This window comes from Leucoraja erinacea, chromosome 8, assembly GCF_028641065.1.
Source record: "Leucoraja erinacea ecotype New England chromosome 8, Leri_hhj_1, whole genome shotgun sequence".
Lineage (NCBI taxonomy): Eukaryota > Metazoa > Chordata > Chondrichthyes > Rajiformes > Rajidae > Leucoraja > Leucoraja erinaceus.
Genome location: NC_073384.1, coordinates 2,089,932 through 2,234,110, shown reverse-complemented (window position 1 = coordinate 2,234,110; position 144,179 = coordinate 2,089,932). Strand labels below are relative to the sequence as shown.

The 144,179-nt window shown below is 46.1% G+C and overlaps 3 protein-coding genes and 1 non-coding gene across 4 annotated transcripts in view; 3 read left to right on the top strand and 1 right to left on the bottom strand.

The window, feature by feature from the left end:
• Positions 1–15,108: 15,108 nt before the first annotated feature.
• Positions 15,109–15,182, top strand: trnan-guu (transfer RNA asparagine (anticodon GUU)). The gene has a single exon. It is a non-coding gene; the product is annotated as a tRNA-Asn (tRNA).
• A 15,170-nt stretch (positions 15,183–30,352) lies between these two features.
• Positions 30,353–45,550, top strand: LOC129699246 (galectin-related protein-like). The gene is made up of 5 exons (XM_055638866.1): positions 30,353–30,477; positions 31,081–31,146; positions 31,923–32,011; positions 38,109–38,286; positions 43,827–45,550. Exons 1-5 carry the CDS (start codon positions 30,445–30,447, stop codon positions 43,968–43,970), a joined length of 510 nt encoding a protein of 169 aa, XP_055494841.1. The 5' UTR covers positions 30,353–30,444; the 3' UTR covers positions 43,971–45,550.
• A 13,099-nt stretch (positions 45,551–58,649) lies between these two features.
• On the top strand, positions 58,650–113,855 carry LOC129699245 (aftiphilin-like). Its single transcript, XM_055638865.1, has 9 exons — positions 58,650–58,777; positions 74,548–76,429; positions 85,188–85,333; positions 85,615–85,741; positions 90,267–90,323; positions 97,640–97,771; positions 98,759–98,819; positions 112,233–112,356; positions 112,827–113,855. Exons 2-9 carry the CDS (start codon positions 74,573–74,575, stop codon positions 112,969–112,971), a joined length of 2,649 nt encoding a protein of 882 aa, XP_055494840.1. The 5' UTR covers positions 58,650–58,777; positions 74,548–74,572; the 3' UTR covers positions 112,972–113,855.
• Positions 113,856–139,422: 25,567 nt separating this feature from the next.
• Positions 139,423–144,179, bottom strand: part of LOC129699244 (SERTA domain-containing protein 2-like) — a 45,236-nt gene continuing 40,479 nt past the window's right edge. Inside the window, 2 exon segments of the mRNA XM_055638864.1 lie at positions 139,423–140,230; positions 140,232–140,589. Of these exon segments, the coding sequence (XP_055494839.1) occupies positions 139,694–140,230; positions 140,232–140,585 (891 nt within the window). The 5' untranslated portion in view covers positions 140,586–140,589 and the 3' untranslated portion in view covers positions 139,423–139,693.

The window sequence follows — 144,179 nt, the reverse complement described above, 5'->3', positions numbered from 1 at the left end:
CCTGGCCCTCTTGCAGCCATGTCTCTGTAATTCCCACAACATCATACTTTCCAGTTTCTAACTGAGCCTCAAGCTCGTCCACTTTATTCCTTATACTTCACGCATTCATATACAGCACTTTGACCTCCGTATTCACATCCCCCCTCGCACCACTCGCAATTGGCCCCGACCTTTCTCTTTTATCCCTTCTCGAACTTTCCTTCCCATTAATCCGAGAACCTTTTGTAATTATTCCTGTAGCCACTTCCCCTTCAACTCCATCTTTATACTCCCAATTTGTCAATCCCTCCCCCCCCTACTATTTAGTTTAAATCCACATGTGTAGCCCTAGCAAACCTGCCTGCCAGAATGTCGGTCCCCCTCCAGTTAAGGTGTAACCCGTCCCTTTTGTACAGGTCACCCCTACCCCAGAAGAGATCCCAGTGGTCTATAAATTTAAATCCTTGCTCCCTGCACCCGCCCCTCAGCCACACATTCAGACCCCCTATCTCCCTGTTCCTGTCCTCACCAGCACGAGGTACTGGAAGTAATCCAGAGATAACCGCCCTAGAAGTCCGGCATTTCAGTCTTCTTCCCAACTCTCTGAACTCATGTTGGAGAACCTCCTTCCTCTTCTTCCCAATGTCGTTTGTGCCTACTATTAAAAATACTGGTTTCTGTTCAGTTCTGTGGTTCCGTTGTTTTGCACAATCGGCAGGCATTGCCACTTTCATTTCACTTCACATCTTGTATGTGCATGTCACAAATAAAGTTGACTTGACTTGGGTAAAGCTGAATCAGGCCGTACCCAAGCTTATGGAAGGACCGTTCAGAACCCTGATAACAGAGGTCCACGCACCACCTTTCGTCCCTATTACATTTGACACATGCTTTGTTAGATTTTGGTGACGTGTACATGATGTACTGCTACCCACGTACTGTATCTGAGATGCTTCTCTAACATGTATCTAACTGCTTATGTATAGTGACACTTGTACTGAACTATAGACAACAGACAATAAATAATAGGTGCAGGAGTAGACCATTCGGCCCTTCGAGCCAGCACCGCCATTCACGGTGATCATGGCTGATCATCCACAATCAGTACCCCGTTCCTGCCTTTTCCCCATATCCCTTGACTCCGCTGTCTTTAAGAGCTCTATCTAACTCTCTCTTTAAAGCATCCAGAGAATCGGCCTCCACTGCCTTCTGTGGCAGAGAATTCCACAGATTCACAGCTCTCTGGGTAAAAAATAAATTCCTCATCTCCTTTCTGAACAGCCTACTCCTTATTCTTAAACTGTGGCCCTTGGTTCAGGACTCCCCGCAACACCAGGAACATGTTTCCTGCCTCTAGCATATCCAATCCCTTAATAATCTTATATGCTCCAATAAGATCCCCACTCATCCTTCTAAATTCCAGAGTATACAAGCACAGATGCTCCATTCTTTCAACATATGACTATCCCGCCATCCCGGGAATTAACCTCGTGAACCTATGCTGTACTCCCTCAATAGGAAGAATGTCCTTCCTCAAATTTGGAGACTAAAACTGCACACAATACTCCAGGTGTGGTCTCACTAGGAGTATTGTGTGCAACCTGTACAACTGCAGAAGGACCTTGTTGCTCCTATACTCAACTCCTCTTGTTATGAAGACCAACATGTTATTCGCTTTCTTCACTGCCTGCTGTACCTGCATACTTACTTTCAGTGACAGATGAACAAGGATCCCCAGATCTCGTTGTACTTGCCCTTTTCCTAACTTGACACAAATCAGATATTAATCTGCCTTCATGTTCTTGCCACCAAAGTGGATAACCTCCCATTTATCTGAATTAAACTTCATCTGCCATGCATCTGCCCACTCCCCCAATCTGTCCCAGTCACCCTGCATTCTCATAGCATCCTCCTCACAGTTCACACAGCCACCCAGCTTTGTGAATATCACTGTACCTCGGTACATGGGACAAATAAAGTCCCATACCATAAAGCACCATGGATATCCAGGGTCATTTACACATCAATGCCATCTGATTTGTCACATTTAAAATCTCCAGTTTGTAACTCTCCCAACTTATAGAAACATAGAAAATAGGTGCAGGAGTAGGTCATTCGGCCCTTCGAGCCAGCACTGCCATTCAATGTGATCATGGCTGATTCTCCACAATCAGTACCCCGTTCCTGCCTTCACCTCGTATCCCTTGATTCCGTTAGCCCTAAGAGCTAAGATAATTAATCTTGAAAACATCCAGTGAATCGGCCTCCACTGCCTTCTGTGGCAAAGAATTACACAGATTCACAACTGTCTGGGTGAAAAGGTTTTTCCTCATCTCTTTCCTAAATGACCTACCCCTCATTCTTAAACTGTGACCCTTGGTTCTGGACTCCCCCAACATCGGGAACATTTTTCCTGCATCTACCCTGTCCAATCCTCTAAGAATTGTATATGTTTCTATAAGATGCCCTCTCATCCTTCCAACTTATCCACTTCCCCTGAATCCGCTTTAATCCATCACGCATAATCCCACCTCGGTTTGTATTGTATCATCCGCAGTTCTGGAAATCTGACATCGGATCCTCTCAGCCACATTGTAGATATGGGATGCGAATAGCTGGGGAGAGGCCTGGATCCTGCAAACCGTCCCTGGTTACAGCCAGCAGACTGCGAATGGACAGACACAAAATGCTGGAGTAAATCGGCGGGACAGGCAGCATCTCTGGGAGAGGAGTGGTGGGTGACGTTTCGGGTGGAGATCCTGCTTCAGATCTGAGAATGGTCTGCTTATTCTCACTCTATGCTTTGTGGCCGACCGGCATTTCTCAGTCAATAGACAATGGGTGCAGGAGTAGGCCATTCAGCCCTTCGAGCCAGCAACGCCATTCAATGTGATCATGGCTGATCAGAACTAAGGCCTGTGCTGTAGCCTCCACTTCAACATAGAACAGTACAGCAGGTGAGCTGGTCCTTTCCCCGCGATATCCATGCTGATCATGTTGCCAATTTAATTTGCCCATAATCATGCCCCATATTCCTTCAATTCCCTGCCTGTTTGCGTGCCTGTCCAAGTGGCTCTTAGACGTTGCTATTGTATCTGCCTCCGCCAGTTCCCTTGTGGGGGGTGGGAGATTGCAACCTTCACGTGGTCCGCCCTGTGTCGATGAATGCAATCAACCCGGCGTGCACAATCAAACAAGATCAAAGAGAACAAGTCGTCCGACAACTCTAGGCTGTGCATGCCGTACTCAGAAGAAGAAGAAGAAGAGGTTTAAGAAGGAACTGCAGATGCTGGAGAATCGAAGGTTACACAAAAAAGCTGGAGAAACTCAGCGGGTGCAGCAGCATCATAGATGCTGCTGCACCCGCTGAGTTTCTCCAGCTTTTTTGTGTAACCTAAGAAGAAGAGGTTCCCTTGGCAGCACGTTCCAGGTGCCCACCGCCCTCGGTGTAAAATCCTGCCACATAAGTCTCCCGGACTTCACTTCCAATCCTAGTGTAAAATCTTCATGTCAGGAGAGTTTCATTGTCATATGCACTGGGAACGGGACAAAATCCTGTCACATAGAAACATAGAAACATAGAAATTAGGTGCAGGAGTAGGCCATTCGGCCCTTCGAGCCTGCACCGCCATTCAATATCATCATGGCTGATCATCCAACTCAGTATCCCGTACCTGCCTTCTCTCCATACCCCCTGATCCCCTTAGCCACAAGGGCCACATCTAACTCCCTCTTAAATATAGCCAATGAACTGGCCTCAACTTCCCTCTGTGGCAGAGAGTTCCAGAGATTCACCACTCTCTGTGTGAAAAAAGTTCTTCTCATCTCGGTTTTAAAGGATTTCCCCCTTATCCTTAATTCCCCCTTATCCTTAATTCCCCCCTTATCCACATCATCTCACTTGCCCCTGAAAACTTGCTCAAAACCAAAATCATCTAACCCTTTGTTGTTGCATTACTCAGGACTGCGGGCTGGAGTTTGAGGGAGAGGTGGCACAGGCTAGGGGTTTTTTTCTTTGGAGTTTAGCAGGCTGAGGGGTGACCTTATTGAGGTGAATAACGTGAACCCGCACAGTCTCTTTGGCAGGGTAGAGGATTCGAAAGCTAGAGGGCATCGGTTCAAGGTGAGAGGGGAGAGATTTCAGAGGGACCTGAGGGGAAACGTTTTCACTCAGAGGGTGGTCCGTATCTGGAATGGGCTGCCAGAGGAAGATATAAACGTGGGTACGTTTATGACTTTGAAAAGACATTTGGGCAGATATATGGACAGGAGGGGTATAGAGGGACATGGGCCACATGCAGGTGAATGGGACGAGCCCAATGTGTCAGCTTGGTCAATATGGAAAAGGGTGCGTTGGGACCTGTCAACTCCATGACTCTCCTGATCTCATCCCCTAATAACTGCACCAATTTCCTGTTGACTTGCTTTCCTCAACTTCAAATATCCATGAAGATTTAACGAGCAGCTTTGCTCACCACACAACCACCTCTCCGTAATGGTAATTAGATTATGCCATTTGCTTCCCTTCTCCGTGGATTGTCACCTTGTCGTGGTGGAGAAGTTTGTGTGGACCTGACATCCTGAGAGCGATGTCGTCTGGAGCTGTGCTCCTGATAGGGCCACCCATGGCGGTGAGGTCAAGGGGGGAGGTCCCTGACAAAGAGCAATCCAACCAAGACCTCAACGGTGGAACAGGCGGAGGACGATGGCTGACTTTAGTGGAGCGTCACAACGGCTGGGAAGGCGGATGAAGGTTGCGGCAGAAAAGGGTCTCTTTTTTTCTGTAAATGGAACTATTTGGGTCTTGCCTTGACTTCTCCTGCCCGGTTATTGTGGTCACTACTTTACTCACTTCCACTTCCTGGTTTGTTTCTCTCCTTCCTCAATTCCCTTTTGAGCTTTCCTTCCCCTCAAGGTGAGTTTAAACCCACTCCAATATCTGGGCAATCCTCCCTCTTGCTATTGAGGGAGTGCAGTGTAGGTTTACAAGGTTAATTCCCGGGATGGCGGGACTGTCATATGCTGAGAAAATGGAGCGGCTGGGCTTGTACATCTGGAGTTTAGAAGGATGAGAGGATATCTCATTGAAACATATAAGATTATTAAGGGTTTGGACACGCTAGAGGCAGGAAACATGTTCCTGATGTTGGGGGAGTCCAGAACCAGGGCCACAGTTTAAGAATAAGGGGTAAGCCATTCAGAACGGAGACGAGGAAACACTTTTTCTCACAGAGAGTGGTAAGTCTGTGGAATTCTCTGCCTCAGAGGGCGGTGGAGGCCGGTTCTCTGGATGCTTTCAAGAGGGAGCTAGATAGGGCTCTTAAAAATAGCGGAGTCAGGGGATATGGGGAGAAGGCAGGAACGGGGTACTGATTGGGGATGATCAGCCATTATCACATTGAATGGCGGTGCTGGCTCGAAGGGCCGAATGAGCCTACTCCTGGACCTATTGTCTATTGTCTGGGGAGGTGTGACCCATCCGACCCGTATAAGGAGCGTGCGGGCTATCAAGGTGCCCTGCGGATGGGTGAGGAAGGTGGCAAAGGCTGGGTGTGATGAGGAGAGTTAAGGAGAGGCGAGGAGGAGTGAAATGTGAAGCTGTATGGAGGAATGTGGGTGGAAGAGGATTGGGGGAAGGGGAAAGAGGGGGGATAAAAGTGAATGAGCAACTCGGGAATGGGAAGAGGGTACAGGAGAGGAGTGATTGGGGGGACTGCAGAAGGATAAGGCATGGTTGGGACACTGGCCCAATCATAATGTCATGAGATAGGAGCAGAATTAGTCCATTCGGCCCATCCAGTCTACTCCACCATTCAATCATGGCTGATCTATCTCTCCCTCCCAACCCCATTCTCCTGCCTTCTCCCCATAACCCCTGACACCCGCACTGACCAAGCATGGTGGTGAGCTAGGTCTTACCAAGGGATGTATTAGGATGGGGAGAGAAAGGCGTACACTGGACTTAGAGTCGTCAAGTCACATTTATTTATAAAGCACATTTAAAAAACAACTCTCGTTGACCAAAGTGCTTTACATTTGTATAAGAATAGTATAAACAAACAAAGTACATACATATATACATATAGCCCTCGCTCAGAGGACGTCAAGAAAGGCTTGGGAGTACAGATGGGTTTTTAGTCTCGACTTAAAAGAGTCGATGGAGGGGGCAGTTCTGATGGGAAAGGGGATGCTGTTCCACAGTCTAGGAGCTGCAACCGCAAAGGCACGGTCACCCCTGAGCTTATGCCTAGACCGCGGGATATTCAGCAGCCCCAAGTCGGCCGATCTGAGGGGCCTGGAGGTGGTGTGGTGGGTAAGCAGATTTTTGATGTAGGAGGGGGCAAGCCCATTGTGGGCTTTGTAGATATAAAGGAGGATCTTGAAATTTATTCAGAACCGCACCGGAGCCAGTGGAGGGAGGCCAGGGTCGGGGTGATGTCGTCCCTTTTTCGGGTGCCCGTCAGGAGTCTGGCTGCGGAGTTTTGGACCAGTTGCAGGCGGGACAGGGAAGATTGGCTGATGCCAGTGTAGAGGGAGTTGCAGTAATCGAGGCGGGAGGAGATAAATGTGTGGAAGAGGGCAGGGGAGAGAGAGAGGGGAGGGCTGGGGGCGTTTTTTTGAAATTGGAGTATGTGCCTGGTGAAATTATTTTCTCTATGCCAGGAGAGACGACCTATTTTTCATCAGTTATTTATCAGGTGAAATTAAATGGACAGTAAAACATGACCTGGTTGGTGAGAGGGGGCTGAGCAGGTGGAGAGAACCTGTTTGTAATCACCTCATGGCATAGTGAGTCAGTAAAGACAGCCCTGCCCGCCACTGAATAATGTATTAACCAGGAGACAGTTGTGGACAATAGACAATAGACAATAGGTGCAGGAGTAGGCCATTCAGCCCTTCGAGCCAGCACCGCCATTCAATGTGATCATGGCTGATCATCCCCAATCAGTGCCCCGTCCTGCCTTCTCCCCATATCCCCTGACTCCGCTATCTCTAAGAGCCCTATCTAGCTCTCTCTTGAAAGTTAGGTCTTTATTCTCTGGAGCGCAGAATGTTAAGGGGGGACCTGATAGAGGTCTTTAAAGTTATGAGAGGGATAGACCGAGTTGATGTGGACAAGCTTTTCCCTTTGAGAATAGGAAAGATTCAAACAAGAGGACATGACTTCAGAATTAAGGGACAGAAGTTTAGGGGTAATATGAGGGGGAACTTCTTTACGCAGAGAGTGGTTGCGGTGTGGAATGAGCTCCCAGTGGAAGTGGTGGAGGCAGGTTCATTGGTATCATTTAAAAATAAATTGGATAGGCATATGGATGAGAAGGGAATGGAGGGTTATGGTACGAGTGCAGGCAGGTGGGACTAAGGGGAAAAAAAATTTGTTCGGCATGGACTTGTAGGGCCGAGATGGCCTGTTTCCGTGCTGTAATTGTTATATGGTTATATGGTTATATATGGAAAGCATCCAGAGAACCTCCCTCCACCGCCCTCTGAGGCAGAGAATTCCACAGACTCACAACTCTCTGTGAGAAAAAGTGTTTCCTCGTCTCCGTTCTAAATGGCTTACCCCTTATTCTTAAACTGTGGCCCCTGGTTCTGGACTCCCCCAACATGGGGAACATGATTCCTGCCTCTAGCGTGTCCAAACCCTTAACAATCTTATATGTTTCAATGAGATACCCTCTCATCCTTCTAAACTTCTAAATGCTGACAGTCTAGACCAAAAGGGTCTAGAGTGAGGAGGCGGTTATTTAGGAGACAGTTGTGGACAGAAAGTGTTCACCTGCAGCCCCCACCTTGTGAGACAGATGAGATAACGCTCGCGTGGAAGTGTACAACTTTGTGCACAACGCACGCACACATCCAGCGGAACGCCACAGCAAGTGGCTGTGATACTGCCGTTTTATTCATTTCACAGGACAGTGAGGAGGTTGATTCAATCAATTATTGATTGGTTTTAATAAGGAATTTGAGCCTGCGGGGTTTTGGCAGTGAAATGTGATGAGTCTGGAAAGGGGATATCTCGTCAAGTGTCGGGTTAAGAGGCAAAAGTGTTTCATTGTCATTCGGTCTGGAACAGAAGTATGAAACTTACATGCCGCAAGCAGCATAACAGATACAGTATGTGAACATAGTGCTCTGTAAACAATATATTAAAAAACACACCTATGCAGGGTGTCGGGAGAAGGCAGGAGAATGGGGATGAGAGGGAAATATAGATCAGACATGATAGAATGGCGGAGTAGGTTTGATGGGCCGAATGGCCTAATTCCGCTCCAAGAACTTAAGAGAAGGATAACGCTCTGTCCTGATGGCTGCCTGGGCCTATGCATGGGATGCCCTGTTCAACTCAGTCCCACACTCTCTTTCCCCTATCTTCAACTCTCCACTCAACTTCTCATTCATTGTGGGCTGAAGGGTTGTTCCTGAGCTCAACTCTTCTCTGTTCTATAGTTGGGTTCACAGACACAGCGTGGAAATAGGCAACTTCAGCCCAACGAGCCTGTGCCGATCAGCAATCACCCCACACACTAACACTATCCCACATAGAAATAAAGAAAATAGGTGCAGGAGGAGGCCATTCGGCCCTTTGAGCCAGCACCTACATTTATTGTGATCATGGCTGATCATCCCCTACCAATAACCCGTGCCTGCCTTCTCCCCATATCCCTTGACTCCACTAGCCCCTAGAGCTCTATCTAACTCTCTCTTAAATCCATCCAGTGACTTGGCCTCCACTGCCCTCTGTGGCAGAGAATTCCATAAATTCACAACTCTCTGGATGAAAAAGTTTTTTCTCAACTCAGTCTTAAATGACCTCCCCTTTATTCTAAACACACAGGGGACAATTTACAGAAGCCAAATAACCTACAAACATGCACGTCTTTGGAGTGTGGGAGGAAACCAGAGCCCCCGGGGGAAAAACCATGCAGTCACGGGGAGAACGTACAAACTCCGTACAGACAGCACCCATAGTCAGGATGGAACCCGGGTTACTGACGCCGTGGGGCAGCAACTCTACCGCTGCGCCACCGTGCCGCCATTGTGCCACCATGCCAGCCTTGATAACTACATGGCTAGGACAGGTTTGGTGGGGTATGGGCCAAACGTGAACAGGTGGGACGAGTGTAGCTGGGACATGTTGGCCGTTGCCACACTGTGTGACTCTACGATCCTATGACTCTAATTGAAACGCAAGTGTTTGAAAAACTAGGTGGGATAAACTTATATTTACACTGTTGCACCTTAGCTTCCCATCCCACGGACTGAGCGGATGTATGTTGCCGGGCACAGAGGGCTTGAGGTGGAGGAAGAGGCGGGCTGGGCTGGGAATCCCCTCACTGGAGAGCATGGGGGGAGGGGGGGGGGGGCAAGGTTACAACAGTGTGAGGGGCAGAGATAGAGTAGGTAGGCACAGTGCTTACAAATAGAAGACATAAAAACATAGAAAATAGGTGCAGGAGTATGCCATTCGGCCCTTCGAGCCTGCACCGCCATTCAATACGATCAGAGCTGATCATCCAACTCAGTATCCTGTACCTGCCTTCTCTCCATACCCCCTGATCCCTTTAGCCACAAGGGCCACATCTAACTCCCTCTTAAATATAGTCAAATTAACTGGCCTCAACTACCTTCTGTGGCAGAGAATTCCACAGATTCACCACTCTCTGTGTAAAAAATGCTTTCCTCATCTCGGTCCCAAAAGACTACCCCCTTATCCTTAAACTGTGACCCCTTGTTCTGGACTTCCCCAACATCGGGAACAATCTTCCTGCATCTAGCCTGTCCAACCCCTTAAGAATTTTGTAAGTTTCTATAAGATCCCCCCTCAATCTTCTAAATTCCAGCGAGTACAAGCCGAGTCTATCCAGTCTTTCTTCATATGAAAGTCCTGCCATTCCAGAAATCAGTCTGGTGAACCTTCTCTGTACTCCCTCTATGGCAAGAATGTCTTTCCTAACGACACGTGTTCAGGGTGAGAGGGGAAATATCGAAAGGAGGCCTGAGGGGAAGGTTTTTCCACAGAAAGGGTGGTGGGCAAAGATCTCCGCTATAAGATCTTTGGTGGTGGGTGTACGGAAGAGGCTTTCAGTTTCAGCTTCAGTTTCTTGTCCCTGGTACTGATGTACAGTGCAAAGCTTTTGTTTTGTGCTAACCAGTCATCGGAAAGATAATACATGATGAATTATTCCAGAGGGGGTGGGAGAGGCAGGTTCAATGACAGCTTTTAAAAACCATTTGAAAATGTACAGGGATAGGAAAGGAAAGGAGGGCTATGGGGCAAATGCAGGATAATATGATTAGCTTGAGTCTCAGAAATATAGCATGAAAAAGGCCCCTCGGCCCACCTAGTCCAGACTGACCATCGATCACCCTTTCACACTAGTTCTATATTATCCCGCTGTCTCATCCACTCCCGACACACTATGAACAATTTACAGAGACCAGTTAACCTAAACCCCGCACATCTTTGGATGAGAAACAAAAAAACACTTAAGGGATTGGACAGGCTAGATGCAGGAAAAATGTTCCCGATGTTGGGGGAGTCCAGAACCAGGGGTCACAGTTTAAGAATAAGAGGTAGGACTGAGATGAGGAAACATGCTTTCACCCAGAGAGTTGTGAATCTGTGGAATTCTCTGCCACAGAAGGCAGTGGAGGCCAATTCTCTGGATGTTTTCAAGATAATTAGATATACTGTAGCTCTTAGGACTAAGGGAATCAAGGGATATGGGGAGAAAGCACGAACGGGGTACTGATTTTGAATGATAAGCCATGATCATATTGAATGGCGGTGCTGTTAGCATATCGAAGGGCCGAATGGCCTACTCCTGCACATATTTTTTATGTTTCTTTTTTTTTTTTTTGTTTATTTTATTAGAAGTTAATACAGTACAAAATTTTAGGTGCCAACTATGTCATACCGTAATCCATTCTATGTACAACCTCTAGTTTTATGTTATGAGAAGGAAGTAAGCAGGACAAGAAAAAGAAAACAATAGAAAGAGGAAGAAGTGGAATAATAGATGGTAGAGAGTAGAAAAACGTGAAGTGTGTATATTTAAAATAAATAAATAAATAAAAAGTGGAAAGTAGAAATAGAAGAGAAGGCCCCTTAAAAGAACATTTTTCAAATCTGTATTCGGAGATGTAGATCTATCCGCGTCATGAACTGAAATCAGCAATCTTTACAGTACCGCTGCATCACATGATTCCAAAAAGTCGATGAAAGGAGGCCAACTCCTTAAGAATTGGTCATATTTATCTATTAGTCGGAGTCTCTTTTTTATGTTTCTGTGTGGGAGGAAACCGGAGGAGCTGGTGGAAACCCCCGTGGTCACAGGGTGATAGAAACATAGAAACATAGAAATTAGGTGCAGGAGTAGGCCATTCGGCCCTTCGAGCCTGCACCGCCATTCAATGTGATCATGGCTGATCATCCAACTCAGTATCCCGTACCTGCCTTCTCTCCATACCCCCTGATCCCCTTAGCCACAAGGGCTGTGGTATTATGCAATAATAGTGTAAGGCTGAGCAGAGGGGCACTAGGACCCTGTGTGCCAGAAGCCAGGCTCCAGTAACCGGATGTGTCTGGAACCCAGGGTGTGGGCAGTGGGAGAGAGGCCTGGGCTTACACGAGGCTGTTGCAGTTGCTGCTGTTATTGTACAGATTAAAGGTATACTCTGTTTACGTCGTCGTACGAGCCTTATTACAAGCATAACTCGACATGGTGCCAGAACTGGGAGACTTGTAAGCAAGAAAATAAATAAAGAAGAAGAGGACGGTGTATCGTTTTGGCGGGAAATAGGAGACGAGCTGGCAGATATGGCACAACCCACACCAACTGCTACGTTCACAATACAACCTCCAGAGCCATTCGATTTTACCAAGCCTCAAGAATGGGAGCGTTGGATCAGGAGATTCGACCGCTTCAGGCTTGCAAGCAATTTAAACGCGACGTCGGCAGAAAACCAGGTGAACACGCTAGTGTATTGCATGGGCGATGAAGCAGAAGATGTGCTAAAGGGGCTAACGCTAACTGCAGATGAGAGGAGGGTGTACACGGATGTCAAGGCAGGCTTTGATGCATTTTTTGTGCCTAAAAAGAATGTTATCTATGAAAGAGCCAAGTTCAATCAGCGTGTGCAACTGCCAGGAGAAATGGTGGATTCCTTCATCACTGCTCTATACGGATTAGCCGAACACTGCAACTATGGACAGTTACAGAACGAGCTGATCCGCGACAGGTTAGTGGTTGGGCTGAGAAACGTCTCATTGTCCGAAAAGCTACAGCTAGACAGAGACCTAACCCTTGAAACTGCTATAACAAAGACAAGGCAGTCTGAAGAAGTTAGACGACAGCGGTTTGACTTAAGAGGAGAAAATAGCGGTGCTAGCAAGTGCTCAAATGTTGATGCTGTGCATGCTAAAAGCTACAGAAAACCCAAATTTCCCTCAAAGCCTCAGCCACAAGCACAAACACCAGGCAAAAATAAATTTAATACACAGCCACAGCCAGGTTCAAAGGCCTGCTATTAATGTGGAAAAATGCCCTCGCATGGAAAATTGGAATGCCCTGCTAAAGATGCTGCGTGTCACAACTGTGGCAAAAAGGGACATTATGGCAAAGTGTGCAGAAACGGTGCTAAATCTCTCAATGCTGTCACTACAGAGGAAGAAGAGAGCTTTTTCCTGGGATCCGTGGATGCTGGAAAAGACCCGTGGACGGTGCAGCTACAAGTGAGACAAAAAAAAGTGTGCTTTAAAATAGATATGGTGCTGATGTCACCGCCATGCCAGCGGAGGTGTACCATGACATTACAGGGGGGCATGATGTGAAGTGCCTGGCAGTGTCGACACGCCCATTGTTTGGGCCAGGGGGCAATGCACTCTCTGTCCTGGGCGTAGCCAGAGAAACACTGCGCAGAGGCAACAAGACAGCCATAGAGGACATTTATGTAGTAAAAGACCTCCACACTGCACTGTTGGGAAGACCTGCCATAGGAAGGCTTCAGCTTGTGTGCAGGGTTGACGGCATCACCTTGGAATCTGTGAGACAACAATATCCGAAGCTGTGTAGCGGCTTGGGTCTTGTTCAGAGGCCATACTCAATTAAATAGAAAGCCGAAGAGACTTGATTTGTGATTTATTGATCTGTTTTCTACAATAAAGAAAAAGAGAGAGTGAAATGGGATGTGAAAATGTTCTGTAAACCTGTTACATTTACCTGAAACCTGAAAGAATAGTTCACAGTATGGTAACGTGTAAGTTATTTTATTTCTATTTTGCATGCTTAGATCAGGGACAGGTCTTCCAGCAAAAGGGCAGAATAAACCCCTTAAGACCTGCAGAGACAAAGGTAGTCCACCCTTTGTTCTCAAAGAAAGGGAGATGTGGTATTATGCAATAATAGTGTAAGGCTGAGCAGAGGGGCACTAGGACCCTGTGTGCCAGAAGCCAGGCTCCAGTAACCGGATGTGTCTGGAACCCAGGGTGTGGGCAGTTGGAGAGAGGCCTGGGCTTACACGAGGCTGTTGCAGTTGCTGCTGTTATTGTACAGATTAAAGGTATACTCTGTTTACGTCGTCGTACGAGCCTTATTACAAGCATAACTCCACAAGGGCCACATCTAACTCCCTCTTAAATATAGCCAATGAACTGGCCTCAACTTCCCTCTGTGGCAGAGAGTTCCAGATCGTTGATCGTGCAAACTCCACACAGACATTGCCCTAAGTCATGATGAAATCCTGTTCTCTGGTGCTGTGAGGCTGCGCCACCACGCCGCCCTAATTAGTGTAGTCAGATTGGTGTAGAGCAGGGGGTCCCAAACATCTTCGTCCCGTTTACCCCCGGCAACTTTAATAGCACATAACAATGTTACTTCACTTATTTACAAACAACTAATGTTGAACAGATATACCAGCACAGGTATAGCAGAACTGTAGATTGATGATAGAAACATAGAAAATAAGTGCAGGAGTAGACCATTCAGCCCTTCGAGCCTGCACCGCCATTCAATATGATCATGGCTGATCACCCAACTCAGTATCCTGTACCTGCCTTCTCTCCATTCCCCCTGATCCCTTTAGCCACAAGGGCCACATCTAACTCCCTCTTAAATATAGCCAATGAACTGTCCTCAACTACCTTCTATGGCAGAGAATTCCAGAGATTCACCACTCTCTGTGTGTAAAATGTTTTTCTCATCTCGGTCCTAAAAGATTTCCCCCTTATCCTTAAACTGTGACCCCTTGTTCTGGAGATCCTTAAACTGTGACCCCTTGTTCTGGAGATCCTTAAACTGTGACCCCTTGTTCTGGAGATCCTTAAACTGTGACCCCTTGTTCTGGAGATCCTTAAACTGTGACCCCTTGTTCTGGAGATCCTTAAAATATGACCCCTTGTTCTGGAGATCCTTAAACTGTGACCCCTTGTTCTGGAGATCCTTAAACTGTGACTGGAGATCCTTAAAATGTGACCCCTTGTTCTGGAGATCCTTAAACTGTGACCCCTTGTTCTGGAGATCCTTAAACTGTGACCCCTTGTTCTGGAGATCCTTAAACTGTGACCCCCTTGTTCTGGAATGTGAACCAATCACACATAAGCCAGCATCACTAACTCCACCCCACTATAACACTTATACTAACACTTGTTCCCAACACGGCCAGTCTGAGCAGCAAGGATGCGTTGACAACCTGTTGTCCTCAACGCTGTTAAGTTTTGGTGCTGATTAAAGATGTGTTTAAATTATACACGGTCTCTGGTGCCTGTTTACATGTTTTTATTTAAAGTTTTTTTTTAAACACAGTCCGTCAATGAGAACAAATATGTACAGATCCAGAATCAACACACGTACTTTCTGGGCAGGCGACAATGACCCCCAGGGGACAAACTGACCCCAGGTTGGGAACCCTTGGTGTAGGTAGTGTGAATGGGCATGAGTTGGCCTGGATGAGTTGGGTTTAACGGCCTGCTTCCATGCTGTACACCTCTATGAATGATTTAAAGTGCATCGCTGTTGTTCTATGAGCCAAACACAGCTAACAATGAGTGGACTTCAAATTCCTGTAAACAGCATGTGAGACAGCTGACTGGATTATCAGTTTTCGGTGTTTCAAAGAGCACCCAAAGTCTCTGTGGCGCAATCGGTTAGCGCGTTCGGCTGTTAACCGAAAGGTTGGTGGTTCGAGCCCACCCAGGGACGCAGATTTTATTAGCTTGCAAGTGTTGTTCGCTTGACTTACGTACCTTTTTTTTGAAAGGTTGAACAAGTTAGGTCTTTATTCTTTGGAGCGCAGAAGGTTAAGGGGGGACTTGATAGAGGTCTTTAAAATGATGAGAGGGATAGACAGAGTTGATGTGTATAAGCTTTTCCCACTGAGAGTAGGGAAGATTCAAACAAGGGGACATGACTTGAGAATTAAGGGACAGAGGTTTAGGGGTAACATGAGGGGGAACTTCTTTACTCAGAGAGTGGTGGCTGTGTGGAATGAGCTTCCAGTGGAAGTGGTGGAGGCAGGTTCGTTTTTATCATTTAAAAATAAATTGGATAGTTATATGGACGGGAAAGGAATAGAGGGTTATGGTCTGAGTGCAGGTATATGGGACTAGGGGAGAATACGTGTTCGGCACGGACTAGATTGGTCGAGATGGCCTGTTTCCGTGCTGTAATTGTTATATGGTTATATGGTTATATGGTAAGGATTGTTGTAAGGATAAAACCATGCTAGAGATTAACTAATGAACCAGATAGATTGTAGACAAAAATGCTGGAGAAACGCAGCGGGTGCAGCAGCATCTATCAGCGAAGGAAACATAGAAACATAGAAAATAGGTGCAGGAGTAGGCCATTCGGCCCTTCGAGCCTGCACCGCCATTCGATATGATCATGGCTGATCATCCAACTCAGTGTCCTGTACCTGCCTTCTCTCCATACCCCCTGATCCCTTTAGCCACAAGGGCCACATCTAACCCTCTTAAATATAGCCAATGAACAGGCCTCAACTACCTTCTGTGGCAGAGAATTCCAGAGATTCACCACTCTCTGTGTGAAAAATGTTTTCCTCATCTCGGTCCTAAAAGATTTCCCCCTTATCCTTATAGGCAACATTTCGGGACGAAACCCGGAAGGAAATAGGCAACGTTTCGGGTCGAAACCCAGAAGGGTTTCGGGCCGAAACGTTGCCTATTTCCTTCGCTCTATAGATGCTGCTGCACCCGCTGAGTTTCTCCAGCCTTTTTGTTTATCCTCGATTTTCCAGCATCTGCAGTTCCTGCTTAAAAACAGATAGATTATATCTGTAATTCAGGGCAATAGCAAATTGATAATGCTAGTGAGTTTGTTTTTTGCTCCTTTTCTGAGAATTAGTTTCATCCAGGACTTCATCCAAGAAGTCATGCTTTGTTGCAAGATGTTTTGGTGTTTCAGTGTGCAAGAGACAGGGCAAAACTGTGTTGAACCTAACTAGACCTACAGCAGGGGTCAGTAGAGAGCAGCTGCAAACAACACCACCCTCAGTCTCGAAATAAGGAACCGCAGATGCAGGTTTACAAAAAAAAAGTGCTGGAGTAACTGGGCAGGTCTGCGCAACATATCTGGAGAACATGGATAGGTAACGTTTCACAGTGCTGGAGTAACTCAGTGGGTCGGGTCAGGCAGCATCTGTGGAGAACATGGATAGGTGACGTTTCACAGAGTGCTGGAGTAACTCAACGGGTGGTCAGGCAGCATCTGTGGAGAACATGGATAGGTGACGTTTCACAGAGTGCTGGAGTAACTCAGCGGGTCAGGCAGCATCTGTGGAGAACATGGATAGGTGACGTTTCACAGAGTGCTGGAGTAACTCAGCGGGTCAGGCAGCATCTGTGGAGAACATGGATAGGTGACGTTTTGGGTCAGGTCCCTTCTTCAGGCAACTGAATCCACCCTTTCATCAACTAAAGAGCGGTCCTGACCTTCCATCTACCCTTATTGGAAACCCTCAGACTATCTTTAGTCGGACTTTACAGGACTTTATCTTGCGCTAAGCGTTATTCCCTTTATTTTGTATCTGTACACTGTGGACGGCTCGATTGCAATCATGTATTGTCTTTCCACTGACAGGTTAGCACGCAACAAAAGCTTTTCACCGTACCTCGGTACACGTGACAATAAACTAAACTGCACTCCTTGTCCTGGCTGATGGCAGCCAACTCCAGTATCTGCTCATCATTGGCCATCCCTCAGTGAACACCCAAAGACAGGTTAACCTGCTCCCTGAAGACAGGTCTCGACCCCAAACGTCACCCCAGTCCTTCTCTCCACAGATGCTGCCTGACCCGCTGAGTTACTCCAGCACTCTGTGAAACGTCACCTATGCATGTTCTCTACAGGTGCTGCCTGACCCGCTGAGTTACTCCAGCACTCTGTGAAACGTCACCTATCCATGTTCTCCACAGATGCTGCCTGACCCGCTGAGTTATGGTGCAGCAGCATCTATGGAGCTAAGGAAATAGGCTACGTTTCGGGCCGAAACCCTTCTGGAAATAGGCAACGTTTCGGGCCGAAACCCGCAAGGGTTTCGACCCGAAACGTTACCTATTTCCTTAGCTCCATAGATGCTGCTGCACCCACTGAGTTACTCCACCTCTTTCACTGCTGACATGGAACAGTACTGTATAAACACTGGCCATCGCAGCTTCCCACACGCCACAATCTCTTCCACTCAACAGTTATTTGCTGCCAAGCATTTTGCAAAGTCCTCAGAATATGAAGAGTGCTATATAAATGGTAGTTTGTTCATTTTTATCACCGGGGTGGGATCTGCTGACTCAATCTGCAAAGTCACGGAGTGATGAGACCCAGGCATGTATGTTCTCCACACTTAACCATATAACAATTACAGTACGGAAACAGGCCATCTCGGCCCTACATGCCGAACAATTTTTTTTTTTTCCCCTTAGTCCCACCTTCCTGCACTCATACCATAACCCTCCATTCCCTTCTCATCCATATGCCTATCCAATTTATTTTTAAATGATACCAATGAACCTGCCTCCACCACTTCCACTGGAAGCTCATTCCACACCGCCACCACTCTCTGCATAAAGAAGTTCCCCCTCATGTTACCCCTAAACTTCTGTCCCTTAATTCTGAAGTCATGTCCTCTTGTTTGAATCTTCCCTATTCTCAAAGGGAAAAGCTTGTCCACATCAACTCTGTCTATCCCTCTCATCATTTTAAAGACCTCTATCAGGCCCCCCTTAACCTTCTGCGCTCCAGAGAATAAAGACCTAACTTATTCAACCTATCTCTGTAACTTAGTTGTTGAAACCCAGGCAACATTCTAGTAAATCTCCTCTGTACTCTCTCTATTTTGTTGACATCCTTCCTATAATTGGGCGACCAAAATTGTACACCATACTCCAGATTTGGTCTCACCAATGCCTTGTACAATTTTAACATTACATCCCAGCTTCTATACTCAATGCTCTGATTTATAAAGGTAGGAAAACAAAAGCTTTTAGTTCACTTCAGTTTATTGTCAAGTGTAACGAGGTACAGTGAAAAGCTTTTGTTGCGTGCTATCCAATTCTAGCAATTCTAGCAGACAGACTTTAAATCTCAACCGCCGGCCTGCGGCCTACACAATCTTGAAGCCGCGGTCTCAGGTGAGGAAAGACCGACCCTGGACTGGACTCTGGACTCTGGTCTTGTCCACGGGGGGGGGGGGGGGGGGGGGGGGGGGGGGGGGGGGGGGGGGGGGGGGGGATTGGGGGGGGGGGGGGGGGGGGGGGGAGGAGGACGGCCAAAATTTTTTGTGCCTTCCACCACAGTGATGAATGCTGTGGTGGATGTTTATGTTACATGTTGTGTCCTGTTTATGCATTTTATTATTTTGTTAATCCATCTTTATGCTTTGTATGGAACTGATTTTTAAATTATGTAAAGCACTTTGGAGTCATTGAAAATTGACTATAAATGTGCCATATAAATAAACTTATTATTATTATTATTATTATTATATAATCTCAGGGAAAAGTACAAGATTAAAAACAGTGACATTGCGATTAGTTGAAGTGAAAACTGCAGTATGAATGTACTGCAGACAGACACAAAATGCTGGAGTAACTCAGCGGGACAGGCATCATCTCTGCATAGAAGGAATGGGTGACGTTTCGGGTCGAGACCCTTCTTCAGACTCGACATACCATATACTGCAGCAACGCACTGTTTCTGGTGAACGATCTGCTGAGTTACAGAAATTCCTTCTTCCTCCTACTACACATTGCAGTGTGTGGGACTGCAAGACCACAAGCAAACGGTTTTTGAACAATGATTAGACTTGTAATTTTAAGGTCTAACTATGCATGGACTGCTTGTTAAGTCTGTAGAATATCAAAGTAAAAGATGCACCAAGTGTGTCTGAGAAACGCCAACAGCAGGCAAACACATGATTCTTTCATTTAGATCGCCACCTTTGTCTAGCAATGTTAATATTTTCATTCATATTGAGTCTAGTTCAGTTTAGTTTATTGTCACGTGTACTGAGGTGCAGTGAAAAGCTTTTGCTGCATGCTAACCAGTCAGCGGAAAGACAATATATGATTACAAGCGAGCCATCCATAGTGTACAGATACAGGATAAAGGGAATAATGTGAATATCGTTTAGTGCATAATGCAGTCCAGGGCATTGCGTTTCAGAGTCAGAAGGTCATGTTGTAACTTTGTTAAACTTTGGGTAGATGGCATTTGAAGTATTCTGTGCTGTTCTGGTCGCCTCAAAACCTTTCCCACCCCAGTCATTCCTTCTTCTCTCGTCCGGCAGAAGGTACAGAAGCTTGAAAGCGCGCACCACCAGACTCAGGAACAGCTTCTTCCCCTCTGCGATCAGGCTTGTGAACGGCCCTTCCATAAGCTAGGGTGCTGTCCGATTCACCTCTACCCCATTGTGGACATTGGACTTTGTCTGTGGAACTGATGCGCTACAATGCTGAGAACTATATCCTGCACTCTGTATCTTCCCCTTTGCTCCACCTATTGGACTGGAGTTTGACTTGATTGTACATAAATATAGTATTATCTGATTTGATTGGATAGCATGCAAAACAAAGCTGTTAATGTACCTCTGTGCACGTGGCAGTAATCAGCCACTAGAGAAGGGATGTGGAGGTGACGGAGAGGGTAAGACAAGGCTTGCAAGAAAGCTGCCCGGATTAGAGGGCATTAGTTATAAGGAGAGATTGGACACTTGGATTGTTTTCTCTGGAGGTTGAGGGGAGACCAGACAGAAATCTATATATTTATGAGCATGGATAGGATAGACAGTCACAACCTTTTCCCCCAGGGTTGAAATATCCCAGAGTGGTGAGTGCTTGCAACATGCTGCCAGGGGTGGTGGTGGAGGCAGTTACAATAGTGGCATTAAGGGGGTTTTAGATAGGCACATGGATATGCAAGGAATGGAGGGATGTGGATCACATTCAGGGAGAGGAAATTAGATTAATTTGGCATCAAGTTCAGCAGTGACATGGGCGGAAATCCCGGGGGGGGGGGTGTTTTGAGAGGTGGGGTACAATCCCCCCCCCATGTTATCTCTTCCCTGCTCTTCTCCCACAGTCAGGCAGTCAAACTGCTGCATCGAGGCGATTGAGGTTCTCGATGTTGAAGCCCCCGCCGGGCGATGTTACATCCCGTGGCCGGTTTTAAGCCGCTTGGGCGATGAAAGGTCCCGCGAACAGTCCAATTCAAGCCCCACGTTTGGGGCGGAATAAGCTGCTGTTGTTGCTGGAGCTGCAAAAAGTCGGTCACCAACCAGGGACCCGCGAGCTCCCGATGTTACCGTCTACAGGGCCCGCGGCCGAAGCCTCCGAAGTCGAGTTGCAGCCGCAACGCCACCACAGCCTTCGAAATTGTGAGTATCCGGCACTCTCTGTCTCAGAGGGTGGTGGAGGCCGGTTCTCTGAATACTTTCAAGAGAGAGCTAGATAGGGTTCTTAAAGATAGCGGAGTCAGGGGATATGGGGAGAAGGCAGGAACGGGTTACTGATTGGGGATGATCAGCCATGATCACATTGAATGGCGGTGCTGGCATGAAGGGCCGAATGGCCTACTCCTGCACCTGTTGTCTATTGAAGTCAGTCAGCTCCGTGATGGTAAGTCCACAGGGTCTGTGAAGGGAGTCCTCAAGATCGATTCCAGTTGGAGGCTGCCAGCTCCTCAATGTCAGGCCTCAGCTCAAATATATATCTATTTTAATTGGCCTTCTTTCAATAGACAATAGTTGCAGGAGTAGGCCATTCAGCCCTTCTTGCCAGCACCGCATCTCTCAAGTCTTCGCCAGGCCCCAGGATCGTTATAGTAAGATGTGTGTGTGTGTAAGGGGGGGGAGTGAGAGGAGATAAAATTGTTAGTCAACGAGCTATCAGGAAATTGTGTGTGTGCCCCCCATGTTTTAAATGGGATTTCTGCCCCCCATGGGTGGGGACATTGTGGGCTGAAGGGCCTGTTCCTGTTCTGCAGCCATCAGGTCCCCGCTTGTTCTGCTCATTTTAAACATACCTGAAGTTTACTAGAAAATGAGTAAAATCTAACATCTGTAAATTAAAAGTCATAGACATAGAAAATAGGTGCAGGAGGAGGCCATTCGGCCCTTCGAGCCTGCACCGCCATTCATTGTGATCATGGCTGATCGTCCCCTATCAATAACCCGTGCCTGCCTTCTCCCCATATCCCTTGACTCCACTAGCCCCAGAGCTCTATCTAACTCTCTCTTAAATTCATCCAGTGAATTGGCCTCCACTGCCCTCTGTGGCAGGGAATTCCACAAATTCACAGCTCTCTGGGTGAAAATGTTTTTTCTCAGCTCAGTCTTAAATGACCTCCCCTTTATTCTAAGTCCCGCTGGAGTATTAATAGAATTAACTTTGTACAGTCTAGAAGATCCACCACTCTGGGATGATCTAGTCCCAAACGTAGCAAGTTATTGGAGTTTTATTAGTGATCTGATCTCCTGTGTCGGCCGGCCAGCAGACAAGGCTTGGTTTAGTGTCAAGAGTGTTTTATTGTCATGTGTCCCAGATAGAACAATGGAATTCGCACTTGAGGCAGCACAACAGAATGTGTAAATATAGTACACTGTATACAATGAAAGAAAGGAGTTCAGTGTGTGTTCACAGCTGACAAGCAGCACCTCCATGACAGTGGGTCAGTATAGAAGTTGGGATGTAATGTTAAAATTGTACAAGGCATTGGTGAGGCCAATTCTGGAATTTTGGTCGGCTAACTATAGGAAAGATGTCAACAAAATAGAGAGAGTACAGAGGAGATTTAGTAGAATGTTGCCTGGGTTTCAGCACGTAAGTTTCAGAGAAAGGTAGGTCTTTATTCTCTGGAGCGCAGAAGGTTAAGGGGGGACTTGATAGAGATCTTTAAAATGATGAGAGGGATAGACAGAGTTGACGTGGATAAGCTTTTCCCTTTGCGAGTAGGGAAGATTCAAACAAGGGGACATGATTTGAGAATTAAGGGACAGAGGTTTAGAGGTAACATGAGGGGGAACTTCTTTACTCAGAGAGTGGTAGCTGTGTGGAATGAGCTTCCAGTGGAAGTGGTGGAGGCAGGTTTGTTTTTATCATTTAAAAATAAATTGGATAGGTATATGGACGGGAAAGGAATGGAGGGTTATGGTCTGAGTGCATGTAGATGGGACTAGGTGAGAGTAAGTGTTCGGCACGGACTAGAAGGGCCGAGATGTCCTGTTTCCGTGCTGTAATTGTTATGTGGTTATATGGTCACCCTAGAATCATAGTGTGGAAACAGGCCCCTCGGCCCAACTTGCCCACACCGGTCAACATATCCCAGCTACTCTAGACCAGTGCTTCTTAAACTATTTCACTGTCAGTCACCCTTGAGTCTTTATCACAAAATTTAAGATACAAGATACATTTAATTGTCATTTGGACCCCTTGAGGTCCAAACAAAATGCCGTTTCTGCAGCCATACATTACAAACACATAGACCCAAGACACAACATAATTTACATAAACATCCATCACATCGCTGTGATGGAAGGCCTAATAAACTTATCTCTCCACTGCACTCTTCCCCCCCCCCCCCCGATGTCAGAGTCAAAGTCAAAGCCCCCGGCTGGCGATGGCGATTGTCCCGCGGCCATTAAAGCCACGCCGGGTGGTGCGAGGTCGCACACCGGGTTCTTAATGTTAGAGCCCCCGGCGTGCGCTCGCATAGTCCCGCGGCCATTCCAAGCCGCGCGGGGCAGTGATGTTAGGCCCCGCTCCAGGAGCTCTTCAACCCCGCAACTCGGGCGGGGGAAGTCGCCGTTGCGAGAGCCCTGAAAAGCGGTCTCCCTCCAGGGAGCCGCGGGTTCCCGGTGCCGCCGTCCACAGACCTGTCGTTGGAGCCTCCGACTCACCGGTAGCAGCAGCAGCAGCAGCAGCAGCAGCAGCAGCGCTCCTCCACCGCTCCACCCGCTCCGGACTCGGCCAGCTCCGCGACGGCAACGGTGAGTCGTAGCACCAGAGTCCCCGGCTTCTTCCTGTTGGAGGCCGCTCCTCGTTGCGGCCCCAACGACAACGGAAACCCGACGAGAAAAGGTCGGGTCTCCAGTGCAGGGAGAGATTCACCCTCAACTAAATTTTCTTATGTTTTTTGGTAATTTGAGTCTCATTCTCCCTTGTGTATAATTTTAGATATAGTGTATTTTGTCACATGAACAAAAAACAGAAATGAACTCATTTCTTAAGTGTTTATTTTTAAACATCCTAAACATATGTAAAGAAAACTAGGAGTAAAGATAAAAGTTTAATTTCCACTGGAGTTGGAAAATCATTCTATGAGAATGATAAAAAACCATTCCAACATCTTAACACTGGGTTTCAGCCACATCGTACCCTTTTGGGCTCTGATTACTGCTGTTTTCTTGGAAAACTAGCTCATAGAAACATGGTCTTCCCTAAAAGGTTATATTACAGTAAATTTGAGAAATATCCCGCTACTTTGAAATTAGAAAACCATAGGTAGGGAGAAAAAAACATTAAATTTCCAGCTCCACTGCCATTAAAACCAATAAGAGTTTACTAACCATTTTAATGGCAATGCCTTTTTTAAGTGGGAGGGAATACATCAAAGTCCTTCACCCTGAGCACAGGATCGCCCCAGGGTTGCGTCCTCAGCCCCCTATTGTACTCCCTGTACACACATGACTGTGTGGCTAGGTTCAGCTCCAACTCAATAATCGAGTTTGCTGATGACACTGTGGTGGTGGGCCTGATCTCAGACAACGATGAGAAGGCCTACCGGGAGGGTGTGGCTGATCTGGCACTCTGGAGTCAGGACAACAGCCTCCTTTTGAACATCAAAAAAACTAAGGAGCTGATCGTGGACTTTAGGAGGGCACATCATCCGAGGACGTACACTCCATTGAGGATAAATGGGGATACTGTGGATAGGGTGAGTTGTTTTAAATACCTGGGAGTTCACATCTCTCAAGATATGACATGGACATCACACGCCTCAGCACTGGTGAGTAAGGCAAGGCAGCGCCTTTACCACCTCAGGCAATTGAGGAAATTCAGAGTGTCTCCGAGGATCCTCCAGTGCTTCTACTCAGCGGCTGTGGAAAGCATCTTGTCCGGGAACATTACCATCTGGTTTGGGAATTGCTCTGCCCAGGAAAAGAAGGCTCTGCAGAGAGTAGTGTGTTCGGCCGAACGCACTATGGGAACTTCACTCGCCCCCCTGCAGGAACTATACATCAGGAGGTGCAACTCCAGAGCAAATAAAATCATGGGAGACCCCTTCCACCCCTGCAACGGACTGTTCCAGCTGCTACGGTCAGGCAAACGCCTCCGTTGCCATGCAGTGAGAACGGAGAGGTTGAGAAGGAGTTTCTTCCCAGAGGCCATTCGGACTGTAAATTCCTATCTCACCAGGGACTAACTTTACTGAACCACTCTACTGCTTTTTTTTAAAATGCTGTTTTTTTTCCCCTTTTTCTTTCCGCCCACAATATTTAATATGTAAAATAATATGCGATTCTGTTCCATTCTGTTTGTAGTTTGTTTGTTTGTTTGTCTTTTTGCACAAAGTCCGCGAGCTTTGCCACTTTTCATTTCACTGCACATCTCGTATGTGTATGTGACGAATAGACTTGACTTGATTTGACAGTACAGAAAAAAGTATATAAATATCTGAATAAATTAAGTCATTCACCCCTCTAATTTCATTCACCCCAAAATAATGTAATTCACCCTTGGGTGAACCGATCAAAAGTTTAAGAAGCACTGCACTAGACCCACCTGCCTGTGTTTGGTCCATATTCCAGCAAACCTGTCCTATCCATGTACCCGTCTAAATGTTTCTTAAACATTGCGATAATCCCAGCCTCAACTCTGGCAGCTTGTTCCTTTTGTGCGAAAAAGTTACCCTTCAGATTCCTATTAAATATTTTCTCCTTCACCTTAAAGCTGTGTCCTCGGGTCCTCGACTCACCTACTCTGGGCAAAAGATTGTACATATTCTTGAGGGAAAATGTCGCCTTCCAGAGGGATGTGATTCAAAGAGTTTGTGGCCAGGGTGAGAGGGGTCAGAGATGATCTTACCCGCTCGCAGCCTCCTTACCAAGACGTTGAGTTTAGTTTATTGTCATGTTAAAAGCTTTTGTTGCAAGCTAGACACAAAATGCTGGAGTAACGCAACGGGACAGGCAGCATCTCTGGAGAGAAGGAATGGGTGATGTTTCGGGTCAACCTCTACTCTTATATTGTAGCAATTCCGGTAATCAATCGCACATTGGCTTGGTAAAAGAATATTAAACTTGGTCATTAATTTAGAAAATGTGTGTCCAGGGCAATGATCATATTTACAATCGATGATCCATGTATCAGGAACATAAAGCTTGACATGAATGCATACATTGAGGAGCCTATTTCCTATTTCCTTCTGTTCTTATAAATGTTTTCCAAAAACACACACTCAGTGCCACCAAGGTTGAAGTTAGTACTTGCAGCAATCCAGGTGTGTCTTGGTAAAGGTGTGCACACCTTCTTTGATCCACGGGCCCCTTTGCAATAAAATCTCAACATCCACTTACATACTTCCAACATCTGTAACTAATCGTTCAAGAAGGAACAGCAGATGCTGGAAAATCGAAGGTACACAAAAATGCTGGAGAAACTCAGCGGGTGCAGCAGCATCTATGGAGCCAAGGAAATAGGCAATGTTTCGGGCCAAAACCCTTCTTCAGACTGATAGGGGGTGGGGGGAGGCGGGGGGGGGAAGAAGAAAGGAACAAGGAGGAGGAGGAGCCCGAGGGCTGAGGTAGAAAGGGGAGGAGACAGCAAGGGATACAGAACTGTGAGAAATCAATGTTCATGCCACCATAACTAATTGCTGCATCCACACGTTGACTTGCAGTTTAAATCTGCAACAACAGCCAGACCCAACCGCACTGTAACATTCTAGTCGTCTCTCTTCATTTAAACCATTTCTGGTTTTCTGTTCTTCTTGCCAAAGTGGATGAGCTCACATTTCACATTCTGCACCATCTGCCAATGTTTTGACAACAGGCTTCACCTCTGACATCGTTCACCACAGCCCAATGACAAGCTCATATATTCATTAGGATAAGAACTGCTAATATATCCTATCATAGCTTGACGTTGCTGATAAGATAGGAAGGCATGCGGCCAATGGGACCAAAGCCAACCATTAGTAGACCCACACAGTAGTGAAGCCCGCTGCCATGGTGCTAATACTGGGCCTTGTCCAAGGACTATCTTAGCCATTCTGCTTCCATATAACCATATAACCATATAACAATTACAGCACGGAAACAGGCCATCTCGGCCCTACAAGTCCGTGCCGAACAACTTTTTTTCCCTTAGTCCCACCTGCCTGCACTCATACCATAACCCTCCATTCCCTTCTCATCCATATGCCTATCCAATTTATTTTTAAATGATACCAATGAACCTGCCTTCCACAGCCCTGCAATTGTAGTCCCTGCCCATTACTCAGCCAAATCCCATCTATATACTATTAAAACTCAGTGTGTGTGTGTGTGTGTGTGGGCGTGTATGTCATATTTTTGGCCTTTGATTCGTTAATCCGCCAAAACCACACGTTAAAACGCCGAGATTTTTACCATTTCGCTAGCGATTTAACTTTTACACTCGCTCATCCATTCCTCATTAAATTTGGTCATTTTTCAGTACACATTTTTAATAAAATCCTTCCCCTCCCCCCCTCCCCCCACACTCATTTTTTCACCTCCTGCTGGCCAGCGACCATAACGCTGCTGCCGCCCGGCTCTCCCTCCAAAAACGCCGACATTTTTCCCATTTCGCTAGTTTAGTTTATTTTTAAAATGAAAGCTTTATTTTAAAAATAAACTTTATTTGTAATGTAAAAAATATATAAAACCAAAACTTGGCTCGGGAAATGTGTAAGAAGGAACTGCACGTGCTGGTATAAACCGAAGATAGACACAAAAAGCTGGAGTAACTCAGCGGGACAGGCGGCATCTCTGGAGAAAATAGGCGATGTTTCGAGCCGAGACCCTTCTTCAGACTGAGAGTCAGGGGAAAGGGAAACAAGATATATAGACGGTGATATACAGAGATAGAGAATAACTGAATGAAAGATATGCAAAACAGTAACAATAACAAAGGAAACAGGCCTTTGTTAGCTGTGGGATAGGTGAAAACGAGCTACAGACAATGAGACTCAAAAAGACAACTTTGAAGCTAGTACGACAACTTGGGTGGGGGAGGGATGGAAAGAGGGGGATGCAAGGGCTACGTGGTGAGAGAAATCAATATTCATACCACTGGGCTGTAAGCTGCCCAAGCGAAATTTGAGATGCTGTTCTTCCAATTTGCATTTGGCCTCACTCTGACAATGGGAGGGACCCAGGACAGGAAGGTCTGTGTGGGAATGGGAAGGAGAATTAAAGTGTTTAGCAACCTGGAGATCAGGTTGGTTCAGGCAGGCTGAGATAAGGTGTTCAGCGAAACGATCGTCCAGTCTACATTTGGTCTCGCCGTTGGAAAGACTCCACATCTTGAACAACGAATACAGTAGATGAGGTTGGAGGAGGTGCAAGTGAAGACCTGCCTAACCTGTAAGGACTGTCGGGGTCCCTGGACAGAGTCGAGGGAGGAGATGTCAGGACAGGTGTTGCATCTCCTGCGGTTGCAGGGGAAGGTACCTGGGGACGGGGTGGTTTGGGCTCTTCATACTTTCTTAGTGTGTCTATACAGTGAATATGACCCTACACCTTGTTGTAAAACATGAAGCAGGTCACGCAGCATCTGTGGACGGCACGGACTGTCAAGTCAAGTCAAGTCAAGTCAAGTTTATTCGTCACATACACATATGAGATGTACAGTGAAATGAAAAGTGGCAAAGCTCGCAGACTTTCTGTAAAAAGACAAACAAACAAACAAACAAACTACAAACAGAATGGAACAGAATCACATGATCAGCCATGATCATATTGAATGGCGGTGCAGGCTCGAAGGGCTGAATGACCTACTCCTGCACCTATTTTTTATGTTTCTATGTTCTATGTTTCTATTCTTTTACATATTACATATTGTGGGAGGAAGGAAAAACAGTAGAATGGTTCAGTAAAGTTAGCCCCTGGTGAGGTAAGAGTTTACAGTCCGAATGGCCTCTGGGAAGAAACTCCTTCTCAACCTCTCCGTTCTCACAGCATGGCAACAGAGGTGTTTGCCTGACCGTAGCAGCTGGAACAGTCCGTTACAGGGGTGGAAGGGGTCTCCCATGATCTTGTTGGCTCTGGAGTTACACCTTCTGATGTATAGTTCCTGCAGGGGGTCGGGACCCATCTTCAGACTGGTTCGCAGTAGTGTTAGCACCTCCCTTTACATGCCACCCTTGCCACTCATGTGCCCCCCTGGGGTGATGTCCCTTCCCTTGTTTCAGGGGAGTTCCATTGGACTCTGCCCTCCAATATCCAGCAGCAGCAGGACCAGAAACTGTAATCCTCCCCCACATGAACCCTTTCAGATGGCCAACTCCCCAGTAAAGGACACAAGAGTGCTGGAGTATATGGATAGGTGCAATCCACTATGGGACCTGTCCAACAGGTTCATGTTCTCCACAGATGCTGCCTGACCCGCTGAGTTACTCCAGCACTCTGTGAAACGTCACCTATCCATGTTCTCCACAGATGCTGCCTGACCCGCTGAGTTACTCCAGCACTCTGTGAAACGTCACCTATCCATGTTCTCCACAGATGCTGCCCGACCCGCTGAGTTACTCCAGCACTCTGTGAAACGTCACCTATCCATGTTCTCCACAGATGCTTTTTTAAAAATTTCAAAATATACTTTATTTGAGAATTAAATATATCCAATACATGATCCTTACAAAACTCCATGCGACATTCTCGGAGGCCATACATACATACAATAGTTTCCCCAAATCACAATTTTACCCCACACTCTAGCCACTCATGTGGCCCACTGGGATGGAATCCCTTCCCTTATGCCTGACCCGCTGAGTTACTGCAGTACTCTATGTCCTTTAGTGTAAAGCAGCATGTGCAGTTGCTTGTTTGTGAACTCCCCGTTGTACCTGGGAGAGCAATGCCTCCTCCTCCCCCCCCCCCCCCCCCCCCCCCCCCCTCCCCTGGCCCTTTAGCACCAGTGGGATTCTCGGTTTACCCAACCCTGCACAGGCCAGGTCACTTTGTCACCTATTCCTACTCTCCAGAGATGAGCCGCTGGGTTACTGCAGCACTTTGTGTCTACCTTCACTTTGCACAGTTCCATAGAAACACAGAAACATAGAAAATAGGTGCAGGAGTAGAGGCCATTCAGCCCTTCGAGCCTGCACCGCCATTCAATATGATCATGGCTGATCATCCAACTCAGTATCCTGTACCTGCCTTCTCTCCATACCCCCTGATCCCTTTAGCCACAAGGGCCACATCTAATTCCCTCTTAAATATAGCCAATGAACTGGCCTCAACTAACTTCTGTGGCAGAGAATTCCACAGATTCACCACTCTGTGTGTGAAAAAATGTTTTCCTCATCTCGGTCCTAAAAGACTTCCCCCTTATCCTTAAACTGTGACCCCCTAGTTCTGGACTTCCCCAACATCGGGAACAATCTTCCTGCATCTAGCCTGTCCAACCTCTTAAGAATGTTGTAAGTTTCTATAAGATCCCCCCTCAATCTTCTGTGCTGGATGTAGTGCTGGAGTTGCCGGGGTTGGCCACCGTGTCCCCCGAGTGTGGGCTGTAAGGGGAGGCGGCATTGTAGTGTGGTGTTTGCGGCATTGCCAGCAGCTCCTGTGTCTAGGGCTGGGCTGGGCTGGGCTGGTGCAAGCGTCGGTGGGTGGGTGGCCGGCCGGACAGGCAGGCGGGGCAGACCGGTGCACCGTGGATCGGACCCGCCTTCTCCTGCAATCCCAGCCCACAGTCTCCGCGCAAAGATGGCGGGATCGGCAGCGAAGAGGGACCGCACGGTGAGTGCTTCGGCTCCCCGCACCTTGCAACCTCCAGCGCCGCAGCGTTCCCGGGCTGGAGCGGGCTGGGCCGGGCCGGGCCGGGGGTGTCCCTGGTATCCGAGCACGACAATGCAGGCGCTGATCCCGGGAGAGGTGAACCCCCTGAGCCCCGGGATCCGTCAGCCCAGCCCAGCCCAGCCCAGCCCGGGGAGCCGAGCACAGCCGAGCCGTGTGGAGGTCCCATGGCCAGCGCACTCCAGCTGATCGCATGGGGGCTGTTGCCGGTGCCGGCTTGTGCCGACTGACTCCGGCTCCCGCTTCCCCAGGCCCAGCCACTCCGGAGACACATGCGGCGGCTGATCCCCTCTCCTGATCAGTCTCCGCTTCCACTCCGGCCTCGCTGCATGCTGCAGCCGCTCTCCCAGCTGGGATTTCGCTCTCATTGCCTCAATTTGCGGGATCTCACTCCCTTGTTGCTCTGAGGCGAGGCGATTGCCACCGGTGAGATCCCACACACACTCTCCCTCTCCATGGTGTGTGTGTGTGTAATCTCAGCCAGCGACAACTACCTCCCGTGTCAAGCTATACTGTCCGATAGATAATCTTCCATTTACCTCTTAGATAGTGGACGGAGATCACCTGAACAACTCATTGACTTCTCCCGACTCTGAAGATGCACCACGATTGGTAAAAACAAACACAATTCTTTGACATTGAAATAACTTTGTAATGTTGTTTGTAAGATGAGCTTGGTTGTCAAGGAAGCTTTTGGTGTGCTGGCCTTTATAAATCAGAGCATTGAGTATAGAAGTTGGGATGTAACGTTAAAATTGTACAAGGCATTGGTGAGGCCAATTCTGGAGTATGGTGTACAATTTTGGTCGCCAAATTATAGGAAATATGTCAACAAAATAGAGAGAGTGCAGAGGAGATTTACTAGAATGTTGCCTGGGTTTCAGCAACTAAGTTACAGAGAAAGGTTGAACAAGTTAGGTCTTTATTCTTTGGAGCACAGAAGGTTAAGGGGGGGACTTGATAGAGGTATTTAAAATGATGAGATGGATAGACAGAGTTGACGTGGATAAGCTTTTTCCATTGAGAGTAGGGAAGATTCAAACAAGAGGACTTGAATTGAGAATTAAGGGACAGAAGTTTAGGGGAAACATGAGGGGGAACTTCTTTACTCGGAGAGTGGTAGCTGTGTGGAATGAGCTTCCAGTGGAAGTGGTGGAGGCAGGTTCGATTTTATAATTTAAAAATAAATTGGATAGGTATATGGACGGGAAAGGAATGGAGGGTTATGGTCTGAGTGCAGGTAGATGGGACTAGGTGAGAGTAAATGTCCGGCACGGACTAGAAGGGCTGAGATGTCCTGTTTCCGTGCTGTGTTATATGGTTATATGGTCATTGCTGCTTAGTGTTGGGCTGAGACTGACACGGACCAATTCCATCCTCTCTTTCAGACAGTTCCCTTTTGTGGTTCGGTGAAAGGAGGCATGAGACCGGGAAAGAAGATCATAGTGATGGGTATGGTGGATCCAAACCCAGCCAGGTACTGACCAACAAACACTTCTGTATTAGTCTCATAGAGTGATACAGCGTGGAAACAAGCCCTTCGGCCCAACTTGCCCACACCGCCCAACATGTCCCAGCTACACTAGTCCCACCTGCCTGCGCTTGGTCCATATCCCTCCAAAACTGTCCTTGCCATGTACTGTTTAACTGTTTCTTAAACGTTGGGATAGTCCCAGCCTCAACTACCTCCTCAAGCAGCTTGTTCCATACACCCACCACCCTGTGTGAAAAAGTTACCTCTCAGATTCCGATTAAATCTTTCCCCCTTCACCTTAAAACTGTCCTCTGGTCCTCGATTCGCCTACTCTGGGGATCTACCCGATCTATTCCTCTCATGATTTCATGACGGGTGGTGCAGCGGTAGAGTTGCTGCCTTACAGCGAATGCAGCGCCAGAGTCATGGATTCCATCCCGACTACGGGCGCTGTCTGTATGGAGTTTGTAGGTTCTCCCCGTGACCTGTGTGGGTTTTCTCTGAGATCTTTGGTTTCCTTCCACACTCCAAAGACCTTGCAGGTTTGTAGGTTAATTGGCTTGGTAAATGTAAAAATTGTCCCTCGTAGGTGTAGGATAGTGTTAATGTGCGGGATCGCTGGTCGGCACAGACTCGGTGGGACGAAGGGCCTGTATTTATAAACTAAATCACTAGATCACAACGCCACATCAATAAACACCTCATACAGGGAGAGCTAGTTCACTGGCTATTGATGTATGAATATTGATATCTCTAACTTCAAATAACCCATGTATCCCGTCTCTCCCCATCCCACCCCCACCCAATGTTGTTGTACTATCTTCAAAGTCAACTCATGGAGTTTAATGCAGATAAGTGTGAGGGATTGCATTTTGGGAAGTCAAACCAGGGCAGGATCTTCAGGGAGGTGTTGCAGAGCAGACGGATCTAGGCATGCAGGTAAATAGTTCCTTGACTATAGTGGCATCACCCCTACATAGGGTGGTCAAGAAGGATTTTGGTACATTGGTACATTGGCCTTCATCAGTCAGCATATTGTGTATAGGAGATAGACACAAAATGCTGGAGTAACTCAGCGGGACATTGTATATAGAAGTTGGGATGTTATCTTATAGTTGTACAAGATGTTGGTGAGGCCACATTTGGAGTATCGTGATAAGTTTTGATCACACTGCTAAAGGATGTTGAAACAAGGAACTGCAGGTGCTAATTAATACACAAAAGGACAAAAAGTATTGGGAGTAACTCAGTTGGTCAGGCAGCATCTCTGAGAACATGGACGGGTGACGTTTCGGGTCTGAAGACGGGTCTCGATCCAAAAGGTACTGATCCATGTTCTCCAGAGACACTAATGAGTTACTCCAGCACTTTGTGTCATTTTGTATCGAAAGGAAAGAGTGCAGGGACTTACAGGGATGTTGCCAGAAACTGAGGGCCTGAACTATAGGGAGAGGTTGGGCAGGCTAAGACTATATTCCTTGGAGCGTCGGAGGATGAGGTGATTTTATAGAAATGTATAAGGATATGAGGAGAGGGTGAATGCACAGAGTCTTTTCCCCAGACTAGGGGAATCAAGAACCTGAGGACATAGTTTTAAGTTAAGAGGGGAAAGATTTAATAGGTACCTGAGGGTGTTGGGTATATGGAATGAGGATGTAGTTGAGGTAGGAACTATAATAAAATTTTAAACATATTTGGACAGGTACGTGGATAGGAAAGGTTTAGAGGGATATGGGCCAAATGCGGACAGGTATATGGGGCAGGTGGGACTAGTGTAGACGGGGCATGTTGGTCGACATGGGCAAGTTGGGCCGAAGGGCCTGTTTCCGCGTTCTATGGCTTCTGTATTCACCAGTGCCAAATACAGAGAGATCTTAACAAACCTACTTAAGGTCAGAGTAAGAATGCACTAATTAAAAATATATAATGTATTTTTTCTTTGGAAATTAAACATTTTCAAATAATTCCTCAAAATAAGCAATTTCAAGCTGACATGAGAACGTGCATCATTTTGATCTGAAAAATGTTTCGTGCCTAACACTGGCTGTTACTGGGAAAGTGACAAAGCAGATTTCAGCACAACTCTCAAACAAGTACAAATTGTGCTCCTTCCATTTTCCATTGAATAAGGGCAAATTTGTTTAGGTCTATTGTTTGTTCTGAATGGAAGCCGTGCCAACAGTCTAGATTAAGTTTATGAAGTTGAAATGACTTAGTTCTGATCTTATGTATATAATAACCTCAAAATTATCTTTGGAAATGATTCTGCTTGTGCCGTGTTGTGTAACTGATCAAAAATGTAGAATTATATTGTAGGTGGGAAATGTTTGATCTTTAACGGCCCTGGGTTGGTCATTAGGTGAAATCCATGCACTGAGCTATGATTGAGATGTTGTCATTATGTTACTATTCACATTCATGTTTTGCTTCAGTTTGTTTATTTAGACACACTAAACCCTCATTGTTTGCTTTGATTTTCACGTAGGAAACAATGATCTACATTTTAAGTGTATTTCTTGTTGTGACATCCATCCATTGCCTCTCCTGTTCCTCATCTCTGCTTCTCCCATCAGCATTACAAACTCTCCATCTTTCACTTTCACCACAACCTGGACTTAATTGTTCCACCATTTCAAACCATCCCTGTTTTCTTTTTAAAGGCCCAAGTTCTTGAATTCCCTGTAAATCTTCTGCCTCCCAGTTATATAGATCAATTTAACTTTCAGTTTTATTCAAGCTTTTGTTAATTTGCCCTTAATAAACCCCTTACATGGCTTGATATCAACTTTTGCTTTTCTGCCAATTGTCTTCTGGTATTTAAACTAGTGACAGGCAAACAGTTATTGTTGATACAGCAATAAGAGAATGGCTGTTCACTGGCCATCAGATGGCTGGTTATCTGTAGTGGCGACCAAACTGGTCCTTTCAGGCACTGTCTCCAGCTGGTAGGTCAGCCAGCACATCAGCAAGGCCCAGCTACTCTCTGGTGGCCAGCTGAGGAGACAAGGACACACAACATACTGGAGTAACTCAGCAGGTCAGGCAGCTTCGCTGGAGTAGAAACAAGGAACTGCAGGTGCTGGTTTATACACATAAGGCCAAGTGCTGGAGACTGATCAGTCTGAGGAAGGGCCCGACCCAAAATGTTAACTAGAGTATTGTGTTCAATTTTTGGCGTCATGTTATAGGAAAGATGTTGTCAAGCAGGAAAGGGTGCGGAAAAGGCTATGGAGGATGTGCCAGGACTTGAGGGCCTGGGCTATAGGGAGGTTGAGCAGGCTGGGACTCTATTCCTTGGCTTGCAGGAGGATGAGGGGAAATCTGATAGTTGTACAAAATCATGAGAGGTATAGATCAGGTAGACGCACAGAGTCTCTTGCCCAGAGTAGGGGAATCTAGAACAAGAGGGTATAGGTTTAAGATAAGAGGGGAAAGATTTAATAGGAACCTGAGGGGTAATTTTTTCATACAAAGTCTGGTGGATGTATGCAACGAACTGCCAGAAGAGGTGGTTGAGGCAGGTACTATCACAATGTTTTAAGAAACATTTAGACAGGTACATGGATAGGATAGGCTTATGGACTAAACACAGGCAGATGGGACTAGTGTAAATGGAGCATGTTGGTCGGCGTGGGCAGGTTGGACCAAAGAGCCTGTTTCCACGCTTTATAACTATATGACTATATCCATGTTCTCCTGACCCGCTGAGTTACTCCAGCACTCTGTGAAACGTCACCTATCCACGTTCTCCACAGATGCTGCCTGACCCACTGAGTTACTCCAGCACTCTGTGAAACGTCACCTATCCATGTTCTCCACAGATGCTGCCTGACCCGCTGAGTTACTCCAGCACTCTGTGAAACGTCACCTATCCACGTTCTCCACAGATGCTGCCTGACCCGCTGAGTTACTGCAGCACTGTGCCAAGAATGGCATAGCTGGAATCCCGTCACATCTTGTCCCTCGCCTCCAGGCTATGATCCTAACAGGCCGTTTACATTGAGTACAATTACTCAGGACCTGCTCAGCTGTTTAAAAAGGTTAAAATCATTGCAGTGACAGTCTTTACGGCGTCTCAAGGTATTAGCCCTGGATAGTCACTGATTTGTTGACCATGGTTCAGAAGCTAATCTTACGCATTCCACGAGCTCCCCACGAGATATTCAAAGCCGCCGATTGATGAGTATTCCAGAAACAGTCGCTAGATTAATAGTTTCTTTATTGTCATAGTACAAACAGTAAAATCACTCTGAAAACGTCTTCTTGTATAAGTACATCGTCTTCCAGCATATATACGTTTCAATCATACTCATGATCATGGTCGAAAACTATATCTTCCCCATAGTCTTCACCGAACTAAACTAGAAACTATCTGGGAGTCCTAGCCACCAACACACCCCAGACTACGTATAAATCCCACCCACATAATTACAGGCAGATAAAATGAAAGGTTACTGGATAGAATTATAATATACTGAGTTAAGCAAAATGGCTACTACAAGTTTAAACGTCCAATACACTAAAAAATCCAGTCTCACTTAAAAAACAAATAAAACCTTCAAACGGGCTAAATAAAATCATGTTAAATGTTTTACCTTCTCCAGCTGCCCATTTCTTCCTTTCTAGACACTGCCCGGTTAATGGTGTCCGTTCAGTGGGAGCTGAGGAAATGCAGAGGTTTGATGTCATTAAGTTGTAGAGGATGCAAGAGAGATTCACCACCACCTTACCCGGGTCTGTGGACTTGTTACAGGGAAAGATTGGATAGGCTGGGACTGTTTTCTTGGAGCGTAGGAGACTGGGAGGGGGGGAATGATCTTATTATGATGTACAAGATCATGAGGGGCATGGATAAAGTGAACGCTCAGTCTTTTTCCCAGGGTAGAGGATTCTGAAACTAAAGGGTGGGCATAAGCTGGCAAAGGTGAAGCCCATTCTCGAGCGGCAGCATTTTGAAACAGTAATCCATGCCTTTATTACATCTAGGCTGGATTACTGTAACACACTCTATTTTGGAGTTGCACGATCTTCACTGGCTCGTCTCCAGTTGGTTCAGAATGCTGCTGCTCGTCTTTTAACTGGAACTGGAAAGAGGGAGCACATAACGCCAATTCTGGCCTCCCTCCATTGGCTCCCGGTGCACTTTCGAGTTCATTTTAAAATTCTTTTATTTGTTTTTAAATCTCTAAATGGGCTCGCCCCCGCCTTACCTCTCTGAACTGCTCCACCCATACGCTCCTGCCCGGTGCCTCAGGTCATCTGATCAGCTGCTCCTGGAGGTACCAAGGTCTAAGCGGAAGCTCAGAGGGGATAGAGCCTTCTCTGTTGCTGCTCCGGCACTCTGGAACACCCTGCCGTTGCACATCAGACAGGCCCTCACTGTCCATCTTCAAAACCAGTATTAAAACACATTTATATTCCTTGGCTTTTGACACCGCTTGAGAATTTGCTCCTGTTTTTAGTGCTTTTAATGTTTTTAATTTTATTGTTTTTACTCTTTCGTTTAATGTTTTTATTGTTATGTAAAAATTTCTTGTCCATGATTAGTCATGTACAGCACTTTGTTGCAACTGTGGTTGTTTTTAAAGTACTCTATAAATAAAGTTATTATTATTATTATAAGCTTTAGGTGAGAGGGGAGCGATTGAAGAGATTCAAGGATAACCTTTACACTTGGGGGGTAGTCCATATCTGGAATGATCTGTCAGAGGAAGCTAGAAGCAGATATAATTAAAACTATTACAAGACATTTGGACAGATACATGCTTAGGAAGAGTTTAGAAGGATATGGGTAAATCCAGACAAATTGATCTCGCCCAGTAAGCCAGTTGGCATGGACAAGGTGGGACAAAGGACCTCTTTATATGTTGAACTGATCCATGACTGGGTTTGCATGGCCAAAAGTAGGAGACATTTTGGGAGCAGAAAGCCATGGCACAGGTGCCACTCCTGATGGGTCTGGGTCTGATGGTATGAACATTTTTGCCAGCCACTCCATCACTAATCTGTTCAAATGATTTGCATGGTGACTTGATTTAGAGACTTTGATGGGTGAAGGAGCTTTTAATTTCTGATAGTTTTCTTGTTATCCCTGTTGAAGCTTTGAAATCAGTCTGTGCTGTGGAGACGGCGATGTGTCACCGGCTGACGTGGCCATCGAGCTGCAGGCAAGGTTCACTGACCAGCAGTTTGTCCGAAACGCTTTTGTATCTGGGCAGTGGGGAGAAGAAGAATCATCCACTCCCTACTTTCCTTTCATCCCAGACCAGCCGTTCAGGGTGAGTAGCAATATTATGTACCATCTACCTCTTTGGTCATCCTCGGACTATCCTTGACCGGACTTTGCTGGCTTTAACTTGCACCAAACATCCTTATCTTATTTTTTCCTCTCTCATTTATTATATTGTTCACAGTGTACTATGTTTACATATTCTGTTGTGCTGCAGCAAGTAATAATTTCATTGTTCTATCTGGGACATATGACAGTAAAACACTCTTGACTCTAGACGTATCTACAACCTGTAATGGCTGATTGTAATGTAATGTCTATCTGCTGACTAGATAGCATGCAACCAAAGCTTTTCACTGTGCCTCGGTACACGTGACAATAAACTAAACTGAACTATTAGCTCCAGAAGCAATACTGTGCACGACTCTGGCCTTTGTATCTTAGAATCTTTGTATTATTGGTAGTAGTATTGGTGTGTTATTGTCACGTATACTGAGACATTGAAAAACTTTGTATGGAATCTGGTTGAATCATACAATGAAGCCATACTCCAATACAACATACAAAGAGAACAATATCCCAATATAGCATTACAGCATTGTAGGGTAACAGTTAAAGAACAAAGTCGAAGGTCTGTAGTGAGGTAGGTTGGAAGATCAGGACTACACCCCCAGCTCATGATAGGACCGTTCAGTAGTCTGACAGCAGCGGGGAAGAAGCTGTTTCTGAATCTGGTGGTATGTGCCTTCAAGCTTTTTACCTTCTGCTCAACGGGATGCAAGGATAATGTTGAGCCTTCCGGAGGCTTTGCATTTCACTCCTGATCCTACAACCCTTTTGTCTCCTTTTTTAAAAATCTCTCGCCATTGTCCATCCATCTGCCAATCAAACCCTTCCCTGCTCAATTGTATCTACCTATCACTCGGCAGGATTTATCCTGTCCCACCTCACATCCAGCTTTCTCACTCCCCAGTCTCCACAATCAGTGTGAAGAAAGGTCCTGTGCTGGGGTAACTCAGCGGGTCAGGCAGCATCTGTGGAGAACATGGATAGGTGACGTTTCACAGAGTGCTGGAGTAACTCAGTGGGTCAGACAGCATCTGTGGAGAACATGGATAGGTGATGTTTCAGAGTGCTGGAGTAACTCAGCGGGTCAGGCAGCATCTGTGGAGAACATGGATAGGTGAAGTTTCACAGAGTGCTGGGAGTTATAGATAGATAGATAGCCTTTGGGAAGTAACTCAGCGGGTCAGGCAGCATCTGTGGAGAACATGGATAGGTGACGTTTCACAGAGTGCTGGAGTAACTCAGCGGGTCAGGCAACATCTGTGGAAAACATGGATAGGTGATGTTTCGGATGGGGACCATTAACCTGTCCATGTTCTCCATGGATGTTGCCTGACCCGCTGAGTTACACCAGCACTTTGTGTCCTTTGTAGGCCTGCATCTGCAGTTCCTTGTTTCCACTGGGGTTAACATATCTGATCCCTAATCTTTTGTCAAGCCCAAGAAAAACTAGAAATCAAATACGTTTGAAATTACAGAGAAGGGAGTGTGGTGGAGAGAGTCAGGGAATATCTGTGATCATGTGGAGACGAATAATCTGTTCATACAGGTGGAGTCATGCAGGCAAGGTGAGGGTGCTGAAGGCTGACTAGTCACAGCTGATTTGTCTGAATTTAAATCGTAGGGGATAAATGATAATGAAGGAGAAAGATAAACATATTGGAATAGTGGGATGCAGACTGGAAATGCAGGCACCACAATGCTGCAAATGTGAAATACAAGCTGAGGATGCTGGAAATATTCAGCAGGTAGAACTGAACCAACTGTGCAACAGTCAGGCCCTTTGACCCACAATGTCTGTGCCAAGACCATCTCTTCTCTACCTGCATATCAAGTATATCCCTCCATTCCCTTCATAGACATGTGCCTAACCAAAAGCCTCTTAAATGCCACTTTCATATCTGCCTCACGCACCAACCCTGACAGTGCGTTCCAGGCACCCAACACCCTGTGTAAAAACAAGGTTGGTCTGCACATCTCCTTTAAACTTTGTCTCTCACTTTAAAACTATGCCCTCCAGTATTTGATTTTTTTCATCCTAGATTCTTTTTTCTATGGATATACGGAAACTTAATTATTAATTTTATGTAAAGCATTTTGTTTTCAACGCGTTGATTTAAAATGTGCTATATAAATAAAACTTACTTACTTACTTACTAACTACCCTATTTACATCCATCTAAGCCTTTCACAATTTTATATCTTTCTATCAGGTCTCCTGCAACCTCCGGCATTCCAGAGAAAACAATCTAAGTCTGCCCAATCTCTCCCTGTAGCTAATACCCCTAAACCCATTCATCCTTCCTGTAATGGGGTGACTAGAACTGCATGCAGTAATCCAAATGCAGTTTAACCAAAGATTTAAAAGGCTGTATCGTGACTTCCTGAATCTTATATTCGAGGCCCTGACCTATGAAAGGAAGAATATTGTTGTCTCCTAGGACGCGTACGGTTGTCTTCTTTACCACTCTGCCCACTTGTGTTGCCACTTTCAGGGAGTTATGGACTTGGACCCCAAGATCCCCCTGTACATCAATGCTGTTCAGGATCATGCCTTTAATTGTATATCTTCCCTTTACATTTGACCTCACACTTGATCAGATTAAATATAGAAAATAGGTGCAGGAGTAGGCCATTCGGCACTTCGAGCCAGCACCACTATTCAATATGATCATGAATGGGCTCGCCCCGCCTTACCTCTCTGAGCTGCTCCACCCATACGCTCCTGCCCGGTCCCTCAGGTCAGCTGGTCAGCTGCTCCTGGAGGTACCGAGGTCTAATCGGAAGCTCAGAGGGGATAGAGCCTTCTCTGTTGCTGCTCCAGCACTCTGGAACACCCTGCTGTTGCACATCAGACAGGCCCCTTCACTGTCCATCTTCAAATCCAGTGTTAAAACACATTTGTACTCCCTGGCTTTTGACCATGCCTGAGACTTTGCTTCTGTTTTTATTGTTTTTAATGTTTCTTTATTTTACATATCTTTTCCTACTTTTTCTTTTGATTGTTATTATTGGTGTGTATTAACTTTTTTGTCAATGATTAGTGATGTACAGCACTTTGTTGCAACTATGATTGTTTTTAAAGTGCTCTATAAATAAAATTATTATTTTTATTATTATGGCTGATCATCTAAGATCAGTACCCCGTTCATGCTTTTTCCCCATATCCCTTGATTCCGTTAACCCTAAGAGCCAAATCTAACTCTCTTGAAAACTCCAGCCCATTTCTGTAGCAGGCAGCATTTGTGGAGAGGGAAACAGAGTTAATGTTTCACGTACAAAGATCTTTTTCCTCGGACTGATACAAACCTCTTTACCTGCAATTGTTGAATCCAATAACAAGTCCTGAGAATTGCATGTGCTTGCGAAGATGAGATTCAGTTGCTTGAGATTGCTTTGGGCTTCATTTATTCAGTGTAAGAGGCAAAGGCAGTCCGAGTGCGAATGGAACTGACAATTACATTGATAGACAAGTGGAAACTGGAGGTTACTCTTGTTGAATGATTTCCAGCATGATGACTGCAATGTTTGCCCTGTATGTGATGCCGAGTGCTTACATTGGAAGATTTCTGTCAAATACCACAGAAATCACTTTGGCTCTCTGTGTGAATGTGAGTTCAGGATTTCACATCCACGTTACTGAGTGATTTGTAACTGCCATCAGCTATGAGTCACCAGGCAGTCACTCACCTGAGAACGTGGTGGCTCAGGTCGTGCTGTAGCCGCAGCCACAGAGATCAACGCTGACATTCTGCTGCTGCGTCACTGACTCGTTTTTGGGCAAGACCGTTAAACGTGGCCTTGTCCACACGTCTGTGGAGAGAAAAGGTCTCATGGAGTTATCACATTGCCTTTTGGAAGAGTGTGATAGAAACATAGAAAATAGGTGCAGGAGTAGGCCATTCGGCCCTTCGAGCCTGCACTGCCATTCAATATGATCATGGCTGATCATCCAACTCAGTATCCTGTACCTGCCTTCTTTCCATACCCCCTGATCCCCTTAGCCACGGGCCACATCTAACTCCCTCTTAAATATAGCCAATGAACTGGCCTCAACTACTTTCTGTGGCAGAGAATTCCACAGATTCACCACTCTCTGTGTGAAAAATGTTTTTCTCATCTCGGTCCTTAAAGACTTCCCCCTTATCCTTAAACTGTGACCCCTTGTTCTGGACTTCCCCAACATCGGGAACAATCTTCCTGCAATCTTCCTAGCCTGTCCAACCCCTTAAGAATGTTGTAAGATTCTATAAGATCCCCCCTCAATCTTCTTTGCCAGCTGCTACTGATGACTGTAAACTACTGAACATGGAGCCCGTACAGGATTATGTTGGAACAGGGCAGTCCAGCGATAACAAAGATATGGATCATGTCAGGTAGTTACTGGATCCAGTGTTGATCTAACCCACATGACACAAAAAGCATGTGTCAACTAGCGTTGAAAAATGGAGCGACTTTATAGACTGGTTGTCACCACTGTACGCTGTGATTCACTAGCTTTCTTCCCCCGCACCCCTCTCCACCGCCACAGCCAGGCTGAAGATGGGTCCCAACCCAAAAACATTGCCTATCAATGTTCTCCAGAGGCACTGGCTGACTCGTTGAGTTACTCCAGCATCTTTTTGTTTGTAAACCAGCATCTGCAGTTCCTTGTTTCTATGTTGACAGACAGTTCATTATTGCCTGAAGTCAGTTGGTTGAGGCTACCTAATGCATTGCTTGCGAGTATTGGATCCCAGACAGGTTTCGACAAGGGGTAGGTCTGTGGCTGGTGCTATCTCCAAGCAGCGATCTGTGCTGGGTTATTGTAAAAACATGTCTTTGTTGGATTTTTGGCAACTAAATATATTCTGGCATATTGTACATGCAGTTTGATCATAGATCCGTTGTGATCTCATTGAATAGCAGGCAGAACAAACTAGGGAATTGAACTCCCAGTGTGAATATCTTCTCAGATGGACTGACATCATTCAGAAATTTCTTGTGGGGATTTGGGATGGCCAACATATACTGACAAACTGGTGACACCTGGAACAACAGACGGTCTTGTAGCACCAATGCCTTTGCGTTTTTGCAATAAGATTGAGTTTAATTTATTGATTTTTGTTTATTGTTATCTTTAAGTACTGTTTTGACAGGTCTGTTATACAACTGCAAGTAAGAATTTAATTGCCAAAAAAGTGCAATAGTAACTCAGTAGGTCTGGCAGCATGTCTGGAGAACATGGATCGGTGATATTTCCGGTGGGGACCCTTCTTCAGACTGTAGAAGGATCCTGACACAAAATACCATTTATCCATGTTTTCCAGAGATGCTGCTGGTCTGCTGTGTTACTTTTTGTAAATCAGCATCTGCAGTTCGTTGTATCCAGAATTTCATTATTCGATTTTCGGTACACGTGACAATCCTTAGAGAGAGATTTAAGATTTTATGTGTTTAATATCCTAGGTAAATGTATCATGTTGAATTGATTTGATAATGACGACGTATTAAATGCTTTTTATTCATTTTCACCATCTGCAGCTTGAGATACACTGCGAATACCAGAGGTTCCGAATTTTGGTGGACAAACATCAGCTTTTCGATTTTCATCATCGTGTGCAAAACTTTTCAGCAATTAATGAAATAAAAATTATTGGCGATTTGCAACTGACCAAACTTGGTTAAAGGTTACCGGGATAGTCAGGAGGGAACATGAACTTTCTGCTCTTAGGTCCAAGACTTGTCATCGTGCATGGGAGGCAGAGCCAGTAGGTCGAAGCTGTCTCAGTGTCGGTCGCCGTTGTCTGTTGTTGTGAAAAGGAGAATCAAATTGTTGTTTGCCACTGGCATTTAATTGGTGCAAGGATTTTAGGGAGCAATTGGGGAAACGTCGGCAGCAGGAAATAAAATCCAGTTAATAACAGTTCAGAATTGCACGGAGGATACATTCTAGTTCCGACTTCACATGTCTAGGACATTACTTCAAATACACGGGAGGGGGAGGGAGGGGGGAGCAGGGCAGCGAACACGGTATTTTGGTGTTCTTTACACCTTGCACTTCGTTGTATGTTTCCGCACTGAAATGACAGCACAAATAATTAACAAATATATATTTTAAAAAAGAACAGTCAGGGTATTGTTTAGATTGTAAATTAAATGCTTTGTGAGTTGTAACATGGATGGTGTATTTTGTGCTCGGTAATACCATGTATTTATAACTATTTTGCCTTTTAGTCGTAATAAACTATTAACCATAGGGGATATTAACCAATGAATGTACCAGATGTGTAGAATGTTTCTGCAAATGAGAAGTATATTTCTAGAAACTCCAAGGTTATTAATAATTTTATAGATTACAAGCAATAAATGAAAGTAATGAACAAAAAAAAACTTACAAATACTTATTGCTATTCATAGAATTCTTATCTTTCTAGAAATATATTTTAATTGATGCTTCAATATGCTTTGGATTTATTCTGTTAAATTAAACTAATCAGAATTGTACTGTAACAAAAGTAATATTTCATTTAAGTAAAATTGTCTGTAATTAAGAGAATGTAAGAGAACACTGAAAAGAAGACAAGAGTATTGTGTATTTTACATGTTTTCATTGATACCACCGAGGGGTTGGCTAAACTGAGTTTCTTATCAGCTGCTATTATTTAGTAATAATTTAGGAACTTGTAGATCTAATAGGAGAGATCAGTGGGAATATTTTAAATCAGGATACTGATTACAGTAATTGTGGAACAAGATGGCACATTAATATCATCAAAGTTGCTTTACAGATTTATATGTTCAGTCTTTAGAAAAAGTATTTTGGCATTTTTTTCATATTGTCCTGCTTTTTGAAAAATTACATCTTTCCCAAATTCTACTGTATAATTGTACGTTTGTATATTTGGTTAGTGTGCATCAGCACATGTTGAATTCAGGAAGACACTGATGAAATGTATTGTTAGAAATATCAAATATTATGAAAACTGGCCGAAAATCATCTCATCCCGATCATTTGACCACATTTACATGACAACGGAGTATAAGATCATTGTGGCATTGTCCAGTGCCTCGTTGATTTGTTCTACTTCTCTACACTACAAAGTTAGTTGGGTGCTTTAAAAGTTATTTCAGTTGTAGGAGACATGGCTCACTATAATCTATCAGAGATGTCTATTGAAATGTAATACTGTTATGAATATTTTGTCCTTAATTTTGTTAAGATCCATTGATTGCATAATTACAAATAAATCTTTGTAATTTCCTCATATTTTCTCTTTTATCCTTCCTATTTGCGGCCAGGTGGCGAGGGCTGGGAATGGTGGCATTGTTTACTGTCTGTCTGCAAACTCAGGCTGAGTGATGAGACAATGGGTCTTTGACAAACACTTCACATTCTAACGGCTTTATTCAGAATAGAAGCTGGCAGAAGTGCAAGGTTGTTGCCAGTACTCGAGGGCTTGAGCTCTAGGGAGAGCTTGGGCAGGCTGGGACTTTATTCCATGGGGCGCAGCAGGATGAGGGGGTAATCCCCACATTTAAATATAACATCTCCAAGTTTGTGGATGACACAAACAGTGTGAGCTGTGAGGAGGATGTTATGAGGCTGCAGGGTGATTTGGATAGGTTGAGGGAATGGGCAGATGCATGGTAGATGCAGTATAATATGGATACGTGAAGTTTTCCTCTTTGGTGGCAAGAACAAGAAGGCAGATTATTACCCATTTCTCACAATTTATGCATCTTCTCTCCTCATCTCCCAGCCTTTTACCCCCCCCCCCCCCCCCCCCATATAATCACTCCAGAAGGGTCCCAAACCAAAATATCACCTATCCATATCCTCCAGGGTGGCTGACTGATCTGCTGAGTCACTCCAACACTTGGGTGCTTTTTTGCTCTAGATTCCAGTATCTTCAGTTCTCTGCATCTGGAACTTTTATCAGTTAAGAATATGGGTGACAGCCATGTTTAGCATTAGTTAGTTCAGCATGAAACCGGTAGACATTCGAAAGAATATTCGGTGACATGTCAAATCTCCCCAAACTTCTCAGTAAGCAGAGACATTGGTGTGCTTTCTTTGTGACTGCACCACTGTGCTGGGCGTAGGACAGATCGACAGAGATGAATATGCCCAGGAACGTGAAATTGAACCTTGTCCAAATTTGCACTCAAATATTTACGTATAATCTGCTCAGGGATATGTAGAATTTTACATGATTAGTGCTTAATAACAGGAGGTGCATAATCCAATTTCTGGGCAAAAATCTCTGGGTTGGACCTCAACTCATAATTATCCACATTTGAACAGAGTACTTTACAAACAGATGGTTCTTTCGCCTGGATGAGATTTTTTTTTTTAATTGCTTGTAAAGGTTTCATTACTACCATTACTTACAGCCTTAAAGTCTGTGTGTTTGAGTATTTTGTTATTCTACTTCATTGATGTAAAACCAGTTGAACATTCTAGCGAGACACTCCTAAAATGTTAATAACACCAGCCTAACTGGTTCCTATTTTGTTTGGGGTGTTTTCAGGGTAGTTTCATTGATTACAGTACAACAAAACGCCGAGTTCCTGACTTGCTGGATGAGCTTGTTTCCTGGAATGAGGAGAGATCGTGTGGAATGGAACTTTCACCTGAGAAGTTCAGAAGGCTGAGAGCTGACGTAATTGAAACTATAAAATCCTCATATGATCTGGGAAGGCCAATGCAGAGGGATGGTTTCCCCTGGTTAGCTATTCTTGAAATACAGGGCTGTGTGCTTGAATGTAGGAATTCTAAGATGAAGAGAAATACATATACTCAGAGGCATGTGTATCTTTGGAGGTGTCGAAACTGTAAATTCTCTATCCGTGCACATATTCAAGACAAGCAAATGGAATCAAGGAATATGGGGTTCATGTAAATTGTGAAGCCCAGATGGAGAATCAGTAAAAGAAAAAGACACAAAGTGCTGGAGTAACTCAGTGGGTCTCCATCCCTGGAGAGCATGAACAGGCAACCTTTTGGGTTGGGAGCTTTCTTCAGATTGAATCAGTGTCCTCTGATGGAGAATGAAACGGACCCAGAAAGACCATTCATGTTGGTGTTAGTTTAGTGATACATTGTGGAAATAGGCCCTTCAGCCCACCGAGCCCGGACTGACCATTGACCACTGTACCACCATACACTTGTTCTATGTCATCCCACATCTATGTTTCTTCTGGTCTAATAGTGGTTGAAAAGTACAACATGAAATGGCTATGCATTTCTACGATTATACATGCCATCATTTATTCCTGGTAAACAAAGAGGCACATGAGAGAAACTAACATAAATCATGAGACGAGGGAGAGAGCCAGAGAGTTGGAAAGCAACACCAAAGTTGTGAGGATAAAATAAAGTTTGTTGGAATGAGGAAATGTAGCTAAGAAAGGTGTTTGTTAGATTCAGATTGCAGATTGTATTTGATGGAGAAATCAGTTGCCCAGCTTTGAACTTTCATCATGGTTTGATTTTTATTTTTTAATTGCCAATGACCAGGTGACTTTTACAGAGTTTAAAAAAAAAAGTTCTGTAACTCACCACCCCTCCCCAAGTCCTATATTCGCTTTTGTTCCATTTCCCCTCCCCCCTGTACCCTTCCACCCATATCCCTCCTTCGGGCTTTAAAATTGCACTCCTCTTCTTCCTCCATTTCACATCATTTTTGTGTCCTTTTCACCTCTAGCTTTTGTCACTTACTCCACCCATCGGCCTATCTACCCTCACCTGTATCCACCTGTCACTCGCCAAGCTTTGCCCCACCCTATATCTTTTTTCCAGCTTTCTCTCCTGTCTACTCTATCAATCTGAAGAAGGGTCCTGACTAAAAATGTCACTTATCCATTCCCTCCATAGTTGCTGTCTGAGCTGCTGAGTTCCTCCAGCACTTTGTATATTGCTCAAGATTCCAGCATCTGCAGTTCCTGGTGTCGCCATTTTTAAAGCTCTATAAGTCACAAGATTTATTTTGCTGACCTTCATTTCAATGTCTAGTTTACTGAGGATTAAACATTAACCACCCGGGTGTAAATGAGTTGTAAGCTTTGCTTTGGATAAAGGCAGGTGCAGCCAAATCAATGTTTATTGTCAAAACTCGATTTAAAGATGATCCTCCCATTCCTTCTACGTACGACTTAGAACAGTACAGCACAGGAACAAGGCTACACCCTTGGACTACAATATCCGTGCTGAACACAATGAAAGAGTTGTTTGTTGATATAAGGAAGTGTGAATAGTGAGGGGATGAACACAACCCTGTCCTTATCAATGAAGCTGCTTTAAAGATGGATGATGGCTTTAACGTCCAATGTATCCAGATCACTAGCAATCTAATTTGGTCCCTTCACACTGATGCGGTGATCAAGAATGCGCATCAGACTATTTATTCTCTTCGGCACCTGAGAAGATTCAGTAGGTCCACAAGGAATCTTTCAAACTTTTACAGATGCACTATAGAAAGTATTCTGATGGGATGGTTCTCAGACTGGTGGCAACTTCTGTGCTCTTGACCTCCTGAATCTGCAAAGTGGTTAACACAGCCAAGTCCATCACAGGCGTGTCACTTCCTTCCATCCAGATCAACTTCATGGTGCGTTGCATCAGGAAGGCCGGAAGTATCAGCAAGGATGCCTGCTACCAAATGGGTGAGGCATGGTAGATAGCAAGGTATGGCAAGATTGTGTCTTTACTTTAAACAATAAAGCACTGGTATTTAAAATTGTAAGGAATGCCCTTGTTATGCTGAGACTTCAGCCACTGACAGGAAGGATGGACACAATGGGTTTTGATTCCCACCCACCCAAAACAAGAGGTGCTGAATGGCTGGTACCTGTTGTCATGGGAATTTTGTTAGGAGCCCACCAAGAGGAAATGAACAGGAGTGAAATCAAATTTTAAAGATCTTGACAATTAAAAATTAGGGGATAAATAACTTAGGTACAAAAATCGGTCATGCAGGTCTATCAGTCTATAATGGCCTTTTAGGTTATCTATGACTTGACAATATTAGGCTTTTGAGGCTGCATATCCCTCAACACTGTCAGCTTGCAAACATCTACTGTTGGGAAATATTACTACTGGATCTACAGACCCATGGAATCACCAAACTCTTGACATTCCTGGCCGGCAATGACGTTTATGAAAGGGGAATATTGTAGGATAGTTTGACAGTTGACAAATAGAAGGTTTTTTCTCCTTGTCATCATGGCCAATACTCCCAGTGATGGTGCTGAGGGAATGCTGAGGAACTGAGGGACATCCACACTGTCTGAGGGGCAGTACATGGAGCCCTGCACTGTGAGAGAGAGCAGTACAGAGAAGTGTTGCACTGTAAGAGAGTACAGACGAATGTTGCACTGTTAGACATTATCCTGGTATTCTTTCCTCAGTGTTTGCTCAACCTTTATTTCAACAGTAACGCCACTTCAAATGTGCATCATTGGTTCCAAATTACTAAGAGACATTCTGAGTCACGAAGAGTTGTAAAACAATGCAACTCCCTTATTTATTTACAGGATCTTGGTTCTTGGTTTCTTAGTCCTCCAAAATATTCCAAATGGAATTTAAACTGGAGGTGGATATATATGTATAATAATTAACTATCCATGTAAAAATGTCTACCACTTCTAAAGTTTTTTGATGTCATAGTGTGCCTTTCAAAACAAAATGTGTTTTAGTGCCGTGGCAGAGATTATTGTTTAGTTATCCACTATTTGACGTGTGAATTTACAATGATCACGGACCAGATAAGATATTGAAAGGTGTTTCATTGTCCCATAATATGTCAATTATTTAGTGCAGCAGTGTTTAGTTTCTGCATTGAACTGTGCACAAATAGCATCAGTAATTGCTTGCTCTCCATTCTGTTTAGAATCATTGCTTTGCTTGCCCTCTTGCAAATCAATTGGTTTCACCTGTGGAAGATGTTCTGTAATGTCACCCACCTGCACCAGCTCAACTGTTTCCCACCTCTTAAACTTTTCCCTCTAGATCCCAACCAATCTAGCCAAATCTTTTAGCCAAAGGGCAGCTCGTTGGCGCAGCGGTAGAGTTGCTGCCTTACCACGCTCACAGTGTCAGAGACCCGGGTTCGATCCTGATCGTACGTTCTTCCCGTGACCTGCGTGGGTTTTCTATGAGATAGAAACATAGAAAATAGGTGCAGGAGTAGGACATTCGGCCCTTCGAGCCTGCACCGCCATTCAATATGATCATGGCTGATCATCCAACTCAGTATCCTGTACCTGCCTTCTCTCCATACCCCCTGATCCCTTTAGCCACAAGGGCCACATCTAACTCCCTCTTAAATATAGCCAATGAACTGGCCTCAACTACCTTCTGCGGCAGAGAATTCCAGAGATTCACCACTCTCTGTATGAAAAAAGTTTTCCTCATCTCGGTCCTAAAAGATTTCCCCCTTATCCTTAAACTGTGACCCCTTGTCCTGGACTTCCCCAACATCGGGAACAATCTTCCTGCATCTAGCCTGTTCAACCCCTTAAGAATTTTGTAAGTTTCTATAAGATCCCCCCTCAATCTTCTAAATTCTAGCGAGTACAAACCGAGTCTATCCAGTCTTTCTTCATATGAAAGTCCTGACATCCCAGGAATCAGTCTGGTGAACCTTCTCTGTACTCCCTCTATGGCAAGAATGTCTTTCCTCAGATTAGGAGACCAAAACTGTACGCAATACTCCAGGTGTGGTCTCACCAAGACCCTGTTCGGTTTCCTCCCACACTCCAAAGACGTACAGGTATGTAGGTTAATTGACTTGGTATAAAAGTAAAAATTGTAGCTAGTGTGTGTAGGATAGTGTTAATGTGCGGGGATCGCTGGTCAACGTGGGCCGATGGACCTGTTTCCGTGCTGTATCTCTGAACTAATCCAAACTGTAGTATAGAGCATTTATTCTGGTTCATCAACCACTCAGAGTAACATCAAGTAAATTAGCAATTCCAGGATCAGTCAGGTTCACTAAGTTGGTGGGAGAAACATATGACAAACTGCAACTTCCTGCATCGCGGTGGCACAGTGGTAGAGTTGCTGCCTTACAGCAAAATGCAGCGCCAGAGACCCGGGTTCGATCCCGACTACGGGCGCTGTCTGGAGGGAGTCTGTACATTCTCCCCGTGACCTGCGTGGGTCATCTCCGAGATCTTCGGTTTCCTCCCACATTCCACAGATGTACAGGTTTGTAAGTTAATTGGTTTGTTAAATGTAAAAATTGTCCAGTATAAAATTGTCCAACTTCCAGTATAGTCTCTGGTGGTCTCTTCAGAAGGTACAAGGTACTCCCACTGAACATCAAATAATCACATCTTTAATTATCCACGCACTGGACAAATGTTAGAAACATAGAAAAATAGGTGCAGGAGTAGGCCATTCGAGCCAGCACCGCCATTCAATTTGACCATGGCTGATCATCCACAATCAGTACCCCGTTCCTGCTTTACCCCCCCCCCCCCCCCCCATATCCCTTGATTCCTTTAGCATAAGAGCTAAATCTAACTGTTGAAAACATCCAGTGAATTGGCCTCCACTGCCTTCTGTGGCAGAGAATCCAACAGATTCTCAACTCTCTGGGTGAAACTCTCTCCTCAACTCTATTGGGTAATTAGTTCTCACGGCAAGTGTTACGTTGCTCCAGGTTCAGAAACAGGAACAGCTTCTTTCCCACAGCCATCAGGCTATTAAACACAACAGCAAACAAGCTTTGAACAATAACAGTCTATTTATTTCTATTGCACTTTATCTGTTTATTTATTGTGTGTCATGATCTATAGACCCACTGATCTTTATCTCCCGTTCTGTATTATGTTTACTTATCCTGTTGTGCTGCAGCAAGTAAAAATGTCATTGTCCTATCTGGGACACATGACACTAAAACTCTCTTGACTCTTGTCCAAAGATCATAGAGCTCTGTGATCTTTGCTCTTGACTCATTTCAGAAGTGACTGAGCTAGCAGCTGAAGCTTTTCACTGTACCTCGATACACGTGACAATAAATTAAACTAAAGTAACAGTTGTCAAAATGATTGGAGGAGGATCCTGAATAAAGGGGTCAGCAAGTTAGGACTGAAAGGAGGTTTATTTTCAATAACACACACAGGATCTCAGTCCATGAATATGTTCAAGACTTTTAATGTTTTGGTTTAGGAAGGAACTGCAGATGCTGGAAAATCGAAGATACTGGACTAGTTTCTCCAGTATTTTTGTCTACCTTTGAAGTTTGATAACGTTTTTGATCATTTAGAGTAGGTATGTTGCAAAACCTACCTTGAGCGGGGCTGCAGATCTGTCCCAGCCCGTGTGCGTGATTTTGGCGCCTTTGAGAGGGGGGGCGGGTTTAAAACGCGATTTTCCCTAGGCTATTCAAATCGAGGTTGTTCAGCCGACTTAGTTGCTGACGAAAAATCGCTGCGAGGTTCGTTCGCTGCGACTATTTTTTAATTTAAATGGTTAATTTAATTGATATAGTAGGTTAGATATTATCCTCTAAACCCGCGACCGCCGACAATGGGATGGATCTCATACAGGGGACAACAGAAGGTAGGCTGTTTATTTTTACATTAAAAAGCACTTCTTAAGATTCCTTTATACAAAGTTTTATGTTGCGAGTAGCTAATTTGGGGCCCCATTAAATCCCGCAGTATTTTTCTGGGCATATGGGGGTACAAATCTACCGCAATGGGAACGTTCTAAACCAGCGCGTTCCACAGGATCCCACTTGAAAGCTGATTTAAATGGCCATTAATTTACAGCAATTTAACAATAAATTCCTTCCATTTGGCCTATAAATTAATGTAAGTGAGATTTAAAAATCATGTTTTATTGTGAATTCTTTGTGAATGTTATTTGGACACTTAGGCTATTTAAAAATGTTAATCTCCAACCCGTGGAGCTGGAGACCACCACCCGACCCGTGGAGCTGGAAAACGCCACCCGACCCGTGGAGCTGGAGGACGCCACCCGACCTGTGGAGCTGGAGACCACCACCCGACCCGTGGAGCTGGAAAACGCCACCCGACCCGTGTAGCGGGAGAACGCCACCCGACCCGTGGAGCTGGAGACCACCACCCGACCCGTGGAGCTGGAGAACGCCACCCGCCACCCGACCCGTGGAGCTGGAGACCACCACCCGACCCGTGGAGCTGGAGACCACCACCCGACCCGTGGAGCTGGAGAACGCCACCCGACCCGTGGAGCTGGAGACCACCACCCGACCCGTGGAGCTGGAGAACGCCACCCGACCCGTGGAGCTGGAGACCACCACCCGACCCGTGGAGCTGGAGACCACCACCCGACCCGGGGAGCTGGAGACCACCACCCGACCCATGGAGCTGGAGAACGCCACCCGACCCGTGGAGCTGGAGACCACCACCCGACCCGTGGAGCTGGAGAACGCCAGGTAAGCCCCGGGGCTGGAGGCCATCAGCAGAGCCGCGGGGCTGAAGACCGCCTGCGGAGTAACGCAGACGCGGAGCAACGGTGCGGCAGAACACCAGCGCGCACCAAGCCAGCTCGGCCCACCAGAAGCACCAACAGACGGCGACGGATACGAAAACACCGCCGGGGACGCAGAGGTGGGTTAAAGGCCAGGTTAGAGCTAGCCCCACACAGGGCAGCGATTCCTAGCCTTTTCCTCGCCAACGTGCGCTCACTGGCAAACAAAATGGATGAACTCCGGCTAAGGATCACCTCCCACAACCGGATCAAGGACTGCAACATCTTGATCTTCACTGAAACTTGGCTCAACACTGACGTTCCTGACAGCGCCATCCAGCTATCGGGGCGTCATTTACTCCGAGCGGACAGGACATCAGACTCTGGTAAGACCAGAGGGGGGGGTCTGTGCAATTATGTAAACAAAGCCTGGTGCACGGACTCCACCATCATCGAGAGTCACTGCTCAGCTAACCTTGAATTCCTCTTGGTTAGATGCAGACCGTTCTATCTGCCCAGAGAGTTCACCTCCACTGTTGTGACTGCAGCCTACATCCCTCCTGATGCTAATGCCAAGCTTGCAATGAAAGAGCTGCATACTGCCATTAGCAAACAGACTCACAACCCCGAGGCAGCCTTCATTGTTGCGGGTGACTTCAATCACTCCAACCTGAAGACTGTACTCCCCAAATTCCACCAACATGTATCCTTCCCCACTAGAGTAGACAAGACACTGGACAAAGTCTACACCAACATGGCTGAAGCTTACAAAGCCACCCCCCTCCCCCACCTTGGTCAGTCTGATCACGTCTCATTGTTCCTGCTCCCTAAGTACTCCCCACTCATCAGACGGGTTAAACCAACTGTAAGGACAGTTAAAGTCTGGTCAGAAGAAGCGGACTTCACACTTCAGCAGTGTTTTGGAAACACTGACTGGAAGGCGTTTGCAGCCCAGGCCACCCTTGACTCTCACACGGACATTGATTCCTATACATCCTCTGTTCTGGACTTTATAAACTCCACCATCAATAGTGTCACCTCCCTCAAACAGGTGACCATATACCCGAATCAGAAGCCATGGATGAACAGCGAGGTCAGGCTACTGCTGAAAGCACGGGACACCGCTTTCAGGTCAGGCGATGCTCGAGCCTACAGTTCATCCAGGGCTAACCTGAAGAGGGGCATCAGGAAGGCCAAGCACTGCCATAAGCTCAGGATTGAGGAGCACTTCAACAACAACTCCGACCCCCGACGCATGTGGCAAGGCATCCAGGCCATCACGGACTACAGACCCTCCAACATCACCCCCACATCCAGCGACGCCTCCTTCCTTGAGGAGCTTAACCACTTCTATGGCCACTTCGACAGGGACAATCTAGAGACAGCCATCAAGGCTGTGCTACCTGCCGATCACCAACCCCTCACACTCACCCCCTACGACGTGTACGTGGCACTGAGTAGGACTAATGCACGTAAGGCTGCTGGCCCTGACGGCATCCCCGGGCGCGTGCTCAGTGCCTGTGCTGCGCAGCTGACAGACGTCTGGACTGACATCTTCAACCTGTCACTTGCCCAAGCAGTTGTCTCCACTTGCCTTAAAGCCACCTCCATCGTGCCAGTGCCTAAACACTCCACTGCGGCAAGCCTCAACGACTTCCGCCCAGTTGCACTTACCCCCATCATCACCAAGTGCTTCGAGAGGCTGGTCCTGGCACACCTCAAAAGCTGCCTACCCCCCACACTGGATCCCTATCAGTTTGCCTACCGCAAGAACAGGAGTATGGAGGATGCCATCTCAACGGCACTTCACTCCGCCCTCTCCCACCTTGACAACAGAGACACTTATGTAAGAATGCTGTTCATCGATTACAGCTCAGCATTCAACACCATTATTCCATCAAAACTGATCACCAAACTCGGTAACCTGGGCATCGACCCCTCCCTCTGCAACTGGATACTGGACTTTCTAACCAACAGACCCTAGTCTGTGAGGTTAGACAAGCACACCTCTTCAACCCTCACCCTGAACACCGGCGTTCCTCAGGGCTGTGTGCTGAGCCCCCTCCTCTACTCCCTCTTCACCTATGACTGCACACCTGTACATGGTACTAACGCCATCATCAAGTATGCAGATGATACAACGGTGATTGGCCTCATCAGCAACAACGATGAGCTGGCCTACAGGGAGGAGGTCCAGCACTTAGCAGCATGGTGTGCTGACAACAACCTGGCCCTTAACTCCAAGAAGACCAAGGAGCTCATTGTAGACTTCAGGAAGTCCAGAGGTGGCACGCACACCCCCATCCACATTAACGGGACGGAGGTGGAACGTGTTTCTAGCTTCAGGTTCCTGGGAGTCAACATCTCCGATGACCTCTCTTGGACCCACAATACCTCTACTCTGATCAAGAAGCTGAAGTTGCAATACTTCAGGGGTGGTCGCACCATGCATCTCTCAGCGTCTCTTCTTCTGAGGAGACTGAAGAAGGTCCATCTGTCTCCTCAGATCCTGGTGAACGCTGAAGAAGGACCCTGGTGAACATTCTACCGCTGCACCATCGGGAGCATCCTGACCAACTGCATCACAGTATGTGGTATGGCAACTGCTCTGTCTCCGATCGGAAGGCACTGCAGAGGGTGGTGAAAATTGCCCAACGCACCACCGGTTCCACGCTCCCCTCCATTGAGTCTGTCCAAAGCAAGCGCTGTCTGCGGAGGGCGCTCAGCATCGCCAAGGACTGCTCTCACCCCAACCATGGACTGTTTACCCTCCTACCATCTGGGAGGCGCTACAGGTCTCTCCGTTGCCGAACCAGCAGGTCGAGGAACAGCTTCTTTCCGGCGGCTGTCACTCTACTAAACAACGTACCTCGGTGACTGCCAATCACCCCCCCCCCCCCCCCGGACACTTATTATTTATTTTTTATTCAAATCGTTTGCTATGTCGCTCTTCAAGGGAGATGCTAAATGCATTTCGTTGTCTCTGTACTGTACACTGACAATGACAATTAAAATTGAATCTGAATCTGAATCTTTTCTTAAGAAATGGATAGATGTTTAGATCTAATAATTGAAGTTATGTAATTAGCTACAATTGGGTAACTAACTAATTATATGCTTTAATTTCAGGCCATCCAAGTAAGATTGTTTCATATTTATTTCAGAATGCTTCAATCGATAATAACTGAAAATTTCTTTCAGTTCTCTTAATTTTTAATAAAGTTATGGGCTTTAGACTGTCCTCGATCACAACCTTTGAGTTAAGTTAGGTATAAACCTACCTGACTCGTGGCTGAGCATCTGCCCCACCCCTTGTGTGTGATTTTGGCGCTGTTTAGAGGGGGCGTGTTTAAAACGCGATTTTTACTAGGCTGTTCCAATCGAAAATGTTCAGCCTAGTAAATCATTAACGGAAAATCGCTGAAAGACCCCGTCGCAAAAGGTATTATTAGTTTTTATGGCCTTGTATAATATTTATAGTAGTTTAAAAATCATGCTCTCACTCCGCAACCTCTCGCAGCCCAAGGGTTTTATAAAGCAAACAATTAAAGGTATGTACCTTATTTTTACATTAAATGGGGCATGTATATAACCCTGTATATAAAGTTTTCTATAGCGAGTAGTTCATTTTGGGCTCTTCATATCCCGCAGTATTTTTCTGGGCACTTGAGGGCACAAATCCAGAGCAATGTGAACGTTCTAAACCAGCGCGTTCACAGGAACCCACTAGAAAGCCGATTTACATTGACTTTAATTTGCAGCAAATAAACACTAAATTCCTTCCATTTGGCCTATAAATTGATGTAAATGAGATTTAAAAATCATGTTTTATTGTGAATTCTTTGTGAATGTTATTTGGACACTTAGGCTATTTAAAAATGTTAATCTTTTCTTAAGAAATGGATAGAAGTTTAGATCTAGTAATTGAAGTTTGGAATTAGCCACAATAGGGTAACTAACTAATTATATGCTTTAATTTCCGGCCATCCAAGTAAGATTGTTTCATATTTGTTTCAGAATGCTTCAATCGATAATAACTGAAAATTTATTTCAGCTCTCTTAATTTTTAATAAAGTTATGGGCTTTAGACTGTCCTCGATCACAACTTTTGTGTTAAGTCAATGGAAAATCAATAGGGAACAAGATGCTAATTTCCGAGTATGAAAATGGCAATTACGTTTTTAATACTGAAGATATGAAAGTGAATTAGGTGTCAAATTAAACTTCTTTTTGTGCTTTATCTGATGAGATAATTTAAAGACTTGATTTTAAAAATCTCAAAATGTTGTAACATTGCTACAGTGAGTATTGAACTTACAACTGGGCAGCTGAAAGCTGCTGCTGCTGCTGCTGTTGTTGTTGTTGCTGTTGTTGTTGCTTCTTCTGTTAACGTGTGCTGTCAGCAACCAACCTAATGTCAAGACCATTGACCGAAGACACACACAACACATGTGAGCGGGTCAGGCAGCGTGTGTGGAAAGAGGCACTGGCTGATGTTTGGGTTGGTGACGCCGCTTCGCTCTGCAGTTGCCGCACGTGCGGCATTTTGGCGGGAGCCCGCGGGGTGGCGGTTGGTCGCGCGCCCGTCACGTGACGCTGGGCGGTTGGCGGCGCGAGGCCACTGGCAGGTGGGGGCGGCGGTGGCGCGGTGACGTCGCTCCGTGGGCGGGACCATGCCGTGACGTAGCGCCGTGGGCGGGTGGCGCCGCGCATTGACGAGCCGCGGTGGGCGGGTGGCGCCGTGACGTGAGGCGGTGGGCGGGGCGGGACCCAACTGTGACGTTGATCACTGGGCGGGGCCGCGCATTGGCGTGCCGCCGTGGGCGGGGGGGGTGTTGACGGGCCGTGGCGTTGCCGTGCCGTGACGTCAGACGCGGGGTGGAAGGTGAGCGCGGCGGGCGGGCGGGTGGGCCGGGCCGGAGCGGGGAAGCTGACGGTCCGTCTCCAGCGCGGAAAATGGCAGCTGGGCGGCTGCGATAACCTGCTCCTTGCCGCACGGTGTCCGGCACAGCCATGTGACGATCCCCAGGTGAGGCCGGGGTGGGCAGTGAGGTGACGGCTGGGCTGGGGAGGGAGGGAGGGAGCGAGTGAGGCCTACCCTACCCTACCCTACCCTCCCCTGCGGCCCCGACCTCCAGCCCCGACACCGCTGCTGCGGGAGGGCCCAACTACTGGAGCCCCGGCCCTGACACCTCGCCTACCGGGCCTGAACTCAGCTACTCGAGCCGGGCGCCGCAGCAGCCGCCCTTCCCGCTTCAGCCCCGAGCCGGCAGTCTGAGCCGGGGGCAGTGGGAGCTGTGGCCGCTGCCCTCACCTTCCCACACCGTTGCCTCGCACCGCACGTCGCCGCTTCAGCTCAGGACACCTGGTTGAAGCCAAGTCTGGTTCATGTAGCATCACCACTCCGTCCGAGGGCTTGTCTATTCGGCTGTACCAAGTTACAGCTGCCGGCCTAAGGTGCCGGTACCGCCGTCTGTAATGTTTCAAACATCAGTCTGAAGAAGGGTCTCGACCAGAAACGTCACCCGTCCCTTCTCTCCTGAGTCGCCGCTGAGTTACTCCAGCATTTTTGTGTCTGCCTTTAATATAATCACACGTTCCATTTACCAAGTGGAAAATTACCACCCTATTAAGTTAACAAAGTTCAAGCAACATCATTTCCATAACATTACTCCCGTTTGTAATGAGGGAATAATTTTACGTAATCTTCAAGCTGAGTATTTCAATGTGATGTTATTTAAACGTGGGTTACTTTCAAATCAAATCTGTACTTACAATGACCTACAGGATTTCTGTTCCATCGTTACATCAAAATACATACTTGAGCAGAACATTATACATTTATAAATTGAGCAAAGTTTAATCGAGTGTCTGAGTAGGAAAGGTGTTAACTTCTGCACAATAATGACAGTTCGTGTGGGAACAGTTTCAACTATGATATTAAGGCCACCTTATTTTAAAGATGTGTTTAAAAACTCGGTATGAATCCTTTATTACAATTTTGAACAAAATTGGTTTACGGCAGGGCAACTAATTGTAAGTTTCTTCTTCAGTTAATTTACTTTGACAACTGTGACCAGAGAGACAAGGTCAGAAATAAAAGAAGACTGCAGGCTGGGAATGTGGAATAGAAACAATGTTGGCGATCGCTATTGTCTGTGGAAAGAGAAACAGTTTTAAGATGCACAATTCTTTGTCAGATGAAGCATTTTATACTGGAGGTTTCTTTTTCCACAGATGTTGTATTGCTGTCTTTATAGATACAGGATCGGTGGTACTTAATGTCTTTCTAACATAGTTATTTTGTGTAATATCTGACGAATTATGTGATGTGAATGGTATACCTGGTGGGAAAAATCAAACATTTGTGTTTTTTTCGAAGGAAAAGGAAAATTATATTATTTTACAGATTATTCCCGTCTACTCCCTACTTATTGTAACTCAAACAATGCAACTTATCACTTAATTATTCCATACGTTCTTATAATATGATGTTTTGGTGCAAGCTGTGTAATCGGAGGGCATCATTTAATACACTGCTTAGGGCTGTGGAGGGCAGTCTTATTTTTGAGAACCCTCAATTTGATTTCAATAAAGGATTTGGTTGTTGTGTAGGCCATGGGTGGTTACCACCAGTAAATATTGAAGGTACCTGTGAGTTTAAATATGTGGGGAGGATACTGTGTAGAAGTGCTGTAGATAGGCTTAATATATATATCCATAACATAAAATGTTTATGAGGAGTCTTGTTGCTGATGTAGAGAAAATTCAATTCACAGATCTTTTACTACTACTGATTTTCTGGTGATGTTTATTAGTCGGAAAAATGATTGGAACAAGTGCTACTTGATGGTAAATTGTGAATTTCCTAGAAACATAGGAAATGAGTGCAGGAGGAGGCCATTTGGCCCTTCGAGCCAGCACCGCCAATCATTGTGATCATGGCTGATCATCCGCAATCAGTAACCCGTGCCTGCCTTCTCCCTTTGCCCCTTGATTCTGCTGGCCCCAAGAGCTCTATCTAACCCTCTTAAATTCATCTGGTAAATTGGCCACCACTGCCTTCTGTGGCAAAGAATTCCACAAATTCACAACACTCTGGGTGAAAATGTTTTTTTCTCATCTCAGTTTTAAATGGCCTCCCCTTTATCCTTAGACTGTGGCCCCTGGTTCTGAACTCCCCCAACATTGGGAACATTTTTCCTGCATCTACCTTGTCCAGTCCTTTTATAATTTTATATGTTTATATAAGATTCCCCCTCATCTTTCTAAATTCCAGTGAATACAAGCCCAGTCTTTCCAATCTTTCCTCATAAGACACTCGCGCCATCCTGGCGATTGACTTTGTGAACCTACGCTGCACTGCCTCAATAGCAAGAATGTTCTTCCTCAAATTAGGAGACTGCACACAATACTCCAGATGTGGTCTCACCAGGGCCCTGTACAACTGCAGAAGGACCTCTTTACTGCTATATGCAAATCCTCTTGTAATGAAGGTCTACATACCATTAGGTTTCTTCACTGCCTGCTGTACCTGCATGTTTACTTTCAGTGACTGGTGTACAAGGACACCCAGGTCTCGTTTCACTTCCCTTTTTCCTAATCTGCCACCATTCAGATAACAGTCGGCCTCCTTGTTCTTGCTGCCAAAGGGGATAACCTCACATTTATCTGCATTATACTGCATCTGCCATGCATCTGCCCACTCACTCAACCTGTCCAAGTCACCCTGCTACCTCCTTGCATCCTCTTCGCAGTTCACACTGCCACCCATCTTTGTGTCATCTGCAAATCTGTGTTGGGGGAGTCCAGAATCAGGGGCCACAGTTTAAGAAAAAGGGGTCGGCCATTTAGAACGGAGATGCAGAAAAACATTTTCAGCCAGAGAGTTGTGAATCTGTGGAATTCTCTGCCTCAGAAGGCAGTGGAGGCCAATTCTCTGGATGCTTTCAAGAGAGAGTTAGATAGAACTCACTGAAGATAACGGAGTCAAGGGATATGGGGAGAAGGCAGGAACGGGGTACTGATTGTGGATGATCAACCATGATCACAGTGAATTGCGGTGGTGGCTCGAAGGGCCGAATAATAATTATAATAATAATAATAATAAATTTTATTTATGGGCGCCTTTCAAGAGTCAAGGACACCTTACAAAAATTTAGCAGGTAGAGGAAAAACATATAAGGGGAATGAAATAAATAGTAGAGACATGACTAGTACACAAAGTAAAGACAGAATACAATTCAAAACACAATATGAGGCAATTAGTGCACAGATGAAAAGGGAGGGAGACGTGGGGCTAAGGATAGGCAGAGGTGAAGAGATGGGTCTTGAGGCAGGACTGGAAGATGGTGAGGGATACGGAATTGCGGATCAGTTGGGGGAGGGAGTTCCAGAGCCTGGGAGCTGCCCTGGAGAAGGCTCTGTCCCCAAAACTGCGGAGGTTGGACTTGTGGATGGAGAGGAGACCGGCTGATGTGGATCTGAGGGACCGTGAGGGTTGGTAGGGGGAGAGGAGGTCAGTGAGATATGGGGGGGCCAGATGGTGGAGGGCTTTGTAGGTGAGGATCAGGATTTTGTAGGTGATTCGGTGGGAGATGGGAAGCCAGTGAAGTTGTTTGAGGACTGGAGTGATGTGATGCCAGGATTTGATGTGGGTGATGAGTCGGGCGGCTGCGTTCTGGACCAGTTGAAGTCGGTTGATGTAGGTGGAGCGGATGCCAAGGAGAAGTGAGTTGCAATAGTCCAGTCGGGAGGAGATGAAGGCATGGATGAGTCTTTCAGCAGCGGGAGGTGTGAGAGAGGGTCTGAGTTTGGCGATGTTGCGGAGATGAAAGAAGGAGGTTTTAATGACATGGCAGATGTGAGGCTCAAGGGAGAGGGTGGAATCAAAGATCACGCCAAGGTTGCGGGCCTTGGGAGATGGGGAGACAGTGATGCCGTCGATGGTGAGAGTGGGGTTATTGAATTTGCTGAGTGTGGCTTTGGAGCCTATGAGGGGGAATTCTGTCTTATCGCTGTTGAGTTTGAGGAAGTTATGTTGCATCCAGGTTTTTATAGGTGACAAACAGGAGTTGATATGGGAGAGGGGGGTTTGTGGGGGGATTTGGTGCCGAGGTAGATCTGGGTGTCATCAGCGTAACAATGGAAGTCCAGGTTGAAGTGGCGGAGTATCTGACCAAGGGGGAGGATGTAGATGATGAAGAGGAGGGGGCCGAGTACGGAGCCTTGGGGAACGCCTTGAGTGACTGTGGCTGTAGCAGAGGTGTGGTTGTGGAGAGAGATGAAGTGGGATCTGTTGGAAAGGTAGGAACGGAGCCAGCTGAGTGCAGAGCCTTCAATGCCGAGGTCTTTGAGTCTAGTGAGCAGGATGTTATGGTTCGCTGTATCGAGGAGGCTGTGCTCGGGCAACGATACGCTCCAGGGTTTTTGAAAGAAAGGGGAGGTTTGAGGATGAGAGAGGAGGGATCAAGACCAGGTTTCTTTAAGATTGGGAAAAGCAGCAGTTTTGAAAGCGGAGGGGACATTCCTTGGGCAGAGGGTTGAAGAGATTAGTGAGGTAGGGGCAGAGTTGAGGGACTTTGCAGGGGAGTGGGGAGAGCAGTTTATGTGCTATGGTTTGGGAGCTGATAAGTTTAGAGATTTCAAAGACCAGTCAAATGGGAGGAAGGTGTTAGGAGGGGTAAGGAGGTCAGTGGAGATGTCGCAAGGAGGGGCCTTGGTAGGTGTGGGAGTAGATGCTGGGGAGTCGGGTGGGATAACGATTGATAGAAGGTGCTGATTTTATCGGCGTAAAAGTGGAGGAATTTTGAAATCCGGAGTAAGGTAGGGAGAGTGTTGCTTGAGGAGGTTGCCCACTGTGGAGAAGAGGGTTCTGTCGTTTAGGCAGGGATCGGTGAATATGGAGGAGAGGTAGGCAGATTTTGCAGTAATGAGGGCATCTTTGTAGTCAGTGAGATGGAGTTTGTAAGCTTCAAGGTGGACTGTGAGAGATGATTTATTTGTGAGTTGTTCAACTGTTTCAGTTTACGAAGTGCAGGTGTGTACCAGGGTGAAGATGTGTTGAAAGTTATGGTTCTTGTTTTGAGGGGCGCCATAGTGTTAAGGGAGGTAGACAAGGTGGAGTTGAGATGGTTTGTGAGATCATCAGGTGAGATATGGGTTGAGTCCAGGGAGAGAGTGGTGGAGAGGAGGTCAGAGAGATGGAGGGGATCAATGGATTTTAGATTACGGAAGGTGATTTCTCGGAGGAAGCGGGGGCAAGGTGTCGGAGAAGGGATGGTGAACCGTATAAGCTTATGATCAGAGAGGGGGAAGAGGCATGGATGGAGGTCGAGTACCGGTTGATTTGTGGAGCAGACCAGGTCAAGGATGTGACCTTTGTCATGGGTGGGGAAGGTGACGTGCTGAGTGAGAGAGAAGTTGTCAAGTAAAAAGGCGAATTCAGATGCGAGCTTGCAGGTGGGGGAGTCCATGTGAATATTTAAGTCACCAAGTAGCAGCAGACGTGGGGAGAGGGATGAGGCAAGTGTGAGGAGTTCAGTGAAGTCAGATAGCGAATGACCTACTCCTGCACCTATTGTCTATTAAATTTGCTAGTGTTACTTTTAATTCCATCTAAATCAGTAATTTATTGTAAATAGTTGCGGTTGCAGTACCGAGCCTTGCGGCACTCCATTCGCCACTACCTGTCATTCTGACAGGGACCCGTTTATTCCTACTCTTTGTTTCCTGTCTGCCAACCAATTCTCTGTCCATGTCAATATCATAGCCCCAATACCACATGCTTAATTTTTCCCACTAATCTCCTCATTTATCATCAGCCACCGTCTTTGATTAATAATTTCTGTTGAAATGAAAATCATGATTTCTGATTGAGGAGTTAACTGGGTTCAAGGCGGTGAAAGGATTCTATTAGAATTGATAGGAGACACAGTTGTTTGCTTGTATTGGAATATTCCAGGTAATAGTTTGAATATATTGAATTGTGTCTTCAATCCTGAAGCAGTGTGAGCACCAGAACTGCACATATTGCAGCTGTGGCTTAGTAAGTTTTACAGAGCATTTACAGAAGTTGTGCCCTGCCCTGATACCCCACGTTCAAATCTTGTTCCATCCATCAACCAGGGCAATTACTCTTGAGGCTCTGAAGAAGGGTTTCGGACCGAAACGTTGCCTATTTCCTTCGCTCCATAGATGCTGCTGCACCCGCTGAGTTTCTCCAGCTTTTTTGTGTACCTACTCTTGAGGCCCTTTTTCCTTTCTTGTCCCTGCCCCCGATCAGTCTGAAGAAGGGTTTCGGCCCGAAACGTTGCCTATTTCCTTCGCTCCATAGATGCTGCTGCACCCGCTGAGTTTCTCCAGCTTTTTTTGTGTAACCTACTCTTGAGGCCTATTTGGTTTTGGGCTTCATTAATTGATATCTTGACATCGGATGGGATGTTATTAAAAGGTCCTTTACCAGATTTTCTGGAGCGGTGAATGGAGAAACGCGGACAGCATATCCAGGGAAAATATCAAGGTAAATAGCAGGTAGTGGAAGATGTGGAGAAGGAATGACTCAAACAGGAAAATGAGTACAGAAGTTATTACATAACAAATTTTTATGGAAAGTTTTGAGTTGTTGTTAAGATTGGGGAACTGAAAATCCCAGTGTTGCCAGATGCTGCAATGCCTCGGGTATTAAAACCTAATTCCAGCAATGTCCAGCCTTCCACTTTAGAGATCTCAGCATCACTGGCAAGGTCAGCCTTTATTACCCATTGCTAGCTCGCTTACTGATGTTGTCGTGATACACTGCAGCCTTTCTGATCTACAGTACGGTGCTTGCTGCTTTTGGGAGAGAGTTCTAATGACAGGAATGGTGCCGAGCGCAGGTTCATGGAGTGCACGAGACCCAGTGTTCTAGAACCCACCGAAACACAGCCTTTTACATCTGATACTGTGTTGAAGAATTAACTGGAATAGTCAGGGAACCCTGGTGAGAGTGATTATAATAAGAGAATGTTATGTAAATACAGAAAGTGACTTAGTTCAGTCGTAAATCTGAATAAAGGAAACAATGATTGGGAAACAATTTAAAAGTTTTGAGAATAATCAAACAATGGATAACCTATAAAGAATTAATTCTGTTTTGAGTCGTATTATGGAGTGGTTACTCAACAGGAGACCCATTGTATCCATGCTGGCTCTCCACCTGAATAACTGGGTAGTTCATTCAACACCTTTGATAAATGTTTCTGCACCATAACTATCCTTTGTGAAGGCCTGAGTGGAACCAGCATCCACCATACTTACAGACGTGCATTTCAGTTTCTTACCGATGATGCATAAAAATATGAATTGGAAACAGGCATTGGTCGACCATCGATCACTTGTTTACGCTTGTTCCAGGTTGTGCCACTTTCGCATCTACTGTCACACATCAGGGGCAATTTTTCAGAGGCCGACTAACCTACAGACCCACGTGTCTTTTGAATGTGAGGAAACCAGCATGGTCACAGGGAGAATGTGCAAACACCACATAGCCTAATGCAATTTTTATTCTCTTCCTGGTTATTTAATACCAGTGATCCCACCTTGATCTCTCCACCGAAGGGAACAACCTTCCATGATCCCCGTTTTCCAGACTTATCATTTTATACACATTCAAATTCACGCTCCTCTTTGAAGTGGATTCTTGTAACTATAGTTCTTCCCAGGAACTATTCTTATCAATCTCTGCTGGGTTGTCTCCATCCTAGCTATAATGTGTCAACCAGACTTGAACGCAACGCTCATTTTGTGGCCAGGTGTCAGGTAGCATCTGTGGAGAACATGGTTTATTAAGGTTAAGGTTTATAAAGGTTAAGCATAAACTAGCTACTACCTACTTGCATGCTTCCACCGGCCTCCACCGCATTATGTGGCAAAGAAATCCACATATTCACCACCCTCTGGCTAAACTGACATTTGTGTGCTTTTTAGCTGCTCTCGTAAACCTGCCCTGCCACTTACAATCATGTATGCACCTTTGGATTCTCACAGATCTTTGGCTCCTGAACCCCTTTAGAAGAAGAATCTTTATCCTATATTACACCTCATTCTTCCTGACAAATTAATTGCCTTGCATTTCCCTGCATTAAATGTGATCTGTCATGAAAGGACACAGAATGCTGACTCAGCGGGTCAGGCAGCATCTGTGGAGAACATGGATCGGTGACGTTTCAAAGAGTGCTGGAGTAACCCAAAGTATCTGAAGATCATGAAGATGGTCAAAGTTCCTGGGATTTCCTCCTGTATTTCCCTCCATTTAAAAAAACATTTGGGCAGGACATAAATAGGATAGGATTAGAGGGATATGGGCCAAACGCGGGCATTTGGGACAAGTGTAAATGGAACGTATTGATTGGTGTGGGTAAGTTGGGCCAAAGGGCCTGTTTCCATACAGTATGCCTCTTCTTCGTCATCTCATTCTAGTCCCGGTGACTTGTCCGTTTCATGTTCCTTTCATTGTTCTAATAGTTGTGTTCTATTAATTTCTAATCAATGTCTCAACTTTCTCCTTCCACTATTGTGCATATATTCCTGTTTGTGAATCTTAGACCTGAAGAACCCCTACAGATCTCTGTTTATTTTGACATTTAATCTCTTCTTCTGTCTTTTTTTGTCTCTTATTTTAACTTTCACTTTCTGCCTGAATCTGTTGTGATCAGTCAGAAGGGTCACGACCATAAACGTCACCCATTCTTTTTCTCCAGAGATGCTGCCTGTCCCACTGAGTTATTCCAGCTTTTTATGTCTATCTTTGATTTAAACCAGCATCTGTAGTTCCTTCCTGTTGTGATCAGCATGGTTCTTGCTGGTATGTGGGACCTCGCGTGTAGGCAGCCTTTTATGCTTTTTGTTCCTGTGTGCCTTTCATTATCCATAGTGCGTTGGATTTGTTTGATATAAATAAAACTGGAAATTTGTTTTCTGCTGTAAATGAAAATCACGGGCTGTATGTTTAGAAACCTCTACAATACACACTAACGACAGACGGATTATGCTGGAATCTGCTGCAATGAACGAGATGCTGGGGAACTCGGTGGGTCGGGCAGCATGTGGAGGGAAACGGATAGTCAACTCTGTGTTGAGACCCTTCATGTAGACTGAAAGGAGATAGCCTTTATACAGGTGTATGGGAAGGGTGTGGCAAGACCTGGTAAGTGATAAGATCCACATGAGGACGGAGTGATGGTCAAGTGGAGGTGGGTGGAGAAAAGGGTGGAGATTGCAACAGTGGCTGGGAGATGATGTGGATGCAACAAAGACAGCATCTGTGGAGTGAAATGGGCTGCAGATTATAGAAACATAGGTGCAGGAGGAGGCCCTTCGAGCTAGCACCGCCATTCATTGTGATCATGGCTGATCGTTCCCTATCAATAACCCGTGCCTGCCTTCTCCCCATATCCCTTGACTCCACTAGCCCCAGTGACTTGAATCCACCCAGTGACTTGGCCTCCACTGCCCTCTGTGGCAGGGAATTCCATAAATTCACAACTCTCAGGGTGAAAACGTTTTTTTCTCACCTCAGTCTTAAATGACCTCCCCTTTATTCTAAGACTGTGGCCCCTGGTTCTGGACTCGCCCAACATTGGGAACATTTTTCCTGCATCTGGCTTGTCCAGTCCTTTTATAATTTTATATGTTTCTATAAGATAACCCCCTCTTCCTTCTAAACTCCAGTGAATACAAGCCTAGTCTTTTCAATCTTTCCTCAGTCCCACCATCTCAGGGATCAATCTCGTGAACCTACTCTGCACTGCCTCAATCACAAGGATGTCCTTCCTCAAATTAGGAGACCAAAACTGTACACAAGAAACCTGACAAAAGGTGAAAGGAACCAAACACGTGAGGTAAATGGGCAGATGGGAACAGTGCGGAGGGGGGCGGGGGTGCAGGGGGAGAGAGAGTCTCCAGTGGGTGGAGTGTATGGGTGATGGACGGGGAGAAGTTGGGAGAGGAGAAAAAAACTGGGAGATGGGCTGGCTTGGAAAGAAGGGTGTGCGTGAGAGGTCCTGGGTAGATCGGAAGAGGAGAGAAAGGGGGAAGCAGATTGCTTAATATTGTTATTCAATGTGTATAGATTGTCAGCATTGGCACAATGGGTTGCATGACCTGGTTCTGTTTACGTTTTACAAAGGAAAATGGGGATCACTGGCAAAAGCTTCCCAGTAGGTTTGTGGGATAATCAGGCCTTCCCTTCTAATAGGTGACTTGGAGCCTGGAAGGGGGTTGGATACTTGCATCCTCAACCACATTTAATTGACAAATTGCGAGGAAATGATTCTGTATTTTAAGAAAAGAAATATTAAACTTGTGCTGAGTTTTTTTTATCGAGACATCTAACACCAAAATCAATAATGCACAAGGGAGCCAAAGCAAGACTATGCTGCATGTTACATCAGTAGTTTTTCCATTCCTATTTGCCAGAAACTTGTCGTGGTTTCATTTCTTGACACAGTTGCTCTAATGTCTGAGCTTAGACAATTGTATTGAGTTTGATAACATCCTTGATTTAATTCATCCACTAAGCTTTTTGTGATAATATACATTTCTCAAAGCAGTGTTTCAGTATATGATACAGGTTCTTCATCATAGGTCACAATTCTGTTCCTTCATGTAACCGAATTTGGCAAAAATCTGCTGAAGTGCTTTTGCAGGGGTCAACAGAACAATTTATTCCAGTATACTATGGTTTAAGAAGGAACTGCAGATGCTGGAAAATCGAAGATAGACAAAAATGCTGGAGAAACTCAGTGGGTGCAGCAGCATCTATGGAGCGAAGGAGATGGGCAACGTTTCGGGCCCGAAACGTTGCCTATTTCCTTCGCTCCATAGATGCTGCTGCACCCGCTGTGTTTCTCCAGCATTTTTGTCCACCTTAGTCCAGTATACATTGAACAATATAAATGCTGCCAGATTGAGTGGTCGAGAGTTTTTAACTGCAACATGCAGTAAAACAACTGTGAAATGAAACTGCAAATGCTTTTGTCCATTGTCTTAGAATTTTAAACATCGCCATAAAGAACCAATAGTTTAATCTTCTCTCCGTGTTTGTGACTTGGGTTAAGTCAAGGCAAGTGCTTCTCCAGTTACACTTTAAATACGGTGAAAGATTCGACTGCATCTTTGTGCGCAGCCCATTCCAAAACCCAACTCAATGTCCTAAAATAAATGTAATTCTTTTGTTATCCTACATTTATGTTCCCTATTTATTCTGCCTCGCAAGTATAAATTGGTCCTTGCTGTCTCCCTGTTTTAAGCTTTGGCAAAGTTATATGTTGATTAAATTTGATTACTATTAAATCCTCTCACTTTAGAACTAATGTGCATTGAGCCAGTCTGAGGAGAATGAAGATGCTGCAGAAAGCAAGTACATTGATACAAAAGATGTTAATTTTTTTTACAATGACGCTACTTGCATTATGATCCCTTTTTCTGCAGTTTTGTTGTCCCTTCTCTGGTTTCACTGTTCCACCCTTCATTTGGCCTGGTTTCCTCCTGGCTTGGAACACAGTTTCATTTAAGTACTGTATTTCCCGGCAATGAATACGCACGCCACCACCCCCACCGGTTGCGCCTGTGCCGAAGGACACCGTGGCTGGCTGGTGGGCGGGCCGGCAGAAGCTGCTGAGGTGGCAGACGGTTCCGCTGTCTGGTCCCGGCGGCCGCTAGCAGCTACCCGAGCTACTTCCCTCCCTGGACACAATGCAGTGGCTCCACGCCCAGAGCGCTGCGGCAGCTGTGGTGAGTGAGTGGGTTACTGGCATGAACCCCGACCCTCTCCTTCTCAACTCTCCTGCCCTCCCCGCGACTTTACCGCTGGTGGCCCAGTCAAGTTTACTACTTTGTGCAGCCTAGGCCGTGCTGACCCGGGCTAGACTTCCCACACGCTGTGGAAAGGAATTCCCCCCCCTCCAGCAGCACTGTCCTTTTGCAGCCACTTCACACAGTTCCAAGGTCGAAGGCGTGGCAGGTTCCGCGTAATCAGCATAGCAATTATACAATTTTCGTACAGTTTCAGTTTTAACATTTTATAAACTGATAAATGATCGGGGGGGAAGTAAAAAGGAAAGAATGAAGAGAAAGAAGAAAGATACAAAAAAGAGAGGAAAAAACCCGTGAACTGACAAAAACGTGAGAGAAAAAAAAGAGAAAAGAAAAATGGAGATATGTCCCACTATCCTTCCCTACCCAAGCATCGGTTTTAAATGTGTGTTCAACCATTCTGTTGTTGAAGAAATTCAATGAAAGGAGACCATATTTTGGAAAATTGGTCTGATTTATTGGACAAAACAAGGCTGTTATCTTTTTCCAGAATTTGAGTATGAGTTTTTTCACATTTATTAAACCATAGTCAAGGAAACATCTTTGGAATGTCATTAACTTAGAGCAGCCCTCTGACATTCCTAATATTAGTTTTGAGTCTGACTCCAATTGAATTTTGAGTGTTTTAGAAATGGTATTGAATATTCCCATCTAGAAATGTTGTGTTTTTATACAGGGTACAAAAGAATGGGTTAGGGTAGCTTCTTGGAGGTGACATTTATCACAGAGAGGGGAGACAGTTGGGGACATCTTATTCAATTTGGTTTTTGAGTAGTATAACCTATGCAATATTTTGAATTGTATCAGGCCTTACCTGACATTTAAAGAACAGTAATGTATGTATAGTAGGCTTTCCTCCCATATATCTTTTGAAATAGGTAATCCCAACTCGTCCTCCCATGCTCGCCTATAAATCTCAGAAGGTGGGGTATCAATATTTAAGAAAGGGTTATAAATGTATGATATCAACTTACTTGTATCGGCATGTCTATTCAAACAATTGTCTAATGTATCTGGACCCATAGAGGGACAATCTTGTGTATATGTTTTCACATGATCTCGGATTTGAAGGTATCTAAAAAAATTGTTTGCGTTCAAGTGATATTTCTCCTGTAGTTCTTGAAAAGAAAAAAGAGTCTCCTTCTTATAGAGGCCTCTCACAGTATTAATTCCCATTGAACAAACACCATATCTAAAGTAGACGGTTTAAACGAGGGATTGTTTGCAATAGGAAGAAGGAGAGACAAGTTTCTCAATTTAAGACCTAATAACCAAAAGTTTAACTGAACAAAACAAAAAACAAAAAAACAACACCAAATAGTAAAAACAAACAGACTGAAGGCGAGCTGCAGCCGTTTCACAGCGCCGCCACTTCCGGAATAAAGGAAATGGGCCATTTTGAGCTGTTTGGCATTGTCAGAGTGAGTCTAAATGTACATTGGAGGAGCAGCACCTTGTCTTCCGTGTGGGCAGCTTACAGCCCAGTGGTATGAGTATTGAGATATTCATATTGAGTAACTACAGTTCAGTCTGAAAGAGTCTCGACCCGAAACGTCACCCATTCCTTCTCTCCAGAGATGCTGTCTGTCCCGCTGAGTTACTCCAGCGTTTTGTGTTTATCTTCGGTTTAAACCAGCATCTGCAGTTCCTTCCTATGCATTCTCTTTCTACAGATGTGCCTGAGTGAGCGTTTCCAGCATTCTCATTTTATAAAGTAATAATAAGAATAATAAAACATTTTATTTATGGGTGCCTTTCAAGAGTCTCAAGGACACCTTACAAAAATTTAGCAGGTAGAGGAAAAACATGTAAGGGGAATGAAATAAATAGTAGAGACATGACTAGTACACAAAGTAAAGACAGAATACAATACAAAACACAATATGAGGCAATTAATGCACAGATGAAAAGGGAGGGGGACATGGGGCTAAGGATAGGCAGAGGTGAAGAGATGGGTCTTGAGGCGGGACTGGAAGATGGTGAGGGACACGTAATTGCGGATCAGTTGGGGGAGGGAGTTCCAGAGCCTGGGAGCTGCCCTGGAGAAGGCTCTGTCCCCAAAACTGCGGAGGTTGGACTTGTGGATGGAGAGGAGACCGGCTGATGTGGATCTGAGGGACCCTGAGGGTTGGTAGGGGGAGAGAAGATCAGTGAGATATGGGGGGGGGGGGGGGGGGCTGATGGATGGAGGGCTTTGTAGGTGAGGATAAGGATTTTGTAGTTGATCCGGTGGGAGATGGGTAGCCAGTGAAGTTGTTCGAGGACTGGAGTGATGTGATGCCAGGATTTGGTGTGGGTGATGAGTCGGGCGGCTGCGTTCTGGACCAGTTGGAGTCGGTTGATGTAGGTGGAGCTGATGCCAAGGAGAAGTGAGTTGCAGTAGTCCAGTCGGGAGGAGATGAAGGCATGGATGAGTCTTTCAGCAGCGGGAGGTGTGAGAGAGGGTCTGAGTTTGGCTAAGTAGTGTAGGTGTAATTTAACATGCTGCATGATAAATATTTTTACCTCTTGACCAATGTTGTTCTATCTACGATATTTTAATTGCTGCTAGTTGAATAGAAAAAAGTGGATTCTTAAGTTTTAATGCACTAAATACTTAATGTTTCGTGAAATTAATTTTGAGGCTTTGCAGTTTTGTTGAACCTTCTCTTCAGTCTTGCTAATGGATATCTTCCTGCAACCAAGGGTCGATATGTTGTTAACCTCTGATTGTATTTCAGAATCATTTGTTAGAATTTTGTTCAAATAATTAAAAACTATAGATGATCTGATTGCCATAAACACAAGGAACAAAGGATTTCATTGCACCCTGATGAACGTGACAATCAAACAGTTTCTAATCTGTAACGTTTTTATTCTATTAGCGGATAATCTCTGTTGGAAGTGACTGACCTTGCAGAATGGTTCTGGTGAATGCTGCTACCTGTATCTGTTGTAACTCCTTGTGCAGCAAGATGGATCAGTGTTGGGCTTCACCCATAAGATAATGTTTGTTTCAACAAGGTTCTTCATCTAAACATCTTGGTTTGAAACAGCAACTACAAATCAATGAAGCTGCCATTTAGAACGGAGACAAGGAAACGCATGTTCTCACAGAGAGTGGTGAGTCTGTGGAATTCTCTGCCTCAGAGGGCAGTGGAGGCAGGTTCTCTGGATGCTTTCAAGAGAGAGCTAGATAGGGCTCTTAAAGATAGTGAAGTCAGGGGATATGGGGAGAAGGCAGGAACGGGATACTGATTGGGGATGATCAGCCATGATCACATTGAATGGGGGTGCTTGCTCAAAGGGCCGAATGGCCTACTCCTGCACGTATTGTCTATTGTCTATTGAATTAAATCTATGATTTTAATTTGCCTCATTGGTCTAGTGGCCTGAGTCTTCCAGATTTCTACATTTATAAGAAGAATTTGTTCATAATGACTTTCAATTTAATTTGATTAATTTTGCTGTTAATATACTGTGCGTTGTAAGTTATCAAAATATTACTAGAAATGAACGACTCAAAACGCAGGCCTTGGCCCATGCCTATATCCTTTCACTCCTTGTAACATGTAAGTGTGCTCCTACAGCAACATGGATGGCGCATCTTCATAAGGATTTAAAAAATTATCGACGACTTTAAGGGTTGAAAATACTCACTTTTATAATGGTTATGGATGTTAAATGCAAGTTGAAAATGACTTGGAAGATAGATACAAAAAGCTGGTGTAACACAGTGGGTCAGGCAGCATCCCCAGAGAATGTTTTGGGTCGAGACCCCTGAAATGACTTCATTCCTTCTCGCCTAATGAGGGATATTTATTACATGCAATTGAAGTTCTTCATCACAGTGTGCTCACAAAGTTTGTTGTTGATCTGATTAGCAATGATTATTGGCAAATGTTACCAGCAATGTGAATTTCTGAGTTCTGGGGTTGCTGAGTTAATCTGTATTCTTCTCTCTAGGTTTAACAAGCTAGGAGGAAAAGCCATGGAACCGGATGTTATTAGAATGTATTCTTCTTCACCGCCACCATTAGATGATGGGACTGAGTTTGATGAAGATGAGTTTGGTGAATTTGGTGGCTTCTCGGGAGTTGGTACATCCACCCTTGGGTATAATGACTTTGATTTGGAAGACCCACATGAAAACTTCATGTCCCAGAACCATTTTGTGCCTGGCAACGAGTACTCCAGTGATGCACATGTGTTTGCTGACTTTCATTCAGCTGGTGCCTGTGAGGGCAGAGACATTCACTCAGACTTCTCAAAGCCTATGCCAAATGACATGGCTATAATTGCTGATAAAGATGCAACCCAGTCCAAATCAAAGAATGTTTTTGAATGTACAACAACAGAATCCGTAAAACAAACGGCAGTAACTGCGCAGCCTGCCATTTTGGCCAAGAATGTCCCTGCAGTAAGTTTAAAACCAGAAGAGCAAGAAGAGTGTTACAATGGTGGCAAGACCACCCCAGAGGTTCTCACTAATGGGTACTCGACTATGGACTCTGAGCATTCACGGGGAATAGAAAATATGGTTGCCGCAAATGACCAAAAGGCTATAAATGTTAACATATCTGAGCTCTCTTCCGACATGAAACCTGGTCGAGTTGAAGACTTTACTGCATTTTCTAACTTTGAAATGTCTGCTACTTTAACAGAAGAAAAAAAGGATAGGTCTTTATCAAGCATAGGAACAGTACCACTGACAACGGAGCATAGTTCTGACGATGAGTCAACTTTAGGGAATCTGCCAACAGTTGAGGCCAGTTTGGACCTTGCTGTAAGTCATGATGAACCTGAAGTTGTGGATGAACAAATTGAAGGTGCATTTGCCCCACCGAAGTGTAAAAATGAGAACGGTGCAAATGAAGGAGATGGCACCCAGTGCCTCCCCTCTGAACTTAGTACTACAGACAATATAGACATTTCTAATGGCATTCAGAGCTCCTCGGAGTCAATGGAAGACTTTGAAAGCGGAGATCAAAATACTCGGCAGGCAACTTGTGAATCTTTGGGCACAGGAAAAGAAACCACTACCACGGTGCAATCAGAAGCTTCTCCTGTAGCACAGAAACAACACCAGCCAGATTTGGAAACATGTAACCTTGATGAAGAAACGCTTGAAGTAGTTACACACAGCATTGCATGTAATGAGTTAGTGGTTGGACAAGACAACGTAGTCATTGAAGAGCTTCCGGCAGCTGAAACAGAAAGGACAGAGGAAAATGAGCCTGGTGATTTTAGAATTTCTAGAAGCGGTTCAGTGGATGGTGATGTTTCTGTGTTTAGATCAGTGAATACTGATGCACAGGCTGGAGACTCTGACAGCAGGAGTGGTTCAAATTCGCCAACTGAAGAATTTGCCACGTTTCAGGAAGATGATTTTGGTGACTTTGGTACCACAAGTAATGACAGCGTGTCAACGTTTGGTAATTTACCACAAGATCCTACAGAAAAGAAAGCGCTGTCTGCAGCTGACGTGGGATTAGATGAACACGGAGCCGCTGCGGCCACATTTACAAATGACGAGGGTTTTGGCGAATTTGGGTCCACTCAAGATGAAAATGGCTCTGAATTTACGGGTTTCCATCACGACGAAGACTTTTCAGGCGATGGCCAGGCTGAGTGGAATGCCTTTGGGGAGTCAGCGCCTGAAAGTACGTCATGGGCAGCCTTTGGAGAAGAGCAGTCTTCTGAATGTAAAGAGGAAATGAGTGAATGCAGCAGGACTGAACCTGCCCTAAGTAGCAACTCGGGCACAGTGGACCCTGCCTCCTTTCAGTCTATTGATGAAATGGCAAGAATGAAGAGTACAACTCCATGTGATGTAACCTTGACACAAGTAAGTGTTGCTCACATTATATATTGTTGCATTAGATGCTAATTAATCTGCCCTCTTGTTTCAAAAGCTACAAGCAATGACCCGTAGAAATATTAATAATAATAATAACTTTATTTATAAAGCGCTTTTAGACAACATCAGTTACCACAAAGTGCTGTACATGGGAAGTCAACAAAAAGTTATTACAAACTACTAAAACCATTAAGACGACAGGACTATAAAAACAGTAAAAATTAAAAGACATTAAAAGCACTAAAACAGGAACAAAGTCTCAGCCAGTGTCGAAAGCCAGTGAATAAAAGTGAGTTTTTAGGGAGGATTTAAAGATGGACAGTGAAGGGGCCTGTCTGATCTGCAGCGGCAAGGTGTTCCAGAGTGCCAGGGCAACAACAGAAATCCCCTCTGAGCTTCCGCTTAGACCTTGGTACCTCAAGGAGCAGCTGATCCGCTGACCTGAGGCACCGGGCAGGAGCATATAGGTGGAGCAGCTCAGAGAGGTAAGGCGGAATATTGGAATACAAGATGCCGCAGAAGCTGGAATCTTGAGCAAAAACACAAGGTGCTGGAGGAACTCAGCACTCAGGCAGCACCTGGGTAGGCAGTGGATGGATGGCGGGTCAGAAGAAGGGTCCCAATCTGAAACGTCATACTTCGTTCTCTCCACAGATGCTGCTTGGCCTGCTGAGTTCTAGCATAGCTTGGTGTTTGTCTCACCATAACAATATTAACATCTTAATTAGTTTTCATCTTCTCTTTTACTATTGAATATGAGCGGGGGTAAGTAAGCAACCTGCCCCAAAGATTCAAAGTTTTGTTTTATAACTGACTTGATGTTAAATTGTGAAACTTCTGTATTTTAAGCTGCAAACAGCCAATATGATTCCTGTTTTGAACGTTTTCTGTTTTGTTGTGAATAGATTGTCATTTAAGTAAATGGGAATCTCTAGTTTTCCGTGCATGGTAATTTGGTAATTTTTGACCTTACCGTGGGATTTTGAACATTACAAATGTCGCAAAGAGCCACATAAAGTCGAAACTTGGTTATTGGCCAGGTATATTTTGAAAACATTTCTGTACACTCCTTGAGAATAGAGATCGATTGCCTCGTGAGATTGCTGCCTGACCCACTGAGTTTCTCCAGCAACCACCATCTGCCACTGACCCTCAGTCTCGAGTCAGTGAGCCCTTGGACTCGAGTCAGTGAGCATAGGTGACAAATGATCCTCCACAATAGTTCTCCGTGTGTGTGTGTTTTTGTGTGTGTGTTCAGATGCTTTCTCAGCTCCTTGCTCTGCTCGCTATACAACTCACACTCACAACCGTGTGACCAAATTCTGCTCCACTTCCACGTTTGCAGATGTCACTGGCAACAATAACAAGGCGGAGTATGGGAAGGAGATAGGATGCTTAGTAACGTGGGGGTGTGAAAGACATCGACCTCTCCTCCATATCAGCAAGGTTAAGGAGCTGCTCATTGATGTGGAACTTGATGCTCTCCAACATCTCCACTTCAGCACCATTGATGCTGTTTGGGCGAGTTAGCCATCTCCATTCCTAAAGTCCATACAAGAGTGGGGATGTCATGTTACAATGGGACAAAATGTTAGTAAGATAACACTTGGAGTGTTGTGTGCAGTTCTGGTTGACATGCAATCAGGAAATATGTTGTTAAGCAAGTAAAGATTCATAAGGAGTTTAAGAAGGAACTGCAGATGCTGGAAAATCGAAGGTAGACAAAAATGCTGGAGAAACTCAGCGGGTGCAGCAGCATCTATGGAGCGAGGGAAATAGGCAACGTTTCGGCCCGAAATGTTGCCTATTTCCCTCGCTCCATAGATGCTGCTGCACCCGCTGTGTTTCTCCAGCATATTTGTCTACCCAAGATTCATAAGGATGTCACTGGAACTGGACGACTTGAACCTGAGTGAAAAGGAGAAACTATATGCTACGGCTTTTTCCTTAGAGTGTCGGAGACTGAGAGTTGACCTTAAGGGGTTGTGTAAAATCATGAGGGGCGTGGATAAAGTTAATTTACCCAGGTAGGAGGAGGCGGGTGAGAGGCGAATGCTGTAAAGGTGATTGGAGGGATAACTTTGAAACGGGTCGACATAGGTACAGTTATCAGGGATGTTGGTGTAGGGAACAGGACAAGGGGTCACAGCGGTCGACATCCTTTAGGTGACAGAACTTTTTTAGAACACTCTCTCACAGCACACTTCAAACAGAGCCCTAGATGTGGCCCTTGTGGCTAACCAGGTCCATGTGGAAGGCAAACTGAAGTCCGCCATGATCTGAATGGCGGTGCAGGCTCACATCCCTGCACCTAATTCATATGTTTTTCTCGATCCAAATGCATGTGGAATTAAACAAGTCTGTTTATACATCACTATTCATTGCATCTAAAAGCCTTTTCCACTATTGCACATCTTCCACCACCTTGGCACCCACTGTGGAATTAAAAAAAAAAACTTACCATACACATCTCCTTTAAACTTTGCCCCTCTCACCTTAAAGCTATGCCCTCTGGTATTTGACAATTTCACACGTGGGGGTGGGAGAGAAGGTTCTGACTGTCTACCCTATCTGTGCTAAATGACAGAGCTCAAAACTTGTGGTTGGATGAAAAATCTCTTTCCAGTTAATTTGCATAGTTTGCTAGTATTTTCTCCCTGCTGGTTTGCTTGGGGTAATTAGCTATTTTAAAGGATCCACTGCTTTTTCTGCACCCATGGAGCTACTGTTTTTTTAAAATTGACTCAATTTAATTTACTCAATTCTAGCTTGCGTTAACTGCTTCGGGATTGTTCCTTTAACTTTTCCTTTTAACCCAAGTCTATGGGAGGCAGTGGTTCAGTTAGATTAGTAATGTTGGCAATTTCTTTAATTGGAAAAATGAATTTCTTTAATTGGAAAATGTGATTGTTGTGTTGAGCTTTGAAATGTCATCTTGCTGATTCCAACTTGCGTTGGGTTGCTAGTGCTCCCTACTTTGTACCCTTGATGCTGCTGTTAATGTGTAATAGATGTATTTGTGTAATTATAGTGCACAAGCTGTTATTCTGGTAAATATTTCCTCATGCTATTGACTGCATATGCAAGGATACTGAAATCCTGACGATGGCTGAGTCAGGCTCCTGTCTATGTTCATTGGCATATTTTTAGTTGCCAGTCTGACCCAAGTCTGAAGAAGTGTCTCGACCTGCAACACCATCCTCTCCAGAGATGCTGCCTGTCCCGCTGAGTTAATCCAGCATTTTGTGCCAAGCTTATCGTCTGTATCACCACTCTTTAATACATTGTCTAGTTTAGTTTCCTATCCTGTCAAGCCTCTTTAGTTATGCCCTTGTTATATTCCATGTTTTGCAACCTAGAACAGTGCTGCATAGGAGCAGGCCAATTGGCCCGTGGTGGCTGTGTCCAACATGACTGATGCCTGCACATGATCCATATTCCTCCATTCCCTGGCTATTCATGCATCTGTCTAAAAGCCTCTTGCTCTCCCCCTCCTCCCTTTGCCCCTAACCTCCCCACTTCAACCTCTCATACTCTGTGAACATGACCTTCTTCAACTGCTATTCAAGGCTTGATTTGCTGTTACCCTTGGTATCTTCAACACTGTTCTTCATCTTGCTCATCCCTGCCTCTATATGAGGAGCAACCTTACTGCCCAGCTCTACTTTCATGCTGAACTTTGTACTAGGTGCACGTAATGAATCTAAATGACTGTCATATGAGGAAAGATTGAAAATACTAGGCTTGTATTCACTGAAGTTTAGAAGGATGAGGGGGATCTATAGAAACATATACAATTATAAAAGGACTGGACAAGCTAGATGCAGGAAAAATTTTCCCAATGTTGGGCGAGTCCAGAACCAGCGGCCACACAGTCTTAGAATAAAGAGGAGGTCATTTAAGACTGAGGTGAGAAAAAACTTTTTCACCCAGAGAGTTGTGAATTTATGAAATTCCCCGCCACAGATGGTAGTGGAGGCCAAGTCACTGGATGGATTTAAGAGGGAGTTAGATAGAGCTCTAGGGGCTAGTGGAGTCGAGGGATATGGGGAGAAGGCAGGCACGAGAATGATCGTCTCCTATTGATAGGGGACGATCAGCCATGATCACAATGAATGGCGGTGCTGATTCAAATGGCCTCCTCCTGCACCTATTTTCTATGTTTCTATGTAAATGTATGCCCCAGAAGCTGTGAATGTGATTTAGCAGAAACTGTGTTGCATTTTGCTGTCCAGTGAAGCACAGCTTGGTACTATTTGGTCTGTTAACACGTGGTGTAATCATTGTCCAGGATGTGGGAGCACCTGCTTTAAATAATACGGTGATCTTGTTTGCATTTAAATCGACTGCATTTGAGACTTCATGTCTCAACCAAAACCTGGCTCAGAGTGGCGAGCTTGTTCTGTACACTTTGCCACACTTTGCAGACTGACCTGAAACCCTTGCTTTGTCCTTGCAGCTGGTGAGATTTGTATTTGTTGACCTATTGAATCAGGTCAAACATTTCTTAAATTAACAGATTTAGGTTGTCATTCACGACTGGTTTATAATAAGATTTTTGCGTCTGATTTGAGAAATATTGCAATTTGATACACATTTGGTTATGCACCATGTGAATTTTCATCAGTTAACCATGACATTTGGACACTCCTGACCTAGGAAGTGTTTGTTCCAGATCATCACGAGATGATCAGATATTGTTGCTTTCAGTACTGTCCCTTCAATGCCTTGAAAGATCCTGGTCAAATGGATGTCGTTTTTCTGCAATAAAACATGAGGCTGACTATGCATTGACATTCACGTTAATAACCTAATTCAACTGATCTTAAAAGTGAATGGAATTTGATTCATATAGAAACAGACATAAAAAATAGGTGCAGGAGTAGGCCATTCGGCCCTTCGAGCCTGCACCACCATTCAATATGATCATGGCTGATCATCCAACTCAGTATCCTGTACCTGCCTTCTCTCCATACCCTTTGATCCCTTTAGCCATAAGGGCCACATCTAACTCCCTCTTAAATATAGCCAATGAACAGGCCTCAACTACCTTCTGTGGCAGAGAATTCCAGAGATTCACCACTCTCTGTGTGAAAAATGTTTGTCTCATCTCGGACCTAAAAGACTTCCCCCATATCCTTAAACTGTGACCCCTTGTTCTGGACTTCCCCAACATCGGGAACAATCTTCCTGCATCTAGCCTGTCCAACCCCTTAAGAATTTTGTAAGTTTCTATAAGATCCCACCTCAATCTTCTAAATTTTAGCGAGTACAAGCTGAGACTATCCAGTCTTTCTTCATATGAAAGTCCTGCCATCCCAGGAATCAGTCTGGTGAATCTTCTCTGTACTCCCTCTATGGCAAGAATGTCTTTCCTCAGATTAGGAGACCAAAACTGCACGCAATACTCCAGGTGTGGTCTCACCAAGTCCCTGTACAACTGCAGTAGAACCTTCCTGCTCCTATACTTTTGCTATGAATATGTTGCAGAGCCAGGATTTGTGATCTATGTTGTGTACGTTATTGATTGCAACAGCTTGTAGTATTGAAGACAAATATACCTGGACTTGGAAACAACTTGATGCATAGAGTTACTAGAGCAGCATAGTGTATGTTTGTGTCCTCTTTGTGCACATTGACCTTTATTGTTGAACAGCAAGGTTACTTTTCCATTACTGAATTATTAACAGACAGCAAACTCAAAAAACGATTTAAGCATTGCAGAATTTAAACATTTATCTTGGTGTCAAACTTTAATTTAACTTTAACTCGCTCAAGCAAAAGGAGAGTATTCAATCACTGTACTTGCATTTTAGGTAGTTTGTGAACATATATTGGGATGCCAGGAGCTAATCTGTTTGTTGCAGGATGCCTTAGGCCTGCTCTTGTACCCACATTATGCATCGTTTGTTCAGTTGAATTTCTGGTCAGTGAACCCTGCATGATAATGAATTGTACTTCAATGGTTTAAAAAAAAGACACAAAGTGCTGGAGTAACTCAGCGGGTCAGTCAACATCTCTGGAGGATATGGATAGGTGCCGTTTCAGATTGGGACTGTTCTTCAGACTGAATATGGGGGTTAGAGTCAAGTCAAGTGAGTTTATTGTCATGTGTCCCAGATAGGACAATTAAATTCTTGCTTGTGGCAGCACAACAGAACATTGTAGGCATAAATACAGAACAGATCAGTGTGTCCAGATACAGGGCTCGAAATTAGTGGTTGCCCGGGTGCCAATGGCAACCTACAGTCCTGCCGGAAAACCTAAAAGCCATGCCATTTTTGCCTGGCTTGGCAAGCACCCGGGACACGTATCGTTTAATTCTGAGCGGGCCCCCTCTCTACCTCTCTCTCTGTCATTCTCCGTCTCCGCCCGCCATCCGTGTCTGGCTCTTGACTCTTGACTCTCGGCTCTCCGGTCTCCACTCGGCACGGCAGGGCAGGCCGCCTTGTACATGCGTGCTGCCACGGCCTGCACATCCTCCCCTTGCACATGCGCACAACCACGGCAACTGGTCGGCGTCGGCCACTTTCTCTCTCCCTTTGCATTGTGGGAGATCTGGCCGCCATTGCTGTCCGGTCGCCGCATCATCGTGACCGCTGAAGACCAACGCAGAATCATTCCCTGGAGCTGGAGTAACTCCCTGGAGTAACTCTTGCTTCTTGGTTTCCTGGTCCTCCAAAAATATTCGGAATGGAATTTAAACTGGTGGGCCCACCACCACCAAACTCCAAACTCTGAAAAATAACAGCCTGTTGCATTTTATCTGTTTATTTATTGTGTATATATATGGTCTATGGTATATAGACACACTGAACTTTTATCTCCTGTTCTGTATTATGTTTACATGTTCTGTTGTGCTGCAGAAAGCAAGAATTTCATTGCCCTATCTGGGACACATGACAATAAAACTCTGAAGAAGGGTCTGAAGAAGGGTTTCGGCCCGAAACGTTGCCTATTCCCTTCGCTCCATAGATGCTGCTGCACCCGCTGAGTTTCTCCAGCGTTTTTGGCTACCTGACAATAAAACTCTCTTGACTCTTGACTTGGACAAGCAAAAAAGAGTTCTTGGGGGGGTGGAAAAAAAAGCTACCTGAAATGTAGTTGTGTCTGGTTGGGTACCTATGGTAGGGTGAAGACTATTCTATGCTTTAATTGTGTGGGGGAACTCCATGGAGCAGCCAGCAATTTCCCTCCTGGGATTAATAAAATTCTATTGTATAGTATCGTGTGTGTAGGAAGGAACTGCAGATGCTGGTTTAAACTGAAGATAGACACAAAAAGCTGGAGTAACTTAACAGATCAGACAGAACCTCTGGACAAAAGGAAAATATTACGTTTTGGGTTGGGTCTGAAAAAGGTTGATTTCTGCACACCTTTGGAATGTGGAAAGAAACAAGCGCACCCTGAGAAAACCCATGCGATCAAAGGGAAAAGGAGCAAACTCCATACAGGCAGCACCCATATTCAGGATCAATTCCGGGACTCTGGCACTTTTAGGCAGCAACTTTATGGCCAATGTACTGCCCCATCGTTTTGAACTGAATTAAAACATACAGTAGCTGTAAAGGTGTACGTAGCGTCACTTCGAAATTTAAGACTGAAAATGGATCGTTTTTTTTTTTTTAGTAACCAAAGTTATCAACATTTAATTTTTTGTGTTGGAAAACAAAATATATTGGCACAGCTGGTAAACTTTTTGCGTCACATGCCAGGGATCTGTGTTCGATCCTGTCTTCGGACACTGTCTGTGTTGAATTTACACATTCTCCCTGCAAGCATGTGAGTTTCCTCCCACATCCCCAAGACGCATTGGCTTTGTAGTTTAAATTGTCTCTGTAAAATTGCCCCTAATGTGTAGGGAGTGGGTGAGGAAAGTGGGATAACAGAACTTGTGTGAATGGGTAGACAAAAATGCTGGAGAAACTCCGGGTGAGGCAGCATCTATGGAGCGAAGAAAATAGGCAACGTTTTGGGTCGAGACCCTTCTTCAGACTGATGTCGGGAGGGGTGGGGAGCGGGAAGAAGAAAGGAAGAGGCAGAGACAGAAGTCTGTGGGAGAACTGTTGAGTTGAGACTGTATTATAATTTTGCTGCATATCATGTCTTGATTGGTGAATATGTTTAGTTTGTGACTTTATTTGAAGCAGAAATAATATGTGAATACTTCATTGAGCATAATTCTGACTGGTAACTACGCACTTCAGCCAAGCACATTATCACACGCGTCATGCAAGCCATCTTAAATGACCACCTAAACTGTCATTTGGCAACCTAGAAAGCTGCCAAGGTTGCCCGGCTGGCAACAGGGAAAAAAACGTTAAGTAAGAGCCCTGCAAAGGTATTTTTTGGTAGTGCTGGTGGGCGCAAGGTTCTGCAGATGGTTTCAATGCTTGGTTACTTTTTGGGTTCTTGAAAACATCTCATCAGTGGGTGGTCCCTTCCTTGACCACTTGTGTCTGCCATGCGGTATTGGACGCAGTGTTAACTAGAGATGCAGACACATTGTAGTTCAGCCTCTCCACCTGTTGGAATTGTCCTCGCACTGTTGGTAGAGGGGATACTGAGTGGAGGATAGATTTGATTGGAATGGAACAATGTGTGAGCAAACGCCGCACATTAAAGCTTTGCTTCTGCAAGTCAACTATGGGACTTGTTTTCATTGACTTCACTCATTTTGTTTCAACATAGTTAGAACTGAAAAAAATGATTAAAACTGTTGTTTGCTGTTGCCTGTTTAATAAAGGTGCATCTGCTAAACCGCCTGGGTCGGATATTCCAAACGTGTTTTGCTTCACTGCCAGTACTAGAGGTCAATGAGGAAGTCTCTACTCTGAGACAGGTTCTGCAGACCGGATTGGGGAAGAGCGAGGAGGTCAAGCCAAGCAACGGGTAAGGCTGCATACAGAACGCGAGACAGAGAATTACTGATCTCAATGTCGTGAAAAGGAAATTGTCATCTTAAGTGTGTATTGAAAGTGATTTATTGTATTGTTGAAACTGAGCTGATTGTTTCAGAATTGCACGTGACATCCCAAAATATTCCTGTAATATAGCAAAAAAAAAAAAGCTAAATTGGGTAAAATTATAAATTGTATTTAAGCAAAGCAATAGTTAAAATGCTGAGTGATGTGTTATTGTGAAGAGTGCTCTGCTTGCTTCTGGTTGTCTAGGGAGTTATTGGCCGTGTGGACGGAGCTGCAGGATGTGGAAGATGCTCATGGCCTGAGGTACCAGTGGGGTGGATCCCATAGCAACAAAAAGCTGCTCATCTCCCTGGGAATTGATACCCGAAACATAGTAAGTGCTGATGTGTGTGGGAGGGGGCTGTGTGTTTGTTCACTGTGTTATGCATGGCCTGTGTTATGGATTGCGTGGAACCTATTGTTCTTGTGCAAATACAGTGCCCTCCATAATGTTTGGGTCAATGACACATCATTTATTTATTTGCCTCTGTACTCCAGAATTTTAGATTTGTAACAGAAAAAAAATCACACGTGGATAAAGTGCCCATTGTCAGGTTTTATTAAAGGCCATTTTTTATACATTTTGGTTTCGCCATGTAGAAATTACAGCTGTGTTTATACATAGTCCCCCCATTTCAGGGCACCATAATGTTTGGGACGCATGGCTTCACAGGTGTTTGTAATTGCTCAGGTGTGTTTAATTGCCTCCTTAATGCAGGTATAAGAGAGCTCTCAGCACCTAGTCTTTCCTCTAGTCTCTCCATCACCTTTGGAAACTTTCATTGATGTTTATCAACATGAGGACAAAAGTTGTGCCAATGAAAGTCGAAGAAGCCATTATGAGACCGAGAAACACAAATAAAACTGTTAGAGACATCAGCCAAACGTTAGGCTTTAGAAAATCAACTGTCTGGAAGAAAGCAACCACTGGTGAGCTTATTAATTGCAAAGGGACTGGCAGACCAAGTAAGACCTCCACAGCTGATGGCAAAAGAATTCTCTCTATAATAAAGAAAAATCCCCAAACACGTGTCCGACAGATCAGAAACCCTCTTCAGGAGTCGGGTGTGGATTTGTCAATGACCACTGTCTGCAGAAGTCTTTTTGAACAGAAATACAGAGGCTGTACTGCAAGATGCAAATCACTGGTTAGCTGCAAAAATAGGATGGGCAGGTTACAGTTTGACAAGAAGTACTTAAAAGAGCAAACGCAGTTCTGGAAAAAGGACTTGTGGACAAATGAGACAAAGATTAACTTATATCAGAGTGATGGCAAGAGCAAAGTATGGAGGAGAGAAGGAACTGCCCAAGATCCAAAGCATACCACCTCATCTGCGTAACACAGTGGTGGGGATGTTAAGTGCTGAACATGTATGGCTGCTGAAGGTACTGGCTCACTTATCTTCATTGTTGACACAACTGCTGATGGCAGTAGCGTAATGAATTCTAAAGTGTATAGACACATCCTATCTGCTCAAGTTCAAACAAATGCCTCAAAACTCGTTGGCCGGTGGTTCATTCTACAGCAAGACAATGATCCCAAACATACTGCTAAAGGGCCCGTCGCACTCGGCGACTGTCGACATCATTGACTGATGTATCAGGTCACCGAAATAAACCATGATGTATTGACGCACGGTGTTTCCTCAAGTGTTGCAACATTGTTTTGTCGCCGCTAGATTTTGAAATGTTCAAAATCTTTCGGCGACCCTGATACGCCAGTCAATGATGCCAGCAGTCGCTGTAAAAATCACCAAGTGGGACAGGCCCTTTAAGCAACAAAGGAGTTTTTCAAAGCTAAAAAATGGTCAATTCTTGAGTGGCCGTCAATCACCTGATCTTAATGCATTTCGTTGTCTCTGTACTGTACACTGACAATGACAATTAAAATTGAATCTGAATCTGAATCTGATCTGAATCCAATTGAGCATGCCTTTTATATGCTGAAGCGAAAACTGAAGGGGACAAGCCCCCAAAACAAGCATAAGCTAAAGATGGCTGCAATACAGGCCTGGCAGAGCATCACCAGATAAGACACCCAGCAGCTGGTGATGTCCATGAATCGCAGACTTCAAGCAGTCATTGCACGCAAAGGATATGCAACAAAATACTAAACATGACTACTTTCATTTACATGACATTGCTGTGGCCCAAACATTATGGTGCCCTGAAATGGGGGGGGGACTATGTATAAACACTGCTGTAATTTCTACATGGTGAAAACAAAATGTATAAAAATGGCCTTTATTAAAATCTGACAGTGTGCACTTTAACCACATGTGATTTTTTTTTCTATTACAAATCTCAAATTGTGGAGTAAAGGGGCAAATAAATTATTGATGGGTCTTTGTCCCAAACATTATGGAGGGCACTGTAGCTTATGTTAAGCAAAGACAAATGAGGTGTGTGTGTGTGTGTGTGGAGCTCCTGCTGTTCAAGCAGTTGAATTTCACCTGATCCATTGTTCACTTTCTTCATTCACATGAGTCATTCTGCAGCAGCAATGTTCCATTACCAACAACGAGAGAACAATCGTCTCGTTCTTTGCGAGTACTCTTATACCTGCCTGAACAAAGACCAGCACAGGGACAGGCTCTCGCCCACAATACCTGTGCCCAGCATGATGCCCAGACCAGCCCTTATCTACCTGCGCATCATCGATATCACTCCATTCCTAGCATACTGATTCCTGGGATGTCAGGACTTTCACATGAAGAAACACTGGATAGACTCGCTTTGTACTCGCTTGAATTTAGAAGATTGAGGGGGTATCTTATAGAAACTTACAAAATTCTTAAGGGGTTGGACAGGCTAGATGCAGGAAGATTGTTCCTGATGTTGGGGATGTCCAGAACAAGGGGTCACAGTTTAAGGATAAGGGGGAAGTATTTTACGACCGAGATGAGAAAATAATTTTTCACACAGAGAGTGGTGAATCTCTGGAATTTTCTGCCACAGAAGGTCGTTGAGGCCAGTTCATTGGCTATATTTAAGAGGGAGTTAGATGTGGCTAAAGGGATCAGGGGGTATGGAGAGAAGGCAGGTACAGGATACTGAGTTGGACAATCAGCCATGGTCATATTGAATGGCGGTGCAGGCTCGAAGGGCCGAATGGCCTACTCCTGCACCTATTTTCTATGTTTCTATGTCCATGTGCCGATCCAAAAATCTCTTCAATGCCATTATCATAGAAACATAGGTGCAGGAGTAGGCCATTCGGCCCTTCGAGCCAGCACCACCATTCAATGTGATCATGGCTGATCATTTAAAAATCAGTACCCCGTTCCGGCTTTCTCCCCATATCCCTTGATTCCTTTAGTCCTATCGTATCTGCCTCAACGATCACCCCTAGCAATGCATTATAGACACTCGCCACACTGTTTTAAAAAAAAAAACTTGTCCCGCAAATCTCCTTTAAACCTTGCCCCACTCACCTTAAAGTGATGCCCTCTCGTATGTGACTTTTCTTTAGTGGGGAAAAGATTCTGACTGTCTACCCTATCTGTGCCTCTCATAATTTTATATACTTCTATTGGGTGTTCCTGCAACCTCCGGCGTTCCCAAAAAAACGTCAAAGTCTGAAGAAGGGTCTCGACCCGAAACGTTACCCATTCCTTCTCTCCAGAGATGCTGCCTGTCCTGCTGAGTTACTCCAGCTTTTTGTGTCTATCTTCAATTTAAACCAGCATCTGCAGTTCTTTCCTGTACGAGTGTGTCCAATATCTCCTTGCAGCTAAAATCCCCTAATCCAGGCAGACAAAATTCTAGTAAATCTCTCGTATGTCTTTTCCAAAGCCACCACATACTTCTTGTAATGAGGTGACCAGAACTGCACACAATATTCCAAATATGGCCTAACCAAATTACATTAGAACAGTCTTCTACTAATCAACTGAAATGCCCTTGAGGCTTGTAGGTATGTGTAGCTCAGAATGCCACTGTGAAGTCTCAAGTTTGATAATGACACAAGTTGGAAAAGGTTCACACGAGTTTCACCAGAATGTTACCTGGGTTTGTGGGCTAGGGTTGCAGGGAGATAGGCTGGGACTTTTTTCTTTAGAGCATTGGAGGCTGAGGGGTGTGACCTTGTTGATGTGTACAAGATCATGAGGGTCATGAATAAAGTGAGCACTCGGTCTTATTCCCAGGGTAGAAGGTTCCTAAACTAGAGGGCACAGGCTTGAAGTGAGAACGGAGAGATTTAAGAGGGACCTCAGGTGTAACCTTTCCACTCGGAAGGTAGTCAGTACCTGGATCGAACTGCCAGAAGATCCTATAGAACTGGATGTAATTACGGCTTTTAAAAGACACTAGGCCGAGTGCAGACCCGCTGGGTCTGTTCCCCCAACTCGTGGTTGGGGGAGGGTGCTGCGGCTTCACATGTACACTAACCACCCCCCACACACACGGGGGGGGGGAGGGGGGGGGAGAGAGAGGGAGGGGAGGAGGGGGCAAGGCAAGAGAGTAGAGGGGAGAGAGTAGGTGGGATAGGAAGAGTTTGGAGGGATATGGACCAAACGCAGGCTCATAGCACTAACCCATTATGCCACCTTGTTCAGCATGGACCAGGTGGGCCAAGGAGTGTGTTTCTGTGCTGTACTGTCGATGACTCTCACTTCCATTTTCAGCATGCAGTAGAAGGAAATTACCACCCACCAAGCCCATGTGACAGGACTTTTTAAAGAATGCAAATTGGTATTTTATACAACATGGCTTCTATTTCTGAAATACCTGTGTTTTATAGCACTTTAGAATGAGTAAATGACTTATTCATCAAAATCATCAGATTCAGGATAATTAACGTGCTATTTTAGTGCAATTGTAAATTATGCCAATATCTTTTTTTTCTGTTTCAAAAGTTGTTTACTGGACAGAGGAAGCAGCCAGTTATAGTTCCTGCTTATGCATCTGGTCTGGTAAGTTCAAATTTATATCAACGTTTTACTCGCATTTATTTAGTTTCTTAGTTTTTAGTTTTCGAGATACAGCGCAGAAACAGGCCCTTCAGCCCACCAAGTCCGCGCCGACAAGCGATCCCCGCAGATTAAGCACCGTCCTACACACACACTAGGGACAATTTACATTTCCACCAAACCAATTAACCTACAAACATGTAGGTCTTTGGAGTGTGGATTGGAAACCGGAGATCTCAAGAGAAAACCCACACAAGTCAAGTCAAGTTTATTCGTCACATACACATACCAGATGTGCAGTGAAATGAAAAGGTCACGGGGAGAACGTACAAACTCCGTACAGACAGCACCCGTGGTCAGGATGGAACCCAGGTCTCTGGCACTGTGAGGCAGCAACTCTACCGCCCGTGGTATTTTGTAACTGAGTTTAACTTCTTGAACATCAAATGCACAACTATAAGGTACACAAAAATGCTGGAGAAGCTCAGCGGGTGCAGCAGCAGCATCTATGGAGAGAAGGAAATAGGCAACGTTTCGGCCCGAAACCCGGAAGGAAATAGGTAACGTTTCGGGCCGAAACCCGGAAGGGTTTCGACCCGAAACGTTGCCTATTTCCTTCGCTCCGTAGATGCTGCTGCACCCGCTGAGTTTCTCCAGCATTTTTGTGTACCTTCGGTTTTCCAGCATCTGCAGTTCCTTCTTGAACAAATACACAACTATATTTTTTGCAAACATTGATGTGAATCGTATTTTATTGATGCTGGTGGGGCTGCAGGTACTTAGTTCAGTTTATTGTCACACGTACCGAGGTGCAGTGAAAAGCTTCTGTTGCGTGCTATCCAGTCCGAGGCGAGACTACTATACATGATTACAATCAAGCCGTCCACAGTGTGCAGATTCAGGGTAAAGGTAATAGCTTGAATAATGTTGAGTGTAAAGTCCGATTAAAAAATATTCCAAGGGTCTCCAATGAGGCAGGTAGTAGCTCCGGGACCGTTCCCTAGTTGTAGATAGATATAGAGGTACTTATCATTGTTACTAAACCAGCAGCTTCTTCAGATGTGCAAGTGGGCAGTGAAGTATGGAAATCCATATCTCGGTAGCATTGAAACCATGTTCCTGACACCTGTGCAGTTGTGATGGCAGTCTTTGGATATCTGCTTACGTAGCATTCATAAATAGTCAAGTCAAGTCAAGTTTATTTGTCACATACACATACGAGATGTGCAGTGAAATGAAAGTGGAAATGCTCGCGGACTTTTGTGCAAAAGACAAACAACAAAACAACCAAACAAATTATAAACACAATCGTAACACATAGGTATGAAGACTACAATGGCCATATTATTTTCATTGTGTATTTTAATTACACAAAGTCCAAAGTCTGCAGCAGGAATTGGAAATCAGAAGTTTTTAAACGTGTTGTAGATTATTGCAGCTAAACAATTTCTGATCTTGAAAGACAAATTTTACAAGTGAAGCTGTTGAGGTTACTTTTTCATGATGTGATTTTTCTGGTTGATCCTTGTTTGTGCCCCACCATTTTAATACTTCACAACAGTACAGAGAAGGTTCACCAGACTGATTCCTGGGATGTCAGGACTTTCATATGAAGAAAGACTGGATAGACTCGGCTTGTGCTCGCTAGAATTTAGAAGATTGAGGGGGGATCTTATAGAAACTTATGATAGAAGTGATGGCGGCACGGTGGCGTAGCGGTAGAGCTACTGTCTTACTGTCTGATCCGGGTTCCATCCTGACCACGTGTGCTGTCTGTACGGAGTTTGTACCTTCTCCCCGTGACCTGCGTGGGTTTTCTCCAAAATCTTCGGTTTCCTCCCTCACTCCAAAGTTTTGCAGGTTTGTAGGCTCATTGGCTTGGTGTAAATGTTAATTGTCCCCAGTGTGTGTAGATTAGTGCAAGCATGCGGGGATCGATCGCTGGTTGATGCGGACTTGGTTGGCCGGAGGGCCCGTTTCTGTGCGGTATCTCTAAAACTAACAAAACTAACCTAGTGAATTTAATTGCTGCAGGCACCAATCTGGAAATATTCAACGTAACACTTCTGTACATTTGCTGCAAATTAAGAAAGCCATTTTTAAAAAGTGACAAAACGACAAGATTAATTGCTTCATTTTATGTTTGTTGGTTCCAATAATACAGTGCTCTCCATAATGTTTGGGACAAAGACCCCTAATTTATTTATTTGCCTCAATTACAAATTTGAGATTTGTAATGGAGAAAATCACATGTGGTTAAAGTGCACAATGTCAGATTTTAATAAAGGCCACTTTTATACATTTGGGTTTCACCATGTAGAAATTACAGCAGTGTTTATACATAGTCCCCCCCATTTCAGGGCACCATAATGTTTGGGACACAGCAATGTCATGTAAATGAAAGTAGTCATGTTTAGTATTTTGTTGCATATCCTTTGCATGCAATGACTGCTTGAAGTCTGCGATTCATCGACATCACCAGTTGCTGGGTGTCTTCTCTGGTGATGCTCTGCCAGGCCTGTATTCCAGCCATCGACGACTGCTTTGGTGCCACCTCCTGCACCCGCACACAACTGACTGACTTCATCCACTTCACCACTAATTTCCACCCGGCACTGAAATACACCTGGACCATCTCTGACACTTCCCTACCATTCCTTGACCTCACTATCTCCATTGCAGGTGATAGACTTCTAACCGACATACACTATAAACCCACTGACTCCCATGGCTATCTGGACTACACTTCTTCCCACCCTGCTTCCTGTAAGGACTCCATCCCCTACTCCCAATTCCTCCGTCTACGCCGTATCTGCTCCACGGATGAGGCGTTCCACACCAGGACATCTGAAATGTCCTCACTATTCAGGGAACGGGGGTTCCCCTCCTCCACCATAAATGAGGCTCGCACCAGGGTCTCTTCCATACCCCGCAACACTGCTCTCTCTCCCCATCCCCGCACTCGCAACAAGGGCCGAGTCCCCCTAGTCCTCACCTTTCACCCCACCAGCCATCACATACAAAAAATAATCCTCCGTCAGTTTCGCCACCTCCAACGTGACCCCACTACTGGCCACATCTTCCCATCTCCCCCCATATCTGCCTTCCGCAAAGACCGCTCCCTCCATAACTCCCTTGTCAATTCTTCCCTTCCCTCTCGGTCCACCCCCTCCCCGGGCACTTTCCCTTGCGGCCGCAGCAGATGCAACACTTGTCCCTTTACCTCCCCCCTCAACTCCTTTCAGGGACCCAAGCAATCGTTCCAGGTGCGACAGAGGTTTACCTGCATCTCTTCCAACCTCATCTATTGCGTCCGCTGCTCTAGATGTCAGCAGATCTATATCGGTGAGACCAAGCGGAGGTTGGGCGATCGTTTCGCCGAACACCTCCGCTCGGTCCGCAATAACCTAGCTGCCCCCCCGGTGGCTCAGCACTTCAACTCCCCCTCCCACTCCGTCTCCGACCTCTCTGTCCTGGGTCTCCTCCATGGCCACAGCGAGCAGCACCGGAAATTGGAGGAACAGCACCTCATATTCCGTTTGGGGAGTCTGCACCCCGGGGGCATGAACATCGACTTCTCCCAATTCTGTTAGTCCTTGCTGTCTCCTCCCCTTCCTCAGCTCCCCTGCTGTCTCCTCCCACCCTCCAGCCTTCCGGCTACTCCTCCTTTTCCCTTTCTTGTCCCCACCCACCCCCACCCCTGATCAGTCTGAAGAAGGGTTTCGGCCCGAAACGTTGCCTATTTCCTTCGCTCCATAGATGCTGCTGCACCCGCTGAGTTTCTCCAGCTTTTCTGTGTAACCTTCGATTCTCCAGCATCTGCAGTTCCCTCTTTAACACTGTATTCCAGCCATCTTTAGCTTATGCTTGTTTTGGGGGCTTGTCCCCTTCAGTTTTCTCTTCAGCATATAAAAGGCATGCTCAATTGGGTTCAGATCAGGTGATTGACTTGGCCACTCAAGAATTGACCATTTTTTAGCTTTGAAAAAACACTTTGTTGCTTTAGCAGTATGTTTGGGATCATTGTCTTGCTGTAGCATGAACTGCCGGCCAATGAGTTTTGGCATTTGTTTGAACTTGAGCAGATAGGATGTGTCTATACACTTTAGAATTCATTACGCTACTACCACCAGCAGTTGTATCATCAATGAAGATAAGTGAGCCAGTACCTTCAGCAGCCATACATGCCCAGGCCATAACAACCTCACCACCATGTTTCACAGATGAGGTGATATGCTTTGGATCTTGGGCAGTTCCTTCTCTCCTCCATACTTTACCATACCTTGCCAGCACTCTGATATACTGTATAGCCCGGCAATGAAGACGCACCATATAACAATTACAGCACGGAAACAGGCCATCTCGGCCCTACAAGTCCGTGCCAACACAACTTTTTTCCCTTAGTCCCACCTGCCTGCACTCATACCATAACCCTCCATTCCCTTCTCATCCATATGCCTATCCAATTTATTTTTAAATTATACCAACGAATCTGCCTCCACCACTTCCACTGGAAGCTCATTCCACACCGCTACCACTCTCTGAGTAAAGAAGTTCCCCCTCATGTTACCCCTAAACGTCTGTCCCTTAACCGCACCAGGTGTGAGGGATGGAGACTTCCCGGCTCAGGGAGATCACATAACGAGGAGAGTGAGAGCCCGGGACAGAGCAGCCAGCCTTCCGCCCAGTAGCGACCCGCCAACGACCACCTCCACCAGTTGCACCTGTGCAGAAGGACACTGTGGCTGGCTGGCGGGCAGGCCGGCAGAAGGCGGTGAGGTAGCGGCTGGTTCCGCTGTCCGGTCCCGGCGGGCCGCTCGCAGCCACCCAAGCTACTGAGTGAGTTGCTGGCATGATCCCTGACCCCCCCGACCCCCCCCCCCCCCCTTCTCAACGCCCTTGCCCTCCCCCTCCCCGCAACTTTACCCCTGGCGGCCCAGCCAAGTTTACTACTATGTGCCGCCCAGGTTGTGTTGACCCGGGCTAGACTCCTCACACGCTGTGAAAGGAACTCTTCCCCCTCCCCCCAGCAGCACTGCCCTTTAACAGCCGCTTCCCATCAGCTGCCAGCAATGAGGGATAGCCAAGTACCTTTCTTGGCTAACAACCTAACCGTCGGCCTCCAAGACGCAGGTAAATGTTCGTGTCTTATTTTTGGGTAAACAAAATAGCGTCTTCATTGCCGGGAAATACAATAAGTTAATCTTCATCTCATCTGTCCACAAGACCTTTTGCCAGAACTGTGTTTGCCCTTTTAAGTACTTCTTGTCAAACTGTAATCTGGCCATCCTATTTTTGCGGCTAACCAGTGGTTTGCATCTTGCAGTGTAGCCTGTGTATTTCTGTTCATGAAGTCCTCTGCGGACAGTGGTCATTGACTAATCCACACCTGACTCCTGAAGAGTGTTTCTGATCTATCGAACAGGTGTTTGTGGATTTTTCTTTATTATAGAGAGAATTCTTCTGTCATCAGCTGTGGAGGCCTTCTTTGGCCTGCCAGTCCCTTTGCGATTACTAAGCTCACCAGGGCTCTCTTTCTTCTTAATGATGTTCCAAACTGTTGATTTAATCTAAGGTTTGGCTGATGTCTCTACAGTTTTATTCTTGTTTCTCACATCAGTCTTCTTTGACTTTCATTGGCATAACTTTGGTCCTCGTTGATAAACAGCAATAAAAGTTTCCAAAGACTGGGGGAAAGACTAGGTGCTGAGAACTCTCTTGTCCCTGCATTAAGGTGGCAATTAAACACACCTGAGCACTTACAAACACCCGTGAAGCCATGGGTCCCAAACATTATGGTGCCCTGAAATGGGGGGGGGGGGACTATGTATAAACACAGCTGATCCAAAATGTGTAAAATTGGCTTTTATTAAAATCTGACAATGTGCACTTTAACCACATGTGATTATTTTTCTATTACAAATGTCAAATTGTGGAGTACAGAGGCAAATACATAAATGATTGGTCTATGTCCCAAACATTATGGAGGGCACTGTATACTTGATTCCAGCAACACATTGTTCTAATTAAAACGAGAATGCATTTGTGTGTCGGGTTAATTGTTTTTGGGGTCACTAATTGGGTGGCACAGTTGCGCAGCGGTAGAGTTGCTGCCTTACAGCACTTGCACCGCCAGAGACCAGGGTTCGATACCGACTACGGGTGCTGTCTGTATGGCGTTTGTACTTTCTTCCCTGTGACCGCGTGGGTTGTCTCCGGGATCTCCGCTTTCCTCCTGCACTCAAGACCTACAGGATTGTGGGTTAATTGGCTTGGTTTAAGTGTAAATTGTCCCCAGTCTGTGTAGGATAATGTTAGTGTGTGAGGATCGCTGATCGGTGCGGACTCGAAGGGCCAGTTTCCACGCTGTATCTCCTAATTTGAGGAAGGACATTCTTGCTATTGAGCGAGTGCAGAGTAGGTTCATAAGGATGGCGGGACTGTCATATTATGATAATAATAATAATATATTTGGTATGCAGCTTCCATCCGATGTCATAACTTAAACAACTAACAACATTTAGATTTAGATACCCTGAGAAACATGATTTATAAAAAGAACAGTAAAACAGTCAAAACAGATGAAAGAATGGAGCGACTGGGCTTGTATTCACTGGAATTTAGAAGGATGAGAGGGGATCTTGTAGAAACACATCAATTTATTAAGGGATTGGACACGCTAGCTGCAGGAAACATGTTCCCGATGTTGGCAGAGTCCAGAACCAGGGGCCACAGTTTAAGAATAAGGGGTAGCCCATTTAGAACGGAGATGAGGAAAAACTTTTTCACCCAGAGAGTTGTAAATCTGTGGAATTCTCTGCCTCAGAAGGCAGTGGAGGCCAATTTTCTGGATGCTTTCAAGAGAGAGTTGGATCGAGCTCTTGGGGCTAGCACAATCAAGGGGTATGGGGAGAAAGCAGGAACGGGGTACTGATTGTAGATAATCAGCCATGATCACATTGAATGGCGGTGCTGGCTCGAAGGGCCGAATGGCCTACTAATGCAACTATTGTCTATGTATCTATGTAACTAAACTAATTCAGATTGACCTGCTTGGTATTATCCCTTTTTGTGCTTGTGTAAGTTGCATTAGTCACCAATGAATTTTGCTTATTTTATAAATATGTCAAAGGTAAATTCAGTGACTATATTTAGCTGAAATGGGTTCTCATGTGGGGGTTGCACAGATGTTTCCATCAATTGAAATAGGTTTGAGTTCATGAGCAACTATATTCGTACTGCTACTGCCTTATCCCACTGGCATACAAAGTGAACTGTTTTCGGCATATGCTTTAAGTCGAATTTATTGCTTATTTCAGGGTATGTTAGAACCCACCAAAGAACCAGTCAAGCCAATATCAGCTGCAGAGAAGATAGCTTCAATAGGTCAGACTCCAACTGCAAGTGTTTCAGCGTCTGAGATGAACACTTCTACATGTGATGAAACCCAGGTAATGAACGACTTCCGTTTGCACTCTCAACAAGGGATCTCTCTTTCTCTTCTCCTGCTTGTGTATTGACCAATTGGTTGGGGAAGAGAGGAAAACATCATTGTAGAATCATACACGTTTGCACTATTGGTTTTGGCCAAAGGGCCAGCTAGCATTGTTCCACTTCCCAGTTGAATTCATTCACTGGGATCAGGGTGACTCTAGCAAGGTAAGCATTTGTCATCCATTCTTAGTCATCTTTGGGGTGGCGATGGTGATCTTCTAGTTTCAACTGCTGCACTGCTTTGGTGAAGGAGGTCCAATAGTACTGTTGGATAAGGATTACCGGATTTACACACCTAGCAACAATGAAGGTGTTTCAAGTTCGGATGATGGTGTGTGACTTGACTGGGAACCTGCAGATAGTGGTGGTGCATAGCTTGTAACTATCCTTTTGCTCAATGACTACCAAGCTTTGCTGTCTTTGTGGGCAAGTCCTTGGTTCATTTTACAGCTTCTTAAAGTAAGGAGGATGGATGCAGAGAAGGTACGTTGTGTGGCATCTGTGAGATGCACCATTTGATGGAAGCTTTTCATGACTCAGCAGTTTGAGATCAGATGGATTAGTGGGGAGTAAGGAGACTGTGATGGGTGTGTGGTTACTTCCAGCAAAAGCTTGCTGCCTGATGAGGAACCGGAATCTGGATGTTAGCCCTTAACACGGGTCCTATTCCCCGATGGAAATTGGTTAACTCTCCTTGCACCTGACCTGTATTTGGGCTCATTGATTTATCTGGATTGAGTTGAGTTATCAGTGATCTTTCTTTCACTGCTTTCTTGAGCAGCTTTGGTCGAGTTAAAGGTAAACTTTAGTAATGGTTTGATTGCTGCCGCGTTAAGAGATGCTCGACACAAGTGCTTTGGGTTGATTTCGCAGCTGAAGAGATTTTTCTCCCGGTATTGGACTCGAGAGTTGCAGTGTAATGTAATGTTTTCCTCTCTCCCTAGGATCACGTCCCGCCTGTCCAGTTTGACTGGAGTAGCAGTGGCCTTACTAATCCTCTTGATGGTACGTCCCTGCGTAGAGCCTCTAGCACCAGAGCTAGAGTTAAGAAAGCTACCACGTTCAGACAGACTTCTTTCTGCTGATTTGTTTTCCTTCTTTCCATATCTTTCACATTGTGGAAATCCAGGCTTTCTTTTAGCCTTGCTGATTAATGCTGGTCTTAATTACATAAGCAATCGACACAAAAGTATATAAGACTAGGTGAGCATTAGAAGGCTGTTGGTGCACTTTTGAGTCTATTGGCTGCTTTTGGCAATATGTTTTATCATTATATTAAAGTTACAAGATGACATTAATGTGCTCAATTGCAATATTTAAAACAGCTAGTTTAACAAATGATTCCATTTATGATTGAGGATTTGCATTTTGATGTAATTCTAGTTAATGTCCACTTGAAAATTTTATGTTTAAGAAGGAACTGCAGATGCTGGAAAATCAAAGGTAGACAAAAATGCTGGAGAAACTCAGCAGATGCAGCAGCATCTATGGAGCAAAGGAAATGGGCAACGTTTCGGGCCGAAACCCTTCCGGGTTTCGGCCCGAAACGTTGCCTATTTCCCATTGGGTTTCGGCCCGACTTAAGGGGTTGGACAGGCTAGATGCAGGAAGATTGTTCCCGATGTTGGGGAAGTCCAGAACAAGGGGTCACAGTTTAAGGATAAGGGGGAAATCTGTTAGGACCGAGATGAGGAAAACCTTTTTCACACAGAGAGTGGTGAATCTCTGGAATTCTCTGCCGTAGAAGGTAGTTGAGGCCACAGTTCATTGGCTATATTTAAGAGGGAGTTAGATGTGGCCCTTGTGGCTAAAGGGATCAGGGGGTATGGAGAGAAGGCAGGAACGGGATACTGAGTTGGATGATCAGCCATGATCATATTGAATGGCGGTGCAGGCTCGAAGGGCCGAATGGCCTACTCCTGCACCTATTTTCTATGTTTCGATGTTTCTATGAAACGTTGCCTATTTCCTTCGCTCCATAGATGCTGCTGCACCCGCTGAGTTTCTCCAGCATTTTTGTCTACCTTTGAAGATGTTATGTGCTTTTTAACCAGTGTCTGCGCACCAAAGTCAGGATCATCTTGAGATGATTCATGTAGAAAAACCCATTGGAGCACGGACAAGTGCAGAAACATTATTATGCTTGCACGCGTTGAAAGTAAAAAGTAGAAAACACAGTATTACCCTCTTGAAATTGGCACGTCACGATTTGTATCTCTACCCTATTTTCTGACCTATTTTCACAAAGAATAGTGTCCTGCAAATGATGGAATGAGGTCTCTAACTATAGATTGCTGAAATATTGCTGTGTGAATGTCAACTGGTGCTCAACATATCTTGCGCATTTACACTAGCATATTGGTACAGTCCTGTATGTAAAACTACGCGTTTGGCTTGTTTAGATATGAAGTGGATGCGAAATTGGCAGTGCCTCTATCAATAGATCTTTACTCCCTTCAATACGGAGTGTCATGTTGTACGCAGCCAGGTGTGAGAACACACACATTTCCCAAGTCCACGTAAATAAAATCTAAAACGAGTGTATAGTTAGCAGGGGTAAAATAGAATGATAATTTCCATCTTACTGAACCCAAGGGTTAACGTGTTCCAGGCCAAAGGCCAACCAGCAGATTCCTTGTCTAAACCTAGAAAGAAAGTCTGGATGCGCCTGCCATTGTGTTAAACCATGAACTACAGTCAAGTCTACCTGCTTATCTTACTATTGGGTCTTTCTGCTTGAAAATTATTCATCAGCCATTTTAAGTGTAAAGCTGAAAATGTTATTCCATACAATGGGATTTATTTTGGTGGTGGGGGGTAGCTGTTTCATTGGAGCAATTGGTTCATCTTTATTAACAACATTAAAAGTCTGCTTTATTAGTCTTGGAGTGTAAGTAATTGTAAAGCAAGTTGCTTTATTAATTAGAAGTTGCTTTATTCATGTTAAAACCGTTGAATGGCTGTAAAGGGCCTGTCCCACCAGCATGCAACTCCATGCGGCAAGCGCGACCTAAAGGGCCGGTTCCACCAGCATGCGCCTGCATGCAGCAAGCGCGACCTAACGTGGTCGCTTGAGCCGTACGGCCTCGCGGGGCCGGTCCCACTTCGATCGCCGGAGCCGTATGGAGTTGTGCAGAGCTGGTCCCGACATCGCGCGGGGCTCCGAAAAACTGACCGTGTTCAAAAATTCCGCACGGCATCGTGCCTGCCGGCCCGCAGCCGCATTGAGGCCGTGCGCACCGCCTCGACGGACTTCGCTCGAACTTCACGTCACTCACTCAACGGAGTCGAGACGGCTGCGGGATTTAGGTCGCGCTTGCCGCATGGAGTCGCATGCTCCTGGGACAGGCCCTGTAATAACCTATATTAACCTGCATGTTGAAGTATGTCTTGCCCCCGTTTTGCTCATCATCCCCACACTGGCTTGCCCTATCTACATGGGTACCGAATCTCAAGCTAATGGAGGTTCCACTGTCCTGAGCCTTTGATTTCTTTGGGCCAGTGGATGGCACGAGCTCTGGCAGTAGTGCAGCAATCCCAGGTCGGCAGAATGCTTTAACTGCAGCCTGCCGTGCTTGTAAGTGTGCCCACATGACTTTCCCCTATGACACAAACCGTATCAGTTGGCACTGAACCACCGCAAGTCGTTTATCTCCCAGTTTAAGTAGAGCACCTTAAACTGCTCACTTTTAAATACTTTCCAAGTTTCATGAATCATTTTTTCCAGAAGTTGCTTCACTCTTGTCTGTGGTTGTGTTTAATATATTCACACGACAAAGGTCCAATAACTGTGAACATTTGTCATGTTCAGCTTTACTCTCTAGTTGGTGGCAAGCAACTGAACCATCCTCTCTCCAACTAGCCAGCAGTCCTGACCTCCCATCGACTATCTTTAATCAGACTTAACTGGACTTTTTCAGCAGGTTCTGCCATGACATCGATGTTGGCCAAGTCGAGGGTTATGGGGAGAAGGCAGGAGAATGGGGTTAGGAGAGAGAGATAGATCAGCCATGATTGAATGGCAGAGTATGGACTTGATGGGCTGAATGGCCTAATTCTATTCCTTATGACATCAATTACTCAATTTGAGTTGGGTATGTTGAAGACTTTGAATGCTTTCTCTTTGAAGTGTTACAGTACTTGTGATGCTCTTTAATATTGTAAGGCAGAGAATTCCAGGATATTGGCCAATAGTCTGAAGTACTGAGAAGTGTGTACATCAGGATAGAGTGTGGCCTGGAAATCCTCAGCGACGGTGCCAGTGATGTGCCTGCCGTTAGTGTTGGACGTTGCTGAGCTAACCTAAAGCCACGGTGTATCCTCCATACAGCACTCTCTAGTTGGTGGCAGGCAACTGAACTGTCCTCTCACCAACTGGAGAGTAGCCCTGACCTCCCATCTACCTCATCGGACTATTTTTACTAGGACTTTACCTTGCACTAAACGTTATTCCTTTTATCCTGTATCTGTACACTGTGGACGGCTCGATTGTAATCATGTATCGTCGTCTTGCCGACTGGCTAGCATGCAACAAAAAAGCTCTTCACCGCACCTCGGTACGTGTGACAAATAACAAACTAAACTAAACGCTCGGCCCCACAGTGCGCCACTGATGTAAAAGATGAATACCCAGTCCAAGAGAACGAGTGCAGATCAGTCAAGCAGTTTTGCACTGAATAGTGAAGTTGTTGAGTGTTAACCTTGGAGTTGATAGCTTGTCTGAGTCTCTCAGCAAAGGGATGTCTGTGGACCGTTGGGTTGTTCAAGATTGACTCACTGTTTCTGTTGTTGTTATGGTGCCGGGCTGATAGACACAAGAGTATAGGGCCTGTCCCACGAGCATGCGGCAAGCGCGACCAAACCGGAAGCGGGGGCCGCGCGGAGGTCGAGTGATCCCGTACGAGTTGACGTGAAGTTCGAGTGAAGTCCGCGGGAAGTTCGCGCGTGACATACGGATTCAAGACGCTGCGTACGGCGTTGAGACGCTGCGCATGCCCGTCGAGATGTGCGTACGGCCTCAATGCGGCTGCGGGCCGGCAGGCCGTTGCCGCGCGGAATTTTTGAACACGGTCAGTTTTTCGAAGCCCCGCGCGATGTCGGGACCAGCTCCGCACAACTCCATACGGCTCCGGCGATCGAAGTGGGACCGGCCCCGCGAGGGTGTACAGCTCAAGCGACCACGTTAGGTCACGCTTGCGCATGCCTCCAATTCAACCACTCCCACAATTTTAGTTACTCAAGTTCCTCATGGTCTAGAATTGAAAAGTTAGTTCCTCTCCTGTGAATCCCTGGAATAATTGGATTTAGGTTTATTATTGTAACAGGTACCGATTTCCAGTGAACGGCTTTGATCTGCGAGTTATCCAAAGAGATCAGATAATATTGCATAGAAATGCAATCAGTTCAAACTCCAGTCCAATAGGTGGAGCAAAGGGGAAGATACAGAGTGCAGAATATAGTTCTCAGAATTGTGGCGCATCAGTTCATAATAATAATAATATATTTTATTGTCATTGCACATAAGTGCAACGAGATTTGGTATGCAGCTTCCATCCGACATCATAACTACTAAAATTTAGGTTTAGATACCCCGAGAACATGGTTTGTAAAAAGAACATTACAACAGTAAAATAGTCGAAATAGACTAAAGTGCAGATGTGTCTGTGCGACGTGACCATCCGAGGGAGACAGTTCATGGGGTGGGGGGCACTCAGCAGGGCCGGTTCAGAGCAGCTATAGCTCTGGGAAAGAAGCTGTTCCTGAGTCTGGAGGTTCGGGCGTAGAAGGCCTTGTAACGTCTGCCGGAGGGAAGTAGTTCGAAGAGTTCATTACAAGGGTGTGAGGAGCCTTTGTGAATGCTGACGGCCTTCCTGAGGCACCGTGTGTGGTAGATGCCCTCCAAGGCTGGTAGCGGTGATCTTCTGTGGACGACGCGCTGAAGAGCTCTCCTCTCCGCCTCCGTGCAGCTGAGATACCACACAGAGATGCCATACGTTAGAATGCTCTCTGTCGTGCAGCGGTAGAACGTTGTCAGCAGCTATTGGGGCAGACCAGTCCTTTTCAATGTTCTCAGAAAGGCACATGACGGTAACTAATTCATGCGGCCGTGTAAATGAAATGTTTCCGAGCTGGCGGCTCAACCTGGCTCTTGCAGATGTTTTAAATGTCTTGGCTTTGTCGCAGCTCCAGTTGGTGACTAAAACATTCTGTAAACATCTGTATGCGTGTAAATAAGTGTTGAAATGAAGAGCACTATGGCATTGGGCAACTATATCACTGGCATTTAGATGGATGAGAGGGGACCTTATGGAAGCATATAACATTCTTAAGGGATTGGACAGGCTAGATGCAGGAAAAATGGGCCCCATGTTGGGGGAGTCCAGAACCAGGGGTCACAGTTTAAGAATAAGCGGTAGGCCATTTAGGACTGAGATGAGGAAAAACGTTTTCACCCAGAGAGTTGTGAATCTGTGGAATTCTCTGCCACAGAAGGCAGTGGAGGCCAATTCACTAAATGTATTCAAGAGAGAGTCAGATTTAACTCTTTGGGCTAAAGGAATCATGTGATATGGGGAGAAGGCAGGAACGGGGTACTGATTGTGGATGATCAGCCATGATCATATTGAATGGCGGTGCTGGCTCGACGGGGCCAAATGGCCTACTCCTGCACCGATTTTCTATGTTTCTATCAGTGTTTGTGCATTTTTAAATATTTTTTTTTAAATAAAAACCTTCACAAATAAGCCATCACTGTTTGATAGTTATGGGGGAAAAGCAGAACCATAATTTGATCACTGGATAAATAGTTTTTGGGAATATAAAAAGTAAAGTTGAATTTTTCTTTTTTATTTAGGGGTTAGGTTGTAAGGCATTGTTTAATTAAAACAGTTTATTTGTATTTGATAACGGTACTGTTGCTGTGCCCACACCATTTGTAAACATAACACTAGAATATTGTGCGTGTTTTGGGCGTTTTGTTTGTTCAACTGGCAACAATCTGGTGGATAGACTTTTCCCCAGCAGGGGGATGTCAAATACAAAAGGGCACAGTTCACAAGTTATAGGAGTAGTATTAGGCCATTCGGCCCATCAAGTCCACTCCGCCATTCAATCATAGCTGATCTCTGCCTCTTAATCCCATTTTCCTGCCTTCTCCCCATAACCCTTGATACCCATTCTAATCAAGAACTTGTCCATGCCTGCCGTAAAAATATCCACTGACTTGGCCTCCACAGCCCCCTGTGGCAATGAGTTCCACAGATGAACAGCTGTAAGGTGAATGGAGATTTGAGAAGCTTTTTTTTGATTGAGAGGGTGATGGGTGCCTGGGACGCACTCCCCATGAAGTGATTTAAGCAGATACGGTGGGAATACTGATGCATTTAGATGGGACCAGGCAGGGATTGGAGGGGGGTGAACCATGTGCTGGCCAGGTTAGATTGGCACCAGCAAGCTGAAGGGCCTGTTGCTGTGTTGTACCATGCTGTTCTCAGGACAACATTTTTCCCACAATAGCCCCTCTGTGGCTAGTTGCCAGCAGCTTACATAGAAAAATAGGTGCAGGAGTAGGCCATTCGGCCCTTCGAGCCTGCACCGCCATTCAATATGATCATGGCTGATCATCCAACTCGGTATCCTGAACCTGTCTTCTCTCCATACCCCCTGATCCCTTTAGCCACAAGGGCCACATCTAACTCCCTCTTAAATACAGCCAATGAACTGGCCTCAACTACCTTCTGTGGCAGAGAATTCCAGAGATTCACCACTCTCTGTGTGAAAAATGTTTTTCTCATCTCGGTCCTAAAAGATTTCTCCTTATCCTTAAACTGTGACCCCTTGTTCCCAACATCGGGAACAATCTTCCTGCATCTAGCCTGTCCAACCCCTTAAGAATTTTGTAAGTTTCTATAAAATCCCCCCCCCCTCAATCTTCTAAATTCTAGCGAGTACAAGCCGAGTCTATCCAGTCTTTCTTCATATGAAAGTCCTGCCATCCAGGAATCAGTCTGGTGAACCTTCTCTGTACTCCCTCTATGGCAAGAATGTCCTTCCTCAGATTAGGAGACCAAAACTGTACGCAATTAATTGATTTAGCTTAAACCTAAATCAATTAATTCAGTGGTGACCTGTAAGCATTAATGCTTTAAGATGATCTTTGCGGCAGGGAATCTGTTTCATTAGCACTTATTCACCAGCCCCATTTCTTTTATTTTTAAAAGCTTAATTGAAAATGGTGTAACACTTGGAAACCTTAAAACATCTGTGAATCAGAAAGATTTAAACATTTCTAACTCGGCTTGTTAATCTGTATGCGTGTAAATAAGTAAATAATGGCTTGTTAATTAGAAAGGCCACAAAATGCTGGAATATCACTGGCGAGGCAGCATCTGTGAAGAACATGGATAGGTGACATTTTGGGTGGGGAGACCATTCTTCAGCCTAATACTAGCTTTTCTATCTATAGTGCCTCATGAATGAAAAGCCTTCTTTGGTGCGGAACTTTTATACTCTGATAAAATGAAATTAGGGTAGACAAAAATGCTGGAGAAACTCAGCGGGTGCAGCAGCATCTATGGAGCGAAGGAAATAGGCAACGTTTCGGCCCGAAACCCGGAAGGAAATAGGTAACGTTTCGGGCCGAAACCCGGAAGGGTTTCGGCCCGAAACGTTGCCTATTTCCTTCGCTCCATAGATGCTGCTGCACCCGCTGAGTTTCTCCAGCATTTTTGTCTACCTTTGATTTTCCAGCATCTGCAGTTCCTTCTTAAACAAATAAAATGAAGGAATGTCCTAATGTTAGTAGCAATAGATTTTCTCCCTGGCTTGTCAAGGGTGCCTAAAACTAACATTCACACTTCAGTGTGAAGTGCTGCAAGGGGGTTCTTCGATGTTAAAACAGATTCTATTTTCTGTTTAAGATTCCCAACATACAATGTTCTATCAACCCTCGATGTCTTAAACTTCATTAGCCAAGTCCATTTTGAAGCAGGATCCTACTGTTTATTACTGTTTATACTAGTTGTAAATCTGTTTATACTAGTTGTAAATCCAGACCAATTGCAAGTCGGGGTTATTATTACCCTCATGATGCTAATTCCTACGCTGAAAAACCTGCAACATTCTCGGTCTGAATTAGCAATTACACACAGAGAAGCTGCAAGCTGTAACAGAGATTGCTGGAAAAGTCTAGTCAGTTACATCCCTGATGGGAAGAGTCATGAGGATTGCTGCCTTGTGATGGTGGATGAAGCCTTGGTGCTTTCTTGAAGGCTTTCTCTGGTCTTTTTCTGGGGAAGAAATCTATTAGCGGTGGTAGAGAATAAAGTGTTGCAAGATTTTTTATTTACCGCATGCATTATTGCCCTCAATTGAAAGCCTGTCTAGGGTGTGTGATGAAGGCCGCTGTTAACTATGCATTTAAGGAGTTAGAAAATGTAATTTGTTTTCAAACAAATGGGAGAATTCAAACTAGCCTCTGCAGAAGGGTCTCGACCCTTCCCGAGATTATTCCCGATGTTGGGAAAGTCCAGAACAAGGGGTCACAGTTTAAGGATAGGGGGAAAGTCTTTTAGGACCGAGATGAGAAAATCTTTTTTTAAACAGAGAGTGGTGAATCTGTGGAATTCTCTGCCACAGCAGGTAGTTGAGGCCAGTTCATTGGCTATATTTAAGAGGGAGTTAGATGTGGTCCTTGTGGCTAAAGGGATCAGGGGGTATGGAGAGAAGGCAGGTACAGGATACTGAGTTGGATGATCAGCCATGATCATATTGAATGGTGGTGCAGGCTCGAAGGGCCGAATGATCTCTACTCCTGCACCTATTGTCTATGTTTCTATGACCCCAAACGTCACCTATCCATGTTCTCCACAGATGCTGCCTGAACCACTGAGTTACTCCAGCACTCTGTGAAACGTCACCTATCCAGGTTCTCCACAGATGCTGCCTGACCTGCTGAGTTACTCCAGCACTCTGTGAAACGTCACCTATCCATGTTCTCCCCAGATGCTGCCTGACCCTCTGAGTTACTCCAGCACTCTGTGAAACGTCACCTATCCATGTTCTCCACAGATGCTGCCTGACTCGCTGAGTTACTCCAGCGTTTTGTGTGTATCTTGGGTCCCATAATTGGGTGCAGTGTCGGTCACCACGAGTCATTGGTTTTTGTTTATTGTTTGGTTGAATGCTGGAGAGTCTGAACACAATTGTTAGCCACACTCGAGCTAAATCTCACAGCACTAACAACTTTGGGGAGCGTCATTCTTGAGGGAGTGCAGCGTAGGTTCACCAGGTTAATTCCTGGGATGGTGGGACTGACATATGATAAAAGAATGGGTCGACTGGGCTTGTATTCAACTGGAATTTAGAAGGATGAGAGGCGATCTTATAGAAACACACAATTCTAAAGGCATTGGACAGGCTAGATGCAGGAAAAATGTTCCCCATGTTGGGGGAGTCCAGAACCAGGGGTCACAGTTTAAGAATAAGGGGTCTGCCATTTAGGACTGAGATGAGGAAAAACTTTTTCACCCATAGAGTTGTAAATCTGTGGAATTCTCTGCCACAGAAGGCAGCGGAGGCCAATTCACTGGATGTTTTCAAGAGAGAATTAGATTTAGCTCTTGGAGCTAACGGAATCAAGGGATATGGGGCGAAAGCAGGAACAGGGTGCTGATTGTGGATGATCAGCCATGATCATATTGAATGGTGGTGCTGGTTCGAAGGGCTGAATGGCCTCGTCCTGCACCTATTTTCTATGTTTCTAATATCACCATGTCTAATTGGCTTCCCTTTGGGATTTCTATATTTTTTTGCTAACACATCACTGATGATAACCCCCAAACAGGTGCATAAGAAGGAACTGCAGATGCTGGAAAATCGAAGGTAGACAAAAATGCTGGAGAAACTCAGCAGGTGAGGCAGCATCTGTGGAGTGAAGGAATAGGCGACGTTTCGGGTCGAGACCCTTAAGGGTCGAGACCCGAAACGTCGCCTGTTCCTTCTCCCGTAAGGGTCTCGACCCGAAACGTCGCCTATTCCTTCGTGAGTTTGGCAAAAACAGGAAAGCAGACTATTATCTAAATGGTGGCCGATTGGGAAAGGGGGAGATGCAGCGAGACCTGGGTGTCATGGTACACCAGTCATTGAAGGTAGGCATGCAGGTGCAGCAGGCAGTAAAGAAAGCGAATGATATGTTAGCTTTCATTGCAAAAGGATTTGAGTATAGGAGCAGAGAGGTTCTACTGCAGTTGTACAGGGTCTTGGTGAGACCACACCTGGAGTATTGCGTACAGTTTTGGTCTCCAAATCTGAGGAAGGACATTATTGCCATAGAGGGAGTGCAGAGACGGTTCACCAGACTGATTCCTGGGATGTCAGGACTGTCTTATGAAGAAAGACTGGATAGACTTGGTTTATACTCTCTAGAATTTAGAAGATTGAGAGGGGATCTTATAGAAACTTACAAAATTCTTAAGGGGTTGGACAGGCTAGATGCTGGAAGATTGTTCCCGATGTTAGGGAAGTCCAGGACAAGGGGTCACAGCTTAAGGATAAAGGGGAAATCCTTTAAAACCGAGATGAGAAGAACTTTTTTCACGCAGAGAGTGGTGAATCTCTGGAACTCTCTGCCACAGAGGGTAGTCGAGGCCAGTTCATTGGCTATATTTAAGAGGGAGTTAGATGTGGCCCTTGTGGCTAAGGGGATCAGGGGGTATGGAGAGAAGGCAGGTACGGGATACTGAGTTGGATGATCAGCCATGATCATATTGAATGGCGGTGCAGGCTCGAAGGGCCGAATGGCCTACTCCTGCACCTAATTTCTATGTTTCTATGTCTATGTTTCTATGAGTTTCTCCAGCATTTTTGTCTGTCCCCAAAACACGTGGCGGTTTGCCTGCCTTGATGTGAGGTTTGAAACTGCATACACTTGCTCTGAAACGAAATGATAAATTCTGGGCTGCTTCCAGTTATTGCCAACTGACATGCGACATGTTTGGTTGTGGGTTGGAGCCGTAGATAGTTTTCCAAGAAAACCTTTTGACTTTCATTAGTAAAACTGGAGACAAAAACGATTCCTTATTTAGCGGCTTAACTGTTTGTTCAGTGTGTAAATATCACTTTAAAAAAAGGGATTGTACAAATACAACGTTGACCGTATCATTGTGAAGGATGGTCCTGAATTTTTCATGTAACCCATCCCGTCGCCAGTAATTCCAGTCTGTGTAATTCTCTGCCTCAGAGGGTGGTGGAGGCAGGTTCTCTGGATGCTCTCAAGAGAGAGCTTGATAGGGCTCTTAAAACTAGCGGAGTCAGGGGATATGGGGAGAAGGCGGGAACGGGGTACTGATTGGGGATGATCAGCCATGATCACATTGAATGGCGGTGGTGGCTCGAAGGGCCGAATGGCCTGCTCCTGCACCTATTGTCTATTGTCGCAAGGTGCTGAGGGATTTCTGCTCTTGCCTTTACTTTTGTGAGCCTACTCCATACCAGGGTCAAACCTGGAACCCAATATATACACATGAATAAAACATTAAGCAGTACTTGCATGCACTGAAGAATTGGAGTCTGCTGAGTTTGTGCATTTGTAAAAAAAAATTACTTGTTCAAAGCATTCCCAGATTGGCACAAAATGCTGGAGTAACTCAGCGGGACAGGCAGCATCTCTGGAGAGAAGGATAGGGATCTTCGGACTGAGAGTTAGGAGAGAGGGGAACCTGGAGATATGGAAGGGTACAAATGGAATGTGGGGTGTGAAAAGGACAGATTAAAGCAGATGGTGCCCAAGGAAATGCGGAATGGTTCATTGTTGGCTGAGCGGAAGGTGACAACAAGGCACAACCATTCGGAGAACTGGGATGGGGGAGGGGATGGAGAGAGAGGGAAAGCATGGGTTACTTGAAGTTAGAGAAGTCAATGTTCATACCGCTGAGGTGTAAGTTGCCCCAGCAAAATCTGAGGCGCTGTTCCTCCAATTTGCGTTTGCATTGCATTCCTAGATTAGTCTTTTAAATAATGGTGTCTGATCTCTGATTTCTTTCTGCAATGTGACCCGTTTCGAAAGCATTTCTGTCTTGCGAGTGAAGATGTTAAGATCCTAATTCCCACTGTATTGTCCAATTCACATATTTGTCCAGTCAATCTCATGTTCAGCTACTTGAATCTGGCACCCAAACAGTGTTGATTATTACAAAAGCTTTTGTGAACATGATAGCAGGTCTCGGATAGTCAAGAAAGTGATCATTTTGCCAAACTGTCCTTGCAAACATCCAGACAAAAATAATTCTACATTGTTCTGACAGGATTGAAATATCTGGACTCTTCAGCAGTTTTATGGATTTCAATAAATCTCTTTCTTATTTTGATAGGCACAACATTCACCCACACACAGTCTCCTTTGACCTAACATTTGTCAGTATCAGATTATTTTTCCATTCACTTATTGAATTCTGGCTTTTCAGCAGTCATCAGTTTGATTTTGGTTTTAGATTTGTATTGTTTCATCTTTTACCAGTTAGGTCGGATAAGATTTGGAGTATTTCATTTTAAAATTAGTGCGGGTGTCAGAAGTTATGGGGGGAGAAGGCAGGAGAATGTGGTTAAGAGGGAGAGATAGATCAGCCATGATTGAATGGAGGAGTAGACTTGATGGGCCGAATGGCCTAATTCTGCTCCTATCAACTTATGTCCTTATAATGTGTGATAATGTCTCTATCACGTTATCTAAATGGTATAATCCTATTTCCCCCATCAACATTTTTGTTGGGCAAATGTATTTGTTAACCATTACATTCCTTGTCATTCATTATGTTCAGAGTTCAGCTGAGCTATTTGCTGAAGAGATCTAACAAAATGTCCAGGTAAAAATGACCAACGTTGTTGCAACAGCGTTGAGGATAATTCATCAAGCTGAAATATTCAATACTTGGTGACTTGCTCTTTCTGAATATGTCTGGATGTGGATATAGTAGACTGAAACCCTCTTGGTAGGGCATCATAAGATGGCGGTGGGCGTGCTAGTCGAGGTCCAGATGCCTTTGGAGTGCATCTTTGTATGTGTTAATGTTTTTGAGATCTCTGACATGTGAAAGCTAAGTGTACCTTTCATTAAAATTGGGAGGAAGCAAAAATGCCTTTACCCTTAAGGGTAAATACTTCACCTCAACTTCTAGTTCACTTTATTTGTACGAAATATGTCCCTTTAGTAGAACATCTAATAGTGTACATAGTACAGTGTCACTTGACAATGTAGGCTTGCTTGATGGAATCGCAAATGTGCAAATTGAAATTTGCCCTCCATTTTGTGCTTTTGTACAAATCAGATGTTTACAGAAATCAGATGTAGGGTGTGGAATGTTGTTTGCAGTCGTGGGCTAAACCGCGTGAAACGGTCTGAATGTGGTACTTGTATCTGTCCAGGTGTTGATCCAGAATTGTACGAGTTGACCACATCCAAACTGGAGGGCACTAACACTGTCAACCGAATGACCGATGCATTTGCTCGCCTCATGTCCACCGCAGAGAAAACGAGCACGTCTAGCAGGTAAGAATGGCCCTTGGTCTTGGTGAGTGGAAGGTCTCAACACCGACTCTGTCAAGGACATATGGGATAGTAGCAGAATTGGACCATTTGGCCCATCAGGTCTACTCCGCCATTCAAACATGGCTGATCTTGGATAGAGTGAAAGTGGACAGGATGTTTCCACTGGTGGGAGAGTCCACAGAATTAAAGGGCGCTCTTTTAGAAAGGAGGTGAGGAGGAACTTCTTTAGTCAGAGGGTAGTTAATCTGTGGTACTCATTGCCACAGAGGGCTGTGGAGGCCAAGTCTGTGGATATTTGAAAGACAATTCTAGACAATATTCTTGATTGGAACGGGTGTCAGACATTATGGGGAGATGATGAGCCATGATTGAATGGCGGAGTAGACTTGATGGGCCGAATGGTCTAATTCTGCTCCTATCACATGACCTTATGAAAATGGTAATAATGATTTTTTTTTTCTGCTTCACAGGAAACCAAAGAAGGCGGAGGTAGTGAGTGGTGAAGCTGCCCAGGTGATTGCCACCCTCCCAGACCTGTCCTTCATGCATGCCAAGGTACTGATGTTCCCAGCCACACTCAGGCCCTTGGTAAGCACGTGTGACAAGGCAGACTGAGCCGCCCGCGGACACCAGACTTGATGGACATTTTAAAATAAGACATTTTACCTTCCTCAACTTTAAAAACTAATCGGTCAATCGGATGATTTATTGATCAGCAGATCTGGAGGATTCAACACCAATAATACGATAATGTTGTATATTTATTTATATTGAAGTCATTTCCGGATGTTTATATTAGGAAACCTGTAAATACCAGGTGAAGGGTTTGCAGACTATTTTTTCCTTTTGCTCTGCTGGGTTGTACACGTTAGTTTGGTTAGCTGATCTGGCAATGACCTTAATAAAACATTGATCGTTTGGATGTTCAGATTCTGTTTCACACTGACATCCTGGTGAATCTTTCAATGTTATGTTCTGTTTATTACTGATTTGAATCCAACCTCTCGGGCCGTTTCAAAGCCCCTCTGTTGAAACATTGACCTCTGCTACTGTTTGTGTGTGCCCTGTTTTGACCGAGCCCTCTCTCACTGGCTCAGGCCAAACACAGGAAGATATCACTGAAGCCATTTGCAAGATCAGAGTTTCTCAAGTGGGCCGCCCGCACCTTTCGAATCAACCGCTGACATTCTCAGCCTGGGCTCATTTGGGGGACCAGGGACCAAGATCTTGCCTTGGCTATTTGTTTTATTTTGCCACTAATACATATTTTATTGAGCATTTGCACAGTGTAAAGATTTGGTGGACATAATCATAGTTTGCAGTGATTCAGGCTGTATGTACATTAATAACTATGGAATGTAAATGGTGAAATTCCTATGGAAACAAATGATTCAGTGAAGAACCTGAATAGGTTGACGTGCATGTCCAGGTTCTTTTATAACTGTAGTATGTATATTTACTTTTAGAATACAGAGAAATAAAAGAGATGATTTCAAACAGTTCTGTTCTCTGCTTTTCATTGCAGCAACGGTCTTACAGTTTTCTGAGCCCCACGCAGAGTAGCGGCTGAGAATCAGATGAGAATTATCCAAGTGCCTTTACAAACACATCTGCCTTTCTAGACGTGGAGGTCTCGGAATAAAGTATTCATCAAGATTTGCAAATCAATTATTTAGATGTAAACGCACCAATTTAACCTGGGCCATATCATTGAATATGATTATGTAACTGAACTGATCTTTGAGAAAACCAGTGAACAAAACAGGTCACGGGGAGAACGTACAAACTCCGTACAGACAGCACCCGTAGACAGGATGGAACCCGGGTCTCGTTTGGCTGAGGAAGGACATTATTGCCATAGAGGGAGTGCAAAGACGGTTCACCAGACTGATTCCTGGGATGTCAGGACTGTCTTATGAAGAAAGACTGGATAGACTTGGTTTATACTCTCTAGAATTTAGGAGATTGAGAGGGGATCTTATAGAAACTTACAAAATTCTTGAGGGGTTGGACAGGCTAGATGCAGGAAGATTGCTCCCGATGTTGGGGAAGTCCAGGACAAGGGGTCACAGCTTAAGGATAAGGGGGAAATCCTTTAAAACCGAGATGAGAAGAACTTTTTTCACACAGAGAGTGGTGAATCTCTGGAACTCTCTGCCACAGAGGGTAGTTGAGGCCAGTTCATTGGCTATATTTAAGTGGGAGTTAGATGTGGCCCTTGTGGCTAAAGGGATCAGGGGATATGGAGAGAAGGCAGGTACGGGATACTGAGTTGGATGATCAGCCATGATCATATTGAATGGCGGTGCAGGCTCGAAGGGCCGAATGGCCTACTCCTGCACCTAATTTCTATGTTTCTATGTCTCTGACGCTGTGAGGCAGCGACTCTACCGCTGCTCCACCGTGCCGTCCCATGGTGCAGGTAATGATCGTATTCCTGTGACATGAATTTCTCACATTGATCAGCCTTGCCGTTTTGCCTCGGGTGAAGACTGGAACCTGTTTCTATTTCCCCCCTGCTCTCCCACGGCCAACCTGCTGGCTTGCAATCTTCAGTAGATTTAGCTCATTCACATCTCCTAAAACAGTAGCTCAGTGGGTCAGGCAGCATCTGTGGAGAATACGGATAGTTTCACAGAGTGCTGGAGTAACTCAGCGGGTGCAGCAGCATCTAAGGAGCTAAGGAAATAGGCAACGTTTTGGGCCGAAACCCGTAAGGGTTTCGGCCCGAAACGTTGCCTATTTCCAGAAGGATTTCGGCCCGAAACGTTGCCTATTTCCTTAGCTACATAGATGCTGCTGCACCATAACTGAGTGGGTCAGGCAGCATCTGTGGAGAACATGGATAAGTGACGTTTTGACAGAGTGCTGGAGTAACTCAGCGGGTCAGGCAGCATCTGTGGAGAACATGGATAGGTGACGTTTCACAGAGTGCTGGAGTAACTCAGCAGGTCAGGCAGCATCTGTGGAGAACATGGATAGGTGAATTCTCAGAGCTGCACCATCGTGCTCCCAAAGTCTTTCTCAAACACAACGTTTTTTGAAAAGTATTTGTTTTGCTCGATGCCTGTGGTTTAAGAACCTCTCGTGTTGAACCCTCAATGCACACAATATTCATGCATCAAGGAAGATCAGGAATTTCTGCCCATGAAGTGATAGAAACAAAGAAAATAGGTGCAGGAGTAGGCCATTCAGCCCTTCGAGCCTGCACCGCCATTCAATATGATCATGGCTGATCATCCAACTCAGTATCCCGTACCTGCCTTCTCTCCATACCCCCTGATCCCTTTAGCCACAAGGGCCACATCCAACTCCCTCATAAATATAGCCAATGAACTGGCCTCAACTACCTTCTGTGGTAGAGAATTCCACAGATTCACCACTCTCTGTGTGAAAAATGTTTTTCTCATCTCGGTCCTAAAAGATTTCCCCCTTATCCTTAAACTGTGACCCCTTGTCCTGGACTTCCCCAACATCGGGAACAATCTTCCTGCATCTAGCCTGTCCAACCCCTTAAGAATTTTGTAAGTTAATCTATATTAAAAATTGTTGGAATTGTCCAAGATGTGCAGCCTTGTTGTGCAAGCCCTCTGCAGTTTGTAGCCAGTTTACACATTAGTCTATGACAGAGCCTACCAGTGTTCTCAGTCAGATTTGAACTCTGATCACTTGTCACATAAAACCCAGCAACAATGAGATGAACATCTTTAGGGGGCACCGTCGAGTATGGCTGCCCTGCCGGCAGCTATTAGTCCTTTCACCCTTTTAAAACATTTTTAGTGAGTTAAAAGTGTTTGTTTTGGAGGTCTAGTCTTTTATGTGGTGGGTGGGGGGGGGGAGGGGAAGGGGGGAAACTTTATTTCCTAGTCCCTACCTGGTCGGAGAGGCGACTTTCCTCCGAGCCGCTACTTCGGCCCTTCCTCACGGCCTACCATCGGACTGGAGCGGCATTTCCTGTCGGGACCGGCCGGGACTACAGCTTTGGCGGCAGCACAGCGCTGGGACACCATCACAGAGCGGGCGATGCCTTAAAGGGTCACCGTGCGGTAAGCTCTGGAGTGCTGTGACTGCAGACTCCCAACATCGAGGGGCTGTGGCTGCGGGCGGCGCTGGATTTAAAACACCGCGGAGCCTGGGATCCGGGATCACCAGAGTCGGATCTCCAACCAGCGCGGCCTGAGGACTTCGGGAGCCGTGGTCTCCGGGGAGGGAGCGGCCGCTCCAGACATTCCAAGCCACTGAGGAGTGTTCACCCGACACCAGAGTTCCATCTTCCCGGCAAGAGGGCCTGAAAACATCGGTCTGACTGCGGAGGCCACAATAGGCCCGACTATGGGTGAACAGGGGATAGGACTGGACTTTGCTGCCTTCCCCCAAAGTGGGAACCATTGTGGGGGGATGTTTTTATGTTGATTGTTAAAGTCTTTAATGTTGTGTCTTATCTTTATCCGTGTGCTGCAATGGCAAGTCAAATTTCACTACACCAGTTGGTGTATGTGATAATAAATGTCCTTTGTATCATTTGTTTTAAGAACTGGTTAGTTTTTTGTGAAACACTTAACATTGGGTGTCTGAGGTTTCTTCGATTGGGGATTGAGAACTTCACAGTGCTCGTGTTAGGCTGCTTGGTCCTACAAGCCCGTATCTGTAGTGGTATATCCTGTGGTTTTCCTGATCACACTGATTAACTCGTTAGGCTGTTTGGTCTTCCAATGCCCCAGATCTCATCTGTCGTGGTGCATAGTCTGGTTTGCACATTCAAAGTTTTTCATTGTATCTTGGTATATGTGACAATAAAATAATAATGCCATCTCCACAGCCACTCCTCTTGCCACAGGTGTCTGCTGTACTTGCCTGCCCCATTAGAGTTTTTAGTTTGACTACAGGATATAGTTATTGCTCACAAGGCCAGCAGTGTGTGATCAGCCTCTTCAGAAGGGGCATCATTGTGACCTTGTAGCAGCTGAGGTACACATAGTCAAACCCTGACAACCTGGTACCAGCCAGTCACACGTCCTGATAGTTTGGCATCTGGTCTCGAGGAACTGCAGATGCTGCTTTACAAAAATACGCAAAGTGCTGGAGTACCTCTGGGTTAGGCTGCATCTCTGGACAACATGTTCTGGTTCGGGACCTGTAGGAGATTGCAACCTTCATGTGGTTCGCCGAATGCAATCAACCCGGCATGCACAATCAAATAGCAAATGGAACAAGTTGTCCTACAACTTTAGGCTGTGCACGCCACACGCAAGGAGAAGAAGAAGGTTCGGGACTAGTTTAGTTTATTGTCACGTGTACAGAGATATACAGGGAAATGCTTTGTTCTCCATGCTATCCAATCCCACCGTACACGAGTACAAGAGATGCCCTTCTGGAGCAGCATGCAGGGAGCCCCATCTTGCAACTACCGACTCTCTGACAAGTCCCATCTTGGCCCAGGGGCAGATGCAGCATCTGACACCACAAGTCTCGTTTCCTGCACTCCACCCCAATGCCCTGTGGATCCACCAATGCCCTGCTTCTTATTTAAACTGGCTTCTGTACTTTCTGAACTCACCAGGCCCCAACTCCCATCTGCCCTTTCAACTAATTCATGGCCACTGGGAAATTTGTTACAATGCCATTTAAAAAAAAAGTGTTTTGTAGTAGAAATATCATCCACAAGGTCATGCAGTTTGACCTTTCTGCCTCGGTGCCCATTCCCCCCTCCCCCCGCCTCCCTCAAAAAGACTGGCAGTATCATCAAAGACCCACACCATCCTGGCCACACTCATCTCCCCGCTACCTTCAGGTAGAAGGTACAGGAGCCTGAAGACTGCAACGACCAGGTTCAGGAATAGCTACTTCCCCACAGCCATCAGGCTATTAAACCTGGCTCGGACAAAACTATGAACATTAGTAGCCCATTATCTGTTATTTGCACTATCAGTTTATTTATCCATGTGTATATATATATATTTATATTATGGTATATGGACACACTGATCTGTTTTGTAGTCAATGCCTACCATGTTCTGTGTGCTGAAGCAAAGCAAGAATTTCAATGTCCTATCAGGGACACATGACAATAAACTCACTTGAACTTGTTCAGGAATGTCAGATTTAGGAGCCAACCACATTGCCGCCCATCTCAAGTCAGAGTTAGGATTCACTCTCCAAATGGAGGGATGTGGATCAGGTGCAGGCAGAGATTCATTTAGCTTGGTGCCATGTTTAGCATGGACATAATGGGCTGAAGGGCCTGTTCCTAGGTTCTATGTTCTGAAAGATCTGATCTTAGTTAAGGCTACTCTCAAGTGCTGCCACTTTTCCATTTGTCTGACCCGCTGAGTTACTCCAGCTTTTTGTGTATCGTCTGAGAATCGCACGAGCCTGGAAGCCAAGGCCGACCGATCGATGTACATTCCATGCAGCCACGGGTGACTAGTCACATAATATCGTGCCACGCAACCAATCTCGGACATGCATTCAGGGAAGGCTTTGCATCGAACACTGACCTCTGCTGGGCATTCTCTGTCCTACAGGGAGACTGCCTTGGAAACCCTTCAAAACTTCACACATGCACACGCACACGCACACGCACACGCTGCAAGCTTGAGGAAAACACAAAGTGCTGGAGGAACTCAGCTGGTCTGGCAACGTCTGTGGAGGGAATGGAGAGGCAATGGTTCAGGTCAAGGACCTCTTTCCCCCCCCCCCCTCTCGTATAGCCTGATGCAACCAGTCAGCGTGCTTAAAGGGCCTGTCCCACGAGCGTGCGACTGCATGCGGCAAGCGCGACCGAACCGGAAGCGGGGGCCTCGCGGAGGTCAAGTGATCCTGTACGAGATGACATGAAGTTCGAGCGAAGTCCACGGGAAGTTCGCGCTAGGTGTACGCCCGTCGAGGCGGTGCGTACGGCCTCAATGCGGCTGCGGGCCGGCAGGCCATTGCCGCGCGGAATATTTGGACAGTGTCAGTTTTTCGGAGCCCCGCGCGATGTCGGGACCAGCTCCGCACAACTCCATACGGCTCCGGCGATCGAAGTGGGACCGGCCCCGCGAGGCCGTACGGCTCAAGCGACCACGTTAGGTCGCGCTTGCCGCATGCAGGCGCATGCTGGTGGGACCGGCCCTTCACTGTGCTGGAGTATTGTGTGCAGATTTGGTCTAATTTGAATAAGGACATTCGTGCTATTGAGGGAGTGCAGCGTAGGTTCACCAGGTTAATTCCCGGGATGGTGGGACTGACATCTGACGATAGAATGGAGCAGCTGGGCTTTAGAAGGATGAGAGGATATCTTATCGTAACATAAAATTCTTAAAGGGTTGGACTGGCTAGGTGCAGGAAAAATGTTCCCAATGTTGGGGAAGTCCAGAACCAGGGGTCACAGGCTGAGATGAGGAAAAACGTCTTCACCCAGAGAGTTGTGAATCTGTGGAATTCTCTGGCACAGAAGGCAGTGGAGGCCAATTCACTGGATGTTTTCAAGAGAGAGTTAGATTTAGCTCTTAGGGCTAACGGAATCAAGGGATATGGGGGGAAAAGTAGGAACAGGGTACTGATTGTGGATGATCAGCCATGATCATATTGAATGGCGGTGCTGGCTCGAAGGGCCGAATGGCCTACTCCTGCATCTATTTACATGTGGAAAAGCCAGCCAAGAGGGCAGCTCGTGACACGTTGCTCAAGAACCCGGTGACACGGAGCTAGTCAAGCATCAGCTCACGGGGAGACAGAGAGACAGGCGGCAGGCAGGTCAGTCTTGCAGTTGCCGAGCAGGTTTCTCGACAGAATCGTGGCCAGAACACTCTCCAATCCACAAGAAGTAGTTGGAAACAAGAATTACAGTTGTGACGTCTAAAAGCCACATTTGCCCCAAGATCATAAGTGATAGTGGCAGAATTAGGCCATTCGGCCCATCAAGTCTACTCTGCCATTCAATAATGGCTGATCTCTAACCCCATTCTCCTGCCTTCTCACCGTAATCCCTGGCACCTGTCCTCTGAAAGATGTCCTTTACCGTTAGTAGATGTGGTTTTCCCCACCGCTGTCAGAGGTGGACCTCTCACCCACGTCTCCTGTGTGTCCATTAGTTGTACTGTTACTTCCCCTCCCCCCAAAAGGAACAAGGATAGATTTCCCTGGTCCTCACCTTTCACCCACCAGCTTCCATATCCCACACATCATCCTCTGACATTCCCATCACCTCCAACGAGATCCCACCACCAGTCACATTTTCCCATCTCCACCCCTTTCCGCAGAGACAGTTCCCTCCGCAACTCCCTGGTCAATTCGTCCCTTCCTTTCATATGAAGAAAGACTGGATAGACTCGGCTTGTACTCGCTAGAATTTAGAAGATAGAGGGGGGATCTTATAGAAACTTACAAAATTCTTAAGTGGTTGGACGGGCTAGATGCAGGAAGATTGCTCCCGATGTTGGGGAAGTCCTGAACAAGGGGTCACAGTTTAAGGATAAGGGGGAAGTCCTTTAAGACTGAGATGAGAAAAACATTTTTCACACAGAGAATGGTGAATCTGTGGAATTATCTGCCACAGAAGGTAGTTGAGGCCACAGTTCATTGGCTATATTTAAGAGGGAGTTAGATGTGGCCCTTGTGGCTAAAGGGATCAGGGGGTATGGAGAGAAGGCAGGTACGGGATACTGAGTTGGATGATCAGCCATGATCATATTGAATGGCGGTGCAGGCTCGAAGGGCCGAACTCCTGCACCTATTTTCTATGTTTCTATGTTTCCCACCCGAACCACCCCCCCTCCCCGGGTACCTTTCCCAGCAAGGCTTGCAGGAGATGCAACACCTCCTCCTTCGACTCTATCCAGGGACCCTGGCCATCTTGCCAGGTGAGGCAGAGGTTCACCTGCAGTTCCTCCAACCTCACCTGCACTTCCTAACGTGGCCTCCTGTACATCAGCGAGACCAAACGTAGACTCAGTGACCCGTTGCGTTGGTTCACTAATACCTGCTGGATTTCCCAATGGTTTAACCATTTTTTTTTTTTTTTTTTTTTTTTTTGTTAATTTTATTTTTATTAGAAGTACGGTAAATTACAATCCTACACAACACATATATCTTAATACATATTTTGTACCGCTTCATTTTTTTTGAGCTTTAAGAAAAAGGTAGAAGTAAGGAAAGTAAAGAAAGTGCAAGAGAGTCGTGCAGTGCAAGAGTGTAGGGAAAAGAAAGCCCCTTAGGAAAGAAGTTAGAGAAGGAAGTAAAGTGAGAAAATAGACCCTAGAAAAGAAAGAGAGAGAAAATAGAAACAATCGCTCTATTATAACATTAAACTCCGCAGAAAGGGGACTACCAACCAAGTCTGTTTTGTTATTTTACCTCCCGTTACCAGGTCCTGATACCACTTATTTATATATTTGTTTGTTTTTTTTTAATTACTATTGCACCTCATACTTGTAATAGGTCCAGAAACATAGACCACGTCTTTTGGAATTGGTCTGCTTCACCTGCTAGGAGGAATCTCATCTCTTCCAAATGTAATGTTTCAAACATATTTGATATCCACATTTTTATTGTTGGTGTCGGCGCATTTTTCCAGAATTTAAGTATAAGCTTTTTTCCCATTATTAGCCCGTAATTAAATAAATTCCTCTGAAACACGTTTAATTCAGGGTTATCTTCCGATATTCCGAAGATAATCCATTCTGGTTTAACCATTTTAACGCCTATTCACACTCGATTGTGTTCCTGGGCCTCCTCCATTGTTAAAGGCCACGCGCAGACTGGATGAGCAGCTCCGGCAGCTTACAACCCAGCGGTATTGTGGTGCGCGGGTCTCAAAAGGAGGCACGAAGTCCAGTGTTTGAGAAGCACCTTTATTTTATTCCTCCCGGTTGAAGGGAAGACGAAACCAGAGGAAGATGGCACCCAAACCCTGCCTTTTAAACCCTCCGGCTGAGGGCCGCCTCCGGACTGCACCACTCCTGTGCCAAGGGGTTCGGCAGTATAATGGCACGACCCTTAGGAGCCGCCACAGTATGAACATTCCATTCTCCAATTTTATCTTTTGAAATTTTTTTTTTCATTTTTTAAAAATGTCTTTTTATTAGAAACATAGAAACATAGAAATTAGGTGCAGGAGTAGGCCATTCGGCCCTTCGAGCCTGCACCGCCATTCAATATGATCATGGCTGATCATCCAACTCAGTATCCCGTACCTGCCTTCTCTCCATACCCTCTGATCCCCTTAGCAACAAGGGCCACATCTAACTCCCTCTTAAATATAGCCAATGAACTGGCCTCAACTACCCTCTGTGGCAGAGAGTTCCAGAGATTCACCACTCTCTGTGTGAAAAAAGTTCTTCTCATCTCGGTTTTAAAGGATTTCCCCTTTATCCTTAAGCTGTGACCCCTTGTCCTGGACTTCCCTAACATCGGGAACAATCTTCCTGCATCTAGCCTGTCCAACCCCTTAAGAATTTTGTAAGTTTCTATAAGATCCCCTCTCAATCTCCTAAATTCTAGAGAGTATAAACCATTAGAAGCAATTTCTGTGATCCACACTCCAATTTTAGATGAACTAACCCCCCCCTCCGTTTGCTTCCCCCTCTCCCCTGTGCTCCACCATGACTCTCACTTACTAATCCACTCCCCCTTCCAACTCCTTCCTTCACAACTAATTCACAACTCTTCAATCCTTTTCACTCACACCTATTGTCTTTTCATCCCAGGCCTTTGTCCAGCTATGTGCCTAGCCCCCCCCCCCCCTCACCTGTATCCACCTATCACTCCACAGGCAAATAGGCAACGTTTCGTTCCGAAACCCTTCTGGAAATAGGCAACGTTTCTAGGCATGCAGGTGCAGCAGGCAGTAAAGAAAGCGAATGGCATGTTGGCTTTCATAGCAAGAGGGTTTGAGTATAGGAGCAGGGAGGTTCTACTGCAGTTGTATAGGGTCTTGGTGAGACCACACCTGGAGTATTGCGTACAGTTTTGGTCTCCAAATCTGAGTAAGGACATTATTGCCATAGAGGGAGTGCAGAGACGGTTCACCAGACTGATTCCTGGGATGTCAGGACTGTCTTATGAAGAAAGACTGGATAGACTTGGTTTATACTCTCTAGAATTTAGGAGATTGAGAGGGGATCTTATAGAAACTTACAAAATTCTTAAGGGGTTGGACAGGCTAGATGCAGGAAGATTGTTCCCGATGTTGGGGAAGTCCAGGACAAGGGGTCACAGCTTAAGGATAAGGGGGAAATCCTTTAAAACCGAGATGAGGAGAACTTTTTTCACACAGAGAGTGGTGAATCTCTGGAACTCTCTGCCACAGAGGGTAGTTGAGGCCAGTTCATTGGCTATATTTAAGAGGGAGTTAGATGTGGCCCTTGTGGCCAAGGGGATCAGAGGGTATGGAGAGAAGGCAGGTACTGGATACTGAGTTGGATGATCAGCCATGATCATATTAAATGGCGGTGCAGGCTCGAAGGGCTGAATGGCCTACTCCTGCACCTAATTTCTATGTTTCTATGTTTCTATGTTTCGAGCCGAAACCCTTCTGGAAATAGGCAATGTTTCGGGCCGAAACCCGGAAGGGTTTTGGCCCGAAACGTTGCCTATTTCCTTAGCTCCATAGATGCTGCCTGACCCGCTGAGTTACTCCAGCACTCTGTGCCTTTTTTTAACAAATATCTGCAGTTTCTTGTTCTAAATTTTATTTGCTGAGTTGATATTGTAGTAATGAGCAATGATCATGCCACATTTGACTGAACCAGATAAAACAAATATTGCCAGAGTGAGCAACACCGGAAATTGGAGGAACAGCACCTCATATTCCGCTTGGGTTGCTTGCGTCCGGGTGGCATGAACGTTGAATTCTCCCAGTTTTGCTAGCCCTTGCTGTCTCCTCCCCTTCCTTAACCCTCGAGCTGTCTCCTCCCATCCCCCCGCCCTCGTGCTCCTCCTCCTCCCTCCTTTTTTTTTCCTTCCTTCTCCCCCCCCCCCCCCCCCCCCCATCAGTCTGAAGAAGGGTTTCGGCCCGAAACGTCGCCTATTTCCTTCGCTCCATAGATGCTGCTGCACCCACTGAGTTTCTCCCAGCATTTTTGTGTACCTTAAAGCAAATATTAGGCTGGTTAAAAAAACATTTTGTATGGAGCATTAGAGGAGGGAAGAGAGGGCAAGGGAAAGTAATTCTAAGCAGAATGGGGTGATGCATCCATGACAGGTTGACTGAGCTGAGGAGTGCGGAGAGAGAGAGAGGGAGGGAGGGAGGGAAGAGGCCAAGGAAGGCTTTGAACATGATCCTGTACAGAGGAAATCTTGTTTAGTTCAGAGATACAGCGTGGAAACAGGCCTTTTGGCCCACCGATTCCCTGCTGTCCAATCCCATACACTACCTACATTAGGGACAAAACAAAAATGTCCCCAATGTTGGGCGAGTCCAGAACCAGGGGCCACACAGTCTCAGAATAAAGGGGAGGTCATTTAAGACTGAGGTGAGAAAAAACGTTTTCACCCAGAGAGTTGTGAATTTGTGGAATTCCCTGCCACAGAGGGCAGTGGAGGCCAAATCACTGGATGGATTTAAGAGAGAGTTAGATAGAGCTCTAGGGGCTAGTGGAGTCAAGGGATATGGGGAGAAGGCAGGCACGGGTTATTGATAGGGGACGATCAGCCATGATTACAATGAATGGCGGGGCCGGCTCGAAGGGCCGAATGGCCTCCTCCTGCACCTATTTTCCATGTTTCTAATTTGCAATCTTACAGAAGCCAATTAACCTACAAACCTGCACGTCTTTGGAGCGTGGGAGGAAGCCGGAGCACCTGGAGAAAACCCGCGCAGGTCACAGGGAGAACGTGCAAACTCCGTACAGACAGCGCCCGTAGTCGGGATGGAACCCACGTCTCTGGCGCTGTGAGCAGCAACTCTACCGCTGCGCCACCGTGCCGCCAGTAGTTGAATTAAATATATAGGAAGGAACTGCAGATGCTGGTTTAAACCGAAGATAGACACAAAATGCTGGAGTAACTCAGCGGGACAGGCAGCATAGCTGGAGAGAAGGAATGGGTGACGTTTTGGGTTGAGACCCTCTCATAGAAACATAGAAACATAGAAATTAGGTGCAGGAGTAGGCCATTCGGCCCTTCGAGCCTGCACCGCCATTCAATATGATCATGGCTGATCATCCAACTCAGTATCCCGTACCTGCCTTCTCTCCATACCCTCTGATCCCCTTAGCCACAAGGGCCACATCTAACTCCCTCTTAAATATAGCCAATGAACTGGCCTCGACTACCCTCTGCGGCAGAGAGTTCCAGAGATTCACCACTCTCTGTGTGAAAAAAGTTCTTCTCATCTCGGTTTTAAAGGATTTCCCCTTTATCCTTAAGCTGTGACCCCTTGTCCTGGACTTCCCCAACATCGGGAACAATCTTCCTGCATCTAGCCTGTCCAACCCCTTAAGAATTTTGTAAGTTTCTATAAGATCCCCTCTCAATCTCCTAAATTCTAGAGAGTATAAACCAAGTCTATCCAGTCTTTCTTCATAAGACAGTCCTGACATCCCAGGAATCAGTCTGGTGAACCGTCTCTGCACTCCCTCTATGGCAATAATGTCCTTCCCCAGATTTGGAGACCAAAACTGTACGCTCTCGTCTGAAGAAGGGTCTCCACCCGAAACGTCACCCATTCCTTCTCTCCAGAGATGCTGCCTGTCCCGCTGAGTTACTCCAGCTTTTTATGTCTACCTTCTATCTGGTGATTGGATTAAGACAGACTGATTTAAACCAGCATCTGCAGTTCTTTTCCTACAGCATTTTGAGTCTACCCTAAATAATCTCCTTGTGGTTGCAACCTGACTTGCAGTACTGCTGCAGGCCACGGGATGGAGCTCCACCTCGTCAGGAGCCAGGCATAACTTGCCCATAGATGTGATCTGTGTGGTTTAGTGCTCTCATGTACAGCCAGATGCACCCAACCCACTGCCCTGTGAATGCACAACCACGCCTACATGTGTCCAATGTCCTGGCTGTAGCATCGAGTGTATAACATCATGGTGGATGCTTAGAGCAGTTTGTATTGGAGTCTACCAGGGAGAAGGCAAGTCTGGATTTAGTGTTATGTAATGAACCGGATTTGACAAAGGAACTTGAGGTTAATGAGCCATTAGGAGGTAGTGACCACAATATGGTCAGGTTTAATCTACAATTGGAGAGGGACAAGGGTAGATCGGAGGTGTCAGTGTTACAGTTGAATAAAGGGGACTATGGGGCCATGAGGGAGGAGCTGCCCAAAGTTGACTGGAAAGATACACTAGCAGGGATGACAGTGGACAACAATAGCAGGTGTTTCTAGGAATAATACAGAAGGTGCAGGATCAGGAAGAAAGATTCCAAGGGGAGTAAGGGGCGACCGTGGCTGACAAGGGACGTCAGGGACAGTATCAAAATTAAAGCGAAGAAGTACAACATAGTGAAGATGAATTGAATTGAATTCCTTTATTGTCATTCAGACCTTACGGTCTGAACAAAATTTCGTGCCTGCAGTCATACATACAATAATACAATAATAAACAACAATAAACACAAATTAACATCCACCATAGTGAGTCCTCCAAACACCTCCTCACTGTGGTGGAGGCAAAAATCTTAGGGCTGCAGTCTCTTCCCTCCTCTTCTCCCTCTGCGCTGAGGCGATTCCCCACCGGGCGATGGTACAAACAGTCCCGCGGCTCACCGAGCTCCGTGAACGGGCCGGTTCAAACACGGGGTGGTCGAAGCCGCCGCACCTCCAGTCCAGCACACGCAGCCGCCGGCCCGCGGCTGAACCCAGGACTCTGGACACCGCCGCCAGAACGTCGTCCCAGCCACCGGACCGGATCGCCCTCACGTGAGTACCGTTCCTCCCTCGGGCTGGGCCACTGCGACGGAAGTGCCGTTCCTCCCTCGGGCTGGGCCACTCCAGCGGGAGTGCCGTTCCTCCCTCAAGCTGGGCCACTCCGACGGGAGTGCCGTACTTCCCTCAGGCTGGGCCACTCCGACGGGAGCGCTGTTCACCGTTCCAGCCCCTCACCAGGCCGCTCTCATGGGAGCACCGTTCCATCCCGGGCTGGGCCGGGAGCGAGCCCAGGACGAGTCCTGTCAGCTGCCTCCAGAGTCCCGAGGTCGCCGGCTCCGCTAGGCCTCAGCGTAGACGGAGGTAGAGAAGGGGGATACGATAAAAAGGTTGTATTCCCCCGAAGGGAGTGACAGCAGCCCCCGTTTCACCCCCACACCCCTCCCAACATAAACACAGCCTAAAAACCCAAAACATAACTAGACAAAACGAAAAAAAACAACACAAAAAAGTAAAAGACAAACGGACTGCAGGCGAGCCGCAGCCGTTCCCAGCGCCGCCACTTCCGGAAAGACAATACGGGGAGAAAAGATGAGGTATGAAGGTAAGCTAGCCAAGAATATAAAGGAGGATAGTAAAAGCTTCTTTAGGTATGTGAAGAGGAAAAAATTAGTTAAGACCAAATTTGGACCCTTGAAAACCGAAAAAGGTGAATTTATTATGGGGAACAAGGAAATGGCAGGTGAGTTGAACAGGTACTTTGGATCTGTCTTTACTAAGGAGGACACAAACAAACTTCCTGATATACTAGTGGCCAGAGGATCTGGGGTGACGGCAGAACTGAAGGTAATCCACATTAGACAGGAAATGGTGTTGGATAGACTGATTGGACTGAAGGCTGATAAATCCCCAGGGCCTGATGGTCTACATCCCAGGGTACCAAGGGAAGTGGCTCTAGAAATCGAGGATGCATTGGTGATAATCTTCCAATGTTCTATAGACTCAGGATCAGTTCCTGTGGATTGGAGGGTAGCTAATGTTATCCCACTTTTTCAGAAAGGCGGGAGAGAGAAAACAGGGAATTATAGACCAGTTAGCCTGACATCGGTGGTGGGGAAGATGCTGGAGTCAATAATAAAAGATGAAATAGCCGCACATTTGGATAGCAGTAACAGGATCGGTCTGAGTCAGCATGGACTTACGAAGGGGAAATCATGCTTGACTAATCTTCTGGAATTCTTTGAAGATGTAACAAGTAAAATGGACAAGGGAGAGAGCCAGTGGATGTAGTGTACCTGGACTTTCAGAAAGCATTTGATAAGGTCCCACATAGGAGATTAGTGGGCAAAATTAGGGCACATGGTATTGGGGGTAGAGTGCTGACATGGATAGAGAAGTGGTTAGCAGACAGGAAACAAAGAGTAGGGATTAACGGGTCCCTTTCAGAATGGCAGGCAGTGACTAGTGGGGTACCGCAAGGCTCGGTGCTGTGACCTCAGCTATTTACTATATACATCAATGATTTAGATGAAGGGATTCAAAGTAACATTAGTAAATTTGCAGATGACACAAAGCTGGGTGGCAGTGTGAACTGTGAGGAGGATGCTATGAGAATGCAGGGTGACTTGGACAGGTTGGGGGAGTGGGCAGATGCATGGCAGATGCAGTTTAATGTGGATAAATGTGAGGTTATCCACTTTGGTGGCAAAAACAGGAAGGTGGATTATTCTCTAAATGGTGGCAAGTTGGGAAAAGGGGAAGTACAACGGGATCTGGGGGTCCTTGTACATCAGTCTATGAAAGTAAGCATACAGGTACAGCAGGCGGTGAAGAAAGGGATTGGCATGTTGGCCTTTTCGGAGTGGCGGCGCGGCTTTGGCTGCAGCGGCTTACCGGCGGTCCCGTTGTCTTTGTGTTTTTTATGTTGTTTATTTTGTTTGTTTAGTCTAGTTTTTTGGTTTTAGCTTGTGTTTTGGGGGGGGGGGGGGGGTTTGAAACGGGGTTTGCAGTCTCTCCCTGCGGGGGAATGCGACCTTTTGTCGTATTCCCCTTCTCTGCCTCCGTCTGTGCTGCGGCTTAATGGAGCTGACGACCTCCAGGCTCCGGAGGCAGAGCCCGCCAGGACTCGCCCTGAGCTCGCTCCCGTGAGGGTGGTCCGGCTCAGGGCTGGAAGAGGTTGGGACGCTCCCGTGAGGGCGGCCAGCCCGAGGGTGGAACGAGGCTCCCGTCGGAGCGGCCGAGCTCGGGGAGGTGCGGCGCTGGCAGCCCGAGGGAGGTTCGGCGCCCAAGTTGGGGCGGCCCGGTCCGGGGCTGAAGACGGCACAGTACTCACGTGAGGGTGGCTGGGACGGTGTTCTGGCGGTGGTGGCCTGAGTCCGGGGTTCGGCCGCGGGCCAGCGGCTGCGTCTGCAGAACTGGTGGGCGGCAGCTACGACCACCCCGGGCCGTGGTGTTTGAGCCGCGGGACTGTTCTTAACATCGCCCGGGGGGGGGGGGGGGGGGGTATCGCCCCAGCGCAGAGGGAGAAGAGGAGGGAAGAGACTGCGACCTAAGACTTTTGCCTCCATCACAGTGAGGAGATGCTGGGTGGACTCACTGTGGTGGATGTTAATGTGTGTTTATTGTTGTTTTATTGTATGGTATTATATGTATGACTGCTGCAATTTTGTTCAGATTTCTGAATGACAATAAAAGGCTATCTATCTATCTATCTATCTATCTATCTATCTATCTATCTATTATAACGAGAGGGGTTGAGTATAGGAGCAAAGAGGTCCTTCTGCAGATGTACAGAGCCCTGGTGAGACCACACCTGGAGTATTGTGTGCAGTTTTGGTCCCCTAATTTGAGGAAGGACATTCTTGCTATTGAGGGAGTGCAGCGTAGGTTCACCAGGTTAATTCCCGGGATGGCGGGATTGTCATATGCTGAGAGAATGGAGTGAGCTGGGCTTGTATACTCTGCAGTTTAGAAGGATGAGAGGGAATCTTATTGAAACATATAAGATTATTAGCTAGAGCAAAGGGGCCATAGCAAATTTCAGGGGGGCCATAGAAAATATTGGGGATTTAGGGGGCCTCAGGTTCAATGCAGGGGGCCACTTTTTTCTGCTAATAATGTTGGGGGGGGCACAGAAAAATTCCAAGGGGTCATGGGGGCCATGAACTTAAAATGGTTGGGAACCACTGCGCTAGAGGCAGGAAACATGTTCCCGATGTTGGGGGAGTCCAGAACCAGGGGCCACAGTTGAAGAATAAGGAGTAAGCCATTTAGAACGGAGACGAGGAAACACTTTTTCTCACAGGGAGTTGTGAGTCTGTGGAATTCCCTGCCTCAGAGGGCGGTGGAGGCCGGTTCTCTGGATGTTTTCAAGAGAGAGCTAGATAGGGCTCTTAAAGATAGAGGAGTCAGGGGATATGGGGAGACGGCAGGAACGGGGTACTGATTGGGGATGATCAGCCATGATCACATTGAATGGCGGTGCTGGCTCGAAGGGCCGAATGGCCTACTCCTGCACCTATTGTCTATTGTCTGTTGTATATGAAGTCAGTGGACTGCTCCTGTACATTATGATCCTAACCAAGGATTGTTCTTGTGTAATTTTACTGATCTGTATGCAAAAAAAAACTCACAGTACCTGTAGAAACATAGAAAATAGGTGCAGGAGGAGGCCATTCGGCCCTTCGAGCCAGCACCGCCATTCATTGTGATCATGGCTGATCATCCCCTATCAATAACCCGTGCCTGCCTTCTCCCCATATCCCTTGACTCCACTAGCCCCTAGAGCTCTATCTGACTCTCTCTTAAATCCATCCAGTGACTTGGCCTCCACTGCCCTCTGTGGCAGGGAATTCCACAAATTCACAACTCTCTGGATGAAAAAGGTTTTTTCTCACCTCAGTCTTAAATGGCCTCCCCTTTATTGTACACACGATAATAAAGAGGGCGGCACGGTGGTGCAGCGGTAGAGTCGCTGCCTCACGGCGCCAGAGACCCGGGTTCCATCCCGACTACGGGCGCTGTCTGTACGGAGTTTGTTCGTTCTCCCCGTGACCTGCGTGGGTTTTCTCCGAGATCTTCCGTTTCTCCCACACTCCAAAGACGTGCAGGTTTGTAGGTTAATTGGCTTGGTGTAAATGTAATTTGTCCCCAGTGTGTGTAGGATGGTGTTAGTGTGCGGGGATCGCTGGTCGGCACGGACTCGGTGGGCCGAAGGGCCTGTTTCTGCGCTGTATCTCTAAACTAAAACCATTGAAATGAGATCCCTTTAACAATGACATTAAAGGGATTGTGTAAATGTGTGGTTGATGGCGGGTACAGGCTGGATGGGCTGAAGGGCCTGTTCCTTCATGACTCTGTTACCAGCACAGATAGACTCGATTTACATTCCGCTACACTAACTGTGTCGACTTCAAATCAATCCGAGCTTTTAAAAGGAGATCGAATAAATAACTGGGGTGGGAGATTGCAACCTTCACGTGGGTCCGCCCTGTTTCGACTAATGCAATCAACTCGACGTGCACAAACGGAAGATCAAATAGAACAAGTTGTCCAACAACTTTAGGCTGGGCACGCCACACGAAAGAAGAAGAAGAGAATAAATAACTGAGAGAAGCAGCAGGTGAGAGTTTGCTTGTGTACAGCTGGGCTACCTGGACAGGCAGCATTGGCAAGTGTTGTCCTGTGTGGTTCAGCTGCCCAGCCTGCAGCTGTTCGTTTTTCACTCTTTTTAAAACTTTTTTAGTGAGTTTTAGCGTTTTGTTTTTGGAGCTCGTCTTTTTTATGTGGGGAGGGGGGGGAAACTGCTTTTCTAGGGTCCCTACCTGGTCGGAGAGGCAGCTTTTCCCCGGGCTGCACCGTCGACCCGTCCTCGTGGCCTACCAGCGGGCCTGGAGCGGCGTTTCCTGTCGGGGACCGCCCAGAACCTCGGCTTCGGCAGCGGCACAGCGCTGGAGGCTATCGCGGAGCGGGCGATGCCCTACCCGGGTTGCCGCGCTGGAACTCCAGTGAGCTGAGACCGCCGATAAAAACATCGCGGAGCTGCGGGTCTGAGGAGCGGCCAGCTACTGGTGGCGGCGCTGACTTTTCATCAGGAGCCTGGGATCTCTCAGCGAGATCACCAGTTGTGGAGCTCCATCCGGCGCGGCCTTGTCGGCTTCGGAAGCCGCGGCCTCCAGTACGGAAGCGGCCGTTCCAGGTGTCCCAAGCCGCTGTGAGGATTCTCCCAACGCCGGAGCACCATCACCCGGCGAGAACGGCCTGGAACATTGGGCCTCCGTGGAGGCAACTGTGGAGGCCTCAATAGGCCCGACTATGGGTGAACTGGGGTTGGGGACTGGACATTGTGCCTTCCCTCATGGTGGGAGCCATTGTGGGGGGATGTTTTTATGTTTAAATGTCTTTATTACTGTTATGTCTGTATTCTTTCTCTATGTGTTGCATGACAAGAAGCATTTCACTACACCTTGGTGTATGTGACCAATACAAAATACCTTTGAACCTGTACTGATAACCACTTTGCCACCGGCCCCCAGACACACACGCTCACACTAAATGAGACACCACAGAAAGCAAAGCTTGATATTTGACAGTTTATTGTTGAATATAAAACTACAAAAGACTGCTGGATTCCACTGACGTTCGTCCACTTGCATTTAATTCATCGCGACAATGCAAATACAGTAACTTTGAGCTCTGATGGGTTCAAAATATTGCATAGAGAAAGGCACAGCTCCTGAGTGGGTAGACGCAGAGATGGGGCCGTGAGTTGAAGTGAGACAAGCTCTGCTCAGTCCCAGCAGATGTGGCCTCTGTATAATAGTCAGGGGCTCTCTGCTCATTCCCAGCAGAGACTATGTTGTCCCTGTGGAAGGGAGAATCACTCTGCTCATTCCCAGCAGAGTCCCAGCAGAGGCCGTGACATGGCCCCCGGAGAAGGGACAGGCGCTCTGCTCATTCCCAGCAGAGACTATGTGGCCTCTGTAGAAGTGAGAATCACTCTGCTCATTCCCAGCAGAGACTATGTTATCCCTGTGGAAGTGAGAATCACTCTGCTCATTCCCAGCAGAGTCCCAGCAGAGGCCGCTCCACCTTGGGATAAAGGTTCTACATGTCTGCACCCAGGTTACATTTGCAAAGATTAATACATTGCTACTTATACATTCTGTACACATTATAATCTGCTCCACACACTCTGGTAGCTACTCATTAAAATAAATATATTTACACGAAGAATAAATAATAAGTTTTGGGAAGCTATCGCAGCTCGGCTAAAAGTTTCTCTGCTCCCGATGGCCTTGCACCTCCTGATTAGATCTGTATCGCAGGTCCTTCTCGTTTAGACTGTGTCCTCCAGTTCTCTCCATACACTGTACAATTTACACAAAATATTTTATATATACACGTATAATTTCTAAGTGGCCACCTTTGAGGCATTGAAAATATACCCAATAAAGTGAAGGTTCCCACTGTAAACACAGACAATGGTACAAACTGCATAGTGATGCCCTGTCCCACGGTACCAGTTCATTCCAAGAGCTCTCCCGAGTTTAGAAAAAATCAAACACGGAGAATGAACGTAGCGGGTACGTCGGAGCTCGGGGACGTCTCTTAGCGGCTCGTAACGCTAACGGCAGGTACTCGGGAAGACTCGCTAACGACAGGTAAGCACGGGAAGACTCGTGAGGATTTTTCAACGTGTTGCAAAACGTCCACGAGAGCCCCGAGTATCGACGAGTGGCCATTACCGTAAATCTCCGAGTTGGATTCGGGGCAAACTCGGGGAGAGCTCTTGGAATGAACTCGTACCGTGGGACAGGGGTTTAAATTTATCAGGAGTTATTGTTGCTGTTTTACTGGATGTCAAACAGGGCTGAAAAGGCGGTAACTTTATAATAACAGTAAGAATTTCATTGTTTCTAGCTGGGACATTTTACCATAAAACACTCTCGATAAGGTTTTTGAAAAGTGGCCATTTCGAGTTTGGAGGGGAAATACCGTGTGTAAACATAAACTCAGCGGGTGAGGCAGCGTCTATGGAGAGGAGGATTAGGTGACGTTTCAGGTCGTGTCTTAGAAGGCAGGAACGGGATACTGATTGGGGATGATCAGCCATGATCACATTGAATGGCGGTGCTGGCTTTTTCACACAGAGAGTGGTGAGTCTGTGGAATTCTCTGCCTCAGAGGGCGGTGGAGGCCGGTTCTCTGGATGCTTTCAAGAGAGAGTTAGATAGGGCTCTTAAAAATAGCGGAGTCAGGGGATATGGGGAGAAGGCAGGAACGGGGTACTGATTGGGGATGATCAGCCATGATCACATTGAATGGTGGTGCTGGCTCGAAGGGCCAAATGGCCTACTCCTGCACCTATTGTCTATTAAGGGGTTGGACAGGCTAGATACAGGAAGATTATTCCCGATGTTGGGGAAGTCCAGAGCAAGGGGTCACAGTTTAAAGATAAGAGGGAAGACTTTTAGGACCGAGATGAGAAAAAAAAAATTTACACAGAGAGAGTGGTGAATCTGTGGAATTCTCTGCCACAGAAGGTAGTTGAGGCCACAGTTCATTGGCTATATTTAAGAGGGAGTTAGATGTGGCCCTTGTGGCTAAAGGGATCAGGGGGTATGGAGAGAAGGCAGGTACAAGATACTGAGTTGGATGATCAGCCATGATCATATTGCTCCCGATGTTGGGGAAGTCTCGACAAGGGTCACAGCTTAAGGATAAGGGGGAAATCCTTTAAAACCGAGATGAGAAGAACTTTTTTCACACAGAGAGTGGTGAATCTCTGGAACTCTCTGCCGCAGAGGGTAGTTTGAGGCCACAGTTCATTGGCCTATTTAAGAGGGAGTTAGATGTGGCCCTTGTGGCTAAAGGGATCAGGGGGTATGGAGAGAAGGCAGGTACAGGATACTGAGTTGGATGATCAGCCATGATCATATTGAATGGCGGTGCAGGCTCGAAGGGCCGAATGGCCTACTCCTGCACCTATTTTCTATGTTTCTATGCTGGAGAAACTCAGCGGGTAGGCAGCATCTATGGAAAGAAGGAATAGGGGACGTTTCGGGTCGAGACCCGTAAGGGTCTCGACCCGAAACGTCGCCTATTTCCTTCGCTCCACAGATGCTGCCTCACCCGCTGAGTTCCTCCAGCATTTTTCTCCACCTCGTGTTTTTCCAGCATCTGCAGTTCCTTCTTGCACGTCTGTAAACATAAAGACTCTTTTTCACTCCTTCATCTTTGACCATGAGAGGCTTTGACACAACTGCTAAACTCACAGCCAGGCCCAGTGACTGCCGGTTGCTGCTGGTGAAGCGGTTCCCCACCGGGCGAACGAGATCAGAGTTTTAACCGGGAAGAACGTGGCAGAACAGAAAACATAACTTAAAATTCTTAAATAAATTAATTTGCCCCTGCATTAGGCGATCGCAATATAGGTTGCAGTCCGCGCACAACTGCGATGATATCAATGGAAATAAAACCAAACTAACAGCTTCATATTATTGGAGACAGGGCAGGGGGGGGGGGGGGGGGGGAATCGTTCCAAAGCCATTTACAAGACAATTATTAAATAGGCTTGTCTGTGCATAATCATCATAAGATTTAAAAAGCGTCGTCACACTCAGTGTAAACGTCGTGCAGAGATCTGATTCTGTCTGAAGTCGGTGGTTGTTTATGAAAAGCAGAGGAGGCGAGACGGTGGGGAGGGGGGAGGGACAGCAAGGGGGGAGAGGGGTGTCTGTGCACGTGTGTCCATGTGCCATGTGCATGTGCAGCGTGTGTGCCTGTGTCCATGTGTGCGTGTCCATGCGTGCGTGGCCGTGCGTGTGCATGCCTGTCTGTGCATGTGCATGTGTGGCCGTGCGTGTGCATGTGTGTCCGTGCTTGTGCATGTGTGTCCATGCGTGTGCATGTGTCCATGTGTGTGCGTGTGCATGTGTGTCCGTGCATGTGCATGTGTCCGTGCATGTGCGTGCATGTGCATGTGTGTCTGTGCGTGCGTATGTCTCCATGCGTGTGCGTGCGTGTGCCTGTGTGTCCGTGCGTGTGCGTGTCATTACCTGTGGCTGTCCTCCCTGTGTCAAGGAAGATGGGAGTTGTGTATGTAGCACCGTGTGCGTGTGCGTGTGTGTAGCCGGGGTCATGCTTTGATGGTGTCCTGACCATGACTGAGATGTAGCAGTCGTGAGGAGGGGGGGTGAAAGGTGAGAGGTGAGGGGTGAGGGATGAAGGGTGAGGGGTGAGAGGGGTGGATTGGGCGGTGAGTGGATCAGGGGCGGTGGGAGGGGGAGAGGTAAACAGGCGTGTGTAGAGGCCAGGTGTAGGGGCGGTGTACACGTGTGTCCGTGTTAGACTGGGTGTGTGTGCGTGTGGAGGAGAGTTAGTCCTTCAACACCGGGGCTTAGAGACACAGCACAGAAACAGGCCCTTCGGCCCATTGGGTCGGCGCCGACCAGCGATCCCCGCACAATAACACTGTCTTACACACACACTAGGGGACAATTTATTTTACATTTAACGAGCCAATTAGCCTATAAACTTGCACGTCTTTAGAGTGTGGGAGGAAACCGAAGATCTTGGAGAAAACCCACGCAGGTTACGGGGAGAAGGTACAAACTCAGTACAGACAGCGCCCGTAGTCGGGATGGAACCCGGGTCTCTGGCGCTGTGAGGCAGCAACTCTACCGCTGCGCCACCGTGCCGCCTAAATTAGATTTAGACAATGTCAGGTCCCTTTGGCCAAATCCAGGAATCCCTGCTTTGTTTATCTTTGAATAAATTGGAATGAGTGGGTTAACCTATGATGAGCGTTTGTCGGCACTGGGCCTGTACTCGCTGGAGTTTAGAAGAATGAGGGGGGACCTCATTGAAACGTACAGAATAGTGAAAGGCCTGGATAGAGTGGATGTGGAGAGGATGTTTCCACTAGTGGGAGAGTCTAGGACTAGAGGTCACAGCCTCAGAATTAAAGGACGTTCCTTTAGGAAGGAGATGAGGAGGAATTTCTTTAGTCAGAGGGTGGTGAATCTGAGGAACTCTTTGCCACAGACGGCTGTGGAGGCCACAAGTCAGTGGATATATTTAAGGCAGAGATAGATTCTTGATTAGTACGGGTGTCAGGGATTATGGGGAGAAGGCAGGAGAATGGGGTTAGGAGGGAGAGATAGATCACCCATGATTGAATGGCGGAGTAGACTTAATGGGCCGAATGGCCTAATTCTACTCCTATCACTTATGATCTTATGACTTTGAATAAAGTGACCATGATCCAGAGCCCTTCTCTCCAGAGATGCTGCCTGTCCCACTGAGTTTCTCCAGCATTTTGTGTCTGTCTTCAGTGTAAACCAGCATCTGCATGGTGGCCGGCACGGACGCTGCGAGCCGAAGGGCCTGTTGTCCTACGATCCCCATTTCCCAATCCCTCGGGCAGTGGTGGAGGGGATTGTTGGCGCCACGGTTGAGCGGGCTCCAGCTGATGCCCCCTCACATCAACCCACACGACTAACAGTACACAGTGCTGGCTGCCTGACCCCTCCCCCCCCACCCCCCCACCCACCCCACGCACTGTGAGCAGCTCCAGGTGTGTGGGAAGGAACTGCAGATGCTGGGTTACAACACAAAGCGCTGGAGTAACTCAGTGGGACAGGCAGCATCTGTGGAGAGAAGGAACGGGTGACATATCGGGTCGAGACCTTTCTTCATGAAAGACTGGATAGACTTGGCTTGTACTCGCTAGAATTTAGAAGATTGAGGGGGGATCCTATAGAAACTTACAAAATTCTTAAGGGGTTGGACAGGCTAGATGCAGGAAGATTGTTCCTGATGTTGGGGGAGTCCAGAACAAGGGGTCACAGTTTAAGGATAAGGGGGAAATCTTTTAGGACCGAGATGAGAAAAACATTTTTCACACAGAGAGTGGTGAATCTCTGGAATTCTCTGCCGCAGAAGGTAGTTGAGGCCAGTTCATTGGCTATATTTAAGAGGGAGTTAGATGTGGCCCTTGTGGCTAAAGGGATCAGAGGGTATGGGGAGAAGGCAGGAACGGGGTACAGATTGGGGATGATCAGCCATGATCATATTGAATGGCGGTGCAGGCTCGAAGGGCCGAATGGCCTCTACTCTTGCACCTATGTTTCTATGCCTATGTTTCAGACTGACAGTCAGGGGGAGAGGGAGACACAGAGATATGGAAGGGTAAGGTGTGAAAACGAGAGATCAAAGGGGGTGATGTTGAAGGAAAATGTGGAATGGATCGCAGTTAGTTGGTGGGAAGATGGCAATGAGATACAATTGGTAATATTTAATGATGAGGGCAGCCGGAGTGGTGGGGGAACCAGGATAGGGGAGGAATGGAGAGAGGGAGAGGGAGGGGGTTCTGTCGCTGCATAGTCGATGCTGTCAATGACAAACTTTGGTTTTGATCTAAATGCTCAGCCCCAAGTGGGTGAATTAAAGAATGTGATTAATGGGTTAAAAGATGTACGGGTCCAGTCATCAGTGTGGGGCTAAAGGCCGGCCCGTCTGCCCAAACCCCCCCCCTGCCTCCAGCAGTGAACCACACTCGACTTGTGTACTCACACTTACACACTCTCACACCCTCACTTCATCGCTTTGTATAAAAGTACAAGTATTCTTGTCCACGATCACCAGAGCACGTCCTATCAAAATAGCTATCCGGTGTATAAAAAAGCCAGCGTTGTACTGTATAAAACAATGCGATCCACTGCCGAACCTGTACAAAAATATAAAACACAGCTAGACCGCAGGTTTAGAAGAGTGAACCGTCTCCTGGTGGCCGGTGGCTGAACTAAAATAGCCGCGTGTGGAGCCTGCCTGCCTGCCTGCCTGCCTGCACCTTAACATAACGCATGCACGGGACAAGCCTGGCTGCAGCGTGCCTGCCGGTGTGTGAGGACAACCTTGCTCCGCGGCAAGAGTCCGTCCGTCTGTCCGTCCGCTCACTCAGAGACGACACATGATGGACAGAGCACGTGCATGCTCCCGCTTGTGGGCACGGTCCTGGTGGAACTGCAAACCATACTCGGCAACAATCCATGTACCGTTGTAAAGTCCCAACAATGCACGCGCCATCGCAAAGTTGCGACCATGCATGCATCATCGGAAAGCTGCGACCATGCATGCATCATCGGAAAGCTGCGACCATGCATGCATCATCGGAAAGCTGCGACAATGCATGCACCATCGGAAAGCTGCGACAATGCATGCACCTCTGTAAAGCTGCAATAATGCACGCGCCATTGTAAAGTTGCAACCATGCATGCACCCCTGTAAAGCTGCAACAATGCATCCACCACCACACCGATGCATGCACCATTGCAAAGTTGCACCAATGCACGCACCATTGTAACGTCGCAACACTGCATGCACCATTGCAAAGTTGCGACCATGCATGCACCATTGTAGAGTTGCAACAATGCATGCATCATTGTAAAGTTGCAGGGACTCCATGGATTTGCAAACTATAACGGCTGAAGGGAATCTGTAAATAAGCGGTGGGTGTCCAGTGCGAGTGTCTTGTGTCACATCAGGAGCCCACAAGAACCTCCATGATGTGGTCAAGTTCGGCCAGGTCCATTTTGAAGGGTTGGCTTGGAGCCACGGACTGGCCGCTGTAGGGCGAGAGTGTCTTCAGGATCTCGTCGGTGGTGACGGCGGTCACCCTGGGGCTGGGCGCAGTGGCCGCGGTGCAGGGGTCAAAGTCATACATGGACGTGTCAATGTCCGCAAACAGGATGTCGTCCAGAGTCAGGTCCGTGAGGAAGCCCGTGTTGGGGATCTCCAAGCTGCCGGCCGCTGGTTCTGCGGACTTGGCTTCCGATGGCTTGTTCTCCTGTATCTCCACCTCTCTCTGGCCACTCAGCTCGCCCGGATCAGCCGAGACGCCCCTCACCCCGTCGACAACGGGCGCTGGACACAACTCCTCAATCTCCGCCAAGGCGGAAGAAAAACTGTCCTTGGGCGTGGGGGCGGGGGCTTTGCCCGTGGCTGGTGGGGTGAGGGGGGCAGGGAAGGGGTCGGCTTCCAGCAGGGAGGCAGGGGTGAGGCAGGAGCTGGCTGGGGGGGGAGGAGGAGGAGGAGGAGGAGGAGGCCAGGGGGAGGGGGGGAAGCTGCGCCTCACGGTAGTTATCGTTCAGTGTGTCCGTGGGCTGAGAGGGGGTGATGAAGACAGGTCGCAGAGTCCCCTCTTGTTTCAGCTCCTCCTGTATACTACGCAGCATGTTGTTGATCAGGACTGTCTTCTGTAGACTGGGCTCCGTCAGCGGCTGCTGGTTGTACAACTTCATCAGCGAGATGTTGAAGATGGCTTGTCTCTGCAGTGTGTACGACACACGGGATGGGCCCGGACCACAACACCCTTTGCCTTCCAGCCCAGCGTCATTCTCACTAAACTTGCGTTTAGCTCCTCTCCCCAACATCAATCTGGAAGACAGCAAATGCTCAACGTTAAACCCAGACCCACCTGTCCGTCACACATGGAGATTTACACAATTACATCAGCACTGAATCAGATCCAAGTCTTGGTCGACACACATGTGAGCAATAACAATACCATGTCATAGTGATTGGGACACAAGCAACACCTTCACACTCACACTCACACTCACGCACACACACACACGCACACACGCACATGCACACACGCACACACACACACGCACACACACGCACGCACGCACACACGCACGCACACACACACGCACGCACGCACACACACACACACTCTCTCACACACACACACACACACACACACACACATGCACACACACACACACACACACACACACACACAAGCACACTCACACGCACACGCACACGCACACACACTCACGCACACGCACACGCACACACACACACACTCACACACTCACGCACACACACTCGCACACACTCACACACACACACACACACACAGACACACACACACTCACGCACACACACACTCGCCCACACACACTCTCAGTCACACACACTCTCACCCACACACTCACGCACACACTCACATACGCACTCTCACAGTCACGCACACTCTCACACACACACATATTCTCATACACACACACACGTGTGTTTTTTAATTGTAGATATTGATATTATCCCAGCATTGAGCAGGGAGGATTCATGGGCTGAACATGCCAACTTCCTACATTGATACAGAACAGCAGATAGATAGCGGGGAGTAAAGTGATATCTGTGTAGTATGATGCACCAGACAGGGTAACACGTTGCAAATCTGAATCTTAGGGGCAATCTTAAACATGGCATTAGAATATCACATTGCCACCATGGAGAGCACAAGGAAAGTCACGGATGGTTTGGAATTCTGGTGTTTACTCAGTTTGGTTTATTGTCACGTGTGTAGTGAGGTACAGTGAAACACATCCATGTTCTCCACAGATGCTGCCTGACCCGCTGAGTTACTCCAGCACTCTGTGAAACGTCACCTATCCATGTTCTCCACAGATGCTGCCTGACCCGCTGAGTTACTCCAGCACTCTGTGAAACGTCACCTATCCATGTTCTCCACAGATGCTGCCTGACCCGCTGAGTTATGGTGCAGCAGCATCTATGGAGCTAAGGAAATAGGCAACGTTTCGGGCCGAAACCCTTCTGGAAATAGGCAACGTTTCGGGCCGAAACCCTTCCGGGTTTCGGCCTGAAACGTTACCTATTTCCTTAGCTCCATAGATGCTGCTGCACCCGCTGAGTTACTCCAGCACTCTGTGAAACGTCACCTATCCATGTTCTCCACAGATGCTGCCTGACCCGCTGAGTTACTCCAGCACTCTGTGAAATGTCACCTATCCATGTTCTCCACAGATGATGCCTGACCCGCTGAGTTACTCCAGCACTCTGTGAAACGTCACCTATCCATGTTTCTCCACAGATGCTGCCTGACCCGCTGAGTTACTAACACTGGGCCAGTAGTATATCCAGAGGGAACTTGGAGAGCAATATGGAGCTGGCAGAAGAATAAATAACTCATTCACTGTACAATAGTGAATCCATTCTCGGTGTAAGTTGGTGAATCCATCCAAAAGAGGAATTCTATCCTCAACCACAGCACGGAAACAGACCCTTCAGCCAAACTTGCCCACGCCGACCAACATGTCCCAGCTACACTAGTCCCACCTGCCTGCGTTTGGTCCATATCCCTCTAAACCCGTCCTATATAATATAAGATTGTTAAGGGTTTGGACACACTTGAGGCAGGAAACATGTTCCCGATGTCGGGGGAGTCCAGAACCAGGGGCCACACACAGTTTAAGAATAAGGGGTAAGCCATTTAGAACGGAGACGAGGAAACACTTTTTCTCACAAAGAGTGGTGAGTCTGTGGAATTCTCTGCCTGGGGGCGGTGGAGGCCAGTTCTCTGGATGCTTTCAAGAGAGAGCTAGATAGGGCTCTTAAAGATAGCAGAGTCAGGGGATATGGGGAGAAGGCAGGAACGGGGTACTGATTGGGAATGATCAGCCATGATTGCATTGAATGGCGGTGCTGGCTCGAAGGGCCGAATGGCCAACTCCTGCACCTATTGTCTATTATCTATCTATGTACCTGTCCAAATGTTTTTATAGTAGATGTCTCAACAACCTCTGGCAGCTCGTTCAATATACCCACCACCCTTTGAGGGGAAAAGTTGCCCCTGACATCTTAAACCAGCAATATTATTGCAAACATTGTTTAAACCTCATTGCTTCATCTATACATTTTGTGTCAGTTGCCAAAAGGTAAAAGAAGACACGTTTCAGAAAGTCCGAGCAGTTGTATAAGTGATGTCCTTCAGACACGACCATTCTCTTGTCATTTACTGTTAGTAACTCTCCGGACGAACAAGTCAGTCATTACCACAGAACACAAGACACCAAACATAATGTGTAGGAAATTGAAACTTAGTGAAGCCAGAACCAACATCATGAACATGACAAGAGGAAGGAATGTAGCTGGCGGTTTGCTCAACATTGTCAGCTGCTGTGTGGCATTTTACCCTCAGCTTAGATTTCCTGCCCCCCTCACCAACACCTCATCAGATGCGACACAAGCCTAACGTGACCATAGGGCCCAAACTCACACACACCCACTCACTGTGTGTGTCTGTGTGTGTGTGTGTGTGTGTGTGTGTGTGTGTGTGTGTGTGTGTGTGTGTGTGTGTATGTGTGTGTGTGTGTGTGTGTGTATGTATGTGTGTGTGTGTGTGTGTATGTATGTGTGTATGTGTGTGCGTGTGTGTGTGTGTGTATGTGTGTGTGTGTGTACGTGTGTGTGTGTGTGTGTGTGTGTATATATGTGTGTGTGTATGTGTGTGTGTATGTGTGTGTGTGTGTGTGTGTGTGTGTGTGTGTGTGTGTGTGTGTGTGTGTGTGTGTGTATGTGTGTGTGTCTGTGTGTGTGTGTGTGTGTGTGTGTGTGTGTGTGTGTGTGTGTGTGTGTGTGTGTGTGTGTGTGTGTGTGTGTGTGTGTGTATGTGTGTGCGTGTGTATGTGTGTGTGTGTGTGTGTGTGTGTACGTGTGTGTGTGTGTGTGTGTGTGTGTGTGTGTATGTGTGTGTGTGTGTGTGTGTGTGTGTGTGTGTGTATGTGTGTGTGTGTGTATGTGTGTGTGTGTGTGTGTGTGTGTGTGTGTGTGTGTGTGTGTGTCTGTGTGTGTGTGTGTGTGTGTGTGTGTGTGTGTGTGTGTGTGTGTGTGTGTGTGTGAAGGGTCAAAGGTCAAAAGCTTTATTTGCCATTTGTGCTTACACACATAGGAACCCTTGTGCGGTTGTTCAGAGAGTCAAGTCAAGTTAAGACACACAGAAGACACATAATCTATAAAAACATATACTTCTCTAGAACTAAAAAAGAAAGAAAATGCCTAAAACCCTATATAAAGGGGAAAGTGGGAGCATTGTATATTACACAAACCCTATATAAAAGTGTCGATTGCATTGTAAATTGCACAGGCCCAGGAGACAATATAATATAATATAATATGATGTGCTATGAGGTAGGTCAGGACATCAGTTCATTTTGTTT

Coding starts and splice junctions, on each gene's coding strand:
- LOC129699245 (XM_055638865.1), top strand. CDS start 74,573: ATGGAACCGGATGTTATTAGAATGTATTCTTCTTCACCGCCACCATTA. Junction 90,324..97,639: donor CTGCTTATGCATCTGGTCTG/GTAAGTTCAAAT, acceptor TGCTTATTTCAG/GGTATGTTAGAACCCACCAA. Junction 112,357..112,826: donor AAAACGAGCACGTCTAGCAG/GTAAGAATGGCC, acceptor TCTGCTTCACAG/GAAACCAAAGAAGGCGGAGG.
- LOC129699246 (XM_055638866.1), top strand. CDS start 30,445: ATGGCGGGATCGGCAGCGAAGAGGGACCGCACG. Junction 31,147..31,922: donor CTGAAGATGCACCACGATTG/GTAAAAACAAAC, acceptor CCTCTCTTTCAG/ACAGTTCCCTTTTGTGGTTC. Junction 38,287..43,826: donor TCCCAGACCAGCCGTTCAGG/GTGAGTAGCAAT, acceptor CACCATCTGCAG/CTTGAGATACACTGCGAATA.